The sequence below is a fragment of the Ochotona princeps genome, chromosome 20 (assembly GCF_030435755.1).
Source record: "Ochotona princeps isolate mOchPri1 chromosome 20, mOchPri1.hap1, whole genome shotgun sequence".
In the NCBI taxonomy this organism is placed as follows: domain Eukaryota; kingdom Metazoa; phylum Chordata; class Mammalia; order Lagomorpha; family Ochotonidae; genus Ochotona; species Ochotona princeps.
The window spans coordinates 1,210,772-1,344,955 of NC_080851.1; the positions used below are offsets into that span (position 1 = coordinate 1,210,772).

Genomic DNA, 134,184 nt, shown 5'->3' on the forward strand with positions numbered 1-134,184 from the left:
CAGACAGCGTCCAGTCCACGGTGTGGGCAGTACACTCCCTCAGACAGCGTCCAGTCCATGGTGTGGGCAGCGCATTCCCTCAGACAGTACATAGAATGGGAAGCCAACAACCTGCCCTTGAGGGACTGGAGAAAGCTAACCTGATGAAGCCATGGAGCACATGGGATGTAGAGCCCTGGTTGGCCTCTTGCTCCTGTCTGACTTGGTATTTGATTCTTGGGTTCTTTAGATAATCAGTTGCTCTGGCTGCCTCATCAGAACAACCTGAGCCTGTCTGACTGACCATCTGACCATTGAGCACTGTGGGAAAGCCCACACCCTGACACTCTGTTTCATGCCAAAAAGTACTTACGCCTCACATAACATCACCTGTGTGAGGGAAGCCAGAGCGATTTTCATACATAGATTTCAGTCCCATCCAAGATATCTCAGTAAATATTCCAAAATCTGAAGAAAGCCCAATTTCAGAACCTGCAAGCATTGTCCAGCGAGAGGACTCAGGGCGTCCTAGGCAGGTGGGCAGGCTGAGCAAGGCCGACTCGGGCGGACCTGGCCCTGCTCTTGCCTCTTGCCTGCTGCCGCCCTTCTGCACAGAGCAGAGAATTCCTGACTCAGCCCCGGCCACTGCAGCCCTCTGGGGAGCGGCCAGCGTGTGGGCAAGAAGACCAGCCTCTCTTTTCCTGCCCCTTTCCCACTCTTTCTCCCTCCCTCTCTGTAAGTTTGCCTCTAAAATAAATAGGCGTGATAGGCTGGTGGCTTGCACGCCCCAGGATCCCAAGTGGGCGCTGGTTCGTATCCCAGCTGCTCCACTTCCCATCCAGCTCTCTGCCTGTGGCCTGGGAAAGCAGAAGAGGACAGCCCAAACTTGGGGGCCTTGCAGTCATGTGGGAGACCCGGAAGAAGCCCCTAGTTCCTGGCTTCGGATAGGCTCAGCTCCAGCCATTGCGGCCACTTAAGGAGTGAGCCAGCGGATGGAAGATCTTTCTTTCTCTCTGTCTCTCCCTCTTTGTGTATATCTGCCTTTCCAATAAAAAATAAATGAATCTTTAAAAAAAAAAAAGAATTATAGTTTCAGTGCTTTCTCTAGAGCCGGCCCCGTCCCAGCTTTTCCTGGCAACGGTGAATGGCATTGGAACATAGAACACCATAGGCCCCATTGCATCTGCAGGTCTCATCTTTCATTCTGCATTACCAAGAAACAGAGACGTCCCTGCCCAGAGGAACACCGAAGTGTTCAGGTGGGAGGGGCACCTGGGAAGCCCTGGGCCACAGCAGCTCTGACTCGGTAAGAGGCACTAGCTGCTCCCAATCCCACATGATCCTGTTAGCATCTACTGTTGGCATGTGCAGCCTGGAGTCTGCGTGGCAATGCCAGCATCAGGCATCAGCGGTGAGAAGAGCCGAGCTGATACCATTGCTGTGCAAGCACACCTGACCACATCGCGACACTGGGAAGGCTCTCTCCAGCGGCCGGTGCCACACACCTGGGCTTCATGGTTTCTAGAACAACAAGGATCATTTGTCCTCACAAATGACAAGGCTGAAGGCGCACAAGGAGCCCATGACAGCAGGTTAAGGAGGAAACAGGCGATGCAGTGTCCACATAAGGGCAGGCCAGTCTTATGGCCAGCACTCCACAAAGCCCCTTGGGCCTTGCTTCCCACTGGCTCACTAGCTTCTGTGCCAACAGCCAAGCACCTTCCTGACCTCTCTGCCTTCCCCAGCTCGCTGTCTCTGGAGGCCATGTTCACACTGCTCCCACAGGCCACAGCTCTGGGCACACCCAGGGTCCACATGCATGTTCGGCCACTCAAGGGTCACAGACCCTCCCTGTGGACACTGTGGCAGCTGCCCCTGTGGTGTATCTGTTGCAGGAGGCACGGACCATCACCTGGGGATGTCCTGCAATGTGCACGGCTGATGAACACACCCCGCCATTCCAGAGGGCCTTGGGCACACCCAGATTGTGGTGTCAGCAGGGACCCTGTGTGGTGCTAACCCACTGCTGCTGTTTGGGGCACGTGGAAGTCCTGACAGACAGACTGCTTGCCAGGCCCCCTTGTGGCGACCAGCCCTCTATTCAGGGTGACAGCTCTGTCTGTCCTGCTCCTGCACCTCACTTCAGGCACTGGTCTTTGCTTTCTAGCTCAGAGATGCCTGGAATAGGGGTGGCCCAGACAGAACAAGTTGAACTTGAGCCTGGAGGTGGTACTCTCTGAGTTCCATGAGAATCCTGCATGATGCAGGCCCAGGTCCCCACAAACCTGTGCAGGAGACTTCAGGGCATCTGGGCTCGGTCTCCAACCAGGTTGCCCTTTCCCACTGCAGTGGCCAAGGCAAGATGCCCACAGGCAGAGGCAGAAGGAGCCAGAGAGACTCACTCCCTGAGGAATGAGGAAGACCCTTACTTCCCAAGCATGGATGTAACCCCTAACCCAGAAGGCTGTGTTCAGCAAAGACTGACAACCCGGCGCCCTCAGAGATGGTGGGCACATGCGTGGACATCGCACAGAACAAATGCCATCTCTGGGCTTGCGTGATTATGCTCCATTTGTATACAATGAGTGTGTCCAGATTACTTGCCTATTTAACAGGTACTTTGTGATACGTTTTTCTCTATAAACATAAACATTCGTGTGCACAGGACACTAGGGACAAAGCTGTGCTCAGGAGCAGAGGGCCAGCAGCAGAGAAGCAGGGGAGGGTGCTGCCTGGGGGTGAGGAGGGACGTTAGAGTCAGTAGGCACAGAGCACCCTCCAAGGCACACAGGGGCTGGGAGAACAGGGCAGGATGGACACTGGGTGTCCAGGCCTTGGACCCAGAGGAAATTACCCTCTGCAGAACTCGGCCTTGGGCCGAACTAACGAAGAGTGTCAGGTGAAGCAGGCAGTGGAGTTGCCTGTGTGGGACAGACTGCCCTTCTGTACAGCCTGGCTGAACAGCAGGGCAGGCAGATCAGGTGAGCGCCCTTGAGCGAGCACCCACGCAGGTGTCCTGGTGGCCAGGCCAGGCTATGTTCCAGCCCTGGCTTGTGGGTCTCCTGATGGTATTTCTGACAAACTCCCAGATGCTGCAGAGTCCTGGGAGTCGCACTACTCATTTCCCCACGCAGATAAACGCGGCGCCACCCTGGTCACTGAGGACCTGACCTCAGACCGCGCACCCCTGCTCACAGTCGGTCCTCCAACCGTACCCCGAAGGACCTTCCCGGCGCCAGGTGGTTTCCCTTCCGTCCCCAGCTCTGTCCGACTCGGGCCCGGCGACTCTGGCCAGGACTCCCAGCTTGGTACCGAAACGAGCACACTCCCTGGGGGAGCCCAACGGCTCGAGCACCCTCGCGGCCGGCAGTCCGGTCGCCCAGCGACCCCAGCCGGGCACGCGCGCAGCCAAACCCCGGCACTGGCGGGCGCGCGCGGGGCGGAGGCGGCGCCGGGGGGCGCGGCGCCGTCGGGGCGGGGGCTCGGCGCACCTTGCTCCGGGCGCCCCCGCCCCGCGTCGCCGGCCCCTCCCCGCGCGGCAGGCGCCCCCGCCCGCCCGGGACGCTCCCAGGCCCGGCCGCCCTTTCGGCCGGACGCTGTGCTCCGCCAAGCTCGCGTGGGAGGACGATGGGTCAGCGCGGAAAAAGTGAATGAGGCCGGCGGCCGCGGCCAGTGCCTGACCCGGCCGGGCCGGAGCTCGCCCGCGCCATGGACGCGCAGCGCGCCTCGGCGGCCAAGCCCCCGAGCGGGTAAGCCGCGGCCGGCCGGCGGGGTCTGGCCGGTTGCTGGGGTGGAGACGGAGCGGGCGGCGGTGCGGGAGACGGCGGAGCGCGCCTTGAGAGCTTCGGGCGCCCTGGTTGTCACCAGGCAACCGAGTCAGGCCGGGTTGGGGCGCGCTCTTTGCGGGGCTGGGTGCGCGCGCGAGACCTCTGGGGACCTCCAATGCACAGAACTCCGCATGCGAGTCTGCGCCGACTGCTGGGGAAGCTGCGGGACCTGGGCGCTCGACTCTGGCCGCGTGGCCGAGTTGCGGCTGCCGGTGTCGGTCTCCCCTCCCTGGCCACGGAAGCTGCCCACGGGCCTCTGTTTCCCACGCATAGTATCCCGGGCCCCGAAGACCACCTTGGCGTCGCGCGACACCGACGCGCTTCCCAGGGCTCCTTGCCCTCAGCGTCAGGTGCGCGGGCTGGGCCTCGCCTCAGGTGCAGACCCCGTGCGGGAGCTGAGCCCAGCGCCGCCTTCGCCGCTGCCGCGATTCCACTCCTGCGGAGCCCTTCCTGGGCTCAGGTAGCGGTGCCTGCACCAGGCGTGCACGAATCACGCGTCACAGTCTGGATTCTGCCGGCAAAAACGATTACTTCCCCCTGTGGGACAGACAGCCAATGCTCTGAATTCAGACTCGCTGCTGATTGCGGCCATAAGGCTCCGCACCAGGCCTCGGGCCCCCGCGCAGTCCGCTCGTCCCGGGCAGACCTTCGACCTCCGCGCAGGCCCTGAGCGGGCGGCCGGGTTCTGAGTCTTGCAAATGGAATGAGGGCTTGGGGTGGGTCCTGCACCTGCTGCCCCCGCAGCTCGTGGAGGACAGATCGCCCCTCTCCGGTGGTGCCCCAGTGACTCAAGCTGAGAGCTGTGCAGCAGAAAGTTTGAGAGCGGTGCGAACTGGCCCTTTTAAAAACTTTCCCTTTAATGCCAGGAACAAGTGAGCCAGGTTAGCAAATCAAATAATCCTGACCTTGGAATGTTGAACTTGTTGTTTTTTTTTTTTTTTTTGCAATAGGCTTAGTGGTGGTTATGTAATTCTCTCTGAACTAACAGATCTCCCATAAAGAACCCAAATGCAGGAAATCCTTTTTCATGCTAATGGGAACCCCAAATGCCCGGGAAATCCAAACCCCAGTAGCCCTGAGTCTGTGCCTTCCACCGGTGAAATGCGTTCATTTGAGGAGCCTCAAGTGTTTTGCCACTACGCTTGTAAATAATATGCACAGAACATTGAAGAGGCTGGCCGCACTGTGTCCCAAGGTGTGGAGGGGTGGGAGGAGTCGTTGTGAGCCCGGCTCTTTCGTGCCTGGTGCCAGGTAGGGAAAGGAAGGGCTGCCTTCCTCCTCAAAGGAAAGCCCAGACCATGCCCAGCGCCAATCCCTGCTGCTCCCACGCCTTGTCTGAACAACGTCCAAGCAGTGTAGACAGACTGCTTCTAGCTTCTCTGTGTTAATACTTCTAGGGAGAGGGCATCGAGAGGCTAGAAAATGGGTAAGCAGCGGAAAAGAAAGTGTCAGTGCCATGTTGCCCTGCTGGAAGAGAGATATGCAGTTAACAGAGGACACCAGCAGTGCCGGTATCTGAATGTTTTATGCTGTTGGGCTGTGTGTGTGATTTGCCTGTCACAGGAGGCGGGGTGCTGCCTGACATTTCTGGCTGGAGCACCTCAGAGGGGCAGTGGAGATCCGGCTTCCTCTCTCCTCATCAGCCCGCTTGTGTTGGAGTGTCAGGCAGGGTCTGCCCCAGCTGGGTGCAGTGCCCGCACTCCAGGGAGCAGCATTGGCCCAGCTGGAAATGTGTAACTAGGAGCAGCACTGGCCCGGCTGAAAATGTGTAACTGGGTGCAGTGCCTGCGCCCCAGGCCGCAGCACTGGTCTGGCTGGAGCTGTGTAGCTGGGTGCAGTGCCCGCGCCCCAGGCCGCAGCACTGGTCTGGCTGGAGATGTGTCACAGCTGTTACCTCATTCTGGAAGAGGGGCAGAGTGTGCACAGTGTGAACCAGGGTGATCTTTCAAAGGGAACCGGAACTTGGGGCCCACTCGTGTCTGTCTCGCAGAGTCCTGGAGGCCCAGAGATGTTGGGGCGTGTGCGTTGCATGGCTGTAGGGCTAAGAACTGCCTTCGCTTGGGACTCACAGTTCAGCCTCTCTTACACTGAAGTTGTGTGTTTGTGTTAATATGATTGTTAAAACAGTGACTGTGACTGGCTTTGCTGTGTGCAAACACTGATGGGTCGGACCTGCTATGACTTATGGGGAGTCTTAGAGCTCCTCTAAAGTGCGATAATTGACAGAATATTCTAGAACACCAAGACAGTTGCCATTGGATGAAGTTGTAAAAGAGATTTGAAGTCTATACTTGCAGCTTGTCTGTTCACTTTTCTTGTGTCGCCCTCAGCATTGGTGGGTCCTTCCCGCCGTGGGGCTCCATCTCCCTCTGGGCCTGACAGAGCATTTAGAGCCTGCCAGGTGACGCTTCGTTCTTTACATTATTCCCTGTGGGAGAAGCACATATTTCTGTAGAACAGTCTCCAGAGATGAGCATGACAGAGCAGCTGGTGTGTCTGACCAGCGGCTCTGTGAAAGCAGTTGTCCTCAGGAAACGCAGCCCAAGTTTGCTGGTTGGCTTTGTCGGAATGCGATCTTCCCACAGGCGCGGCTGTTACTCATTTCCCAGCATAAATTTGTGTGTATTTAATCACGTTGTGAGACGAAAGTGATTTGAGATAAAAGCAGCTTGCACTACTGTCGCTGCGTAGGGTGGAGTGCCAGAGGCCTGTTGCCCTTGGTCTGAGTGGAGGGGCCGCCACAGTGACACCTGCCACCCAGCCTGGCAGTACAGATATGAAGGACATAGGGATAGCTGCACAGAGCGCCAAGTTTGGGGTTTTTTTTGGCTGACATGTCCGAGAATGGGTTTATGTACTTCCAAATGTAAGTTTGTATCTTGTTTAACCGAAACATTAAAAGTTTCACACTGCTTGAGCTGTATATTTAAAAGATGTCTGAGTTACTTCTGGCAATTCATTTAAGCATGGAAAGATTAAGCATGGCTTATGGTGAAGTGGAAGGTAACCTGGGGATTTTATTCTTTTTTATTATAATCATTATTAATAACAGGATTTAGGCATTTCCTGCCACAATAGCAAACAATCTGAACATTTGTAGTGTTCCTCAGCGGTTGGGTAAGGATGGTGGAATTTAAGTGTAGTTAAAATTTGGTCTCAGGGTACTTATAAGCTGTGTTCCTCCTGCCTTCAGGAACTCAGCATTCAGCCCCTCTGAGGTTTTCTTCCCTTGACCTTGTCCCATGCACAGGTAGAATGGATTGTTGAGTAGGACTGGGACCCAGCCGGTGACGGCCTCCACACACCTCCATTCTCTGGCCATCTTGAATTGATTCCTGTAGATAAAGTGGTGATCTGTGTACCTGTAGTGTGAACAGTGGTTAGAGAGTTTGTAACTACACTGTGGGGAGCTGAGGTTCTACGCTGCTTCCTTCAGAAGGAAATCCTTCTGCAAACCTCACTTGGCTTCCCGCAGGTTGACTGAGGCCAGTGGAGCATCCAACTTGCAAAACCACTGTTTGTGCCTGGCTAAATACTGTGGTGAGTTTATTGCGTCCCAGGCACTTCCCGTCCATGACACAGGAGTTGGGGTTCTGCAGCGGGAACTTCTCATTGTGTTCCCTCTTTGCTTTGCAAGACGCATGGTGGCTAGGTCATCGCCGGTGGGTGGGTCATCACCACCACAACAGAGCTGATGGAGATAATTACCCCCAAGGTCTGATGCCATCAATTCTGCACACTCCGGCATGACAAGGTGGCACTGGGTCTCCAACCACATGTGTGTTTCCTGCGGTGTGGTCTGGCTGGGTACCTGCCGCAGCAGACACCGCTCTGTGGTCCTGAGGGTTCTGACTCTTTTGTCTGGGCTCCCTCATCAGGTGGCGAGCTGTGGCTTGCCAGGACCCTGTCTCAGGCCAAGTCCAATTAGAACAAGCTTCCCCGCCAAGAACATTTCCATTACTAGAATGAAAAATGAAAGAAAAGGCTTTTCCAGCAGCTGTCAAAGTGTATTTCCTTCGGCCCCATTTGATGAGACAGATCCCCAGACTATAAACGCGTGTGCGCAACTCCTTCTGCAGGTGCACGCCCACCTCCACCGACCCCAGTGCTCTTGGTGAAAGCACATGGATGCTGTTGACATGTTTGTCCCTGGAAAAACAGCTCAAGTTTCCAGAGACCAGAGAGAAGCCAGGAGCTCCGGCTTACCTGTCTCTCCTGCTTTTCTAACCAGTAACCTCATCCTCGCCCCCGTCTTCACAGCCTGACACCAGGTGAGGGACTTTGACCTGAAGGAGTCTCCCATCGCCTTTCAGCAAAGGTACAAGGGCACCTGCTGTGGTTTCTCCCTGGCACGTGGGTGTGCTCACCCTCTGTGGGTCAGGCAGGGTATCTGCCCTGATTGGAAATGCCTCTCTCTGTTTGCTAATCCTGTCTGCCTGGCTTTTCCCTGTCAAAGGCAGTCCTGAGGGGTAGTAGAAAGAATGCTGGCTTGAGATTTGGGTCTTGCGCCAGCCACACAAGATTGCCTTTGCCCTCTAACCATGGCTCCTGACATGGGCCTGGTCCACATGTCCACAGAACTTTCCACAGGGACCAAGCGTCCTCCGTCTCCCTGAGTACCACTCAGTGGATGATATAGTGAGGATTGGGGTGAGGAGAACCTTGTGAGGCCTGAGAAGAGGCCTTGTGAGAACTGAGGGGAGGGAGGCTGAGGGGAGGGAGGCCGGGGAGAGCTGAGGAGAGGGAGGACAAGGGGAAGGAGTCTGAGGAGAGGAGGCTGGCAGGAGCTGTGTTCTGTATGGCTTTGGGATGTGTCAGCTGCCCTGCTGTGAGGAATAGGCAGTGTAGTGGTGGTGGTGGAGGTGGCAGCTGCGGTAGGGCTGTGGTTGTGAGGGGAGAAGGGTGGCAGGTGGAGGGTGGCAGGTGGAGGGTGGTGGCAGTGCATGGAGAGGAAGCTATGGTCTTTCTCGGCTGGTCCTCCAGAGCTGAGCTGAACTGCTGCTGGTTAGAGAACCGTGTGCTGTGCTGCCATGCTGGTGTGCAGCCTCAGCCACCTTAGCCCTGCCCGAGGGGCCCGTCCTTAGGAGTCCCTACAAGCTTCATATGTCCCTCAATTCAGGGCCTCTTGGCATAGCTGGAATCCCATGCCATCCAAAGAGGCCTGGAGGCGAGGGAAGGGCACCTGTGCTGGCTCCAGACTGGTGAGGCTTAGGGCATGCAGGACGAGTGGCCATAGCACTTGCTGCATTTCCTCCCACTCGGGGTCCTGGAGACTGCAGGTGCTCTGGCATCAGCAGGGCAAGGAGTCCCTCGTGGCTCCATGTGTCATTCCAGCGCTCCCTGCCAGCCCCTGGGCCCCAAGAAGAAAGTGCAGGTCTTTCGCTCCACTGCATGCCAGAGAGCGCTGGTCTGCAGGGCCCACTTTCCCCACGCGTCCTGCGGAGGAAGTGATGTTCAGACTGCAGCTTCGAAGGCCGGGTACTGCGGACTCTGGCTGGTATTGTTCTCCATACCCATGCCATGCCCAATTCTGGTCATTCCTGTTGGGCACCAGCCAGGGGAGACAGTGGAAGATCTCACACCAGTCCATAGTCTGGCAAGCCTGGGAAAGTCATGGTAGCTGGTCTTCCTGCTGGCCTGGAGGAGGTGGGTGGGGTGGAGAGAGCTTCCTGAGCAAAGGGAGGAATGTTGGAAGAACCCCTGTCCCGGGAGTTGGCAAGGGAATGGGAAGCAAAGCCAAGGGTGGGGACTTGATGGCAAAGCCAGCTGGGTGTGTATCCGTCGGCTTGTCATGACCAAGCTTCTTATGAGGCAGGGGGGTTTACTTGGGCTTGTAGTAATAGAGGCCCAAGGTCAGGACCAGGGGCTCCCTTAGTTCTGCCCTCTGCGAGATAAGAGATGACACTGAGGGTCATGTGAGAAGCCAGGAAACGAGAGTAATCGCGCACATCCCAGCTTCCGTAATCACTCATGAGGACCACCTTCGTGGGTGACTGAGGCCTGGGCCGACCTCTGAAATACCATCACTGGGCATTAGCCCGTGACTCTGGGAGTGAAATGTCTGTGTGAGTTCAGGAGTGTGTATACACGAAGTGCATGAGGGCACGTTTCTACATGGCATAGCACGTGTCTGTTCACATGTGGCACCAGGACTTGGAAAAGTGGCAGTTTTCCCTATCAGTTCTGGCAGTCCTGCCCTCTTCCCAATTCAAGGGTTTGGCAGTTGCTTTTAACATTCTGCTTGGGTGCCAGTGAGTCCACAGGAACTGTGTATGCTTCTGTTCATGTGGCTAATTTTTCAGTCGCTAAATATAGTTTGGTTGGCTAGAACCCTACTAATTAAGAGCAAAACTCACTAATATTCAATAAACAAACCAATAGGTTGGAAACAGAATGGCTGGCTGGGGCCAGAGAGCAGAGTTGGCACTCCCAGGGCGGCTGCCGCGATGCCCACTCCCCTGCCTGTCTTGCAGCTGCCATCAGGGAGAGCTCTTCTGGGGGGGTGTGGGGACCTTCTCCCCCTGTGTGTGCTGACCCGTTACTGTGTCCTGCCACAGCACACTGCCCAGGCTGGGATTGCCGAGCTCAGCTCTTGCGAGCCATCCAGCGTGACTGTGGCCCGGCGTCCCAGCCCTCTGCCAGCCCCTGGATGTGCATGCTTGGTTTTGAGGCATCTGTGGTCACCTGGGTGTCGACTTAGCTAGTTTAGAAACCAGGTTAGTTCTCACTGAAAAGCATCTCACTTTGGAAGTTCCCTGTGTTATCTAGCAATCTCTGTTTACTTCCTGTGTTGTTTCAGGGTTTTGGAATGGTAGCTTTTGGTTACAACTCCCTGAAGACAGGAAGCACAGATGTTCTCTGCAGGAATGGGCCTTGTTTGTGCGCCTGAGTACAATGCAGCCGTGTTGTTCTCCGGCAGTAGGTGTGTTCACAACAGCCGGGGCATGCACACTGGGCATGCACACTGAGACACCTAGGATCCTGCCCCCCCCCCATACATGCACACATGGGACTCTCGTCCAGGGTGCAGCGCTTTCTCCTCTGGTCACCTTGCTGTTCCCACACCACTGGGGTATGTTGGGGGCAGGGGCTACCTCTGCTGCACTGTTCAGCAGTGCTTTGCTGAAAGACCAGTGCGTGGGCAGCCTGTGACAGCACAGCTGTGTTCCGGGATATTCCCACCCCCCAGAATGCTCAGAAAGACCCCCATCAGCCCCGGAGAGCCCAGCAGAAAGTTTCTAAACAAACAGGTGGAATCTGACCCGGACTCTCCCTCCCACCCCCACCAGCAAGGTGCTCTGCCTTGATCTCGGCTGATGAATTAATAAACATCTCTTGGGCTCCCCTTTATCCGGCTGTGATGCAGCTCACTGTTCTCTGTGGATGCTCAGAGCTCCGTTTGCCCAGCAGATTTGCCCTGTCCAGGGAGAAGCTCAGGAGAGTTGCCAAGCCTCACGAACAGCAGCTGCTTCTCCCTGCCTCTGCTCTGGGGGTCGCCCCCGCCGTCCTCCTCCCCTGGACCCTGGCTCCCATCTGGGCTCTCTCTGGTTGTGAGTGTCCTGTGTGTGTCCTTGGCTCTCCCAGGTCCTGTATATGTGGAATGGCCCACAATCTCTTTTCTTTGCTCTTAAACTTGGCTTTCATCATTGTGAGGAGATGAGTTCATCCCACCTTAAGGTGCTTTGCCTGCCTGGAATGTTCTCTGGCTTCTTTCCTGTAACCAGTGGCAGCAAAGGAAATAGGAGGAGTTGAAAGAAGATGGGATACTTCACAAAGTCCATTGAAATCAAAGTTTAAAAATAAGTTTACCTTGGTACAAAGCAGTGTAAGATGTGGGCACAGCCTGTTCCTACTGTCGACTGTTGGCAAGGCTCATGTGTGCATTGAGTTTCAGTCATCACCTCTTTCTGAGCTGCTTTGCCACTGGCCTCTAGTCGGCCCTTTGCCTTTGTTTATCTGATTGTCGAAAAGACGTTTGTGTTGCAACCCTGAGTAAAGTTCTTTGCGATGATTTCTTAATGTTGACTTCTCTAAAGATTATTTATTTGCTTATTTATTTGAAAAACAATAATACACACACAGTCTCTTTTTGTGTGTGTATCTCTGTCTTGTTGTGAAAGAGAGAGAGAGAGAGAGAGATGAAGATCTTTTGTCTGCTGGCTCACTTCCCATATGGCCACACTAAGGCAGGAACCAGGGACTCCATCTTGGTCCTCCAAGCACCTGGGCCATCTTCCACTGCCTCCCAAGCACATAATCAGGCAGCTGGAGCAGAAGTGGAACAGCCAAGACTCCAGCTGGTGCTGTGGTGTGGGAGGGCAGCGTAGCTGGTTATGTCACGTGCTGGCCCCGGGTGCTGGCTTTCTGTCTTTGGGTTTCAGAAATGACTGAGTGTTTCCCTGTCTGGGCTGAGACTACAGCTGGAGAGCTCCCGGGAGTGAAGGGTGGCTGGCGTTTGAACTGGCAGCTTTGATGCAATGCTAGGTGGCCTGGGAGGTGGTGCTCTTCAGTCCCACGTCATGTGTACCCAGAGTTGTGAGCCTCTGTAGTGTGGGAGGCAGCTCTGGCTGTGGTGATGAATGAACATTTCAAAATAGCCCTTGGCAATATGCTGAATGGTCAGAAGGCAGTGACACACATCCCAGGTGACAGATGTACCCGTGGCTTCTGTGCTGCCACCCCTGTGTGGCTTGGAATAGCACAGTGCACCCCATAAGTAGGCACAGGTGCCTCTTGTCTGTCGGAAGAGCAAAAATGCATTGTGGGTGACCAAGCAGGCCACACGTCCGCTGGGCGTGTGTGGGACAGATGCGAGCAGGAGTGCCAGAGCATGTTTGTGTCTTCCCTGAGGGAAGGGGACACCGAGGGCTCAATGGAGGCCGCACACTTTGCTCAGAAACTTCACAGGGCAGGTCTGCCCTGCCCGTGTCCCTGCTGGGGTGGGGACATTTACCGTGTCCCTGGGACCCTCTGCCAGTGCAGATCACGGCATGAGCTTGGAAACATGATTTGAGCATGAGGCTGCGGAAGCCACATTATGGTTATGTTCATGGTCATCTCCATTCCGGTATGCGCATGCAGGTTTCGTTACAGTGGCGGAAACGGCTGGCACAGGGCTCTAAGAACAGGGCCCTGTGCCTGGTGTTTTGTTGTCATGGTTTTAGCATCACTCTGGGGAGCAGAGCCAAGAGTTCTGCACCTGCCACTGGGTGAGTCATCTCATGCTTGTCTCCGGTGAGGTGGGGCTCTCGCCTGGTGCCCCAGTGGCATGCTCTTTGAAATAGGAGTTCATTGTCAGAAACTGAATGTGAACTCCACTTGGGTTCCTGTATTTGAAGGCGTAATTACCACTAGAATTGTGACTTTGTTTAAAAAAGATTGATTCACTTATATGACAGGCAGAGTCATAGAAAGAGAGACTAACAGAGATTTGCCATGTTCTGATTCACTCCCCCAAATAGCTATAGTGGCTGGGACTGGGCCAGGAAGAAGCCAGGAGCCTGGCTGGAAGGGACCCATGAGCCACCCTGTACTGCATGAGCAGGAGCTGAGTCAGAAGGGGAACAGCCAGGACTCGAACTCATGCTCATGAGGATGCTGTCACAGGTAGAAACAACCCACTGTAGCACAACACCACCCCGAGCTGTGACTTTAGATCTAAACTCTGTGGCTTGTCAGGCAAGGTTAGCGGGGGATGTTGCTGTGGCTCCATCATCTCCCCAGAGCCTGTGTGCTGGGAGCTCGGGCCCTGAACCCCTTCCAGTAGTGCTGTGGATGGCCTTTGTGTGGTCCTCAGGATGGGGGCTTTTTGATGGTGGGCTCCTCATGCCTGGATCTGGGCCTTTGGTGGAAGGGAAAGAGATGCCTCTATGATTCTGTTGCTGCAGGACAGAGCAGGTGCAAGGTCCCTCGCACTATGACCTGCGCCCACCTCTCCTCTTGGTGGATGACCGAGACTGTGACCTTGGGTTATGGCTATGGAAACCACCCTGGGACAGTCTCAGAGGAGCATTTCTTACCGCTGAACCTCTACAGAGTGACCCTGTTCATGCTGTGTTTGGTGAATGGAGGGCCTCTGGCCAGAGAACACCACAAGTCCTGAGATGTGGCATTGCCAGAGACCTTCATAACAACAGCAGCCACATGTGGCTATCTCTTTAGACAGGTGTGACAGCTGCTTATGTGAGATTCTGAAAATGATGGAAATGCAGCCGGCCATCACACACACACCCTGCTACCTTCCTACCTACTGATTCACACGCACATATGCATACCCAGTTCACAGGAAGCCTGCCCATCTGGCCTGTGGGGCGGTCCCCCCTTGGCCCTGAGGTGGTTCCCACCAGTGCCCATGGCACTTGGTGGGTCCCCATCTGGACTGTGAACATCCAGGCCACCCACAGCACCGTGAGGTCTCCCTCTGTCCTGGGGTGGAGTTGGGGCGTAGTGGCAGGTGGGTGGCCATGGTGTGTGTCACAGTCCCAGGAACCTGCTGGATGAAGACACACCCTGACTCCACCCAGACGTCCAGGCCCAGGCCTGGTAGGTTGGGGCTCAACCCGGTGTTGCCTGGAATATGCAGTGATTCAGACAGGGCCACCCCCCAGCAGTCCCCTAGGTGCCCATGGCTGACCCGGCTTTGAGGAAGAGCCCAGTTGGAGCCATCCTGGGTGTGTCAGGCTGTGCGTGCTCCCCCAAGGAAGCCAGCTCCAGCAGTTACCAGCAGTATTTTCATTTTTTGTATTACCCAGTGTTGTCTGGAAATATAGGCTTCTTTAAACTGTTGCTCAAAAAGAGAGAAGAGAGATAGGGAAGAAACAAGTAGCCTGCTGTGGTTAGAGCAAACAGAAGGCAGACAAAGGAGGGAAAGCCAGGCTTACGCTGAGCCTTGACTGTGCTCATCGGATCACTGTCCACAGCAGGACAGACTAAGCGAGCCTCACTGTGGAGGGCTTCGGAATGTTCCAGGAGGCATGGAATCAGATGCCAACGTGAGTCCAGGGGATTCTGGAAAGCCCCCACCATGTGTCCGATGGTCCCTGGGCTGGGTTTCTGCTGTGTCTCTGCGTACCGTGGGGGCTTCTCACTGACGTGGAGCCCTTTTAACATCTGCTTAATTGACTCATGATTTTGGCTCGTCAGGGTGTCGGTGCCCCACTGTGACAGACACAAGGGCAGTTACTGTGAGGGTAGCCGATGCATAGCTGCAGGATGCTTCTGGAGTGTCCAGAGAAGGAGCAGGGCTGGTGGTTGTGAGCCATGGAGCCGGGAGCCAGGAGCCAGGAGCCATGGAGCCAGGAGCCCTGGTGTGTTCCATGAGAAGTCCACCCGAGCGTCTGTGTGTGACCCCCTGAGCGGGGGTCTCAGCTGCCAGCACCCCAGGATTAGCCCCAAGCCTCACACAGTGGGGAATTTTCTCAGGGACCTCAAAGGAGAATGGAAGGTCTGGAGTGGTGCTGGTGCGTGAGCAGCCAGGCTGGGGGCGTCTCAGGCAGGCAGCTGGGCTGCTGACAAGCAGAGGCTGTGCCACGAGATCCAGGACATGTTCCCGGACATGCCATCTGAGTGGACCTACAGTGGGCGGGGGCACGTGACATGCCACCCCCCACCTGCTCTGCCTGTGCCCCCAGGCCTGTGCCGGGCGGGGGCTGACCAGGGCTGTGTGCGGTCAGGGCACCAGAGATGACTTCTGTGGTCCAGGTCTAGCCCCTTGGGGTCTGCAGGAGGTGCAGAGAGCTGCCCTGAGGCAGCCACAGGGAGGCTAGAGGAGGCGAGGTAAGAAGAACAGAGATAGAATGAAAGACCAGGATGCTCGCACTGCCCCGCCCGACTGCCAGCATGCTGTGTACGCTGGCACTGCTGGGGGGAGCCCCGAAAGCCGGTACCTGCAAAGCTGCCAGGAGTCTGTTAGCTGCTCAGAAACAGCTGCCTGTGAGGGCCTGGTGCTGGGCCGGTTGGCTCACATCATGCAAGCTCTGTGCTTCTAGTTGCTGGTACAGACTCCTCCCAGATAAGCAGAGTCTTAAACAAATCTTGCAACATCCCTTGTAGTGGAATCCTGAAGGGACAGACGTGGATGAAGAGAGCCAGGGCCCAGAGCTCCATCCAGGACTTCCACTTGAGGGCAGAGGGCCGAGCACTCAGTCCAGCCTTGACTGCTTTCCCAGATGCTGTAGTGGGAAGCTGGGTCGGAAGTAGAGCAGCCAGGACTCGAACACATGTTCTCCAGGATGCTGGCACTGCATGCTCTTGCCCAGCCTGCTGCATCCCAGCACTGGCCCTTCCTCAAACTGCTCAAACACCCGGCTTCCTCTCTGTTTCCATGGCAATCCTTGCAGGTGGCTGCTCATGCCTCACTCATGCCCAGATATTAACCAAGTCCTGGCATGAGATGGAGTCCACGTGGACAGAAACCCCGGCCAGGACAGCAAGGACCTGGGCTATCGCGTTGCCACAGAGCAGCTCACCATCTCTAGGGGCTCTGCCTGCAGCCACAGCCTGTAGTGTGTGAGTCCAGTGTGAGTGCAGGGAGCCGCTGTCTAGAGTTGCAGGGTATGGGTACTGGGATCGGGGGAGCAGATTTCCCAGTTTGTATCTGGCAAGATGGGAAGGCAGATTGAACACACTTAGCCAGGCCATTGCCTGAGCTGGGATGTGGTGGGCTTCACAGCGTGTTGGCTGGAAAGGAGCCTGGTACTTGCCCTACGTCACCCTCAAAGTGCAGGCTCCTGCCGTCAGATTTCCACGTCCTCCCAGCCTGGAGCCTTGTGCTGCCCGTTGCTTCCTCGGGTACCGTCCCTGTCTTCCTGTGCTGTTGCTCTCTGCAGCATCCTCCCTAGGCCCTGCTGCAGAGCCCTTGTGTGGAGAGCTGAGAAGAGTCAGAACAGAAGGCCACACCAAGCAGAGGCAGCAGGTGGAGCGGTATTTTTTCCCACGGAAGCGAGTCTGTTTCCAACGAGCTGGGTGAGCGTTTCCACTGTGGCTGTTAGCGCAGGCAGGGCAGCTTCTCTCCAGGTCCTCTGACAAGGCGGCGTCTTTCCTGCCATGAAGAGGGGTTGCAGCTACTCACACACATTCAGAGTCTCATGGGAAATGCTCACTTGTAATCCACAGGCATTGGCTATGCCCCTGCCCTGTGGGGTCTCTAGGGGTAGAAGGCCGGGTCTGTGAAGCCACATCTGTGGACATGAGTGCCACAGCGCATCTGAGGTGGGAGAACCTATCTGCCTGTGTGGGAGCAGCTGGGTGCAATGGTGGACCCACAGGAGGAAACGAATGAGCGTTCATCTGCATCAACAGCACAGCCTTGCTGGAGAGCAAGGTCCTCTCTCGCAGCCATGAGCTGTACCCTGAGGGGAGCCCATGCAGGGAAGAGAGGGCAGGACCAGGATGTGAAGCCCTTCAGTGCTGTGAGCCCTTGAGCATCTGCAGGCCACAGGAGCCGGGAGAGGCACTCATGCTTGTTTTAGAAAACTCATACTACAGGCATGAGGACAGGTACTGTGGACCCCAGGGGCAGCTGGGACAGGGAGAGTCCTGGTCCAGTGGAGGTGGTTCGGAACAGACTCCAGTCCAAAGTCTGGGACTACAGTGGAAGGAGGAAGGGCTTTGAGACCTGAGTCAGGGATGGAGGTGGTAGCCACCTGCAAGGGAGAATGGGGTGGAAAGGGTTACTAGAGCGAGGGTGGTGCTGCCTGACCTGCTGTAGAGAGTAAGGACGGCACTAGTTGAGTCATCTCTGGGCGTGGGGACAGTAAGCACAGCTGGGAGGGTGTGCACCGCGTGGCTTTACAAGCCCTGTCTGTGGTTTGGAGTAATACAGGTGGTCCCACAAGTGCATGTGTTAGCAGCATGGTCCTCCTGGGTGGAAGATGTGGTCCCACAGGTGTGGGTCATGGGAGTGTGGTCCTCCTGGGTGGAGGCCTTGGTCTCACAGGTGTGGGTGTTAGGAGCATGGTCCTCCTGGGTGGAGGCCTTGGTCCCACAGGTGTGGGTCATGGGAGTGTGGTCCTCCTGGGTGGAGGCCTTGGTCCCACAAGTGCATGTGTTAGCAGCATGGTCCTCCTGGGTGGAAGCTGTGGTCCCACAGGTGTGGGTCATGGGAGCGTGGTCCTCCTGGGTGGAGGCCTTGGTCCCACAGGTGTGGGTCATGGGAGTGTGGTCCTCCTGGGTGGAGGTCTTGGTCCCACAGGTGTGGGTCATGGGAGTGTGGTCCTCCTGGGTGGAGGCCTTGGTCCCACAGGTGTGGGTGTTAGGAGCATGGTCCTCCTGGGTGGAGGTCTTGGTCCCACAGGTGTGGGTCATGGGAGTGTGATCCTCCTGGGTGGAGGCCTTGGTCCCACAGGTGTGGGTCATGGGAGTGTGGTCCTCCTGGGTGGAGGCCCCTGGGTCTTTGGGAAGCTGTTTGGAGGAAGTGCTCAGGTGAGTGAGTTGCTCTCTGCCTTCATGTGGCCATGTGACATGGTCAGCTCCTGGTGAGAATGCCCTGCCTGACTGCATCCGCAGTAAGAAGAGAGGACAAGGGAGGCAACGCCCAAGTCTGCTAAGACAGTTACGTTGGTCAAGGGGTCCTCTCGCTCCTTCATCCCCTGCAAAGGCCACACAGGGCAAGATTTCGACTTAAGAATTTCACGGAGACACAGATGTGTTGTCCCACAACTTGCTGGCGTTCTGATGGAACATGCTGCTGTTTGGAGAGTTGGCAGTGCCAGGAAAAGTGTGTGCTGAGAGGGTGGCAAAGCCACAGGTGGACACTGCTGGCACCGGGGGATGTCCAACGCTACAGGTAGCACAAGACTGAGATGGGGCAGGAAGGTGGCGGGAGCCTGCCTGGGTGGGACTCTGCACAGCCTCTGAGAGTCCGTCCCTGGCCGAGCCAGCACGCCCATCATTTCTGTTCACAGGTGATCTCCCAGGCCGTGGTCCCCGCAGCTTGCCGGCCTGTGCCACGCCCACGTAGGCTCTCCAGACCCCATGCAGACTGTCCAGTGCTTTATGGCCGTGGATAGGTGTGTGTGCACGTAAGGTGTCATTTCCCAGAGTAGATGCCGAGGAGCGGGACAGCTGAGTCATACAGTAGATAAATGTTTAACTTTACAAGAAAACTCCAAACTGTTTTCCGTACTGGCTGGGGTGAGTTGCGCTCCTGTGAGCCACGCCAGTGCTGCTCGCTCCCTCTCCTGGCCTGGCCGCTTCTCCACCGTCTCCATTGCCACCCGGGGCCAGCACAGGAGGTGACGTGGTGCTGAGCCGGGGCTTGCCCGGTGAGTGTTCCTGCCTTTGTTTCCCACTGTGTGTCTTTCTGTTGGAATCTGTGTTCAGGTGTTGTGCCTGCTTTTACACTGGGCGTTGGTTTTCTTACTGTATTCCAAGGTCTTTCTGTATCATGAGGATGCTTCCTAGGTAACAGATACGCTTTGCAGTGTTTTCTGCTAGCTTGTTGCTTGTGTTGCCATGAATTAGTAGTGTGTTATAAGCACTGAAGCTATTAATTGTAAGGATATCAGCTTTTTCCCCTAACTTCTTGCCTTAGACACACTTTGGGTGCTAAGCCTGAGAACTGCCTAAATCTGAACCAACTGTATTGTCTTCTGTTTCCTGCTAAAGCTTGTGTACCTCTATTTCCTTGTTTCTGTGGACGGCCGTTCCCAGTCATTTCTCTGCACTGTGTGGCGTTTTTCTCCGAGCTCTCCCCTTTTGCTTTGCCTTAAGCACAGACTGTCCCGTTGTTCCAACACTGGTTCAAAAGGTGACCATCCGTCTCGGTCTCTTCGGGCCTTTGTCACGATTACTAGCCCTGGTTTTACAGAGCTGTTTCTCCACTGTGTTTTTGTTAATTGGTCTGTAAGTGTTCCTTCGCCAGTTCTGTACTGTCTTGAATACAGTAGTTTATAGGAAATCTTAAAACTGTGTGGTCTGATTCTTCTAACGTTGCTTTTCAAAATGGTCTTAGCTAGGCCTGTTTCTTAAGATTTATTTTTTTTATTGAAAAGTCAGATATACAGAGAGGAGGAGAGACAGAAAGGAAGATCTTTGATCCGCTGATGCACTCCCCAAGTGACCGCAACGGCGGAAGCTGAGCCAATCTGAAGCCAGGAGCCAGAAGCTTTCTTGGGGTCTCCCACGTGGGTTCTGGGTCCCAAGGCTTTGGGCCATCCTAGACTGTTTTCACAAGCCACAAGCAGGGAGCTGGATAGGAAATACTCCACCAGAATATGAACTGGTGCCCATATAAGATCCTGGTGCATACAAGGCGAGGACTAGCCACTAGGCTACCGTGCCGGGCCCCATATATATTTTTAAGTAAACTTGTCTGTAACAACGAGAAATGTCATCCTGGGATCTGAGTGTGCTGCACGTGTAAGTCAGTTGGTCTTCTAATTCATAAATGTGTGTCTCTTTGTTTCTCTAGCTTTTCTTTAATTTCTTTTACAATTTTTTTTCAGCATAAAAATCCTATCTGTGTTGATTACATTTTTTGATGATGTTTTAAGATTTTGTTTTTCGAATGTTGATTGTTAGTATAGAACTAGAATTGGTTTTCTTATGTTGACTTTATATCCAATGTACTTGCGAACTCATTTGCTCTATGAGGCCATTTGGTTTGAAAATTCTATGGAGTTTTCCGCGAGTCCCTGGAAAGCAGTAGTGGTCTGACTCCTCTCCATGCAGACGTCATGTGTTCTGTGTTCCCCTTGTTAGCACGCTGTGTGGCAGGGGCTGTGCGAGTCTGCATCCCTGTCCCCAGTCCCAGGAACGCGCTGTATCTGCTGGCGCAGGGTACTGACTGCGGGTTTGGGGGCTGCCTCCTAAGGGTCAACAAAGTGCCCTCTGTTCTTGCTTTGGGTATTGGGTTCTGCTGTGTGTTTTTCTTGGCTTTATGTGGCCAGTGTGTATATGGTTTTGCTCTTTTGTTAGTAAGTGGGTCACAGAGCCAGCCTTGAACTCCTGTGATTAGACTCTCACAGCTGTGGTACGTGGTTCTTTTTGGATCCTTGCACCTCTGTTTGTGAACAATCTTGATTTGGTCTTTTCTTGTGAAATTATTTTGTTGGCCTCATATAATTGGGAAATACTTCTGCCTCTTCTGTTTTTAAAAGAGGTTTATAGAATTAGTATTTTTTATCTTAAGTGTTTTATTGAATTTGCTAGTGAAAACTGCATGGATCTGATTACTCTTCATAATGTTCTTGTTTTTAAAGAATTATTTATTTATTTGAAAGGCAGAGTAATAGAGAGAGACACAGACAATGTCAGAGAGAGAGAGAGAGAGAGAGAGAGAGAGAGAGAGAGAGAGAGAGAAAGTCTTCATCTGCCAGTTCACTTCAAAATGAAGCTAGACCAAGCCAAGTGGGACCCAGGAGCTTCTTCCAGAAGTCTCGCTTGAGTAGCAGAAACCCAATTCTTGAACCGTCTTCCGTTGCTTTCCAGCCACGTTAGCAGGGAGCTGGATTTGAAGTGGAGTAGCTGGGACTTAAACTGGCGCTCATATAGGAAGCTGGCACCGTTGGTGACTTAACCTACTATGCCACAATGCCACCTGCATCTCATTCCCTAAATTCTCACAGTGCCTGCAGCCCCTCGGTCCGTTAGTGATGCTTGATGTTGTTAATGGGCCCTTCTCCCCTTTCTCTTCTGATTTTTGCTATTGGTTTAGCAACTTCTTTGAAGTTTTAATAAATTTCTATTAGTACTATTTTCTCTATTGCTGTTTTGTTTCCTATATCATTTATTTCTGCTCATTTATTATGCAAATAATATAAAACGATAATATAATACACTCAGCTTGACTGAGGTTTGTTTCATGCATTTTTACATTTGCGTGGGAGGATACTCAGTTTATTGATTTGAGACCTTTGTTTTCTAGCATGTGTTTCATGCTATACATTTCTGAGTACTTAATCATCATCTACCAACTGTGATTTTTTTTAGATTTATTTATTTTTATTGCAAAGTCAGATATATAGAGAGAGGAGGATAGAAAGAGAGAAATATCTTCCATCCGATGATTCACTCCACAAGTGACTGCAACAGCCAGAGCTGTACTGATCTGAAGACAGGAGCCAGGAACTCTTCCGGGTCTCCCACGGTGCAGGGTCCCAAGGCAGGCCACAAGCAGGGAGCTGAATGGGAAACGGGACCGCTGGGATTAGAATTGGTGCCTGTATGGGGTCCTGGAGATTCAAGGCGAGGACTTCAGCCACGAGGCTATAGTGTTGGGCCCCACTGTGATTTTTAAGTTCATATTTTGGGCTCCCTCTCTCCCTTGGATCACAGTCTCGATTAACTTTAAGGGGATTTTGTTGTCATTGGGCCCAGCAGGCTAGAAAGCATAGTCTATGTGCCTCGAGTTGTTCCAATACCTCATAAAGTTTATTTTATGGCCTGGGGTATTGTCTTGGTGAATTTTCTGTGTGCACTAGAAAACAGTACATTTTTAAAAATTATTTTGATGACGTTTACATAGTTGGTTAGGGTGGGAAGGGTCAAGGATGAGGAGAAAGTAGATGAGACCCTGTTTCCAAGTTTTCTTTTTCTTCTTCCTGTATCTGGGGCAAGAAGGGAGAGAAAGGGATGAGAAAGAGCCACTTGATGTCGTCCCAAGATCCCAGTGTGGTCCATGCCCTGACAGTCTGCTCACATGCTCTCTATAGTTGTGAAATGCTGTTGATCTCTCTGCTCCAAGGTTGAGGAAATCCTTCCAACATCCATTGGCTGACATGCTCCACCTTGGAGTCTCTGTTCACCTAGATACTTGCTCTCAATGCTTGACTAGGGTACTTGAACAATTTGTTCTGCCCTCCATCCTCCTATGGTACCAGAGGTCCTCTGCAGGCCCAAATGGATTGCCATAGCCTCCATGTGCATCTGGGTATGTCATCCACTGCTCCATCTAAACCACTGAGAAGGCCCAGCTCTGACACGTGTACTCCACAGTCAGACCACCCCTCCTATGATTCTCCCCATGGTTGGAGCAGTTCAGTTGGGGGGAGTCCCCAAAGAAACTTCATCTAAAGTGATCCCGGACCTGACTCGTGTGTGCTTGCCAGCACAGAGTCCAGCTCTGTCCATCACCCTCTTGGGCCTACAAACACCCTGGTAGATGTAATTGTTGTGCATTTCTGATGTGGTTGGTTAGAATTCAGGAAACAACAGTTGGATCTGATGCGTCAGTGGCTGTCGGTCCTTCTAGACTGGGGTAGGGAATGTGTTCTTTGGCAAGAGCCATTTGGGTGTTTAAAGCCCCATCCACAGGCCACACAAAGCTGTCAACTTAAAAATTAGCCCAATTTTATTGACACCTGCGTACCACCTGTAGCTAGCAGACCAAATGATTTGGGGGACCTTGTGTGGCTGTACATTCCACGACCTGGTAAGACTGTGAGCTGCTGTAGTGTGCTGAGTGTAGCTGTGTCCATTCCTGTGGCGGGGTCTTGTCTCATGTTGGCTCTGGGTTGGTCTGTTTCTCTGTTGTGTGTCAGAGCTTCAGTGAGAAACACTGCAGTTAGGATTGGTGTGTCTTCGATGTGAACTGGCCTTTCATGTGATGTCCTCGTTTGTGCATAAGAACTTCATTTTTTCCTAATATTTCTATTTTGTCTGATGTTCATATACCCATCCAATTTTCTTTTGATTCATAGTTGTCTGATAAAAATTTCCCATAATTTTTTAAACTATGTACGTCACTATTTTTACAGTGGATCTCTTATGCAAGAATGAAATTCAGTAATCTCTTATTTACAGTGACAGGCCATTAAAATTGTCATTATTTTGAGTCATTATATTCCATTAAGCTGTTTACATAAGTGAAGGAAGTTGATCTACAGGATCTACCGGTAGTTTTGGATTTAGATGATCTATTCAAGCATTTTCCTGTTTTCCTTTTCTTGTCATCCTTTGTTAGTGTTCTGTTAATCTGTCTCAAATTATTCTCATGGACTTCTGTTTTTATAATGTAGGGATTAAGTTATGTGTGCTTTTTCAATCTTCTTAGAATCTGTCCTGCAACTCCCTTGGAATAGAACTTAGTGCCATCTGGCGTCCTTCATGACATGTGTTACCTCTATGCCATCCCATGTCTTCCACGGTCATTTGTTATCTCTGTGCCATCCCTATCCTCCATGGTCATGTGTCACCTCTGTGCCATGTCTTCCCTGGTTACATACTATCTCTGTGCCGTCCCGTGTCCTCCATGGTCATGTGTCACCTCTGTACCGTGTCCTCCAGTCATGTGTCACCTCTGTGCCATGTCTTCCCTGGTTACATACTATCTCTGTGCCGTCCCGTGTCCTCCATGGTCACGTGTCACCCCTGTGCCCATGTCCTCTGTGGTCACGTGTCACCCCTGTGCCCATGTCCTCCGTGGTCACGTGTTACCTCTGTGCCCATGTCCTCCATGGTCACGTGTCACCTCTGTACCGTGTCCTCCATAGTCACGTGTTATCACTGTGCCGTCCCATGTCCTCCATGGTCACGTGTCACCCCTGTGCCCATGTCCTCCATGGTCACGTGTCACCCCTGTGCCCATGTCCTCCACAGTCACGTGTCACCTCTGTACCGTGTCCTCCACAGTCACATGTTATCACTGTGCCGTCCCATGTCCTCCATGGTCACGTGTCACCCCTGTGCCCATGTCCTCCATGGTCACGTGTCACCCCTGTGCCCATGTCCTCCGTGGTCACGTGTCACCCCTGTGCCAAGGCAGAACCTTGGCCTATCTCCATGTGCTTCCTTGGCACACTGTTTCACTTTTCCCCAAAGAACTTAACTGTAGAAATTCTTTGATAATAAAGTCCTGCTAACAGCAAATTCACTATGTGTACCATCATGTGAAAACACCTTTGATTCTCCCAGTCCCTGGAGGGGACATTCACTGGCACTGAGATCTGGGCTGGCTGTCTGGTCCTGGCAGAAGTCGATAACTTCCTTCCAGTCGTGGTCATTTCTGTCATCACGGAGGTTACTCTCCATCTAGCTGCCTTTACTTTGAGTGTGATATTTTCATTCTGTATAGGATTTGCCGAACTTTGAAATCTGCAGGTTTATGCTTTTTTGCCAAAGAAGGGGAGTTTTCTGGAATAATTGTTGAAACCTGCTTTGTGTGTTGCATTTTTTCTCCTTTCCGCCTAAGACCCTGCTGTCCTGCAGAAGACCCTCTGGGGATGGAGTCTGCTCTTCTCCACCAGTCTCTCAGCTGTTCAGATCTGGCCACATCTGCTGACAGATGATCCCGTTCGGGGGCTCTCAGGGGGTCCCTAGCTTGAACTGACTTGTCCATGAAGTTCTTCTTGGCCAAGAATCCGTACTGTTTCATCACAAGTGGGTTTGCTGTTACTTCTGAGAGGGTGTGTCTAGCAGGTGTCAGGGTGACTTGTTCTAGTGTGTGGACCATCTTGCTGTGCTGTCTGCGGGCCGCCTGCTCTGGTGCAAATTTGGGGTTGCACATGTGTTTCTGCTGAGCTTAAACAGCCATTGTGATGCTGCTTGCCTCTTGCCTGTGTGAGTGTGTGTGAGAGAGACCAATGCCATCCTGTGCCCGGCTGGCCAGCTATCACACAGCCAGGGTGAGCTGCCAGGCCCAGGTGCACACAGGCACAGTGCAGGCCCGCCGCCCCCGTGGGGTCTGCTCTGTCTGCTCTGCTGCTCCCTCCTCCCACTGCACGCGGCTTGGCCTCTGCTGCCTGCCACGACCCTGGACCTGTGCAGCCCCGGATTTCTGCAGAGACTGAGTTCACTTCTGCAGGGACTCCCTGCCTACAGGGACATGTGTTCCTCCCTGAGAGGTTTAGGCTCCTGGGTCCCTGGGCCAGCACTGTCAGCTCAAGGCTGCATGAGTCCCGGGCACTCCAGAATGAGCACAGTGGAGACGCGCTTTCTGGCAAGTGTCAGGGCCCCTGTTCCTTCTCTCTGAGCCAGCACTAGGCTGGCTGAGCCATCACTGCCTTTGGAGCTCAGGCCATGTGCGGTCCAGGACTAGCCAGCGCCATGTGGCTGACTTTGGATTCTGGCCTTCATCCCCCATCATCAGTCACACTGCTGTCCACGTCCTGGCCGGCTCCCAGTGGACCATATGGGAAAGGGGGCAGTACAGCTGCATTTCCTGGGCAGTTGGGTTTGTTTTCTCTGAGTGCTTCTTGTTTTGTTCTTCTTTTCTAAAAAGTGTATTTATTTGAAAGTCAGAGTTGGAGAGAGACAGAGATTTTCCTTCCGATGGTTCACGTCCCAAAGGGTCACACAGCCGGGGCTGGGACATGCTAAATCCAGGACCCCAGAACTCCATTTATGCTGCCCACAAGTGCAGGGACCCAAGCGCTTGGGCCAGCTGCACCTGCCTTCCCAGGTATGTTAGCTGGAAGCAGCTGGGGTTCAAACGGACACCCCTGTATGATGCCAGTGTGTGTCATCAGCACGATGCAGGTGCCTGGTGTGTGGAGATGATGGAATTCTACTGGGCACCGAAAAAGAAATGTCAACCAACTCAAGATGGGGAAGTCTGGAGTTTATGTCACTAGGTTGAAGGCAGCCAGTCTAAACAAAACATACACACACCGAGTGGTTCCAATTCTGTGACACCCTGCAAGGCACAGCTGTGGAGACAGTGAAAGATAGACGGGTTTCCAGGGGCTGGCGAGGAGGGGGAGTGACCATGAGACCACTGGGGTCAGACTATCGCATGTAGTCTAAATCCACAGCGGATACAGTACCAGGAGTGACCCTAGTGTAAGGCAGGGACTTTGGGGGATAAGCATCTAGTGAGGAGAGTCACACAGGCCCCATGGTAGGGTGCAGGGCAGGAGGCACACACAACCCGCTGTGCCCCCCTCGCCATTTTGCTCTAACATTACTTCAAAAAGTCTGTTCTGGAAAATGAGGTGCACCAGAGACCTGGTAAAGTCATCAGATGACTCAGTAAACAGTTGAGCATTTTGAGTGGTGGAATTAAGGACACAGAAGGCACAGGCATCCCAGGAGGCCGGGGGCAGTTTGTAAGTTCCTCTGGGATCAAACTCTTCCACAGTTTAGGCCTGACTCCCCGCTGGCAGCTGCCACAGCTCCTGTTAGAACTGTCAGGATTTAGCAGTGACGGGAAGGATGCCGAAGCTTTGCAGCGAATTTAAAAGGTGTGCCAGGACTTTGAGAGAAGTTTATCAGGATAGAGGCGTCTGGGTGAACCTAAGCTAAGCCTTAGGATTCCTCCCCTGGCAGGGCGGGGCCAGGGTAACCGGATAGCACAGCAGCTGTGTGAGCCCACACGGGATCCCAAATGTCCCAGAGTAAGGCGTTCCCGGCCACCGGCTGCTGTAAGGGCATGGCATGCTGGCACCACCAGCCATTTGCCACACGCCGGTCATCTGGAGGACCCAGCACAGCATGCTGAGGGGTGATTCCCTGTGCTGTGGACCCTGGCTGTGGGTTTTGTTGTTGGTTTTGCCACAGGCCAGAAGTTTGGCTCTGGGAGAGGCAGGCTTGCAGCTCCCAGGCTGCGACAGCTCTGGGCTTAAACCCACCTAAATATAGCGGCAGCCGGTGTGGGTGAACAAGAGAGCCCAGTGACCGTACATGGTGTGCTCTGGTCAGTGCGCCTGTGGGCATGCTCCCTGGGGCAGGCCTGTGTCTGGACCCAGCTCATCTCTGGATCAGGTGTACCTTTCTGTGTGTGTGGGTGGGAGTCTCTAAATTTACTCACCACTTGAGCCGGTATTTACGCTGTCACAGTGGTGGCACTGGCCACAGTGGTTTTAGTTCAGAGACACAACTGTCCCTGCAGGTCTGGGATGGCTGTGGTGAGTATGGGGAGTCCCTGTTGCTTCTGGAGGCACAGGGAGAAGGTCAGTCAACAGCGTGAGCCTCACTTCCTGTGGCCCACAGAGGGGCTGTGGCATGTGACAGGGCTCCAGGAAGGGCCCTGAGGGCCTGGACACTGGTGTATCACCTCGCACAGTGGGTGGGCTACAGCGTCAGACAGGCATCACTGCTTGTTGTTGCATGGTTTGGTAGTGTTGTCTTCATTGTTTACCTACATGTTGTTTCAACTTATTTTGTAATGTCACATTTGCTGACAAATAACAGGATTCATACAAGAATTCCCATGTCTTCTTTATCCAGAGACTCCAACTAACAAGTTCACAAACCCCAGCCAGCAGGTGTACCTGCGCACGCACACGCACAGAGTCCTTTCAGAGCCCAGCACACCAGCTTCTGCTCTCTCCGCTTAGGACTCAGCCCAGCGTCCACGCCCGGTGCTGCCCTGGACCTTAGCACATCAGTGTCCACCCTCCCTACTTAGGACTCAGCCCAGCATCCACGCCCAGGGCCCTCACCCTTGGGCTGCCTTGGAGAGGCTGGTGATGGATACAGCCGAGAGGCCACAGCCCTCCCCGCCAGTGCTAGGCAGTGCTTCCTACTGGAAGTCGGCTTGCTTGGACTTTGGTTTCCTCTGCTGTGTGTCACGATTCTTATCTGGCCAAGTGCTCCTTTTCACCTGAGCCTCTCCTGCGTGCCAAAGGCCACCTCTTCCCGGGGTTCAGGGATGCACCCCTCCAGCCCAGCTGCCAGCTTCTGGTTCTCAGGGTATGCCCAGCCCCTTGTTCCTGTTCCAGGTGTGTTCCCTGCTGCCCTCTCCCCTTCCCCGCACATGGCCCTGCTCCCACCACTGCCCCTTGCCCTGGCAAGTGCGATTGCTCTGCTTCCTGCCACATGACCCTCTTCCAGGAGCCAGCCAATTCCTGGAGGTCTCAGGGACCAGTATGGGCCAGGGCTGGCCACTGGGCAAGGGAGGCTGCTAAAGCAGAAAGGCCCAGAGTGGACAGGCTCTGGTGCCACAGGAGTCTCCATGGACAACTTCTGGGAAGTGACAGCAGAACAGCAGCATGCTCTGGTGCTGTCTGCGGCCGCCACACGCAGGTAGTCACGGGGTCTGCACCTGCCCTGGAAGCTGCTGCTGTTACCTGGAGCAGCCGTCGGCTGGCCTGGGGGAGCGTCTGCCCAGGCGGAGCATGGTATATCCGCTCTGCGGTGCTAAGCAGTTAGAACGGGTGTCTCCCTGGCTTCATTGCAAGCAGAGGGAGCCCGTGGTTCCTAGGCACCCAGGCAGGTGCCTACGTCCATGCTGCGTGGCATTCATGTCTGCAGACGCTCTTCCTCTGTGTCGATCGTGGGAGCTTTTAGTCAGAAAGCTTAAAGGCCTCTGCTGAGGAACCAGCCCAGCTCAGAGAAAGGTTGGACTGCTAGGGCAGGAGTGGGGTTCCTGCCTCTCAGGGTCCACTGAGGCCAGAACCAGACTTGCCAGCCTTCTGGGTGCTTCTGCAGGGCCAAGGTTTGCCAGATGGTAACCAGTCTCTCATTGATGTCAGGGGTGGGGGCCTGTCCAGGGAGCCTGGCCTGTCCACTCTGCCAGGGGCCCATGTGACCAGAGCACCTATGTTCTTTGGCAGTTTGAGTCAGCTCGAGGGCTGAGTGCCAGGACGTGTGTTCTGGGCTCCTGCCAGGAGCACCTGCTCTCAGTGCCTTCCCAGGAGCCGCAAGCCCTCGGGCACTGCTTCCCCATTTCTCCCTGCCTGCAGATCTTCTAGGCCAGGGGACAAGGCAGACAGCACATGGCTGTGGTGCCTGAGCTGCTTTTGGACACACCCTGGGCCATGTTCCTGCAGCTCCCCGAAGCCCCACAGAGCCCTTGCTTTCTCTTGTTGACCTGGTCCTGACGCAGCCACTGCTTGGCCAGCTAGTCTTGGGTTTAACTTGAAAACAGTTGTGTTTCTGCTTCAGACAGAGCCATGGACCTGGCTCACGTCTGAGAAGCGTTTTAGAGTGCTGGACTCGCCTTTATCTGTTTTGCAAATCCAGCAGGACCGCGAGCTGCCCACGTCTGTCTGTTGTCCATTCACCGTAACTGACACCCGAGAGAAGTTCCTGGGGCAAGAAGGAGAGTTCATTCTAGCGATAGCTTTGGAGGTCCTCAGGCTGAGATTGGCAAGGCCCCTCGGCTTTGGCCTCTGCGAGGGTAGTGGCTGGCGGGGTGTGCAATGCCTATGTGCAAGTATGGAGAGATGAGGCTCTGCTCGGGGCAGCTCGGGGGCCTCCCAGGCCCAGTTCCACCCCAAGCCAGATTCCAGAGGCTATATGTCTGTGTGAGCCAAGGGCACTCCTGGCCAAGGTGCAGGGCCCAGCACCCCACACTCAGGCTCTCTGAGAGTTCCCTGCTGGGCGGCCATGGGAGACCCTCTGAGGCCAAGCATGTGGCTGTGCTGGACTGAGCTCTTGGGCCGAGCGCCCCAAAGTCCATTCATGCCTGGGAGTGTCCTTGCAAATGTTTGTAGAGATCAAATTCAGAGATAAGTTTACTGTGACGCAGAAGAAAAAAATGCAAAACCCACGCACACAAGGGATCTGGAAAAGTGTAGGTGTGGATTCCAAACTCCAGTTAAGCCAGAGCTTCCGTGTTAATCCCACCTCCCACTAATGCCCCAGCATCACTGTGGGTCAGAGATGGAAGCACACTGGGCACAAGGGCCCCAGCTCGCAGCCTGCAGCTCCTTCCATGCCCGGCTGTGGGCATTCACAGCATGTGGCATGTTTCCCTTCCTGGCTCCACAGGGACTAGATGCACAAGTCTGGCTCAGCCAGTCTTTTGCAAGCAGCATACTGAGTGATGCCTGAGCATGCGTGGGAGCCACAAGGCTTCTGGGCAGTATGGAGTGAAGCATCCGGGGCTGCAGCCAGGACCGGATAGCCAGGGACAATGGGGACTCTGCCAGTGGTGGTGGCAGCTGGCCTGGGCTGACTCTCAGATCTGGGGACAAGAAGAAGCTGTGATCCCTGCAAGGGAGACCGTGAGGGCAGGACCCTGCATGTGTGCCAGGGATGGTAGGCAGGGAGACAGGAGTTGGACATCAGTCCTCATGCATGTGTGGGGACAGAGTGCAATCCTGCTGGGGTGTGTGTGGTGTCACGGACAGGGTGTGGTGCTGGAGCCAAGACATCTTGTCACATAGGCTGGGGGTAAGGGTCACCTGAGAGCCAGGGATCAGTGCAGGGGACTGAGGCTGGCAGACAATGGGAGAGTGACACCCTTCAGTGCCTAAGCTGGGTATTCTAAGGTGTTGGTGTGCCCGAGCCACTGCAACAGATGAGCAATTTGGGAATTGTATTTGATACTGTGCTATGTAGGCAGGTTGACTCTTTTCAAACAGGTAAAATTAGTCCAGCTGTCTGCAGAAGTGAAGTGAGCACTTACTGTTCAGGGTCCCATTCTTGTCACTTCTTCTGGTGGACACCAGTATAAGGTATGCAGGGGAGTGGCCTGGTCACTTGGAGGTCGTTCTCTGTCTATGAGCAGGGCAAGTGTTGGAGACCCCTAATCCTCAGAGTCGGGAGAATTTTCTCAGGAAAGCTGGGTGGTGAGTGGGAGCTTCAGACAGGGCAGCCCATAGCGTGGCCACAGCTGGAGCGCACAGACGCCCCCGGCCTGGAGCTTGGTGTTTGAGGTCGTGTTTCAGCCTTGTGTCCAACATCTGGCCCGTGGAGGGAGCTGTTGGCCGACTGCACGCTGCCATGTGACATCCTGCCATGTCATCCTCTGCTTGCAGACCAGGGTGGCCGTGTCACCTGTCCTCACCCTCCCCCCCAGCCACCATGGGCTTGCGGGTCCCAGGGAAGGCTTTGGCTGGTTGAGGTGTGGACGGCAGAGCTCACCTGTGTTTGCTGGGAGCCTGGATCAGAGCTAGAGTTTCTTGGGTCTGTGTATTCTCCTTTCTGAGTGCCCAGTTCAGCCTGTTTCTCCCTCCATTGTTGACAGCAGGGTGCTGCATGTGCACAGGTAGGTTGTGACTCCTCTGTGGAGAGCGAGGGGGTGAGGCAGGGTGCAGAAGCAGGCGCAGTGTCCTGGGATGAAAGGAGCCACAGGCTGCAAGCTGGGGCCTTGTGCCCAGCATGGTTCCACTGCAGGTTAGGGGGTGCCACACAGCACAGCAGCTCAGGAGAGGAGACATGACATGTGGACATGTGGGATGCCATGTGGTGGATGGTGGCTTAATGCCTCGTGCCATAGCACCAGTTCCTGGCAATGTTTTCATAACGGTCACACCCAGAGGTCGTGGCCTGGGACTGTGCTGGTTTGCTCTAAGTAGTTCTTAGGGTTGATATACTCTGAGTGCAGCACCCCGCTGGCACTGCAAGCTCCCCAGGGACCTCGCATCCCACAGGGAGGCACTGCCCTGCCCCATCACTGTCATCAGAAGCTCACACACATCAGACCCAGGTCCCAGGAAAGTCGCACTGTCACGTTCTGTGTAGGTAGTGTCACACACACTGGCAGGCCCTGGTTGAGCACACTGGAGACATGAGCAGCCACCTGTGAGGATGCAGCCCCGTGCTTTCCAGGAGCAGGTGGGGAGAGGAGGAGGAGCAGGGGAGAGGAGGAGCAGGGGAGCAGCAGGGGAGAGGAGGCGGGCGCGGAGGGGAGCCTTTGCACAGGAAGCTGGGATCGGAAGTGGAGCCAGGCCTTGAACCCCGGGCATTCTCCAGTATGAGTTGTGAGCATTGCCAGAGGCATCTTAACAGCTGTGTCACATGCCTGCCTCGTTGGTGTGCGCCTTAAGTTGAGTAATAGAATGCTTTGGGCAGATGGTGACCTACTGAGGAAGCTGGCTTTAGAGCCATGTTGAGGAGAAAGGCCGTGGCTCTCGGACCTTCCCGTGTGTCATCTCCATGTCTGCGATCTTCTTTCTCCCTGGCACCATTATTTCCTCTGGAAATATTCTCCATGAAACCATGGTCCCAAGGTCATGCCAGACAGTGCCGAGAAAGGGAGGGCGGGTGCTCATCCTGGGACTGTTGCCTCACAGCGTCCCTGCATGCAGTGAGAAGCAGTGTGTCCCTGAGGGCCGGCCACATGTCAGCAGCCACAGGTTCTTGCCCTCAGCCAACACACAGTAGGCACACAGGGCAGGGGTGAGCACTTGTGTTGAGTAGATGCGGGTCTGGCACCACAAACGTGCCTGTGAAGGCCTCCCGGGGTGAGCTGCCTGATGGCTCAGCTCTGTAAGAACCTTCAACGCCTTCTCTGCCCCTGCGAACAGCATCTGTCTGTGTTGCCCGCCAGGCTTTCAGGTGCCCTGTTGGCTGTGGGGCCCTGGGTCCTCCCCACGGGCAGAGTGGACTTCAGAAGGTGTGTACAGCATCCTTTGGTGTAGGTGGGTGCCTCTGTTTTCTCAGTCGGCTGACCTGATTTAGTTCAGCTGGAGGTCAGGAGCAGCCACCCTGAGGACCCTGGTGGTCTCTGGCCTGGGCTGGAGTTGCAGGCTCAAGACTGAGCCACTTTGAGGGGAGTGGACACAGATGGAAGTGCCTGCTCTCTGTGCTCCGTGACATGCTGCTGGTGGTCTGTGGAGGAGGCGGCAGCTTCCTTTCCCAAGCCTGGGAGTGTTGGGCGAGTGCAGCACCATCCGTTAAGCAGCCAGGGGAGCCAGAAGCCGGGATTCAGGCAGGCTATGCAGTCTGCACCTGTGCAGCACCCAGATCTGCGCACACCTCAGGTTGGGGCCAGACTGGGCAGGCCAGGTGCCTTCTGGGCTGTGACAGCTGCTCGGCCCTTCCAGAACATCCCCACACCCTTTCCCAGGGTCTCAAAGTCCCAGAAGGCTCTGCAGCCAGCACTGGGCCTGCACTCCCTGCTGACGGCTGCTGTGCCCACATCCTAGGGAACCTGATTGTAACACTCTCCTCTGTGAAAGGGCGTCGGGCGGCGCCTGCTCTGTGGGATTGCAGAAGTCAAACAGCACGTGTGTCACGCCACCTGCTGCGGCATGGCGGCCGGTGAGGTGGAGCTCCTGGGCAGCCCTTCCCAGCCCGCCGTGGAGGTGAGGGAAACACCTGTGAGGGGGCACGCCATGCCGGGCCTTCCTCAGAGCCACTGCCGGGGTCCTGCTCTCCGCTCTGCTCCCCAAGTGGAGTGTTTAGGTCTTTGGACAGAGACCCTACTGCTGCCGGGGCTGCAAGTCCCCACCTCGCTTCTGGCTGTGAGCTGGCTGGAGCAAAGGTGAGACCTGACTGGGTCAGTCAATGCTGGGTGGACCTCCTTCCCTAATCTCGGGGACCACCTGGGTCCCCTGAAGCTCAGTTCTTCTTCCCCCTGCCCACTGGCAGAGCTGCTAAAGCCCTGGCCCCTCATCCTTGGGACACAGATGTGGCACCTTTCTTGGACAATGGCTGCAGAGCTGCGGCAGAGGGGAGCATGGAGGGTGAGGGTGGCCTCTGAGACTTGGGGCTCTCCGTGCCTCAGCAGTCCGTCTTCCATCTCCCACAGACCGTTTACTGCCAGTGAGAGGCCTCTGGCCATGCAGGGACTGGATGCAGCGAGGGCTGGCCACTGGGACCAGTGTGTGAGGTCACTGCGCCCTCTGCAGGTTCTTGAGTGCCCAGCGTGGGTGGCGGAGGAGGGGGACAAAGTGGGGAGGTGTTGTACTGGCTGCCTGGTTCCTCTGTCCCTGGCGGACACTCAGCTTCCGCGTCCAGCCAGGCCCCTAAGAAAGCACTGCCCCTCATTTCTGCTCTGCCTCTGACAGATGGCTTTTCCGTGCCTGTGCCTGTGCTGCCTGTGGGGCCTTCATCCTTCCACTGAGGATCTGAGTGTGGGAGCTGGGCCTGGGATGCAGGCAGTGTCTCCTGGCAGCTCAGAGACGCGGGCAAGGTCCTGGGCCCATTTGTTGGGAGTACTTCTGTGTCTGATGGTCACTGAGTCAGCACCTCGGGTTCATCTGAGAATGGGATACCAGCACCTCCCCCGAGGCAGTGCCAGTGTGCCATGGCATTCCAGCAGGGCAGCCCTCTTCTCCCTGGTGCCTGTGCAGCAGTCATTCCTGCACTCAGGGCAGGGCCCTGTCACCCTGGCAGTACAATGCGGCAGAACCTGTCTGGCCGGTTCTCTCCCAGCCACTGCCTACAGCCCACATCTGGGGCCGAGCCACCCGGAGTTCGGGTTGCCTGCTGGGTGTGTTCCTTAGTGTTGAATCTCAGCGTCCTGGGGTTTAAGGCATGCAGTCATTCCTGGATGGGGATTGTCTCTGCACTTTCAAACGATGCAAAAGACAAGTCTGAGTGTGTGTGTGCATGCGTGCGTACACACCAGTGTGCGTAGAGAACTGATCATGGGGGAGCTTACAGATAGCCTGCTGAAAGGCAGAGTTACAGAAGGGGAGAGCTACACAGATCTTCCAACTGCCAGTTCACTCTGCAAGTGGCATAAGTGGCCAAAATTGAGCCATGCCAAAGCCAGGAGCTTCATGTGGTGGCAGGGGCGAAGCTTCCTGTGGGCTGTGTTCTGCTGCCTTCCCAGGCCATTGGCAGGGTTGGGATCAGAAGTGGAGCAGCTGGGATAAAACTGGCTCCCGAATCTCCCCTATCTCTGCAGGCAGAAGTTTTACCAGCTACTGTATAACACCAGCCCCAGCTTAGAAAAAGTGAACAGTTTTACAGGAGACAAAGACTACCATATTCCCCTGATTACATTTTTATCTGAAATACCTCAGTACTTTGAGGAGAAGCTCAGAAACTTTCTGGTTAAAGATCTGGCCAGGGCCCAGCATGATGACTCAATAATTAAATCCTCACCTTACAAGCACCAGGATCCCATATGGTGCCAGCTGCTCCACTTCCCGTTTAGCTCTTGGCTTATGGCCTGAGAAAGCAGTAGAGAATGACCCAAAGCCATGGGATCCTGTACTCAACACGGGAGACCTGGAAGAAGCTTTTGGCTCCTGGCTTCAGATTGACTCAGCTCCAGCCATTGCAGCTGTTTTGGGAGTGAACCAGCAAATGGAAGATCTTTCTGTGTCTCTTCTCCATAAATCCGATCTGCCCTTCCAATAAAAATAAATGAACCTTAAAAAAAAAGCCAGAGCACTAGGCATTCGTAGTCATTACTTGTAGTTAAAAATCTTGCTGTGGCTCTTACAGACCACTCACACTGAGATGTCCTGCCTCCAGGTGACGTAAGGGTGCCGGCACTGATGTGAGCTTGAAGGCATTCTGTGTCCTCCAGTCTGTAAAGATTTTTCCCTGTTTTAAAATGGAAATCAGTGCAGAAATCGTATTAGACTGCAGATTTAATGCAAACACAACTGCTGTGTGTGAGAGAGGATTTACCCTTGAGTCCAGGACGTGTTGGAATAGCAGCCAACTCAGCCTCCAGTCACATCTGATGGGGTTTGCAAGGAATCTGTATGGCCAAGGTCGGCAGCACACGTGGTACAGTGTGCTTACAGCCCTCTTCCCTGACTTCTGGGGGCTAGGGCCAGAGTCTGGGCCATTGTTCACTTGCGGAGCTTTGGGGAGGGACCATGGCCGGAGGCAAAAGCAGAGGGTGGCAGGAAGTGTAGGCAGGTGTGTCCTCTGGACAGGGGACCCACCAGTCGCCCAAGCCGCTGGTCCAGCTCACCCTGTAAAATGATGCCATCCTAACTGAGCCCTTTCCTTTTAATTAGGATGGTTAGAGACTTGCTTGTCTACACGCAGGCTGGAATACATGGGTTTTTTTTTTTTCAGCTTTAAATTCATGGGCTGATAAAAGAAGTGTGACATATTTTCTAAATGCCACTAGGTATTTTTAGTCTTTCTCTACAAAAATAAATGAGTCACACATACCACACAGCATTATTCATGGGCATCCTATTTTGCCTTTGCAGAGTTCTTGGCCCCACCTTTGCTAACTCCATTTCCTTGCAGAACTGTCCGTCACCCTGCAGGCAGGGTCTATGCTTACGTCAGCTTGGTTGTCACGTGGTCAAGTTGATGAGGACTGGCTGGACACAGTCGCATTGGCTCAGTGACCTGTGTCTCGTGCAGACTGCTGCCCACCCCACACCATGTCAACCATGGTTTCCCTTAGTGTGGGGCAGGGGCAGGGAATGTCCAGCTCATGGGCCGGAGAAGGCTCCTGAATTGCTTGGGTATGGCCCTGCCAAGGCAACTGTGGATGACTTGAAAGTTCCCTCCTGCTCAGCAGGCTTGTTTTTAAGGGGCTAATTCTCTGTGGCCACAATTGATACAAATAACATTGTAAATATCCAAATGGCCCGTAATGGACCAAAGGTTCCCCAGCCAGTGTTGAGACCCTTGCCTGGGAGCTCCATGGATACCGACATTCGTGAATGTACAAGCCCCAGAACAGCCGGGCCAGTGTGAGCACCCCGATACACACCCTCATGTGGACTCTGGGTTTTCCTGAGTATTGATGATCTCGCCATAGTGAGGATACCATGTAAGTCACCGTGGCGACAGGAGCTCAGGCACTGGCAGGAACGCCTCCTGGATGTGCACCTGCAGGGGTGTGGAGCCTGTGGCTGCTGGGAAGGATGAGCAGGCGGGGCACTCCCAGAAAGGCCAGCCGCCAGACATACTGAGGACTTTGTGTGGTTGGCACTTTGATCTGTGGGCACTGTTTGCTCCCAGTTACCTGTCTGGAGCTTGTACTGTCAGCCACCCTGGGGCATGGGGGCTCTTGCCTGGTGGAGCAAGCACTCAGACCAGGGTGGCAGTTGTGAGACAGATGTAGCAGTGACAGCTGAGCTGGCTGGGGAGGGGGTAAGGGCTAAAGAGCATGGGTGGGGTTGGCGGGAGTGGATGTCTCTGCTAGACTCTGGAGGCATTCCAGGCAGACACAGGGCAGTGCGACCCTGGCGGTCTGAAGGCAGAGGTCCCTGGAGGCGTGGGGCTGTGGAGGGGTCGCTAGGGGAGAGTAGGCAGGACTGCCTCAGGAAGGAGCCTCCACCCCTGCCAGGCAAAGCAGGAAGGCAGAGCCCACCTTTAAAGGCCCTGGATTGTGGAGGTTACAAGGGAGTCGGGGCGATTGGCAAAAGGCTGGATACTCCTGGAGGAACTTCCACGTAAAACGGCAGGAGCCTGGAAGGAGAGGAAGGACAACCCTTTCCCATCAGCCTGGGGAGCGAACACAGAGAGCCAGGAGAGGGGTAAGGGCTGGCAGAGGTGGGAGCCAAGCTTATCCTGGCACTACCTTGCCCTCGGGGTTCCCAGGCAAGGTGGTCAGAGAGGTCAGAGTGGTGGTGGTGAGGCCACCAGGACCCTGACAATAGCAGCGACCAACGTGCGAAGGCTGTGGAGATGTGGAGGAGCCCCTGTGGGCTCTGGGGGCATAGCTTGAATCCCACAGCTTGACCTGGGATGACAGAGGGACTGGGCCGTGGGGTGGAGAGTGGGAAAGTTTCAGGAGGGTGGGCCCAGAGGGAGTGAGGAGGAGACCCCCGGTGCATTGTGAAACAGCTGGCTCTGCGGGAGGGGGGAGTGGGTCTGGGACAGGTGCACATGGGGATTGGTGCCAGTCTTTCCAAGGTGACTGTTTAAGGTCAAGGTTGTGGGCATCTGGTAGCTCCATCCATGGCTCCCACAGCCACCTGAGCCACTCAGCTGCAGGACTCACAGGAGGCTGTGGTGCACACAGCACCAGTGCTTCTGAGGAGGCGGCCTGGAAGTGGTGAGAAGGGACTTCTGTTGCTCCCCGCGTGGCCTCTGCAGGGGATCAACCACTCCAGTGCTTGTCCGCCCTTTACACCATCAGGGGAATTGACATTCTTCTTGGGGTTTGGTCCCTGTGTACTTATAGAGCAGGTGGAACTCCTGTGCTGAGCGTGCGCCAGCCAAGAGGCAGCAGGTCCTGCCTGGGAGTTCTGTGACCCCCATGGTGTGGAGCAGAAGGGAGCCGGGGCTTCACATGTTTCCAGAGCTCTGGGTATTTGCACCAAGGTATTGAGGTGTTGTGGGGTTGGAGCCCCAATCTGCGTGTAAATTCATTTATGCTTCATACACACCTTTTATACATAGAGCTCAAAGCTGATTTTCATGTTTTTAGTGTGCCTACATTCTGTCAGCACTGACCAAGCTGTGACTGAGGTCAAGTGTAAGTTTTCTACTTGTGGTACAAATCAGTACCCAGAGTTTTGGGGTCTGAGACCTTTTGGCTTTCGAGTTGAGGCTGCTTAGCCTGTACTGGATGGTGGGACAATGTCTCGCACCTGCTCCGGGATTCCCACATAGGAAGACTGGACTCACCGATCTATGATGGCTGTACAGCAGGCATGAGGGGCTCAGTGCACACGGGGCTGAGGCTGTTCACTCATTCATCCGTTTGTGCTGCCATCAGGATCCAGGTTCTTATTCAGGGCTGCTTGGGGAACTAAGAGTCTCCACCACACTTGGGCCTCCCAGTCAAGCTCTGCCTGGAGGGAGAGCCATATAGGGCTCAGGTCCCCAGGGGTCAGGCAGTGGTGGGCACCAGCTCTCTTGAGACATGGTAGCTTTGCTATCCGTTTCACTCACACACAAGATACCTAGTAGGAGCCAGTACAGCCCAGCAGGTAAAGCCTCTAGTTCCGGGACTGGTGTCCCAGTCGTCGCACTTGTCATCAATCCAGCCCCTGCTATTGGCCTGAGAAAGCAGCAGATGACGGGTCAGATGCTTGAGTCCTGCGATCCATGTGGGAAACCCCAAAGCCGCCCCTGGCTTCTGTCTGGTCCAGGGTCTTTGTGTCCCTCTAGTGGGGCAGGCAGAACGCTGGCCTTGTCCACATCCTGCGGAGTTTAATAACCAACAGACACCATGTAGTTCAGGAGCCCTGAGATGTGGACTGTCTGACCAGGCATGGAAAGTGTCTGCTGGTCCTTGATCCACCCACTGCCCACTCTCCTGCTGCAGGTCGCTGGCAGGCAGGCAGGCAGGCAGGCCTGGGCGCTCTCCCTTGGGTCTGCCCACTCTCCTGCTGCAGGTCGCTGGCAGGCAGGCAGGCAGGCAGGCAGGCCTGGGCACTCTCCCTTGGGTCTGCCCACTCTCCTGCTGCAGGTCGCTGGCAGGCAGGCAAGCAGGCCTGGGCACTCTCCCTTGGGTCTGCCCACTCTCCTGCTGCAGGTCGCTGGCAGGCAGGCAGGCCTGGGCACTCTCTCTTGGGTCTGCCCACTCTCCTGCTGCAGGTCGCTGGCAGGCAGGCAGGCAGGCAGGCCTGGGCGCGCTCCCTTGGGTCTGCCTGCTCACTTCATAAGGTCTCCAGGCCCCTGCCCCTAATCTGTGGGTGAAACAACAGCTCCTTGCTGCAAATGTGGAACAGTAGTAGCATCTGGAACATGGAGTAAAGGAGGCCAGGTCCCTGCTGACAGCGGTGGGAGAAACTTGCGCAGAACCATGTGCACTGCATGGATTCTGTCCCAGCAGCCAGTGAGGAGCCTGGGGATGAGCTCCGCTGGGACGGAGAGGACACTCGTGTTTCTGGATGCTTGCAGCGGTCTGGACTGAGTCTGTGCAGTAGGAAGATGCCTCACAGCACGTGCAAGTGTTTTGGCGACCATCAGGAACACCTTGTGTTTGGAGAGCCAGGGCTGCGGAAGGGCCTGCTGTAAGAGGAAGCAGACATGGAGCCCTGCAGTCAGTAGCCCCCTCTCCCTTCCTGGCACAGCATCTGAGGCCCAGGGGCCCATTCAGAACTCTTGCTCTCAGGACTGCTGTGGGATGTGGGCCAACCCACTGTCCCTGGCCAGGCCTACCAGACGGGCAGTTCTGCAGCTAAGGGTGGACAGAAGGGGCCGAGAGGCTGAGCCAGCTGCCCCTAGGGGCCGCTCAGCTCAGATTTCACAGCCCAGGCAGCCATGGCCAGGCCCAGGCGTGGGCCCTATTTTGAGAAGCAGCTCTGGGGAGGTTATCAGATGTCATATTTTTGCCCGAGAATTAAAGGCATAGGTGCTTCTCTGAGGAGATGTTTGTCTGGTAGCCAGCTATTGGCATGCATTCCCAGTGGTGCCATGCCTCCTCTGCCACCTTGGTGCTGTCCCAAACACAGGCTGTTTTCCTGTCTGTTTTGGGCAGTGAATGTTACATTTATCAACAGGCAGAGAAGCAAGGCCAAGAGATGAAAATTGGAGCTGTTAGATAGCAAGGCGCCGTGCTGATTTGTGGGATCCTAATGAAACCGCCAAAATGCAGGCCCAGAATCACCTGTTCCCAGCCATCCAGCGAGAGTCCAATCTTGTGTGTGGGCCAGCCATTCCCTGGGTGCGTCATCAGCCCCAAGCATGGGAGCAGGCTTTGTCCTCCTGAGAGGTCCTCTGGTTCTGCAGTGTCCCCAGGGGCTCCTGGCAAGGAGCAGGCTGGTCAGATTCCACCACTTTTCAGTCCATCACAAAGGCAGGTAGCAGCAGGTGGCTTATCGCCAGCGCCCAAGTGCCCGGTGCGTGTCCCGTCTGGCCCAGCACTGGGCCTGGCTCAGCTTCCTGCTTGCTCCGGCTCAGGTTGTTTTTCACACGTTGCTGGAAGGAACTCAATACAGCTCTGCTCCTTTCTTCTCCCTGGAGGATAGGACTGTGAGCACCTTGAAAGCAGATCTTCATCCACAATGATGGACGTTTCTGCTGTCCTTGGGAAGCTGGTGGGGGTTGGGGGGAAAGGGTCCTTCCTGCCCCCTTGGAAGGACCCAGGAAAGTTGTCACAATTTCCAGGGCTTCTCTTTGAAATCAGTGCTATTCCCATTAGACACGGTTTCCATCACTGGGCGTCTGCTGTGAGCTCAGTGTGCTGTGAAGCTGAGCGCGGCTTCTTCTTCACTAACGTTTCCAGACCTCCACTGCAGCTCAGTCCAGGCACTCCTTGCCCTGGGCTCGTTTCCTCCGGAGCCACCTGACGCCTTAGCCGTGCGCCCCAGCCACAGGGCCAGGCAGAAGCTGAGTATTCCCCAAGAAGTCACACCTGGCTGCTAGCTGTCCACTGTTGATCTGCGAGCCAGGGACAGAGGGAAACATCAGGATTGCCCCCATGAGCTGGTTCACTCCCCTACTGCCTGCGCAAAGCAAGGAGGACCAGGCTGGATCTGGCAGCCTGGACCTCCTGCTGCAGGCTGGGAGCCAGGCTGCTGGAACTGTCACTGCAGCTCCCAGGGAGCGTGTAGGGAGGGAGCCAGGAGTCAGACCCAGACACTGCTGTGGCCTCCCGTGTGGAGTGTCAGGTGCTTCGTGCGCCAAATGCATGGCTCTGCTTACAAAATGAGAACTCCCAGTTCTCCCAGATCCCAGCTCGGGCCTCCTCCATGGGTCAGTGTCCCTGGCCAAAGGGCTCCTGGCCCTCCAGGAGAGGCCGAGGGAAGGAGCCGTATCTCCAGTGGTCCCAGGCAGCCCCTGACTTGCCACTCAGCACGCACTGCCCCTCTGCTGTTTTGGTCCGTTTGGGGTCTCTCCTACCCTGAAGAGCCTGTGACAGAGGAAGAGAGCGCCTAGGAAGACAAGGGCCAGACGGCCACTGTTCCTTCTGAGGACAGCATTGCAGGGATGGAATGGCCTGTGGGGTGCCCATCAGGCAGAACCCCTGAGGGGCCCTGGACACCATGCCCAGTGGAAACCGCATGGTTTCTGAACTTCGAATGTCTACAGCCAGGAAACATGTCCTTCTGGGGACATGGGTTTCGGGGAGAGAGAGAGATGCATCAGGAGACCCACCCCTGGGAAAGGAGGTGCCGATTCCAGCCTGGGGTCATGAGAATGCCCTTGGGGCCGAGTGGGTCAGCAGCAGAGAGCATGCTGGTCCCTGCGGAGTAACAGGCCGCGCTCCCTCCCCAGCCGTGCTACCCTTTCCCAGCCCCTTCCTCAGGCCAGAGACCTCTGTGCTTCCTCCCACGTCTCTCACTCTTTCTCCTCTTCATTCTCTGAATTTTGACGGTTTGTGACTTTGAACAGTTCTCTCTCTGGTTCTGTTGTGAGGGTGCAGGGGCCCCCGCGGGTGTAGATGGGGCTGGGCTGGGGCATCAGGTGGCGCCTGCATGAATAAGTCACTAGCTGGGCTGCCCCACGGAGAGGCCTCTGCCGCCTTTCCAGGCACTGCCTCCCACTGCAGATCCTGGACAGCACGGGCTGCACAAACTCAGAAGCCCCCGTCTTTTGGGGGAGGAAAGCAGGCACTTCGGACAAGGGAAGGGCACGGGCGCAACGTGCCATGTGTGTGAACACTGCCTGGTGGCTGAGGAAGCAGTAAGTTTTCTCCACTGATCTGCTCATCGAGCGGTCTATAAGGAGCATTACCCAACTGCTGCGAGTGGGCTGAGGAGCAGGGTCTTCTCTGCGTGGCCTGAGGGAGTGTTTCTCTGCTCATTTCCCACCTACCACGCAAAGCAGGGTGGCTGACTCAGGCTGCCTTGGCCATCAGGCAGCACCTGGAGGCCATGGGTACTGCAGGGTCCAGGGGCTTTCGATGGAGGCTATGGATACGCGTTGCAGGGCACAAGTGAGCCCCCAGGACAGCAGGTGTGGGGAAAACACACCTCCACGGTGGCCATGCAGGCAGCAGCCAGGGCACACAGAGCAGTAAGTCTGCTGGGATGGGCTCCGGCCATGGCCAGTCCTCAGCAGGTGCAGGGCAGGGGGATGCCGCAGCAGAGTTGGGAGTGAGCCTGTGACTTACGTGTGCTAGGTGCTAGGTGCTGAAGGCTTGGTCCCCAGAGCCCTGTGTGAATGGTGGAAGGACTGGCCGCCTCATCCCAGTGCCAGCGATAGGCTGACAGGCCACGACAGTGCGGACTCTTGTTTGTATCTGATACTTGGAGCAGGGGTTGCTATGGGCAGCACCTGCAGGCAGGGCCTGCCAATAGCTAAGCGAGCCACACCTGCACCTCCTGCTTCCCTTACTGGCACTGGATAATAGCTGTGGGACTCGGCTCTCAGATGTTCCTCTCAGCGTTTACCTGATGTGTGTGGAGATAAGCTGCTCCCATATGGAAGGCCCTGCATGTGTAGTTTGGCCAGTGTTATGGATAGCTCCTGTCATTGTGTCTCAGGGAGTCCTATCTAGAAGGCTGATCTTTGTGTGTTGGATTACTGAAAGCTTCCCTGACCCCAGGTCCAAACTGAAACTCCTGTGAGCACAGGCTATCCCGGTGTTGAATGCCACTGGCCTCATAAATGAGCTCTGCTTGGGAGTATTAGGAGCTGCTTCTCCTCTCTCCTTGTGGCTGACAGAAGTCACAGTGTAGTAATAGCAACATTGGTTGTAATGGTAATAGTAATCCTTAGAACTATGGTAACAGCAGTTGCACTGAGTCACCATGGTTGTGGAGGAACAGCAGGCAGTATGATAGGAGAGACAATCAGTGCAGTGGCTGTAACAGTAGCTGTAACTGTAGCAGTCAGTGTAGTAGCAACGACAGACATTGTGAAAGTGGAAACAGTTGATGGCAATAGTAGTAGTTGTTGCAATGAGCCACCAGTCCTGAGCACTGCCCACAACCCAGAGCCACACCAGGAACTGTGCAGTCACTACCCAGGTAGTATCATGGCCCCACTAGGCTTGCCTATTCTTATCTGAGCAGGGATGTTGTCCTGAGCTTGGGAGGGCCGGAATTCCAGGGGTTCCCAGCCTGGGGTGCCCTCCTCTACAGCTCAGAGGATCCCTGTGTCTGGAGGTGCGTGGGAGCCTCAGCCACCTCCAGGGTGTGTTCCGCATCTCCCTGTCCCTCTTCTGTTCTTGGGGGCAGCAGAGGCTCTCTGTTAGATTCTGTCTGGAGCAGGCAGACTCCTGAGTCCAGGATGTAGCGCTTGACAGCGTGAGCTGATCTGCAGACTGCCTGCTTCTGAGTTGAGTGGACAGGGAGATGGCGATGGCCTGAGGCCACAACGTGCAGGCTTGCCCAGGCCTGCTTCGTGATGGGTCAGTCACCAGGACCAGCTTGACTGGCCCGGGCTGCTCTCTGAGACTCTGGCAGCTGCTGTGTATGAGAAATGGGTGGAACTGGTGTTGTCACAAAGGTCAGCTGGGTCAGGCCTGTTTTCTTGCCTGCAGAGGCAACACAGATGTATGTCAGGGTGTCCGTCCATGCCCTGGGGGCCCACAGGAAGCCATGGATTCTGCCTGTTGGTTGCATCTGCACCCTTGCCCGGCCCAGGCCTGCCATCTGGTTCTCATTCAGCTGCCTGGAACCCAAGCCTGCAGTTTGTAGTCAGAGAATCGTTCAGCTCACATTGTCCTGGGTCCTTGCCGGAGGTGTAGTCTCATCCTTCTGCTGCGTCTAGAGAGCTCTTGGGAGGCTCACTGCTGGCTGACCTCTGCCCAGCATGTGTGGGAACGCATTACCAGAGCTCAGTGAGAGTTTGGTGGCTTCCAGCTGCAGTTGTTGAAATGGTGTTAATGACCTGGGAGAGGCCAGTGTGTTGCCATGTTCTATATGCATTTTCACTTCATAGATGGCTCCCAACAGGTGCACTCAACTCAGCATGTCCTAAGACCTGCGTTGCCCGTGCTGGGCAGTGGGCGGGGGTAGGACTGCCAGGCTGAGTGGCTTGCTGCAGCCAGCAGCACCTGCACTGGGCTGGGTGTGCTCCCCCAACTCAACCCAGCCTCTGTGAGGACCTTGGAGAAAGGCCGCACTGCTTCTCCAGGCCACCAGATGGGGCAAGGTGCCTTCAGAGCAAGCCAGCTCACTCTGCCAGGTTGAGCCCCTCCCAGGGAGAGTCGGCCAGGCTCCAGGGCGCCTGCCTGAGTGGACACCCACCCGTGGGTTACGCAGACTTCTCCCTCTCTCTGTACACGTTGCCCCTTCAAGTGTTGCTTGTCCTGCGATTTTCCTTTTATTGCTGTCTCAGACTCCTCCTTCCTCACGGTGCCTGAGGACAGGAGCTGCCTGGCCAGTATCACCCATAAGCAGTTTCATTATAGGTTGAGATTCCTCATCTGAAATCTGAAACTCTCTAAGCACTGACCTGTTAACATGGAAAATTCCACACCCAGAACTTCGTTACCTGCACAGAGCTGTTGAGTATGTCATCTGAAGTCACCACCAGGCCGTGCGTGAGACTCAGAGGAGCCACAGTGAAATCCTAGCCCCATTATGCAAGTGCAGATAATCCAGCGTTGAAAAACTCCAGCCCCAGAATGCTTCTAATCCCAAGCATTTTGGATAAGGGAGTTGCAGCCCAGACCTAGGCGCATGAAGGGCAGGTGTAACATCTGCTGCTTCCAGAAGTGTGGTGTGCCTCTGCAGGCGGGAAGACAGACCTGACTCAGCTCACCCATGTGACAGTCCACAGGGAGGCCCTCAGGATCCCCACATTGAGCTTCTCTCAGCCCGAAGCCCCTGTATTCACAGGCACAGAGCTCTGCGGGCAGTTCTTGAGCTAATGCGCCCTGCTAGTGTTGTTTGTGCATACCGAGCTCTCGTATATGCCTCCCAGCACATGCTGGCCTTCCGTGAAAACAGAAAGGCATGCACCTGTCATGTGTTAGCTGTGGCTTAGCTCATTTGCCGGGTGCTTTCGTGACGGCTTGCAACCTCTGCAACCACAGCCCTAGCCCACTTCTGAGGGGGCGTTGTTCTCTAGCAACATGATCCTCAGATTCTCCAGCATAATAGCTCCACCCACGGCAGTGCTTCTGGTCTGTACGCAGGCCACAGAGACCTCCCTGGCCTCGCTGTCCGCATGGGGCTGGGGCCTCAAACAACCCCATCTCCCAGAACTGGGGGTGAGTCCAAGGCAGTTGTGATTGGCTGGGGTTGCTGCCAGCGAGCGGATGGGGTTGAATAGTGGGATGCACAGGCAGCTGGTGCAGACCTTCAACCCTGGGGTTCAGATGTCACCTGAGCCCCCAGCAGGGCACAGGCAACCAGTGCCCAGAGGAAGGTCCCTAGCTTGTTCCTCTGTGTTTTCAAATCAGCCTGAAGATCGTGCCATGAGTGCTGAGTATCCTGAAAAAAAAAAACATTGACGGGCTTAGATATGCGTGCTCATGCATGTATTCACATGGTTTACAGATGTACTTGTGGGCAGTCTGCTGTTTGCAGTCTAGGCCACAGTGTGTGAGCAGACGCTGCAGAGGTGTAGCAGGGCAGCTCTGGGTCCTAGGCAGAGGGAGGACAGGGTGGTGGCCTGGTCCTGCATCTGCATGCCTCAGCACTGAGGGATGCTAAGGTAGCTAAGAGCCTCTTACCAGGTAGCTCTGGCTGGTTGAGGGGCAGGTGACTCTGGACAGTTCTTCTGGGTCTGTGATGGGCAGGTGGTGCCCGCTGTGCTCCTGTGGTGAGCAGTTGCTTCCTGTATGCGGGATATGTTTGCTTCCTGGAATGGTAAGACAAGCTTGTTGCTTCTCTCTGGCAGCACTCGGGAGGGGCCCGAGACCCAAGGTTAGGTCCAACCACTTTCCCACAACTGTGGGAGCTGTTTCTCTCTGCTCTGGCTTCTCCATCGCTGTGCTGGGTAGCATCTCTTCTTACTAGCAGGAACCAAATCATGTGTAGTTAGAGTTCCAGGCCCTGGCACATGTTGTCTGGGCTCTGTGTGAACTAGGGAAAGCTAGGCGCATATGCCTTACCTGCTGGACAAAACACCCAAGCTGTCCCAGGGATGGACAGAACGCCCAGTGTTGAATGGGACACCTAGGCTGTCCCAGTGCTGGATGGGATGCTGAGGCTGTCCCAGTGCTGGATGGGATGCCCAGGCTGTCCCAGTGCTGGATGGGACACTGAGGCTGTCCCAGTGCTGAATGGGACACCCAGACTGTCCCAGTGCTGGACGGAATGCCCAGGCTGTCCCAGTGCTGGACAGGACACCCAGGCTGTCCCAGTGAGGAGTAAATGAGCAATCAAGAACTGTGATGGTGGCACTCTGACCCCTTTGCTGTCTGTAAGAATACAGCATGGAGCACAACTATTACAGTGTTCCTCTGGAACTTGTAATGTGACATGAGTGACCTGAGGCTTAGCTCAGGATCAGGGTTGACCCGTGGCGTGGCACCAGTGACTCTGCAGCCACACCTGAACCCTGTTGGTGCTGTCATCTCTGTTGTAAATGATCGCTTTCCTTGTACAGGTGGCACAGTTACGGAACAATCAAGAAGTGTGTAGAAGTAAATGCAGCCAAATGCTTGCATTTGTCATACCATCTGTTGCTTGCAGGCCACAACGGGGCATATTTTACCTTTCCAGAATGTTTGTGAGCTGTGCTGTGCTGCAACACATGATTCTCTTGCAAAAATACAATTTTAGGGGCAGGTATTTGGTTCAGTGGTAAAGCCATGCCTGGGATTGCTGCATCCCATACCAAGGGCCTGGCCTGAGTGCTGGCCCCTCCAGTCTCCATCCCGCTTCCTGGCCCGTGTGCTGGCCTCTCCAGTCTCCATCCCGCTTCCTGGCCCGTGTGCTGGCTCCTCCAGTCTCCATCCTGCTTCCTGGCCCGTGTGCTGGCCTCTCCAGTCTCCATCCCGCTTCCTGGCCTGTGTGCTGGCCCCTCCAGTCTCCATCCTGCTTCCTGGCCCGTGTGCTGGCCTCTCCAGTCACCATCCCGCTTCCTGGCCTGTGTGCTGGCTCCTCCAGTCACCATCCCACTTTCTGCTCCCTTGTGCCCTACAAGGCAGCAGGGGATGGCATAAGTCTGTGGGTCCCTGCTGCCCACATGAGAGACCCAGACTGGCTTCAGTCTGGCTGTTCCTAGCATTTGGAAAATGAACTGGCCAATGGAAGATATTCTCTGTTTCTCTCCCTGTCTCTGTCTCTCTGCCTTTCAGATACAATGAAAATAAATTTTGAAGATGGGATTCTGTGAAAAGTCATGTTTTGAGACTGACTTTTCGGAGGGAAATTGATTCTGTGCCCTGGAAGCCTGTGTGCCCTGTGCTGGTGTAACACAGTGCGGCTTGTTCATTTCCTGATGGATGGTTCGATTGCGTGCATGTCTGGCCTGCCTGCTGCTGTGTGGTTACATGAGTTGTGTATCTGCATTAGCTTGTAAGGGGCATCTTTGAGCCTTCTGCCACATGGACTTGTGACATTGTTTCTCTGGTGCAGAGCCCTAGAAGCACAGCTCCTGCACCCCACACCTCCTGTCAGTGCTGCCAGGGGTGAATGTGCCAAGCGTTCAGAGGGCCACTGGTGGATGCCCGGCAGAGCGGGTCCAGCCAGGGTGGGAGGAGATGGTCGCAGCAAGCCAGCTGTCTGCCGGCTCTGACAGCATGTGGGCTCCAAGAGCAACAATGCTGCCCCTGCAGGGAGCTGCAGATCCCCCTGAGACTGCATGTTCCCAGTTGCGAAGCGCTCTGAGGGCTAAACAAGTAAAGCCTCCCGAAGCGTTTGCTGGCACAGGTGCTCATGAGTGGCGAGTGCTCCATTCAGTCAAGTCGGTCCTTTGCTGGAACCCCGAGGACAAGGTGACAGCAAGGCATGAGAAATCAGGTCTTCACAGGAAAGCACATATCTGTCTGTAAGGGTGTGTGAGCCTGTGTGTTTACTAACACAGTGCTGCATGGAGACATTTAGACGTGTGAGCGTGTGTGTGTGTGTGTACTTAACGCACAGGAAGGTGCTTCAGAAAGTTTGTAGGAAGATGGGATTAAGGCACGAGTTTATGTTGGTGCGAAGTTTTTTTTGCCATGGTGTGGAAGATGCATCCGATGAACAGGTGACGTAGGGGTTTCAAATCTGCCTTAGTATTTTAAAGGAACTCATAGCTTTGATTTCATTTCTTCTGGGATTGCTGAGGTACAGGCAATGTATGGGTATGCACACACCCTTGTGTATGTACTTATAACATATGTGTGCATGTATATGGCCATGTGGACATGTGTAGACATCCATACATGTGCTCCACGTGTAAAATAGGATACCTCTGTGAAGCGGGGTCATTAGCCTTTGCTGGCTGTTCTGCAAGAACCATGGAGCTACTGGCCATGGGCATCGGTCGGCAAGGATAGCTCCCCTCAAGGGTTAGAGGATTCTGAGCAGGTGCAGAAGGTGTTCCAAACTCAGCTTCAAGTTCAAAACAACGGGTCCTATGTAGAGTTCTCAGCTCCAGACTCGGGCCCCAGCCTAGCCCCAGCTGTTCTAGGCAAATGGGGAGTGAATCGGTGGGTGGGGCTTTCTGTCTCTCCAAATAAATACATTTCTAAATGACCAGAATGCATTGGAGCTGCTGCCACGTGGTGTTTCTGACAAGGAGGGTTTGTGCAAAGTGGGGAAACTGTCACTCAGTGCCTCCCTCTTTTGCAGGAAGAAGATGAAGGCCCGGGCTCCCCCACCCCCGGGGAATCCGGCCCTCCTGAACACCCTGGACAAACAGAGGCCTCTGGGAAGCTCTGACCTCAGCCTGCAGTCAAACCTGGCCCCCATGAGGGATGGGCCGTTGAACCTCACTGTGGTTCTGCCCAGTGGGCTGGAGAAGCAGAGCGTGGTCGGCAGCAGGTAAGGGTCCCACCCAGACCCACCAAGGACTGCAGAATGGGAAGGAAGCTGCGACATGATTGTCCTGTGCTGGCTCTGGGAGCAGTGCAGGACTTGCCTCCCTCTGTCACCGGGGGACAGCCTGGGATGCCCACCCCATGTCACCTGGAATGAGCTCTCAGTCCATAAGGGAGCTGGGACACTGTGGTTCCCTACTGCAAAGGGTAGGCTTGAGATGGAAAACCCAGTCCACTTCCAGGAAAGTCATGGCCCCTGGGACTGGAGCAGCAGCCGGGATTGTCACAGCATCCTTAGCTCTGCAGTCCCACAGCCAGGAGGACAGCCTCCTGAGGGACCGTGCAGGTGCCCCCTGAGCAGCTGGCAAGCAGGGGCAGGCCCTGATGTCGAGGACTGAAACATATTGCCTTGATTTCCAATGTGAGGGACCGTTCCAAGCCCTCAGCACCATGTACACCCTCTTGACTGGCTGCTGTGCCCAACTGTGACCATGTGTCAGCAGCTGCTGCACCCTCACAGGGCACAGCTCGAGTGGCAGCAGAACCACCTGCCATGCTGTGATGCACCCGCACCAGTGCAATTTCAGGTTAACGCTGGTGTCAGTGAGTCTCACGGTTCTGTGGCTGTGTCAGTCTGCTGTCTCTATTGCTGGCTGTTGTGACTGTTGTGACAGAATAGCACACCCGGAGGAGAAGCATCAGAAAAACGACATCCGGGGACTTTGGCAGCATGCAGAGGTAGGTGTGTGTGGGAACCTGAGACGAGCAGATGACAGACTCCACACACGAGGGCTGGCCCTGGAAAAGCAGCCTGCTCTGGGCTTGGAGGTGACAGAAAGATGACATCGGGGGCCTTGGCAGCACACAGAGGTGTGTGAGGGATCCTGAGGCAGGCGTGAGTGTCCATGGCCTCATCGGGATGGGAAGGATGACAGATCCACACGTGAGGGCTGTTCCTGGAAAGCAGCCTGCGTCACCGGTGTGTGCAGGATGCTGATTTCATGGCATGGCACTTAGATGGCGCCTGAAGCCCTACAGGCCTCTCAGCTGTTTCCTGAAGTGGCCGGCTAACAAAGGAGGGGTACTCCAGATGCCCATCCAGTGGGCAGAAGGACACAGGCAGAAGGCATGGGGGACACAAGGGCTGTTGGCTTGGCCTCAGGGTCCACCTGGAGCTGGCACAGTCTCCTTGGCAGACGCGACATCCTCGGTTGCGTGAGGGGAGGCCGAGGCATTTCCTGGGCCACCTGCCCAGAGTGGGGCCTGCTGTGCCATGGAGGAGGAGGGGAGTGTCACAGCAGCCGAGGGGTCCAGGCCCAGAGCCTCAGTGTCCTGGGGCTGTGCACCGGACACCAGGTTCCTAGATCGCGTGTTCCTAAGCACATGTTCCCATGAAACTTCATGAGTTCAAAATGTGTTGGATGATTACAGGTTTTAGAATGATTCTAGGATGTGGATGGAGCATTATCAGTTCAGTCTAGTTTATTCACCATTCTCACATGTGGGTCCAACATTTCTGGTTGTGTGTGTACATATATATTTTTAAGAAAATACATGTGGGGGCTGAGGCAGGTCCTAAGAGCAGTGCCGGAGGCTGCCACCCTGTGGCTAAAGGACCTCACTGCTCCCATCATGCTGTCGGGGCAGGAGGAGAGCTGACCGAAGTGGTGTGAGGCTGTGTGTTCTGTGCTGAGTGCCCTGGGGCTGGGCAGGGAAGGCAGACTCAACCTTTACAGAGCTGGGGACACCTGCCCTGGTTCTCAGTCACCACTGTGCTTATGCAGCGGTTGGCTCCTTAGCTCAGGGCTCTGCAGCTCCTGGTCCCTGTAGAATATCTGGGGGTGCAGGCAGACCCCACCACACACACACATTGGGCTTGCCCATTCCCAGGCACAAGGGGAGGAGTTCCTGGTGGCCCCCCAGCCCCAGGCTGTCAGGAAGGCACTGATGGAGGCAGCTCTGAGCAGTCACAGCCACAGCTTGTCCCCGCATTGGGTCCCTCTCCCCAGGGCTGGAGGAGGGACCACATGCTAGCCCTTGGGAGGAGGTTGCTCTCCCAGAAGCTGCCTGCAGTTGGGTCTGGTTAACTTGTGTCTTCATTTGAGCCACCCCTCTTAGCGGTGCAGAGGATGCTGGGACCACAGAACCTTTGATGGTCCCATGAATACTAGGAAAACTGTCAGCTCCCGGAATGCACAGCCATTTCCCTGGTACACCTTCTGCCAGCCACCTGCCTTGCCTGTGGAGATGTGTCCACCTCATTTGTGTCCTCAAGCCCAATCCAGGAGAAGCTCAGAAAAGCCACTGGATGTCTGCTTAATGCTCTTAATGCTCCGTTCTCCTGGTGAGGTTGGCCCTGTGTGGCGTGACTCACGGAGTAGCTGCTGTGAGCACATCACCCGCTGGCTCCCACCGAGGGTGCCTGCCTGTTGGCCTGTCAGGATCACGGATGTGAATGTGCTTGTCTGTCCACTGATGGAACTGGGTTCTGAACTGCTGGCATTTGTGAGGCCTGTAAGAGGCTTAGTCGGTGCAGAGGCTGTAAACAGCGTTTGCACAAATTCTGAGGTCTGGGGAAGTGGATCCCCAGAGGGTCCGCTGCTGTGTATTACCTGGGCACGGGGTCCATGTGCTGATTGGACTGTCTTCAGCGCCCACTAATTCACTGGAGTGGCAGCATCGCCAGCCTGCCTGTGTGGTTTTCCAGGCCCCTTTGTGTGATGGTGAGCTCCGTTGAGGGCCTGGCCCTTGTTGAGCCACCCTTGCACCCAGCAGTGGAGCCCACGTGCTCCTGGTGCAGAGTATTGTAATGTGCGGTTAGCTCTGCTCCAGCCATTGGTTGACAAGTTAAGCACTATTCCTTGGGGACAGTGACCCGATCGTGTGTTGCCTGGAGTTTTTGTCCCACTGTTGTTTCAGGTCATATTGACTTCACTGATATCTGGTAGAAATTTCCATAGAATCTACTTGGCCCTGGAGTTATCTTTGTATGTGTCTCTCTGTTGAGGATTTCCGGTCCCCTGATTCTGAGTATGTGCCTGGGGGTGCTGTGGTGCACCACAGCCTAGAACCCAGCCTTCATGAGAACAGTGTGTGTGGGAATAGCTGAGCGTGAGCATCTTGTACCCGTCAGTCATGGCGTGTTAAGCCTGATCGTCAGCGGTGGCGTGTTAAGCCTGAGACCTCACACTGTGGACCCGCACATTGAACCAGATGTGTAGCCGTTCTCCCAGTTGTCACCTGCTTGCTCTTCTCATGGTGATGCTGGAATTAAAGGTGGCAGTGTGCTTCTGAGGGTCACGCGTGAGCCGTTAAGGCACCGTGGCAGTGTGCTTCTGTAGGGTCACGCGTGAGCCGTTAAGGCACCGTGGCAGTGTGCTTCTGTAGGGTCACGCGTGAGCCGTTAAGGCACCGTGGCAGTGTGCTTCTGTAGGGTCACGCGTGAGCCGTTAAGGCACCGTGGCAGTGTCTTTCTGTACGGTCACACGTGAGCCGTTAAGGCACCGTGGCAGTCTTCTGTCATCTGCATGCATGATTGCTCCGCCCCGGCGTCCCTGGGTGGGAAACCATCATCGTTATCATCACTTGTTTCCGCTTGCAGCCAGGCCATGATGGACCTTCTGGTTGAGTTGTGCCTTCAGAACCACCTGAACCCGTCTCACCACGCCCTGGAGGCCCGGTCTGCAGAGACGCAGCAGGCGCTGAGCTTCAAGCCCAACACCTTGCTTGGGACTCTGAACGTACACACAGTGCTTCTGAAGGAGAAGGTCCCAGAGGAGAAAGTGAAACCTGTGCCTCCCAAGGTGCCCGAGGTCAGTGGCTGCACCGGGCCTGCGGGGCGTGGCGGGAGGACGGGGACGTTGAGGGCCCAGGCACGCTGCGTGGCTGAGACCTGTTCCCCAGGCTGGATGGAGTTGGGCCCTAACCTGGGTTTTGCCAAAGAATCAGAGTTTGCGGAACGCTGGGCTGTGTTGTGGCATTGGCATTGCTCCGTTGCACATTGCTGACCGTCAGGAGTCTGTTCAGACAGGCATGGCCTGGCGCTGTGACTTCCGGAGTGGCAGCTGCTGGCCACAGGTAGCCGCTGCATGCCTGCAACATGGCCAGTCCTGTGGTGTGGTGCACCTGTGGGGATCTCCATGCTTCCACAAGTAGTCAGGGTCTGTGGAAGATTTGCACAGCTTCCCAGAGAGCGGAAATGTAGGGCATTTTCCCCATGAGAAGTTGGGACATGGGTATTTGCTCACTGTGTTTGGGGAGTTCCTCATCACATCCACAGCTTTCTTCTGAGCTGGGAATTTTAGTGAAAATCAATTCCTGAAAATCAGTTCATGTAAGGATGTAGTCTGGATCAGTTAGCCCCAGCTGAAAGTCACGCTGCTCAGTCCTTTGGCACTCCTGAAAGGTCAACTGAATTTCTCTGCTTTTTGAAATCGCAGTCTGCAGGTGGGTGTCACAGTGCAGTAGGCTAAGCTGCCTCCTGCTGCGTGGGACAGCCATGGTAGCTCACACAGCCACCCCATCTGCTCTGTTCTCACAGAAATCTATGCGCCTCGTGGTGAACTACCTGCGGACACAAAAAGCTGTTGTGCGCGTGAGCCCTGAGGTCCCACTCCAGAACATTCTGCCCATCATTTGTGCAAAGTGTAACGTTAGCCCAGACCACGTGGTTCTGCTCAGGGACGACATCAACGGGGAGGAGCTGGAGCTGTCCAAGTCACTGCACGAGCTGGGACTGAAGGAGCTGTACGCCTGGGACAACAGAGGAGGTGAGCGCTGCCCCTGCTGCCCGACACGGGCCAGCACATCACATAATGGACATTACACGTGCACCGTCCACCTCATACAGCACATACACACCTCAGACCACACACATATCACACACACCACAGACCACACACACACACCTCACACAGACCACACACACACCTCACACACCGCACACACACACAGACCATACACACACCACAGACCATACACATCACACACACCATACACATATCACAGACCACACACCTCACACACACACACATCACAGACCATACACCTCACAGACCTCACACACACACACCTCACACACCACACACACACACACCACACACATCACACCTGTCACACATCACATACATACCTCACATTATCACACATTTCATGTTCACTGACCAGACAGATAGGATCGGGATGGTGCCATGTCCATTTTCAGAGGACAGCCCCCACGTTCCTAGGCCCCAGCATAACCTGACTTTGACGAAAGGGTTGTGTCCCAGTGGAATGGAAGCCAGTGGACTGTGCTCCTTCAGTGGCCAGCACACGGCCAAGACAAACCCTGCACCGACCAGGGCCAGTACTGCACACACAGTGCAGATGGACACTCTCCCAGCGTCCACAGCTCTGCCCCAGCTGCTCAGTACCTCTGCCTGGCCCTGCCAGCCCTGTCTGATTCTGCTTTCGGTGCCACTGTGGAAGCAGAGCTGCAAGCCACTAAGCCAAAGCAAGCCCACACTCCAGTCCAAAGAAGAAGGCGTTTCTGCTATGTGCAGCAAGTGCTGTTTCAGAAGACAGCTGTCAGACCTGCTGCGTGGGAGAGGTCACATGAGACCTGCCCGCTGCTGCAGACTGACCAGGCAGGCCCCTGGCCTCCTGGCACAGAGGCAGCCAGCTCAGCTGTCAGATGTCAGCCACTCTCCAGCCTCTGAGTCCTCTCCCCACACCTCCCAGACCTCCTGTGAGGGGCCCTGTCCTTCAGCTGGGCACACTTGATCCCCATCCCTGCCAAAGGCCCCGCGGGGTCATGCTGCCCACCCCAGCCTTTGGAAAGGTGAAAGAAACTTCTGGAAGTTGTCCCTGGGGCCCCTCACCTGCAGGCAACCTCAGCAGCCGTCTGCCTGGGTGACCCTGGGTGACCCTGGGGAGACGTCACCCTCCCCAGGCCTCCCTGGGAAGGCCCAGCTCCAGGCTTTGGCTGGCTCACACCTGAACTCATGGCCTGCACAGCCCGGCCGGAACCCCGGGAGGTCAGGTCTGAGACCCACACTGCACGCAGCTACCACACCTGTGGCCAGCTCATGCCTGGCCTCATGGCCATCACACCTGCGGCCTAGGCTGGGCTGCTGTGGGTCTGGAGCTGGGTGTTCACCTCCTGCTTCCCTACCTCTTCCAGTTCTTCTGACCAAAACGCAGTCTGAGCCGTGCCTGAGCCGTGGAGGTACCGTGAAGGGCGGGATGCTGCGTGGGGGCCTGCAGGCAGCCTGGGGGCGCTGTAGAGCTGACCTGAGGTGCTGCTGCAGTGTGCTGTGTGTCCGCACCTGTGAGAGTCAGCTGTGCAGCTTGAGTGTGGAAGCCCTGAGGGATGCCACAGCGGAAAGCCTGGATGTCACTGGGGCTGGCGGAGTGGCGAGTGCGGAAAGTGGCCATGCCTCTGTGACCCGTGCTAACTTGCCCTTGGGGTTCCTCCTGCATGTGGCGGAATTGGAGTGTGAGGTTGAAGCTTTCCTAGTTAGCATGCCAGTGACTGGTGCTTCTGTTCAGATCCTGTCGGTGAGAGTTTTCTCCATAGACAGAGATCTGTGTCAGGAAGGATATGTAGAAATACGCACATAAGCGTAAGAGTCTTACACACATCTGTGTTCCTGTGCACACACACAGGTAGAGCGGAAACAGGTTTAGCATGCACACATGCAGTGAAAGATGGATTACATAATGCATGATGTGTCTTTGATTTTGAAGAAAGATTTTTGTCTTGTAAGCGTTCACAACACAGATAGTATTTAAAGAGGGAAACGTCCAGCAGTGCTGGTCCCGAATCTGGGACTGTGAGTGAGGAGTGGGTGTCGGGAACCCCCGGAGGCCTCTTGCCCACTACTAATGTGCCCCGTGATGGTGCCAAGCAGGCCATTCAGATGGGCAGACTCGGACCAGGTTACACTGGCGTGGCCATGCGTGGGCACTCAGCCCACCCTGCAGTCTGCTCTGATGGCACAGTTGGCGCCTGATACCAGGATGGCATTCCCACCTTGTATCTAACCAAGCCTCCTGTGGGATATGCCATGCCCAAGGGGCACGTTGAAGCCACAGATGAGCCCCGTTGAGGAGCCACTTCTGAAATCAGCAGTGAGCCTGGGCTCTGCCACCTTCACACAGCCATGGGCAGACACAGTCATTTCTGGAGCCAGGGTCACCCGTGCACCCTTGCTGGGGTGAGGTGGGCTGTGTGGTCATGGAGCAGTCCTCAGCCCAGGGAGGGAGAGATGGCAGCCTGGCATTTGCTATGGCATTGTCAGTGCCCTTGGGCCTGCTGGGACACAGCCTCTGTGCAGGAAGCAGGCCCCTCCATGGGGTGCACTCGTACCTGCACCCAGCCATGCACCACTCAGCGCCATGTTGATGTCCGAGGTTCGGGTTCTCCCTGATGTGGACCTGTGACCAAATGGGCCAGCAGGACATGTATGTGAGTGCATGTCTCCCACTCTCACCGTGCTGAGCCGTCTGCTCGTCTGGATGCCGTGTGCTGTGAGACCCCTTGCATGTGTTTGCCGGCAGTGTGGGCCTGTGTGCCTTTCAGGACAGTATGAGGACCTGCGAGTTTGTTTTGTTGTGACCAGGGGGCTGGCAGGTAGTGATACCATCCCGGCTGCAGTGCCCACGCTCTGACCTGTGCACACCCTGACTCCGAGTAGGCGTGCCAGCAGATGCTGAAGCCAGCTGGGCCGGTGGGCTGCTCTCCCTGCAGGCCCGTGGCTGCCCATTGTTCATGGAGAGGGCCTGGCCTCCCCGTTAGATCCCGATGACAAGAACACCAAGATGGGAGATTGAGGACTGAGAGCCCTGGGGGCGAAAAGAAACAGTTGCCCCCAGTGGGAGTGAGCTCAGACCACATGGGCTATCTCAGGAACCCGTGGGTGGCCCCAGCTGTGCTGGACTTGGGCAGCAAATCTGTGGACCTGGGCAAGCTGTTCCTGAACCTCCCCTGGTTCAGCACCACACGTGGCGCCTGGCCCATCCTGTGGCCAGCCCAGGCTGTTGCGACGCTGATGGCCTAGGTCCAGAGCTGACAGGAACTTTCTTGTCAGTAAGTTGTGTGTGATCGCACCACGGGATGGAAGAGCTTATTGGGCTGGGTGGGGTGAAGTGATTGTTGGAGTATGTCCTGGTTCTGACGGCCTTGGCTGATGCAGGGAGCTCTGGAAGCAGTAACCAGAGATTCTCTTTTCTCAGAGCCGTGGAAGGGTTACGAGGAGGTTGCTCACTCCACCATAGTTCCCGAGTAAAGTCTGGAATTGTTTCAAGGGCAGAAAAAGAACTTTGTACTCTTTTTGTTGTTGTTGTTCCAGGGACTTTCAGAAAATCCTCACTTGGCAATGAAGAGACTGATAAAGAGAAGAAGAAAATCCTGGGATTTTTCAAAGCTAACAGAAGAAGCAGTCGTAAGGTAACGGACTGCGCGCACTGTGAAGCGTGGCTTTGGCGTGCGTGGCTGTGACTGGGAGGGGTCTGTCCCGGGCCTGTGCTGGTTTGCTTCCAAATGTGAGAAATTGCGGCCCTGGCTTCCCCAGCCCCCAGGGAAGGAGGGAGTACTGCTGCAGCAAGCCCCGCTGGAGCTTCCGATGCACGGTCTCAGGCAGGATGGGGAGTGCCGTGCAGGGCGGTAGCTGGGGATGGAGGCCGCGTGCACATCACGCCTGCACCACCAGCGTCGTCTGACTTGTCATTCCAACATAATGTTAGTGTATAAGAAACAGGTAGAGTGTACAGGGGTTGGCTGGTACCGTCCGCCATTCTGGACACCCACTGGGGTCTGGAGAGGTGTCCCCTGGGGCAAGGGAGGCCTGACCCTGGTTTGCACTTGGCCATGCGAAGCCACCTCAGTGCCCAGCAGCCAGAGTCGGCAGCCATGGCTGTCTGGAGCAGCCAGCCCAAGGGCCTGGGCACTGGCCCGTCCCCAGTGCTTCTGAGAAGTTTTGTTCCACAGTAGGATCTGGGCAGGATCTGTGTTGTGTGTGTCTGACTGATCTTTATGAAATAATTCCTCAGATGCATAGTTTGGATGCAATATCAGGCAGGTATGTAAAGGTGTAGTACGACAAGTAGAAATGAATCATCGGGCATGGAATCTCAACCCTCCGTGTCTCTGACCTCCAAGAGAAGGCAGTGCTCATTACTGGCTTGTTTTATTATCGTCTGGAATTTTTCCTATTCCAAAGATGGCAGAAGCATCCCTTGCGTGCCAGGCTCAGGGCCGCCAGCTGGTGTGAGCATGGCTGCAGCCACGAGGCTCCTGACCAGGCCGCGGTGGTCCCTGCGCTGGGCCTGAGGCTGGTGGCTCATTTCCCCCTGGCTCTTGCTGGGGGCTCCAGTGTGGCTGGGCAGGGCTCTGAGAGACTGGAGCGAGCTCAGGTCCCTTCCCCTTCTGTTGAAGGCATCACTGCTTGTCTTGGGTCTGGCTCCGATCCTGTGTGCTTGCAAATGGATGCAAGAACTCGCCTCTCCCCAGGTGGCCTCTAAGCGCCTCCCAGCCTCCTCACCCTTCTGGGCAGAGGACCAGAGACTGCTTGGTTAGCTTTGGAATCTGACTGTGGGCTGTCCGTGAAGGCTTCTTGTTGTCGCTGAGGAGTGTGAGGGACACGACCAGCACTACATGCTGCCAGCTCCGCCACCATGTGCAATGTGCTTCCAGGGTTTTTCACCTGGAGTTCTGGCCCCCTGGAGATGAGGACTGGGGTGAAGGAGAGCGCGGGGGTGTAGGACTGTGGGCGGTGCCTCGAGGAGCCAGCCTGGGAGTGAGTGGAGAGCCGAGGTGGGAGGCAGAGCTGGCGTCGGACCGCACAGGTTGGGGTGGGCTTGGGGCAGGGTCTGGAACACCAGAACTTTCCCAGGAGCTCCATGGCTCCCCCCTTCCTGCCCCAGGGGAGGCACAGGTGCACCCTGGGAACATGGCTGCCTGGGGCAGGAAGGAGTGGCAGAGCTGTAGAGATGACGCAGCAGGCAGATGTCCCAGGCCACAGGTTCCTAACTCGATTCCTGCCTGCCACCCACCAGGCCCGTGAGGCGGGTGTGGTCTTCAGCAATGATGGGGTACCTGCCCACCCTTCCCTGTCTCTCTCTAAGATTTTGTAATTTTTATTTGAAAGTTGCATTTGATGACGAGAGAGAAAAGGCCTCCCATGTGCTGGCTAACTCCCCATATGGCTGCAACAGCCAGAGCTGTGCTAATCCAAAGCCAGGAGCTTCTTCCAGGGCTTTGAGTGTACAGGATCCCAAGGCTTTGGTCCATCCTCTGCTGTCTTCCCAGGCCACACGCAGGGAGCTGGATGGGACACAAACCAGCACCCACATGGGATACTGGTGCTGCAGGGAGGAGGATCAGCCTGCCGTGGTGCCACACTGACGCTCAGGGCCAGTCTTGTAGGGCTGGCTTACGTTTCAGACACTTCTGCCAGTGTCGTAGTCATTCATTTCACGTTGCTCTGAATGCCCCTCCCCCTCACCCACTAATTGCTGTTGAGTGCCCCTCCCCTGCCACCCCACTGACCGCTGATGAACGCCCCTGCCCCATCTTGACCGCCACTGACTGTTGGCTGCCTTTGGCTCTCTGCTTCTTCCTTCCCAGTTTGGCAGCTTGATCTGCTGTGCTCACCTCCTGGCAAGTGTAACTCTCCCAACTCCATCTCAGTGGCCAGAGAGCATGGGAGAGCAGCGCCGAGCTGGCAGTGTTGGTGCCCAGGGTGGCTCTGCAGAGTCCCTGCTGTTAGTCATCTGCACAGCGCCGTGTTGGACTTGCGTGAGCTTCTATGTCTGTCAGTAAAACACTTTGGGGCGAAGGAATCTTCAGATGATTTCTAACGTGCTTTAGAGCTAGCTGACCATCTGAAGACGTGTCTGTGAGCACACTGGGCATGGAGAATTCTCACTTCACCTAAAAGTTACACAACTCTAGTGCATTGCACAGGGCGTGTGTCTCTATATGTGTATTTTAATCTCTTCAAGTATATAGTTAGTTGTTTAAGACTATTATTTGAAAGAGTTACACAGAGAGGGAAAGAGCTCTTCCATCCTTTGGCTCACTCCCCAAATGGCTGCTTCCACCAGGGCTGGACTGGGCTGAAAACAAGAGCCAGGAGCCTCATCGGGGTTTCCCATGTGGGTGCAGGGACCCACACACTCGGGCCGTCCTCTGCAGCTCCACAGTGCACCGCCAAGGGGCTGGATCTTGCAGATGGTGTTTAATGCACTGTGCCACAGCGCCAACTCCAACAGGGCTGAAGTACATGAGAGCAGAGCCCTCCTTCTGAAGCTCTTCCATGCCACGTTGAGGCACTAATACAGTTCCCAGTTTGGCTGCCACGCTCCCAAGTCTCCAGGGGCTCACCTGTGTGGCTGGGAAGTTCCAGCACTGACCTGCAGATGGCGGTGTGCTTCCTTTTCCACGTGTCTGTGGCTGACTGGCGACTTCACCATCTTGACGAGGCAATCATCTCACCTGTTGGCTGAGCTAAGGCCTATGCCCCATGGCTGTTCACAAACTGCGTGTGTGCCCTAAGCTACTTCAGGAAAGAAGAAAGCACGCTCCAGTGCCCAGATGTGACTCTGAATGCTGGCATCCCGACCTGGGAACTCCTGGGCTCAGGCTGTCTGGGAGCCGCTCCCAGCTGCCGGCCTGGCCAGGTCCTGCTGAGGGGGCGTCCCCCCTTCGTGAAGTCGCTGTCAGCGGAGGTGATAGGCACCTGTGTGTTTTGTTGCAGGCTGAGCAGCTCGGACCTTCAGGTGCAGAGAGCGATGAGGACGCCTCGCAGCCGGCCACAGGGCAAGGCCTGAACGTGAGTACCAGCAGCCACTTCCGCTACCAGGCAGGCGTCTCGCCGCCAGGTGCCACTGTCCACAGAGTGGCATGGGGAGCTTGCTGTGCACGCAAGGCGTCCTTGCTGGCTCCCAGACTGTGTCAGGTGGACAGAGGCCCCTCAGAGAGCACACCAGGAACAGGAGGATTCCTCGCTCCCTCAGCCCTGGGTGAGGCCTGCCTGCCTCTCAGCTGCTCCTCCAGCATGCAGCTTCTTCCAGGCCCCAGTGATAGGGAAGTGTAGGGAGCTGGGGGCAGGGCTGACTGGGACAGTGGGCCCCGGTGTACTGCCCCTTCTCTGCATTGGCCATGCCGCATCGGGGAGGGGGCATTATGTGGGGAGCTGTGCTGGCCGACATGCACACACTCCTGCTTATCTTACACCAAAAATGTGGCATCATGGGATGACCTGGAGAACAGCGCTGTGTTTTAAAAGCCGTCTGCTGAGGGACATGGCCATGGTGACCTGTGTCCGCAGGCGCTCCCGGCAAGCTGGCCTCTGGAGTTTGGCCTTCGCCCACCCCTCACAGCTGGCCGGCTTGCACTGCAGCAGACCCAGGCTGCAGAGGGAGGCCTTCACGAAAGAGCCACTGCCTCTGTGCAGGGATGAGCTGGAGCTGCTGCTGGTGTGCCCTGTTGCCATGGCGACAAAAGATGCTCTCTTCGAGCCCCTGGCCGTATTTGGAGTGGTTGCCATAGCGAGAGCTCTGCGGAAGCTGGTGGAGCTCCATGAGGGACCCTGGCTCTCCCGCCTCCCCCCGCCCCTGCCCTGGGAGGCCACCACAGCATCAGATCCAGCATTCAGGAGCACAGGGATGTCCAGGGAAGCCCACCAGGAAACAGCGCTTCTGGAGGTGGTCACAGGAAACCACATTGGACCTCGGGTCCCTTTCGCCGCCCTGGAGCCAGCAGTTGGCCACATTGGCAGTCACACGGCCTTCCCTGGTGCTGCCAAGGGGTGGCAGTGTTAGCACAAGCGCCAAGATCCAGAAGAGACTGGACCATTCTGGTTTGGAAAAGCTCAAATCCTCTGCTTCACGATGTTCCCAAAGCAGAACCGGCCCCGAGGTCCCAGGCTGAGCCGGTTCCTGGGACCAAGAGCCCTTTGCTAGGTCCCCAGGGCTGAGCCGGTGCCTGGACTGAGAGCCCTTTGCTAGGTCCCCAGGGCTGAGCCAGTGCCTGGGACCGCGAGCCCTTTTCTAGGTCCAGGGCTGAGCCGGTGCCTGGGACCGAGAGCCCTTTTCTAGGTCCAGGGCTGAGCCGGTGCCCGGGACCGAGAGCCCTTTGCTAGGTCCCCAGGGCTGAGCCGGTGCCCGGGACCGAGAGCCCTTTGCTAGGTCCCCAGGGCTGAGCCGGTGCCCGGGACCGAGAGCCCTTTGCTAGGTCCCCAGGGCTGAGCCGGTGCCCGGGACCGAGAGCCCTTTGCTAGGTCCCCAGGGCTGAGCCGGTGCCCGGGACCGAGAGCCCTTTGCTAGGTCCCCAGGGCTGAGCCGGTGCCCGGGACCGAGAGCCCTTTGCTAGGTCCCCAGGGCTGAGCCGGTGCCCGGGACCGAGAGCCCTTTGCTAGGTCCCCAGGGCTGAGCCGGTGCCCGGGACCGAGAGCCCTTTGCTAGGTCCCCAGGGCTGAGCCGGTGCCCGGGACCGAGAGCCCTTTGCTAGGTCCCCAGGGCTGAGCCGGTGCCCGGGACCGAGAGCCCTTTGCTAGGTCCCCAGGGCTGAGCCGGTGCCCGGGACCGAGAGCCCTTTGCTAGGTCCCCAGGGCTGAGCCGGTGCCCGGGACCGAGAGCCCTTTGCTAGGTCCCCAGGGCTGAGCCGGTGCCCGGGACCGAGAGCCCTTTGCTAGGTCCCCAGGGCTGAGCCGGTGCCCGGGACCGAGAGCCCTTTGCTAGGTCCCCAGGGCTGAGCCGGTGCCCGGGACCGAGAGCCCTTTGCTAGGTCCCCAGGGCTGAGCCGGTGCCCGGGACCGAGAGCCCTTTGCTAGGTCCCCAGGGCTGAGCCGGTGCCCGGGACCGAGAGCCTTTTGCTAGGTCCCCAGGGCTGAGCCGGTGCCTGGGACCGAGAGCCCTTTGCTAGGTCCCCAGGGCTGAGCCGGTGCCTGGGACCGAGAGCCCTTTGCTAGGTCCAGGGCTGAGCCGGTGCCTGGGACCGAGAGCCCTTTTCTAGGTCCCCAGGGCTGAGCTGGTGCCTGGGACCGAGAGCCGTTTGCTGTTACAGATCACTTCTGTAGAAATTGTTTTTCAAGTTTTAGAAAGTTAGATTAAACTGTGAAGGACATGGCATACAGGAAGTTTCGAGGGTGGAGTGAGCATGTTGTACTGTATGAGAGATCATGCCAGACATGTCTAAGGTTTATCAAGGAGTCTATTAACCAAGCTTGGTGATAACAGGACGCACTAGAATTAACAAATCACAAGTCCATATGGCAATCCAATCAATTTTAACCTCTAGAAGAACAAATGATCATTACCCTGAAGTCCATACATTAAGCTGAAGACCTACGTCCCAGCTTCCCCAGCAATGTTAGTTATCCTAAGAGACATGCAGTGAATAACCTGGACACACTTACAAAGCTGCAGACACTCCCCTTTCCCTGGCTTCTCTGCCCACATTCCACTAATGCTAAGCCTCGCCCCTCCTGGAACTCCCCATAGTACACAAATTAGAAATACCAAAGCATCTTAACATTGCTGTCTTCACTGTCCCACCCAAGCAGTAAACAGAGGGTGAGGAATGCAGACACACAGGCCCATGGTCAGGGGATACCTGTCCTCAGAGGTACTGGGGAGGCCAAGAGGTACTCAGTACTCAGTACTTAGAGGTACTGGGGAGGCCAAGAGTCGGAGAGCCAGAGCAACAGAAACACAGGACCAAGAGGACGGCCCCTCCCCCATGACCCTTTGTAGGGGCCTGTGAGGGGAGCGGTTGCACAACAGTGCAATACCACCCCCTCTCAGATGACAGGTGAGTCACAGGTGGACAGGAGGGAGCACCTACATGGTGAGGAAGTGGCTTCCAAGCCCGTGACCCTGAACCAGCTGCCTACCTCAGTGCAAGCAGGTCATACCAGATGCCTGTAGCAGCACCACTTCCCATCACTCTGCAGTTCCCTTGAACCCTGCTTGATCTGTGTCTGCCCTCCCCCCGTCAGGCCAGCCCTGACCTTAAACACGTGAGGAAACATCTCAAGAACACGTGTGCCAAAACAAAGGTGTTTGTTTCTTCTGGTCTTCCATCGACTTGGGCTTTTTTCGTATTGCACCACATCATGTATTGTCCAACGGTATTTCTTCATTTTTTTTTTTAATAGCCACTTATTTGAAAGGCAGAGCTGTATCAGGGAGAAGGAGAGAGGTGGATCTTCTGTCTGCTACTTCACTCCCCTAGATGCCCACAGAAGCCAGGCCTGAGCCAGGCGGAAACCAGGAACTGGAACTCTGTCCAGGTCTCTCATGTGGGTGACAGGACCCCAAGTTCTTGAGCCATCCCCCATGGCCTCCCAGGGTGGGCATCAGCTGGGAGCTAAAACTGGGACTCCGAAGCGCATATGTCCCCCACCAGTCCCCACAGCTGACAGCTGCCTGGGGTGTCGCATCTTCTACAAGGAGGCAAAGCGTGGCTGTGGCCTCTCTGATTTAGATTTGGACACTGGCCCCTCACAACCTCATTGTCCCTGTAGGGTTTGGGGATGGAGGCGGCTAGCCACAGCAGCAGCAGGATGCCTTCCTGGGTCTGTTCCTTGCTGCTTCTCTTCTCTGGTTCACGAGGGCCACTGTTGTCCTCTGAGCCCTTTTCCTTTGGGGATGTGTCTTACTGTGAGATCTGCAAAGCTGTCAGCCACTTGGAGGCTCCAGCATGGGTTTGTGGCATTGAAGACTTGGCACACTGCCTCAGCGTGTGCCAGTGACTGAGGTGGGGCAGTGAATGGGCCACACTGTGTCCCCTGGCCAGCCCATGCCCGGCCAGGCTGTCCTGACTCCAGGCTCTAAGCCCTGCCTGCAGTTTGATGCGGCCCTCTCGGTGCCGCAGAGGATGCCCACCTGGGTCTGATTCCTCCCTTAGTTTGCATGTTGTTCTCTGCAGCCTGGGCCAAGAAAAGTTGGAATGTGGAAGGAAGGAGGGGGAGCTCACAGCCTCTGAGCCATTCTCTTGGCTGTTCCAGCCTGTGGGTGGAGGGCGCCTTGGAGGGGCAGAACTGGGGATGGACCCAGGCCCCAGGACCCCAAAGTCTGTGCCTTGGTAGGGTGTGGAGAAGTGGGAAGATGTGTTTTGATGATGTAGAGATAATTTGAGGTTGAAAGAGGGAGAGAAAGAGGGAGAGAGAGCTGTTATGTAAAACCCCAGGTGAGTCTGAGACAGACAGGCAAGGTTGAGAGAAACCCAGCTCCGGGAGGTAACAGGGTCAGAACCTGGGGTGTCTTGGGTGGACACACACTGAGCCTCCATCATCTGCTGTGTGCATGCACCTTGCCGTCACCCCATCTTCCCCACTGTAGAGCTGGGCACCCCCGCCAGACGGCCTCCTCCATGCTGGCGACTCTAACATCCTTGCAATGCTGGCCGTGGTAAGATTAGGAGGTGCGGCTCTCAAGTCCATACCCAGCCACGCTCAGCCACCATGCCAGGGTGTTTGAGGGGACAAGGGGTTGCAGAATACACACCTGAACCAGACGTGGAGCAGGAAGGCACAGGTGTTTTAAATGTGTTTTCTGGTCACAGCCTTGTGAAGCGCCCTTGGCATTCGAGAGCAGAGGGCAAGTGTCCTGGAGTGGCCACTCGGACAGGCAGCCTGTGTGTGCAAGGGCTTTGGCAAGGGGACCTGGGGGCTCTGTCAGGTCAGGGTGAGTGCGGGCACACTTAGAACTGGGGTGGTGTGGGGCACGTGCCAAGTGATAAAGGGTACGGTTCCCCAGCAACTGCAAGTGATGTGAATGCATGTATGTGTGTGCATATGTGTGGGATGCTATGTGTGTCTGCACATGTGTGAGGGTGTATCATGTAGAAACGTAAGCACATGTACATGTGTGGCAACTTGTGAGGTGTCATGTGAGATCACATGTGTGGTGTACATGCCCCATCAGCAGACAGCAGGAATGAGGAACTAGAGCAATGTGGATGGTCCCAGGGTCTCCGTCTAGCCCTGCTTTGTGACTCTGAGCAGGAAGCTGGGGTTTCCTTCCTCCAGTGGGACTCCTTGCATGAGCAGCTGCCCAGTGAAACTCCGCCCCAGGGGCTGCACCTCTTGTACTCCAGCCACTGGGTCCAGCGTTGCTAGGCGATTGAGTCTGTCCCACTCATCCTCCCAGCCATGATGGGGATGGACTCAGGGCAGGGTTGGATACCTGAGTGTGCGCCGCACATTTGCTCAGCTCTACACTCAAGACTGGGGAGTGACTGATAGGGCACTCCCATGGCAGCCTCCGCAGCTGGCGTGCCAGGCTCCCTGTGCCTGGGGGAACCCTCCACGTGTGGTGGCAAGGGCCTAGCATGTCACAGATGCATGGCCACTATGCAGTGGCAGCCGGTTGGTCACAGGATGGCAGTCTGAGTGGCCACTCCACACTGAGTTACCTCTGCTCGGAAAGGCCCCACACATCCAGCAGAACTCTGTGCGGGGCACACCCTGGAAAGCCCCAGCGCCACCATTCTACTACCCCTTGCTGCCCTCAGGTTTTCACCCCCCAGTCTTTGGCTTTCACGTTTAAGTACGAGACAAATGAAAGAATACCAGGAAGGACACACTAGAATTCACATCTTAGACCAAGTAACACTGGGTGTTCCAAATCTCATAGGTGCCTGCCCATTTAGCTGAGGTGAGAAGCGATCATTGGAGTAAACCTGGCCCTCGGCCAGTACCTACCTGTCCCTTCCCACAAATGTGGAGCCGCCACAGCCAGGAGATGGCCGTGGTGTCTGGATGTCTGTGGAGTTCACGGACAGATGTGCAGTCAACATGTCCAGCAGCACATGTGTGTTGATCATGGCACCCACCACATGTGGACAGGCACGTGTGTTCACCCCCACTTGTGTGGGATGTGAATGAAGGCAGAACTTGCTGAGACCATGTGGCTTCCGAGTCGCCAAGCCAGGGGTCAGCCCAGCTGCATCTCCAGGGTGTGTGGGCTGTCCGGTGTTGCTCACATGTGGCAGTCAGGCCAGGGCCTGCAGGGCAGGGGTGGCCACATTTCTGGTTTTCATGGGGAACCAGTGCCTGGTCTCTGAGCACTCTGTGTGAACAGGTTTTCTACTGAGCAGAGCTCAGCAGCAGTGTGTCCCCCAACCTGCTCCCTGACCTGTTAGAGGACTTGGTGCTTGGGGGCCGTTGGCCAGGGCCTGGGGGGCCCTCATGCCATGAGCCAGGGCTGCCCAGGTGCTGTTGCTGCCACACCACCATGTTTCTAGGCATCAGAGTCTAGAAAACAAAGAAGCTATCCCTCATGCCCCGTCCTTTGGGCGGATGTGGTCATCTCACACTCAGGGGCTTTCTCCTTTTCTCTCCCAGCAGGACTGCTTGACAACACCCAACTCCCCATCCATGTCCTCCCATTCCATGACGCTAGGTCCGTCCCTCTCTCTGGGCAATGTCTCAGGGGTGTCCCTGAGGTCGGAGATGAAGAAGCGCCGGGCCCCACCCCCTCCGAGCGCCAAACCACCTGCACAGGACAAAGTGTCAGAAAAGGTAAGCATGCATTGGCTCTTGTAACCCAGGTGGCTTTGAGACGGCCCCATTGAGCCCAGAGGCATCCCTGGAAACACAGGCTTGCAAGTGTGGGGTGCTGGCAGCTGCGTGTTGGGGTGAACATGAAAGGAGTAACACTGCATTCCTGCGCTTACTGCAGGTGGGAGCTGCTGCAGTTAGTTGCCCTTGCTGACCTGTGATTGCCGCTTGCTGTGGCAGCAAGAGCTTGAGGTCTTTGTCTAGGGACACACTTGTGCATGGGCAGGGTGCTCCTTTGAAGTGAGAATAGGCATCGACAGCCATACCACCCTGAACGTGCCCGATCTCGTCTGAAATGAGGAGCGTTGTGGCTGATGTGGGTATCTAGGAAGTAGCATTCATTGCCACTTGCAGTCGGAGGTGTCCCTAGGAGCATGGACCATGCGCCTAAAAGCAGGCAGCGACACCGTAAGACCTCTTTGCCCAGCTTAGCTCATGCTGCAGCCTCACCTGGGTAACATCTGGCAGGACCAGCCCCTGGGGACTGGGGCCGGCCACTGTCTGCCCGTGTGTCTTTATCCCTTTGCAAGCCCAGCTGCTGTTTCTCTTGTCCCTCCAGCAGCTTCTCAGAAGCCGCCAGCTCCTGTGTCAGGTTTCATAGCATGCCCCTGGAAATCTGTGTGAAAAGCCGTAGTGCGGCATGTTCTAGAAGAAAGTACCTCTTGAGCATTTGGATGCCTCTTCCTCGGCTGGAGTTGCCTGGGAGTCTGGGTGGCACCGGCCCATCCCATGCCCTCGTGGGTGGTTCTGGGTGCACATGACTCTCACACCATGCTGCCCCGTGCCAGGTGCTGGGGCTTAAATTCTGGCTCCTCCTGGTTGCCCTGTCCACCTGGTGCTGCAGGCTGCTGTCACACGCAGAACACGAGGGTGTCCCCACACCATGCTGCCCCGTGCATCCTGCCAGGTGCTGGGGTTTAAATTCCAGCTCTCCTTCAGACTGCTCTCGCCACAGGACACAGTGTGTTCAGCAGCAGGACACGAGGGTGTCTTTTCAACATCTGATCAGCTGCTATTCCTTTATCAGTGAAGAGCATGAGTTACAGGTCCAATATTATACAAACTTTTTTTTTCTTTTAGTTAGTACAAATTGCACTTTCTTAGTGCCAACAGAACTGCACATGCTGAACCTTGTCAGCCTTTGGTAACTTTCATCCATCCAGAGAAGTTGTGTTGTTTGGGTTTGTCTTGCATGTGTTTAGCGATTCTCCCTGCACTGGGGCAGGGAGTGTCTAACTGGAATCCACTGTGCATGAGGCCTTCCCTGGGCAACAAGCTGCTGGGGTGTGGTTAGAAGCATGTTTTCTGGGAGCGTGTCTTTTTCTGAATGAGAGGTTATTTTGTTATTTACGCATTTCTGGGAAAGAAATCCCAAGCCAGACTGTTAACATCGCTGGGGAAGAGCATCAGTTCCTTCTTGATGCACTTCCTTTCGTGCCAAGAGGGTTTGTGGGAAAGTTTACGTACGGGGTCCTGAGCAGAGATGCGGCCCATGTCTGGGATGAGAGTACAGTGTGCTGACTTGCCTCTGAAGCAGTGGTGGTTAGAGCCATCTTCCAGTGCGCCTTAAGCTTGATTTGAAAGAGAATTCCTCTGTTAGCATTTGCTACCCAATCACAAGCTTCGGACTCGATTCCTGCTTTTGGATTAGAGACTTCTGGAGGCATTTTCCAGTTTCCCTGGCAGGGATGAAGCAGACAGAGTTGTGAAGGTGCCCTGGGTGATCCTGGCCTGGGTAAACACGGGGATTGGGCACAGCCCTGGAGCAGCAGACGGGGGTGACCCATGAGCACATGAAAGTCTTCTTGCTGAGCCCCCAGTTCTCTCTTGGCTGGGCACTCTCCTGCTCCAGCGTGGTGCCCCAGCCACTGCCTGCAGACCCCCACTTTGAGACCCATGGTTCCCTGGGACTCATGGAAGTTCCCTGCTCACATGGAGCAGATCTGCAGAGCAGTGGCCATGGTGCCATACATGGGCAGACCCCTAGGAAGCTATGTGCAGCCAAAAAGGGGGCAAACTTGGGTGCGTCCTGAGCACACCACAGACTTTCCTCCTGTCCTTGCTATTGCACAATGTGATGCAGCCAGCCTGGCATCCACAGGACATCAGGTGCTAGATGTTGTCTGGGCATGGTTCATCACATGTAGCAGAAGCTAAGCATGAGCTCAGAGTACATGGTGATTCATTCTATATGAGGTCTAGACTGTCCGGTGGCTTTAGGTATCAGGATGGTCTCCAGGGACCACTTCCTCATGAGTGCTGAGGGATGACTGGACAGATCCCCCAGAACTAGCCGGCCTGAGCTTGTATGCAGACACCCCAACAGCTCCTTGCTGTCTGGGAGCTAGGCTGTGCTCCCCTGGGGATGGAGGAGGAGTGGGGCAGACAAAGGAACCTCTGCCCTCTGCTGGCCTCACTGTGGTCATGACCATCTACCTGCTGGCTGTCACCAGATTCTGGCTGGAGCTCACTTGGTGTCCAAGCCTTCTCCCTTCATCATGGTTCTCCCATAGGGGATCCGGGGGTGTCAGTTAAGTGTGTGATCAGGTGCCCTGGTGGGCTAAACTCTGCTCACTCCCTGGCCCTCAGGCCTCCTCCTCCATCCACACAGATGGCTACTTGTCAAAGTGGCAGAGTGGGCCCTGGCTCAGCTTTCCTGGATAAGGAGCCTGGCTGGGCAGTTATGTGGCAAGACCACCCTTGTGTGCCTCATGTCCTTTCATAGGTTTCAAAGTGGGCAGTGAGGGCTGAGAGAGGGAGGTGAGACTCTGAGGGTCTGGCAAGGGTCCTGAAACAGAAGCTTCAGAAAAAGCTTCTCTCATTAGATCTAGTCTGTAACGGCTGGACTCAGACCCAGCCAAGAACCTGCGCAGCCTGTCATCTTAATTCATTTATTAGTATGATGGCTGAAAACCACATGATGTTCAGTAAAGGTTGCATGGGCATGGTTAACTAGGGGAAAAATACTGGTAGCCAAAGTGGCAGTGGCTCCCCAACTTTAATGCTTCTCCAAATCTTGTACCAAGGAGCAAGCCAGAGCTCCATTTCAACAAGCGTGACTTTTTCCAAAGTGTGTGAACCGGAAATGCTTTTCTGCCCCATCCTCTAATCTCTGACCTTGTGCAGATGCAAAACCAGAGTCTGAGCAGCTCTGTTGTGGCACAGACATGCATTAGTGCAAGGTGGCAGACAGTCCCAAGATGCTGCTCTGCTCTGCAGTGTTTCCAGACTACAAGACTGTGGACGAGCTGTATGTTCTCTTTTCATGCATTACAAAGTGGACAGCTGCAGGCAGCAGCCGTGTTCTTCGTTGGAGCCCCTGTGACTTCTTCCATAGTTTCAGGATCACGAAATGCTTGTAGATGCATGGGAGGACAGAGTTTCACACTGTAGTTAGGAGGCTGAGAAATGGACACTAGGAAGAAGTTCAGATGGGCAAGTCCACAGCATTTTCATCTCTGCAGTTCACTGATGGGTGGTGTCAACGCTGAAGGTACAAGCGCAGGGTCCAGAGCAGGACTGTGTTAGCAGCAGCCGCCCAGGAGTCAGAGGCAGGGCCGTCATGGTGCAGGTGGTGACAAGGCCAAGCATCCTGTTACCTGAGGATGCTCCACTGGACAGGTGCAGGGCCAGCCTGGGTTCCTGGGTTTCTTAGGTATGCTTCCATACCCACACCCAGCCCAGAAATGTCTTACAAGTTGGCACCATGGGCCAAAGGAACAAGTTACTGTTAACAGAAAAAACCTGAAAGCCGTGGTAAGTGTCTCTGGAGTCTCAGTCGTTCAACTGCATGACAAAGATTCCTTTTGTTATTTTGCTAAGAAGTCACTGACTGCAGTCTTACCCGTTTTTAGCTATGCAGCAGTACTAACTGCACGTACCTTTCGTAAAGCAGCTCTAGCGTGTTTTCATCTTGAGTAACGAACCCTCTCATCAGTCACTCCCTCCTCCCACTCCAGTGCCAGCAGCCACTGCTGCGCATTCTGATTCTTGGAGTTTGACAACTTCAGATGCCCCTTAAGTGAGCCATTCTCAGGTCATGCATTTCCACAGTAAGAGGACTGGTTCCTAGAAATTGATTTTACTCTCTCCTGTTGGGCTCTTCCCGTTTCTTCATGAACCTTGTTCATGTTTTGGGATGTGTGCTTCTAAAAACAAAGCCACCTTCCCCAGTCGTTCTAGAGTGGCTTGTCACAGATCATTCTGTTGTCACCCTGTCCACCTAGAATCTGGGTAGGACTCTCACAGCTTCTCCGCAGTGCCTCATCCCTAGACTTGTGGGTATCATCACAGGTTCCACCTTGTGGCCATCTTTGGTACTGTAGGTTTTCTGGCTCTGCTACTAATCTCTGGTGTCCCTGGGCAATCCAGTGTCCCTTCTGTACTCTTAGTCAAGAGACCTGGAACATCCCAGGGCAAAGCTGTGGGGCAGGTTCCTTCTCTCCATGGCACTACCAGATCTCTCCTGCCACAACATGCCTCTGAGCCCTCCTTTTCCAGCGGCCCCAGGACCTGAAGAACTTGAGTTCCTCATCAGCACTGTAAAGTGGGCAAGTCAAAAGGTCAAGCCCTCAGAAGGCCCCTGTGAAACCAGGAAGATGGACAGATATCCTGTGCTCCTTCTCTCCGTGTCCAATCCTGCCAGTCTGAGTTGGTGCGGGCAAGGTGAAGGGGTGTCTTGTAGCATCTGAGTGCAGCTGTTCTTGGCCTTGTAACATCTCAGTGTGGCTGTTCTTGGCTTTGAGCTTGGCAGGGGGACTGTGACTACCTGCTGACTTCCAGCTTTCTCACTCACAGGGTCTGCACTGTATGTTTTTGCCAGTTCAGGGTCTCTCTGGGGTTACTCTGTTCCCATCTGGCTAATGTCACTCCTGCATGACAATGATTCTTAAAACCAGGCTAGCAAATTTAGAATCCAGTGACCAACTATCAATAAACATGTTCTTCACTTCAAAAATTATAATAAATGAATTTACTTTAAAAGTCCAAAAAGAACAAAAACAGAAATGTGTGACAAAGAAAACTACAAGAGCTCTTCGAGAAGTTTGACTTTTCAATAGGCAAAACAAACCCTAGTCCTCAGCTAAAGGCAACGGGATTTAATTTTTTAGATTTATCTATTTTACTTGAATGAGTTATGCAGAGGGAGAGACAATTTTCTGTCCACTGGTCCACTCTCCCAAATGGCCAAAACAAGCAGAACTTGGCTGGTCCAAATTTGGGAGCCAGGAGTTTCTTCTGGGTCACCCACATGGGTGTAGGTACCCAAGGTCTTGAGCCATCCTCCACTGCTTTCCCAGGCTAATCACCAGCAGGGAGTTGAGTCAGAAGTGGAACAATTGGGACTCGAACTGTTGGCCCACATGGGATGCCAGCATCACAGGCAGAAACTTAGCCTGACATGTGACTGAAACAAGGGATAATTAATCATGGCCCATCAGTCTGGTGGAATAACAGATACTTTTAAAACTGTGTGTGTCTATCTCAAATAAACTTTTTTGAAGAGCATTTTACATTTTGCTAATACAGTAGATCTTCCATGTTCTCAGCACAAAGAAAGTGGCAGCCGTGTGCTACGGTAATGTGTTAGATGGTGGGATTTTTCACAGTGTACATGTACACCCACTCACGTACCCCACATACATACAATGTGTGTTTGTCAATTTTGCCGCAGTGAGGGGCCAGGATGGTGTAATAGGCTAATCCTAAGCCTGCAGCACTGCTATCCCATATGGGCCCTGGCTGCTCCAAGTCCAATCTAGCTCCCTGCTCTTGACCTGGGAAAGCAGCAGATAATGCCCTAAGTCCTTGGGCTCCTGCATCCACAGGGAAGACCTAGAAGCTCTTGGCTCTTGACTTCAGAATGGCTCAGCACCAACCATTGTGGCCATTTGGGGAGTGAACCAGCAGATAAAAGATCAATCCATTTTGCTTTCTGTTTTCCTTCTTTCTATAAATCTTTTTTTAAAAAATAAGTGTCTCTCTCTCACACACACACAAACACCACAGTGAGGCTGAAAACTTGGAAAGAAACAGCTAGTAAGATTTCCCTTCCAATGGAAATGAAATTACTGACTCACTGTGATGAGGATGCAGAGGCAAAGCAGTGAGGTTTGCCATGACAGCTTGGACGCCCAGCTGCATCTGGACAAGCTTGCAAAGCCACAAGGCACAGGTCCCTGCTTCCATGCTGCTGAGGTGGAAGGGGCCTGCAGGACAGAGCAAAGGTCCTCAAGACTCAGGCGTTGGGGGACCTCCGTAACAGGAGGTGACGTAGGCATGTACAACCCCCAGCAGGGATTGAGGGGCATGAGGGACTGAAGTACTTCCAGATGTTCAAGGTCTCAGAAATCCTTCTGGTAACATCCTGTCCCAGAATGCCACAGGAGATGACGCACTACTAAAATGAAACAGTGAATTTTCAAAATGGGAGAAAGTAGATCCAGGAAACAGGGAAGACCAGGGAAAAGGTTGGAAAGCAAAGCAGGTTTCCAGTCGGGGAGAAGCAGGCCGTCAGGAACAGAGCCGTGCGCATGCTCATTCACTGGGTCGCCTGTTCCATGTTAAAGCACCTGCCTTCTCTGGAGTTGATTCTAAGACCCCAGAGCGTGTACAAAACTGACCCTGATATATACGAGGATTTTTCCTACACACTGCCTCCTTGATAAAGTTCAGTTTATAAGTAATGTATTATGAATTAGCAACTAAGATGGTGTAGTTGTAGCAATATGCTGGAATACAACTGCCAGCCATACTACTCTTGAACTTTGGGACACAAACACTGGGAAACTGACAATGGAGTGACTGATGGGAGGGTGCCAAACACAGCCTGGACACACAGGACAAGGGGATGACTCCTGTCCACAGTGGATCTCCAGTACAGCAGAGACAAGACCAAGGCAAGACCCCTTCCTGCTGTGAAGAATGGTATATAATTTATAAAGACCAAGGCAGACCCTTCCTGCTGTGAAGAATGGTATATAATTTATAAACTGTGGGAGCTGCTTATTTCTAAGATTTTCCATTTCATTTTTTCTTAATCACACTTGCGCACAGCAAACAAACTGCAAAAAGCAAAACCACTGATAACAGGTGAACTGTTATAGAACTACATTTGAATTAATAGAATGTACCTAAATAGTGTGTTGTGATTTTAAGGGAAGCTAACATTAAAGTCCATGTCTGCGTGCAAGAGAGAAAGTGAGGGTGGGACTGACTGAAACCCTCATCCCCATTTCTGGAGCAGAACAGTAACAGGAAAAATCAGGAAGTTGAACACTAAGATTTAGAAAGCTAGAGCCAACGCCAAAAGACAAACAATCCTGTGGCTATGAGGGGCAGATGGGCTGGACAATGGACTTCTGGCTTGGACTCTAACCTGGGAGGGCTGAGGGGCAGTGTCAGTACATTCAGTGTGCATGTTCTACATGCCATGTTGCAGAATCTTAAAGGCACAGGGCAGGATGGTTATCATAGATCCTAATGAGGAACACAGGCCAGCTAATAGCACTAGTTGCTTATCCCTTATCCAAAAGTCTTCAGATGATAATTAACATTTTGAGGCTAGCAGATCTTGGAATGCTGGCATAGATTAAACCAGAAATTGATAGGTAAAATGCGATCCAGTTGGACTGGGGGCACCTAGCCCACAGTTCACTAAAAGGCCCAGGAAGGCGACTGCTTTCTTTGCATCTCTATGTAGATGTGACAAGTGTGTACACCGTCTGTACACACCCACACATGTAATATATGCAAGCATCAAGTTCCAACCCTGGTACCCTGGCACAGTGAGGATCTGCTCAGGTCAGATATAGTAGGCACAGGTGGGGTGTATCTGCTCAGCCCTGATAAAGCTGGCACAGGCTGGGGGTGGCTCTGCTCAGGCCAGGTACAGAGGGCAGGCTGGGTATAGCTGGCACTGATGGGGGTGGCTCTGCTCAGGCCAGGTACAGCTGGTACAGGTACAGGGTGGCTGTGCTCAGGCCGGGTACATTGAGCAAGGGGGGTCTGTCCTCAGGCTGGGTACAGTTGGCACAGGCAGGGGTGGCTGTGCTCAGCCCTGGTAAAGCTGGCACAGGCAGGGGTGGCCCTGCTCAGCATTGTTACAGCTGGCACAGGTGAGGAGTAGGGGCTCTGCTTAGGCCAGGTACAGCGGGCTGGTGGAGTGGATCTGCTGAGCCCTGGCAGCTGGTTTTGCTCAGGCCGCGTACAGCAGGCACAGATGGATGTGGCTGTGCTCAGCCGGATACAACAAGCCAGGTGGAGGGTTGGTGTTGTACTCAGGCTAGGTACAGTGTGCAATGTGGGGTGGCTATGCTCAGCCCTGGTAAACCTGGTACAGATAGTGGTGGCCCTGCTCAGTATTGCTACAGCTGGCACAGGTGGTGGTGGCTGTGCTCAGGCCAGGTACAGCTGGCACAGGCGGGCATTGTTCTCAGGTCTGGTGCAGCGGGCAATGTGGGGTGGCCGTGTTCAGGCCTGTTACAGCTGGCACAGGTGGGGCTGGCTCTGCTCAGGCCAGGGACAGCGGGAAAGGTGGGGTGGCTTTGCTCAGGCCTGGTTACCTGGCACAGGTAACTCAGCATTGTTGCAGCTGGCACAGGTGCCGTGGCTGTTTTCAGTTCAGGTATAGCTGGCACAGGCTGGGAGGTCTGATCAGCCCTGGTATAGCTGGCACAGGTGGGCATGACTGCCTAGGCCAAAAACAGCTGGCACAGCTGGGGTTGGATCTGCTCAGCCCTCGTAAAGCTGGCACAGGCTGGGGATGGCTCTGCTCAAGCCTGGTTATCTGTCACAGGTGGGGGAGGCTCTGCTCAGAACTGATTACCTGGCACGTGTGGGCATAGCTCTGCTCAGGCCGGGTACAACGGGCACAGGTGGGGGGTGACTGCGTAGCCCGGGTACAGAGGGTAAGGTGGAGCAGATCTGCTTAGACTGGGTACACCTGGATGTTCTGCTCAGACCTGGCTACCTGGCACAACTGGTGGTAGCAGTGCTCAGGCCAGGTATAGCTGGCATTGGGGGGGGTGGCTCTGCTCAGGATGGGTACAACTGGCACAGGTATGGGATGGCTCTGCTCAGGCCGGTACAGTGGGCAAGCTGGGGTATAACTCTGCTCAGGCCGGTATAGTTGGCACAGGTGGTGGTGGCCCTGCTCAGGCCGGGTACAGCTGGCACTGGTGGGGTTGACTCTGCTAAGGCCAGTGGGTACAAGTGGGGATGGCTCTGCTCAGGCCAGGTACAGCTGGCAGGTAGGGATGGCTCTGCTCAGGCCGGGTACAGTGAGCAAGGTGGGGTGGGGTCTGTGCTTGGGCCGGGTACAGTGGGCAACTTGGGGTGGCTGTGCTCAGGTCAGGTATAGCTGGCACTCATAGGGGTGACCCTGCTCAGCATTGTTACAGTTGGCACGGGTGATGGGGCTGTGGCTCAGGCCAGGTACAGCTGGCACAGGTGGAGAATGGGGGCTGTGCTCAGGCCTGGTTACCTGGTACGGGTGTAGGGTGGCTCTGCTCAGGCCTGTTTACCTGGCACAGGTGGGGCTGGCTCTGCTCAGGCCGGGTACAGTGGGCACAGGTGGGGAGTGACTGCTGAGGCCGGGTACAGCTGGCACATGTGGGGGTGGCTCTGCTCAGGCTGGGTACAGTGGCACAAGAGTGGGGTGGCTCTGCTCAGGCTGGGTACAGCAAGCACAGGAGTGGGGTGACTCTGCTCAGGCTGGGTACAGTGGGCACAGGTGTGGGGTAGCTCTGCTCAGGCCGGGTACAGCGGGCAAAGGAGTGGGGTGGCTCTGCTCAGGCCGGGGACAATGGGCACAGGTGTGGGGTAGCTCTGCTCAGGCCGGGTACAATGGGCACAGGAGTGGGGTGACTGCTTAGGCTGGGTACAGCGGGCACAGGTGTGGGGTAGCTCTGCTCAGGCCAGGTACAGCTGGCACAGGTGTGGGGTGGTTCTGCTCAGGCCGGGTACAGCTGGCACAGGTGTGGGGTGGTTCTGCTCAGGCCGGGTACAATGGGCACAGGAGTGGGGTGGCTCTGCTCAGGCCGGGTACAGCAGGCACAGGAGTGGGGTGACTGCTTAGGCTGGGTACAGCGGGCACAGGTGTGGGGTAGCTCTGCTCAGGCCAGGTACAACTGGCACAGGTGTGGGGTGGTTCTGGTCAGGCCGGGTACAGCTGGCACAGGTGTGGGGTGGTTCTGCTCAGGCCAAGTACAGTGGGCACAGGTGTGGGGTGGCTCTGTTCAGGCCAGGTACAGCGGGCACAGCAGTGGGGTGACTCTGCTCAGGCTGGGTTTAGTGGGCACAGGTGTGGGGTAGCTCTGCTCAGGCCGGGTACAGTGCGCAATGTGGGGGTGGCTCTGCTCAGGCCGGGGACAATGGGCACAGGTGTGGGGTAGCTCTGCTCAGGCCGGGGACAATGGGCACAGGAGTGGGGTGGCTCTGCTCAGGCCGGGTACAGCGGGCACAGGAGTGGGGTGACTGCTTAGGCTGGGTACAGTGGGCACAGGTGTGGGTTGATTCTGCTCAGGCCAAGTACAGTGGGCACAGGTGTGGGGTGTCTGTGCTCAGGCCAGGTACAGCGGGCACAGCAGTGGGGTGGTTCTGGTCAGGCCGGGTACAGTGGGCACAGGTGGGGGGTGGCTCTGGTCAGATCAGGTATAGCGGGCACAGGAGTGGGCTGGCCCTGCTCAGCATTGTTACAGCTGACACAGGAGGGTGGTGGCACTGGTCAGGCCGGGTAAAGCGGGCACAGGTGGGGTGGCTCTGGTCAGGCTGGGTACAGCAGACACAGGTGGGGGGTGACTCTGCTCAGGCCAGGTACAGTGGGCAGAGGAGTGGGGTGGCTCTGCTCAGGCTGGGTACAGTGGGCACAGGAGTGGGGTGGTTCTGCTCAGGCCGGGTACAGTGGGCACAGGAGTGGGGTGGTTCTGCTCAGGCCGGGTACAGTGTGCAATGTGGGGGTGACTGCTCAGGCCGGGTACAGTGGGCAGAGGAGTGGGGTGGCTCTGCTCAGGCCGGGTACAGTGGGCACAGGAGTGGGTTGACTCTGCTTAGGCTGCGTACAGTGGGCACAGGTGTGGGGTAGCTCTGCTCAGGCCAGATACAGCAGGCACAGGTGTGGGGTGGTTCTGCTCAGCTTGGGTAGAGCTGGCACAGGTGGGGTGGCTGTGTTCAGGCCAGGTACAGCTGGCACAGGTGGGACTGGCCCTGCTCAGCATTGTTATAGCTGGCACAGGTGGGGTGGCTGTGCTCAGGCCAGGTACAGTGGGCACAGGTGGGTGGTGGCTCTGCTCAGGCCGGGTACAGTGGGCACAGGTGTGGGGTTGCTCTGCTCAGGCTGGGTACAGCGGGCACAGGTGGGGCTGGCCCTGCTCAGCATTGTGACAGCGGCACAGGTGGGGGATGACTCTGTTCCGGCTGGGTACAGTTCGCACAGGTGTGGGATGGCTCTGCTCAGGCCAGGTACAGCAGGCACAGGTGGGGCTGGCTCTGCTAGGTCGGCGGGTACAGGTAGGAGGTGTCTGTGCTCAGGCCGGGTACAGTGGTGCTCAGGCCGGGTACAGTGGGCACAGGTCGAGGTGACTCTGCTCAGGCCAGTGGGCACACGCTGGGGTGGCTGTGCTCACATTGGGTACAATGGGCACAGGCTGGGTACAGCTGGCACAGGAGTGGGGTGGCTCTGCTCAGGCCGGGTACAGCGGACACTGGTGGGGGTGGCTCTACTCATTCTGGCGGGCACAGGTGTGGGGTGGCCCTGCCCAGGCCGGGTCAGCTGGCACAGGTGGGGGTGGCTCTGCCCAGGCCGGGTCAGCTGGCACAGGTGGGGGTGGCCCTGCCCAGGCCGGGTCAGCTGGCACAGGTGGGGGTGGCTCTGCCAGGCCTGGTCCACCTGCTGTGTATTGGGGTCTAACTACACGGAGGCAGGGTCGTCACTGGTTTGTGAGAAGTGCTGTGGATGCAGCCTCCTGGGCGGTCCACCTGGCCCCGGGGTGTGGGACACGCTGGAGCAGCCCTGTGGCCTGGACGCCCCTCTCTGCGCCATCCCTCCCGTCTTCCTCTGCCAGACCCTGGCCGCTGGGGGGTTCTCGCAGGTCTGGGCAGGGAGGCAGGCCGGCTTGGCCTGCGCCCCAAGGGACCCCACAGGGTCCGAGTGTCGCGTGGCCCTGAAGGCCAGCAGCCCGCCCAGAAACCCCCTCCCCGCCTCGCCGCCCGCCCCGTCCACTCTCACGGCGAGCTGCTCTCCGTCCTAGGTGTCGCTGGGGTCGCAGATGGACTTGCAGAAGAAGAAGCGGCGGGCCCCCGCTCCCCCTCCGCCGCAGCCGCCCAGCCCCGTGGTGCCCGCGCGCACTCAGGACCTGGAGGAGAACCGGAAGAGCGCCGTGGGTGAGTGGGCGCGCATGCGCCGGCCGCACACCTTCCGGGGGGGGCGCATGCGCAGGTGGTGCGGCGCATGGGCGCGGGTGGTGTCCTGCGCATGCGTGGGTGAGGCTGTGCAGTTGGTGCTGTGTGCATGCGCAGTTGGTGCTGTGTGCATGCATGCATGTAATGGCGCGGTTGGTGCTGTGCGCAAGTGCGGGTCGTGTGGCGCGCATGTGTGGAGATCGTGTGCATGCGCAGTGAGTGCCTGCACCTGCTGCAGATGCTCAGGCAGGCGCGGGTACCACCGGTACCGGCCGGTGCTCTTGACCCTCGCGGAGGCCTCATGTGTAACAGGTCTAACTCTGGAGCGCTGGCGCTGGAGAAGGAGGGGCTAGAGCTGTGTGGTTGTGGGTGGGCTCTGTGGCGGTGGCTGCAGGCCAGCGGATGCAGATGCTGTCCTGCGAGCTCAGGGGTCCGGGGCCCTCACCCCTGGACTCAGAAGTGCTGCGACCCGTGGGACCGGGGAGTCCATGGTTGGTATCTCACAGTTGCTCCTGCACAACGAAACTGGTGTGTGAACGTGTGTGAGGCGCACCAGGAAGGGACGCGCGTGTCATGGTGAGCCTGAGCTGATGTGTGCACAGCTCTGCCAGGGCTAGAAAGACCTAGTGGCTTGAGCTCTCTGGCCTTGAGCTGGTCTCACTTCAACACCGACCTTGCCCTCCTTAAGAAGGGAGCCCAAAGGGAAGAGCATGAGACGTAACCGCACACAGGCTGGGCACTACATTGTTCCCTTAACGTAGGAAAGGAGCAGCAAGAGGCGGGGCGGGCTGTGCGGGACCCACGCGCTTCTGACTGCATCCGAGCCCCCTCCCGACCACCAGTGGCCGCTCACCCCACCTCTTAATTCACTCAGACACCCCGAGATTTCCCTTGTACCTCACTTGTGCCACCTCCAAGGGCCCAGGTCCGGGTTAAGTGGATGCGCCATCAGCACCTAGGTGGTTGCTGGTGTACCGGCCCCTCCGAGGTCAGTGCCTCCCTTGACCATTTTAGCTTCTTGCAGCCAGAGAAGCAATTATCCTGATGGGCAGCATGCTGCCTGGACGTCACGTTGGGGGAATCCTCTTTGTCTCCGGAAAGTCGTATCAAAAGGTCATTAAATAAACATGTCAATTTCACAAGGAGACCTTGTTCTTCCAAGCCCTCCTCCAAGTGTAGTCGGGGTTGCTTGCTGGGATTCCATGAGGCGTCCACAGGAAAGGCCTCGTGGGCCAGCACCTCCCTCCAGGCTGGACAGCCCACTGTGAGCCAGTGGAGCACTGAGCCTCGTGGCCGGGCCACAGGTGCTTCAGAAGACAGGAGCAGGGTGTTCAGACATTGCAGAGTGTGGGGACAGGTCCAGGGAGCTGTGAGGAGAGTGGTACCCGTGAGGAGTCTGTCCATTCCCAAACTACCATCCAGGAGGATGGAGCAGAATGAAAGCAAATGGCATTCTGTGTGTTTTTCAAAGGCAGGGGTAGTGGACTAGGTTGTGCTGACAGTTTCAAATCCAACTCCATGCCCCTAAAATATGCCCATGAATTTAGAACTTTTAGCCAAAGTCAAGGCTTTTGGTTGAATAAAAATGAGAAAACAGGTTCCCTGGATGAGAGCACCATTTGCTCCCTCAAAGAACCAACAAGGCAGCTTCAGTGCAGTAAGATACCTTACATCTCGGGCCTCATGAGCAAGGACCAAGGCCAGGCAAATCCCCTCCAAGACTGGCTATTCCTCTCCAAAAAAGTTGGGTAAAATTCCACATGCAGCAAGTTTCGACTACCCAAGTGGTGAAGTGGAACCGTGCCGATCGCTACCCCCACCTGAAACTCAGGAGCCCTCCAGGTTAGACTGCTAACTCTTGCCCTGAGTAGCAAGACAGCACACAGCCTGTACAGGCCCAGAAGAGAACAGTTGCTGGATGGTTTGGCCGTCAGAGCCAGTCAACACAGTGGTTAAAGCAGATGGAGGTGGCTGATGAGCAGCCCTGGAACTCAGGCTGCAGGAGCTGCTTTTGTGTCAGCTGGACTGAGCTGTGTAAGGTCCTGAGCAGTTTCCCAGAACAGCCTGTGTGTAGCTGTGCCTGCTGAAAGCCAGCAGCCAGGCCAGTGTTCCTAAATTGGCTGGAGATAGAACACAGCATGTGTGAAGTGTGGAAGCCTGGGTGTGGCTGGGTCAGGTGCTGGTTACTGTTGGTGTTAGACGTTGTGTGTTGAGTGTGTGTGAGGCAAGCCCTAGGAGAGCAAGGCTGCAGTTTGTGTGGATCACAGCTGGGTTTGCTGTTTGCTGCCTGGCCCAAGGGATGTGGGGTACCCTATGTGTTGGAAAACAGGGAGCCTTGCAGCTCCGTGTCTGAACTCACTTCCTGTTGGTTCCATGCAGGCATTGGACGGCAGGTGCCACAGAAGCCTCCCAGGGGCTCTTCCCGAGCCCCACCCCAGTTAGTGCTGCCCCCACCCCCGCCCTACCCTCCTCCAGACACAGATGCAGTGGAGCCTCTTGGCGTTCCCGGGGAAGGCACCGGTTCCGAGGCCTCAGACCTGAGGCCCACACGTACGTGCCCACCCGGCCGTGTGCTGGTCGTCCCCTTGGTCTCCACGCTTCCCGTTCCTTACTGTGGGCGCCTGTGCCCTCCTTCTGTGCAGCTGTCTTTTCAGTGTTGAATGCAGTGCTCGGAACCAGAGACCTGTGCAGGAGTGCAGCTGCGAGGGCAGGGATAGAGGCCAGGTGTGACCTGCCGGGCTGGGAGAGCAGCAGCCGCTTGGCATGGCCGCCCGTGAGGATTGTTGTGCTCAGGACCCGGGACCCCTAAACCTGCAAGGCAGGCGGTGGTCTCATCTTAGGACCAAGGAGCATGAGGAGAGACAACCTTTGGCACTGGGTTGGAATCCAGCAAGGGCAGAATTAAAGCTGTCCCCTATGTTCCCCGGAATTTCTTCCATACTTCAAGGGCATCTTCTGAGGACCCTACAGAAAGTTTGTGGAAAATTAGTGGTATGAAAAAATTGTGTATGTATTTCAAAATTTTCTTGCAGCAAGATGAGCTCATTTTATAATTGCATTTTCCTGCACACTTTCTGAAGCAGCTACAGATGTAGCATTCCTGAGCCCACACTTACCCAGCAGTATTCACATGGTCTGCCAGGCACGTCAGGGCTGTGACTGCTCCTGCTTATCCCCCACAGTCACTCAGTATCCAGTGTGTACATGTCCTCCCCTTGGAAGCTGGCACCGTTGTGACCTTGGCCCATGTCGTCTGTGACCACTGCCTGCTTCCCACTTGAGAAGACCGCAATTGGGTTGGCCATAGTGCTCTCTGGGAAGCAGTCCCAGTCCCTTCCTCCACACCCAGCACTTCTTTCCCACCCTTCAGCACTCCGAGTCCCCTTGATAAGGCCAGTGCTTCTGAGTACATTGCCGTTCTTATGGGGACTTAAAAGTGAAGGGTTGTGTCAGGGAGGTGGCACCTGTGGAGACGGCTTTGGAGCCCTTTCTTGTCTGGAGGGATGGGTTGTGAGCCCCACGAAGCATGGCCGGTGGCTTCCCGGGCTATTCCTCTGCTGCATCCTTGCTCTCATGCCCTGGGACCAAGTGACAGAAAAGCAACAAATGAAACGTGAAGCTGAGTGCACCCTGTTGGCAGCTGTAGGGTGGCCACGAGACCCTGAGTCCAGTGGCTCCTGCAGAGCAGGAAGAGCCAGGACATGGCCTGGTCTGACCTGCCCGCCTGGGCTGGACTGGTGGCCTGTGTCTGCTAGGCTCTGCCATGCAGCAGCCAGAGAGTGGCGGCGTAGGGCCCAGGAGGCAGAGTACCCCTGCATCTCAGGTGCCCTGCAGGACTTGGCTCCTGGCCGGGAGACTGCCTGGGCACTCCTAGTGCAGAGCTCACTGGGGACTAGACACACTCTCTGCTGGCCTCATTGTGCTAAGTTAATGTCCAGGCCCAGAGGCACCTCGCCCAGCCTCCTCTCTCTGGTGTCCAAGAGGGACTGTGCTGCAAGCGCCAACCCTGAGAACTGAGCCAGTGCCTCACAGGCCATGGGGGTGCCACAAATTCCTGCCCCCGCCCCGTGCCTCATATGTACTGGACACATAAACGACCAGCCTGGGCTTCCTGAAGCGCAGACACGCCAGCCCGCGGCTGGCTGTGCTGAATCATTAACCCCCTCCCCCAGCAGCAGTGCACAACTTGGCTTCTCCAATTTGAGGCTTGGTCAGTAAGACAGCGTCCTTTGTTTTCGCCCGTACTCTGTGCCTGCGTCTGCGTGGTGCCAACATCAGGTACCCCTCCCTGACCTGACCCCAGGGCGGTGCTGCCCACTGGTGGCTGGCACAGGAGGTGTCAGTTGTGTTAGCATGGTTGGGACAGCTGGTATGTGTCTGGGAGGAAAGCAGTGTGTGCCAGCCACTAAGGTCCTGCCGGGGACTTGGTGCAGAGTGGGAGGAAGGGTGCTCTTGGTCCTGGTTCTTGACTCACTGTTTCTGCACGGTGAGCTTCCTCGTTAACCTGTGGATAGTGAGTTGTGGACACGTGTGCTCCGTGTGTGTAAACGGAACACCTGTGTGCCTGTGGACTGTGTTCTATATGTAAATGGTGCACGTGTGTGCCTGTGGACACGTGTGCTCTGTGTGTGTTAACAGTACAGTTTGTGTCCCTGTGGACACGTGTGTTCTCTGTGAATGGTACACGTGTGTGAATAGTACGCCTTGTGTACCTGTGGACACATGAGTTCTCTGTGTATAAACGGTACAACTTGTGTGCCTGTGGACATGTGTGCTCCGTGTGTGTGTGTAAATGGTACACCTTGTGTGCCTGTGGACATGTGTGCTCCGTGTGTATGTAAATGGTACACCTTGTGTGCCTGTGGATTCTGCACTGTAACTTTCTAACAAGCTTGCTGTGCTGACGCTGTCTTACTTGGGCATTCGCCATAACAGAGCTTGCCCCCTTGGCTGCATTAGGTTGTTTGTGTGGAGAATTTGCTGTGCTGACTCTAATTACACTACTAGCAAGTTATCAATTAATTACTCCAATTAGGAGACCTGGAGATTTACAGATCACACTGTGCCTCCAAAATTGGCTTGGAGCTCTTTAACTCAACCTACCGAATGATAGTCATTTCCAGACCCGTTTTCCTGGGGTGGTTAGTAAAGGGTTGTGATGTCACACAGGGAGGGCTCCTCCTGCACAGCCATCTTATGTGTCCAGAAGATGGATTCTCAATGTGCACAGCAGTGTCCATTTTAAAGAACTTAGTTCTGCAGGGTGGCCATAGGGCAGGAGCCATTCAGCAGCCATCAGGAATGAGAGCGTGACCCATGCCCGGTGAGCCTTTGACTGGGATTCACCTTGGAGCAAGTGACCGCAGAGAAGCAGAGATTCCAGTCCCTGCTGGCCAGCACAGAGGCTGAGAAAAGCCGCGTGCTGGCCGACAGTATGCGACTACAGGGAATGTGGCCAGTGGCCACCCTGTCATGTTGCCTGATGCCTCTGTTTAAAACTTAAGCCCACACCCAGCCACTTTCCCGTGGGCTCTGCAGCCCATGCCCCATCCTCTGGGTTTTGTTCATCCTGGGAGCACCCCTGAAGCCTCCAGGCGTGCAGGGCTCAGCACAAGCACAGGAGGGCATTGCGCCCGTGGGATCGGAGAGGGAACAGGAGATGGAGGGTGAGTGAGCATGTTGGCAAAGTGGCAGGAAATTGTTGTACAAGATGGTCCCTGTACAAACCTACATGGGGAAAACGAACTGCATTTGCAGCCTGTCGCAGCTGTGCCTTGAGAGCCATGGAGTTTAGCCAGTGTGGACTAAGCAGTGGGCGTTCCTACATGCAGCATGGAAGGAAAATCCCTAGGAACTTACTGCTTTTTGTCTATCCCTTAAGAAGCCCTTTATCTACAAGGCGTTGTGTGCCCAAACAGCAGTAATCACAGAACCCCTGGCAGCCTGGGAAAGCACAGATGTCGTTCACCTGTAGAACCTTGCAGTTAGAGAAATGGCATTACCCAGCAGAGGGCAGACACCAGGAGGTCCTCGTCACCCAGTTGTTTGGCCTCATTTTACAATGGCTGGCCACTCGAGGTCACTCCTACTCAAGGAGCAGCAGGCCACACATGCCTGCTCCCAGCACTGCCCTCAACAGCTGACGCTGACTCAAGGGCACATTGGCATTAGGCCGGGGAGAGGTGTGTGTCCACATGCAAGGAGACGGGGCAGTCAGCAGCCCAGGCTGAGCGTGCGTGGATGACACAGATTCAGCCCTGCCTGTGAACAAGAGGCAGCTCCAGGGCTCAGCTCTCTGCCTCACATTTGTCTTCGTTTTCCTCCCCGCTCGAAGCTCCTGTTGCAAGGACACTGACCTGTGCCGTGATAGTGGGAGGCTGGGCACACAGGGCCTGCTCACACCTTTGGGTTCCACTGAATCGGCCCTCAGCAGTCTGCGTGCCAGTGACAAGTGCCGAGGAGGAATGAAGCCACTGCGTGAGAGCTGAGGACGCCTCCGCTTTGGTTGTCTGGGGCTGCTGCGCACGCAGCTGTAACTTGCAACATGCAGTCAGGCAGAGCGTAATTTTTTCCTTCTTGTTTTTTCAGTGTCAGAAGTTAGGAGAACTTCTGAATCCATGTGAATTTAAGTTCTCCCCCCAAATTGGTCATGAACATCTAGGGTTCTCAAGAATAGTGCAGAATTTTGGTTAAAAGTCAAGGCTTTGGTTAAACCTCCTTCGCAGAGGACATTTTCTCAACTGTGCCTAGGAACTGATGTGTAATAGTGCACCCCACACAACCCTCCTGTAACCTCAAGGCCTTCTAGAACATTCAGCCACTGCCCCATGGTGCCCTGTCCACATGTTGAGCCTCCTCCTCTCCTTGGGGAAAATGATGAGGCTCAGGGACCAGAGTCGGCCCTAGGATTGCTGTCCCAGTTCCAGCCAGTGTCCCAGTCAGCCAGGTGACCTTGAAGGCACCACGGGACAGCGCTGTGCTGTTTCGCTACCCGTCCCTTCTGCATGGGCCTTTCCTGCTGGCCCCAAGTGACAGGCTGGTCTAGTGAGTGGTAGGACATTTACCAGGTGGCTGCTGGAGGAGTCGGCATCCTATGTGCAGGACTGGAAAAGTCAGCCAGGAAATGGGGAAGCAGAAATGGCGCAGTTTGGCCCATGGTGACAGTGCAGTGTTACATCTCCAGGGGCCTCAGAGGAGGATGTGGCAGACGGGCAGCCACCATGGGTTGGCATTCACACTGTGCCCTGTCTTTCCCCCTGCAGTTTATTGCTGTGCGTCATTCCCCACTCATACCAAGCGTGTCTGATGGATGGATGACCTCTGACCTTCGGGTGTTTGCTGCCTCGACTCTGACTCTCCTGTCTTCTCTCCATCTCTCAGGGAAGGGGCCTCCTTGTACCTAGGTGGTTTACTGTCTGAGGGGTTGACATATAAATTCATAAATAACGAGGTTGCTGGCAGAGTCCTGTTTGCCTGTGGGCGGCCAAGTCTCCTGGGCGTACGTGCGGGTGTCCAGCCACCTGGCTCTGCACGATGGCCCGGCTCCGCTCCACTTTGACTCTCTGTGAAGTTCGTTTTTTCTTCCTTCATGCTCTTCTCTAGCAGCTCTTACCTACGTTCCTCCCACAAGATGACCACTGTGGTCATTGTGGCAGAACTGAAATGATCTGTCCGCCTGGTTGAGTGGAGTGCCTGAGCGTGTGAACCATATGGACAGCTGTAGGCGCTTCCGACCCAGGAGAGGCCCCTATGCGGTCCGGACAGGGCAGCCCAACGTCACTACACATTTCTGGTCCTTCTGTGATGGGCCCTCCGACACTTGGTTGGCAAGAAAGGAGCAGAGAGAGAGGGGATGTGTGCCTCCCGCCGTCTGCTCCTCACTCACATCCCAGGAGCTGAGGCCCGGCTGGGTGCACTGGAACTCAGGGTACACATGGCTGCCCACATGTAGCTCCCTTCTGACAGCCCCGTCTTGGGCTGCTTTCGCAGAGCAGTCAAGTGGCCAGCAGTGGCAGCCACATCTGTACAGGTTGCTCTTCCGCAAACATCTTGAGGAAACCAAGATGGTGGGTAAGATATGTGCAGCCCAGCAGCAGGAACAACCCCAGGCCAAGGGAGGAGACAAGTAGCTCCCCCTTTGCCAGTGTGCCAAGGGCTGTTTGAACAGCAGAGGTCTGTCTAGACTTTTCTCCAGAAGACTTTTTCCTCGTTATTGCTCAAAGAAAGAAGAGAATATGCCTTTCTGATAAGAGTGCCGTCTTGCTCATCGTGATGGAGGTATCAGCTGTGCCTGATGTAGCACTGGCTGATTCTAGGGTAGGTGAGGAGGAGAGGCAAGCTAGGCCACCAGAGAGCCACCTAGTGCCATGTGCTTGTGAAAAGCCAAAGTTGCAGAAGTTGCTCATGGAGAATCGGACAAGCTGGAACACACTTGTGCATGGAAATAAGGGCTTTGGAAACTGACATCAGCTGCACACCAGAGGAGGTGTTGTGGACATGCGCGCTGGGATGGAGAAGGGTGGATGCTCCAGACCCAGACAGGCCCTGTGACCACAGCAGCAGCACCTTGGCGAGAAGAGCGGCTCAGACAGGAAGTGACCCCTTGTGTTCAACTGTTGTTCAGGGTGGCAGCAAGCACAATGCCAAAACACACCAGACTCTGAATAGGCAGTGTGTTGGGGGTGGGTGGATGTGGAGGGAGAAGGGGAAAGTCGCACATGGTAGACAGGCCAGCTCATGGGGGAGACGCAGCTTGTCTGGGGTCCCTGGCCTCCCGACCGTGCTCCCCATGTCATGCAGGGACCCTGTGCCCGAGCTGGGCAGAGGGCAGCAAAATCGGACAAAATCAGAATCTTTGCTGACTTACCAAGGGATTACAGCAGAGGGCTCAGCCGCCCTGGAAACTCCTAAGAATCAGACGCCTTCACAGAACGAGATGTTTTGTCCTAAAGCACTGGCATGTCCCTCTCTGACCCAGCAAGGAACCCAGCTCTTGTCACAGCCATAACAGATGCCAGTGAGGCTGACACCTGCAGGCAAGTTAATAAAAGCTTATGCACAAACCATATGTCATATTATGACAGCACTGTAAATCTAACAGGAAAATACATGACTGGGTTTAAGAACAAATTCTAAATTAGGGAAGCATTTGCTTCAGGAAGATGGTTAGGAGACTTTTTAAAGCCAGAGCTGCTGAAGTCAATGACCGTGGAAAGGCGGTGTGGGCTCTGAAAAGCATGAATGCCAGGCTGGGCACTTCGATGGCAGGGCTGTGGCACGAGGCCACAGCAGGGCAGGCGCACACTGCCCTGACAGCTGTTCCAAGATGTGTCGCTCTATCCTGGGTCTGCCACCTACTCTGCTGCCCTAGCCTGGCTCAGGAACCGCCGACCGGGAGGTCCAGCTCAGGTGTGGGCAGGAACGCATACCAGGCCAGTGACTCCCTGGAATACAAGGCGTGGGCTGGCCACTCATTACCCCTTGCCCACTCTGCCAAGCTAGCAAGTAACTAAAGGGTTGATTTCACAAGGAAGTGGAGCTTGCAGAGTAACAGGTGGTTCTACGTCATCTGTCTCCTAATGAATTTGAGCTGAAGTACAATGATTGCATTTATCCAAGGGTGTGGTGTGATATCTCAGTACACACGTGTAAAATCAGTGTGGAATGATGCCTCAGCACACATGTACATACACCTGTAAGGGTCAGAGTGGTGTGGTATCAGTGCATGCATGCACACACCTGTGAGGGTCAGAGTGCTGTAGTATCAGTGCACACGTGCACACACACCTGTGAGGGTCAGAGTGGTGTGGTATCAGTGAACACGTGCACACACCTGTAAGGGTCAGAGTGATGTGGTTTCAGTGCACACGTGCACACACCTGTAAGGGTCAGAGTGCTGTAGTATCAGTGCACACGTGCACACACACCTGTGAGGGTCAGAGTGGTGTGGTTTCAGTGCACACGTGCACACACACCTGTGAGGGTCAGAGTGGTGTGATGTCAGTGCACACGTGCACACACACCTGTAAGGGTCAGAGTGGTGTGGTATCAGTGCACACATGCACACACCTGTGAGGGTCAGAGTGGCGTGGTTTCAGTGCACATGTGCACACACACCTGTGAGGGTCAGAGTGGTGTGGTATCAGTGCACATATACCTGTGAGGGTCAGAGTGGCGTGGTTTCAGTGCACACGTGCACACACCAGTAAGGGTCAGAGTGGTGTGGTTTCAGTGCACACATGCACACACCTGTAAGGGTCAGAGTGGTGTGGTATCAGTGAACATGTGCACACACACCTGTGAGGGTCAGAGTGGTGTGGTTTCAGTGTACATGTGCACACACACACCTGTGAGGGTCAGAGTGGTGTGGTATCAGTGCACACGTGCACACACACCTGTGAGGGTCAGAGTGGTGTGGTATCAGTGTACACGTGCACACACCTGTAAGGGCCAGAGTGGTGTGGTTTCAGTGCACACATGCACACACCTGTAAGGGTCAGAGTGGTGTGGTTTCAGTGCACACGTGCACACACCTGTAAGGGTCAGAGTGGTGTGGTATCAGTGCACACATGCACACACACCTGTAAGGGTCAGAGTGGCGTAGTATCAGTGCACACATGCACACACCGGTAAGGGTCAGAGTGGTGTGGTATCAGTACACACGTGCACACACACCTGTGAGGGTCAGAGTGGTGTGGTATCAGTGAACACGTGCACACACCTGTAAGGGTCAGAGTGGTGTAGTATCAGTGCACACGTGCACACACACCTGTGAGGGTCAGAGTGCTGTAGTATCAGTGCACACGTGCACACACACCTGTGAGGGTCAGAGTGCTGTAGTATCAGTGCACACGTGTACACCTGTGAGGGTCAGAGTGGTGTGGAATCAGTGCACACGTGCACACACACCTGTGAGGGTCAGAGTGCTGTAGTATCAGTGCACACGTGTACACCTGTGAGGGTCAGAGTGGTGTGGTTTCAGTGCACACGTGCACACACACCTGTGAGGGTCAGAGTGGCGTGGTTTCAGTGCACACGTGCACACACACCTGTGAGGGTCAGAGTGGCGTGGTATCAGTGCACACGTGCACACACACACACCTGTGAATTGGGGGTCAGGGTCCTGTGTAGATACCTCATTTCTCTCTTCATCATTTCTTTGTTGTCTGCTGCAGAGCAGCCACCAGGGGGAGCCCCAGTGATTGTGCAGCTAGAGCCAATGTGCAAAGCAAACACAAAACAGGAGAAAGGCCTCAGGCTGTGTGTTTTCCTGTGTTAGGCTGCGGTGGCCATACAGAAGGAGCAGCATCCATGATTGCACTCTCCCAGCTGTGTAGACCTGACTAGTGGACATTAGAGGGGATGTGTGTAAACAGACCTTAGACCCCTGCCTGCTTACATGCATTCTAATGGAAATAGCTTGTGCATGGTGCCTGTGCACATAGGATGCACAGATGCTCAGCCCTCCCAGGCCATGCACATGTGTGCACATATATCACACACTTTCATGTGCACAACGTTACACCCACGCATGTGCACGAGCACACTGCCTGAGCACTATGGGTCGTTATGAGGCCCGCACAGATTGTGGTTGCTAAGGTACCAAGGGCAGAGACTTGGGATGGAATCCGCACAGGGCACATTGTATGAAAGAACAGGCTCCCCTCTGGAGAGGCAGAGGCGTGCCACCCTCATGTCTGTGCACCCCGGGACCTGTGTATACCCGTGCTTGTACCGCGGTCCACATCCTCCTGCAGACATCTGATTGTACTGGGCATGGAGCTCGCTCTACATGGCCCCCTTGGTGTGGAGAGAGGGAGAGTAGCCAGTAAGAGCTGCAACTCCTGGCTCCATGGGTCAGCCCACCCATCTCTGTCACAACCGTGGGCCAGAGCTGCCATTCTGCCTCTATCTCACAGCAAGGAAGCTGGCAGCGTAGGTGATGAGAGGCATTCCTGAAGCCAGTGCAATCAGCGCCTGGGCCAGCAGCCTTTCTGCAGGCTGCCCACACTGTGGGCACCCGTGTGGGGATTGTGGTTCCTGCCCATCCTGACTTCCCATGTCCAGAAAGGAGAACATGCCGGCAACAGGGACACCAGGCCTTCCTGCTGAGCCCTGCACCTCCCAGGCTCAGTGGCTGCAGGGAGAGGAAAGCAGGCGACTCCAGGGACAGATTCATAATCACCATGTGTTCACATGCTTCTGTCTCTCATGTGGCATCACGCATGGCTCGGTAGGTGGCTCCACATACCCTGATGGCCCAAAGCCCAGCTGACAGTGCAGGCAGGGCTGGCCACCCTGAGGCCCCCCGGCGGGCAGGCACTGTCTTCCCCTGTGTCACACGCAGCCTTCCCCTGCGGCTCCCGTGCCTTCATCACTTCCCTTGTGAGGGACACTGTTTGTTGCACCGGGGGACCCTCTCACAGCCCCACTTCCATGCTTGCGTCGTCAAGGACTTTGTCCAATCACAGCCTGACTTCCATCCTTGCGTCTTCAAGGACTTTGTCCAAATAATGTTGCCCCCTGATAAGCTGGGGGTTTTGCTCGAACGTTTGAGTGTCAGCACATGACAGCTGGTGACTCACTGCCTCCAGTTTGCCGGTGACCCAGGCTGTGCTGAGCAGGACACAGGAGCACACACAGACTCTGGCTCTAGGCTTCCCATCTGCTGACAGCTACATTGAGTCTGCCCAAAGCCGCTGTGTTGCTGTCCTGGCCCCTGTGTGCAGCCTCCTTGCCAGCGTGCAGCTTGCTCTGGCCGGACTTTGAGTCCCCCCCTCCTCCTTGGCTTACAAAGGAGCTCCCAGGCCTGGCTGGCAGCCTGTGACACCCCACTTCCTCAGGGAACAAGCCTGCGCTGTGCCTTCCTGCCGTAGAAGCCAAGCCTCCAGTGTGCTGTCCCTCCGTTTCCTGCACACCTCCTCACCTCACCTGGGTCTTCTGAGCATCGCGGACACATGTGCAGACCTTACAGAATGCACAGCTACAGTGCCTTGCACACTCACACGCATGCATGTGTGCGCCCTTGCAAACAGATGTGCAAACCTCCCATACCCTCCTGTGCTCAGTGCCTCTGAGGACAAACCTCATTTCAGCATCCAGAGGAATCCTAGTGGGTGAGATTCAGCAGACACGGGCTGGAACAGGTGGCCACGTGGTCAGGGATCTCCCTGGAGTCAGTATCTGGCCTGGAGCCCCGGGCGGGGGCACTTGGTTTTGGAGAGGTGAGTGCTTTCTGCCCAGTAAGGGCGAAGGATTGGGGTGCCATGGTGGTGAGGCGAGAGGTGGCCTGCGCACAAAGTGTTTGCCTGCTATCTGTGCAGTGTGTGCACCTGGACGAGGTCAGAGGCATTCCAGGCAAGTTCCCCAGCACGCCGGGATCCCAGGATGACTGGCTGTGGTGCTGAACAGGTGTGGCTTCCTGCAGACACGCGCCGTGCAGGCTCCTGGCATTTCCTTCCTGTGTGGGCGCAAGCCGTGCCAGCATCAGCTCCTGCCATAGGACACGCCCGTGTTGCTGGGATCCAGCCTTCTTTACGAGGGAGCTAATCTCAGCACAGTCACCTGTCAGCCGCCTCTTGGCAGGAAACGTGCCATGAAGGGACTTGAGGAGGAGCAAGGGAAATGGGACGTGTTTCTTTCCACACACTCCAGGGGCCCTTCAAAGCTCCACGGGCGTGTGGACAGGCAGCAAGGCAGTGCAAGGTTTCCAAATTCTCCCCAAATGAGCATGCCTGCTAGCTCTGTGTCTGCACAAATCCAGACCCACATTACACGAGACTACTCTGGTCCAAGCTCCATGAAATGTTTACCGGCAGTGAGTAAGGCAAATATGAGTGGCCAGCTAAGCCATGGCTGCAGGCAAAGGTGCTGCCCCTGGAATTCAGGCCACACAGCCCTGCCTGACTTTGCCTCCCAGCCAGTGTGCAAACTCAGGGATCCTGAAGCTATGTCCTGTGCCTTCCACACTGACTTCTGCCTCCTGTTCTGGTACCTGCTTCACACAAAGCTGAGGCACTGGGCCACATTTTCTTCAGCAAGACCAGGCCGATTCTCAGAGAAGTTTCTGACCAGACCTGGTGCTTGATGGTGGCGCCTGGAGTCACTGCGGCCATGGCTGCCCTGTGCCCGCTGCCTGGGCTACCAAACTTGAAGGAGCCACATCCACTGCCACAGGGTGGGAAGTCTCGGGGGGACTCTCAGGAAGTCACTCATACCCAGGCCAGGCTGGCAGGGGAGACGGATCGTCATGGTTTCATCCCTATGATACCACTCAGCCTAGCTGAGCCCCAGGCAGCCATGAAAAGAGCTGCCTGCAGATGGCCGCAGGCTTGGCAGCAGGCAGGGGGTCTGAAGGCAGCACAGGAGCCTTGGAGAGGCCATCCCTACGCTGACCATCCAGCACCTCCCAGAGGCCCACTGTGAGGAAGCAAAAGCCCGGCACCGGCCAGAAAGAACTTTGTTAAAAGAAGAAAATGCATGTGTTGGGACTGGCATGATGCAACAGATTTGTCACTTGCGTACCAATATCCCCGTGGGCTCTGATTCTGGTCCCAGCTGTTCCCCTCCCGTCTAGTTCCCTGCAACAGTGACGGGTGGCCCAGGAACGTGCGCCTGTGCGTCAGGAGGCCTGGACAGTTTCTGTTGGCATCTGTGCTGCCAGAAGGAGTGGCTGTTGACCTCCCCAGATTGTCCCCTTAAGCGTGCCCCTGAGGTGGGTAGGAAAGGCCCAGAGCGAGGGCTCTGGTACAGCTCTTGAGCCACCTACGTTGGCAGCTCTTGGCTCACGGGGCCGTCTGGGATGCCGGGTGGACTTGCCTGTTTTTTCCAGCTGAAACGATGCTTTTATGAATTGCCAAATGGCAAGAAGAGGCCCTTGCTGCTGGGAGCGTGTGGACTGAAGAGGAGGAAGGGAAAGATTGGCCTTCTGAACAGGCCACCGCATGGTCAGGATCCGCCTTCCGTCCCACCGTCTGAACAGGCCGCTGCATGGCCAGGATCCGCCCTCCGTCCCACAGTTAACACTGCTCTGAGAGCCATGAACCTGATATCAGCACAGAGGAACAGTGATGTCAGCATAGGGGCCATGACATCATGGGGGAGACACTATCACGTCATCTCATGGAGAAGCTGTGGTGTCATCACGGAGGAGCCGTGACATCCGCACAGTGGACGAGCTGTGATGTCACACAACAGAGCAATTTTAGCCTCATACTTGCTCTAGTAGGTACAGGACACTAACTGTGGCCTCAGAATTGGCATGGCTGAGCTGAGTCTGTACATATCCAGAGTCACTCTTGTGGCGACCAAGTACCAACAGAGACTGTCCCCACATCTGTGTGCCCACAAGCCACCCCAGTGCTGCCTGGGAAGCCACCCCTGCCAAATGCAGGCCAGAAACAGAGGCAGCTGTTGTAGGGATGGAAGAAGACCCGTTTCATCAGAGCAGTTAAAACTCAAAAGGAAGCAGAATTAGAAAGTGGACCACAGCTGTGAAACAAGCATCTGCAGCCCTTGCTCCGAAGACGGAAGAGGTTGTTGCATATGGAAAACCAGAGAGGCTGTTACTGGGAAACGGTGTGCCTGGGAGTGAAGCACACAGCCGGCAACACATACATGTGTGGACACGCTCTGGTGAAAGTTCAGACGTCTACAAATTAGGGAGGAGATCCTGCCAGCCCTGGAGATAGGGCAGGTGCTCCCAGGCCCTTGCTGTTGGGGGTGAGAGGGAGCACCAGCGTGCTGTGGGACCAGGAGGGCAGAGAGCCGGGCACAGTGAGCTGGCTGTGCTTGCGCAGCAGGTGTGTGAGTAGATCCTCACCGTTAGACGCATCAGCCAGCACCTAGGTTGCTGATTGTCTTGGCCTGGAGTATCAGTATGCATGAGACAGGTGCATGGGGCCCTCAGACCAGTAGCCCAGCAGTTCTGCCCACAGCAGCATCACGTAGGCATGAGTGCTGCCTTGCTCTGTGGTGCTACAGTGGCTGATGGTGCTGGACCCGAAAGCATCTGGGCAGTCCACACGCACGTGGTCTGTCATGAGTGGAGGCATAGTGCAGGACATGAGTACAACAGGAAACCAAGCCCACTAACCTTTGGGTTCTTGTCTGTGAGCTGAGAACGGTCTGCAGGCACACAGATTTCCATCCAAATCTGACCCTCTGTTTATCCCCACTGGTGGTCAAGGATGAGGAGCAAATGGAACTGACCCTCAGCCATAACAGCTCCAGGAGCCCATCCCTGAGTGAGACCATGTGCAAGTGTGTAATCTGAACAGTGGGAAGCAGAAGGTGTGCAGCTGTCAGTCCACTCTGAAGGATTGCAGAAACTCTTGGAAAATGGAATTAAAAGATGAATTTAGGGCTGGGTGTTTAGCCTAGCAGTAGCCCTGTGCCATGTTGGAGCTGGCTCATTTCCTCACTCTGCCTCCAGACTCCAGCTTCCTGGTGCTGCCGGAAATGGTAGCTTACTTCACGGTGCTTCTGTCATCTGTCTGAGGTCCTAGGATGCTTTGCTGACTTGTGACCCCAGCCCCAGGCCACCTCTGGCCACTGTGGCCATTGTGGAGTTAACCAGAGATGGGAGAATTCTGTTTGCTTGTCTCTATCTCTCTGCCTCAAATAATTTTTAAATTTGAATCATGAGTACATTTTACTGTAAAAAATTGAGATCTGTGCATATTTTGCAATACATACCTTCCACACAGTTTTAAAGACACCTCTCCCGTATTTTTTCACGTAATGCTTCCTATAAGAGAAACATTATAATAGAAAACAGAAATGTGAGAAAAATGGGAGAAATGTATTAGGACTGTTTTAGTCCCAAGAGACGGAAAATGCCTTTAGCTCATGATGCACAGTGATTTGTGCCAATTTTAGCTTACAAGTAAGGGGTCATTATCTCTTAATTCTATCTAACTTTTGAAACACCCTCATAACTGGGAGCTAAGCCTTCAATCTTTGCTATGGGCATGGCTGGAGCCACAAGCTGTAATGCTGTGCCAGCACCAACAATGGCGCTGATCCTTGCTCAGACCCAGTCCACGCATCCTGGCCAGTGAGACCACCATCTGCTGTCGGAGCCCTGGGGGAGCTCTTGAGAAGGCTTTGATTGGGGTGCCAAAGATGTCCACCCATCATTGGACCAGTCACCAGGTCTGTACCTCCAGACTGGCCAGGCACATCAGATGTTCATCCCCATGGCCTCGCCCAGAACATGAGAAATGCGGCCATGCAAGGGGTGGGGCCCGTCCAGCCCTAGCAGGCAGGGAGATGGTGCTGAGCACAGATGGCAGCTGTCTCCCAGATGTGTTTTTGTGTGAACAGTGTTTGGAGCACAGTTCTCTTGTGACAGTGGGGTAGATGGGTTCCCTAGCCAGAGAGTCCACCAGGCTCAGGGCTCAGGGCTGGAGTTCCAGGGCAAGTGCAGAAAAGTGGAGGGTCCAGTGGTACCAAGGGTATTTTACCTTTTCTTCAGAGGATCCAGGTCTGTTTGGGGCCCACTAAGACCTCCAGCTTTCGCATCCCCAGCTGGAAAAGATCAAACTGACACTTGGGTCCCCAGCTGGTTTTCCTGTGGCTTCCCTGTGCAGTGTCTTTGGGGCCCCGAGTCTGAGGGTCTGACAGGCACATCCACACCTGACATGGCCTGGTGCTCAGTGGTCTCTCTGCGTCTGAGGAGGTGAGAGCAAGCCGACCGCACCCAAAGAAAGCTGGGCTCAGAGCTCAAAGGCCGTGGTGGCCAAGTCAGGCTGTGTCTTGTGATTGCATCTCTGAGTCAAAACCCGGACTGCACAGCCTCTTGACATCTGCATGCGTGTGTGCACAGGAAACACCACAGGACACTGCCCTCTGTGTGTCTTCATGTGTGTGTGTGCCCAGCCATGCACCCCATGGATGCTGCCTTCCACATCTGCATGCGTGTGTGCACAGGAAACACCACAGGACACTGCCCTCTGTGTGTCTTCATGTGTGTGTGTGCCCAGCCATGCACCCCATGGATGCTGCCTTCCACATCTGCATGCGTGTGTGCACATGTACCCCCCGGGACACCAGTGCCTCATCTACTCAGGGCCTCCCATGGTCCCTGTGCTGCCTTGTGGGCCTGTGCAGTTGCCCATCTTTGACCCATTGTCCTTTCCCACCTGCCAAAGATATGCCCATCACAGATCCCGCTCAGCAGCTGCATGTCTCCCCTGAGAGTGCCTGGGACCCAGGTGTCAGATGGACTGAGGGGCTCTGAGTATGTTGCTGGGATCCAGCCTGGGTGTTCACTCCCCTGGGAGAACAAGAGGGCTTAGTAGATGTTCTGTTCCTGCTTGTATCTTTTCTCAAACTGAAGACTTTCCTTAAACTGCATGCAAAACCCCTGAGGCCAACATTAACTGGCATTTCCTCACCCATCAGCAGTGCCCTGGGCTCACCTCCCTGAAACAAGCAGACCTCACCCTGAAGACAGCACATAGGACAGGTGTGGACACTGGCCCTGGGGGCGAGGGGACAGCAAATCCTGAAGAACCTCAAGTGGTTTCCCACCAAAAGAACTGAAGATCTCATCTGGGTTGCTGGCCACAGCGCAGATCAGCAGCTGTCATCTGGGGATAGACCCAGGACGTCAGCACTGGGAGACTTAAAACAAGCTCAGGGATACTGCTGCTCACTCCCTGTGCACGTCATTTCCCTGTGCTAGTGTCACACAAGTGTGGGAAGCAGGAACCGAGTTTGAGCCAAACCATGCTTTGTTCTAGCAGGAATGTGTAATCCAGTCGTTTGGGAGACAGCAGCTCAGGGCTCGTCATGAAACACATCTCCTGGGACATTTTACCACTTGATGCAACAACTAAGTTTCTAGAACATTTATATGGTTTCCATTAGCTCGTACACATTGTTAGTTCCTCAAGATCACAATGACAACTCCGTATACCTAGAAATAATTTAATGCTACAATCCATGGTAAGAGGAAAACTTGAAATGTGAAGATGAAATTAAAAATGTTGCAGTCAGATTGAAATTAGAATTTTCTAATTTTAGTGAACATAAATGCTTTATAAAAGATTTAATTATGGGTCTGGCACAGTAGTCTAGTGGCTAAAGTCCTCGCCTTGTACACACTGGGATCCCGTATGGATGCTGGTTCATATCCCAGCAGCTCCACTTCCCATCCAGCTCCCTGACTGTAGCCTGGGAGGGCATTCGAGGATGGCCCAAAGCCTTGGGACCCTGCACCTGTGTGGGAGACGTGGAAGAGACTCCTGGCTTCTGATTGGCTGAGCTCTTGGGGAGTGAATCAGCAGACAGATCTTCCTCTCTGTCTCGCCTCTTCTCTATACATTCAACTTTCCAATAAAAACAAATCTTTTTAGAAATTTTATAAGGATTTAATTACAAAAGCCCCCTTTCAAGCATTAAGCTAATTTCGTTTAGATGAGATTTTCCAAGCGCTGGAGGAGAGTGGGTTTGGGAAGCTAGACACATGCTCCACCCTGCCCAGTCACTGTTCCTACATGCAGTTTTCCAGGCATGAAACTATGTGACACTCAGGGTCCTTGCATGACAGTTTTCACATGATGAAGCAATTACTTTTAAAGTATTGATATGTTTAATTATGGCTGCTATAGCAAATTGAAGTGAGGGTGGAAACATCTAGGGGTAAATTAAAGACACACGCACACCCTGATTCAAACAACATCTACAGTCGTTTTGATGTTACTACACACTACCGGGCAAACAGGTGCGATCTTGTATGTCAGCTAATGGGGTGGGAGGGGTGCGTGTTTGCTCAGCTCTGTCTGTGGGAGGGTGTGGAAGTCACTGAACGTCACCCACCCAGCCACAGGCAGCTCGGCTGGGGTGGGCGGGTGCAGGACAAGGCTGGTGTGCTGACCAGAGGGGAGTGTGGGAGCCACGGCAGCTGCTCGCCTGCAACAGCGTTTTAGCTCTCTCTGAGATATATTCTGTAGACCTACGAGCTCAGGAAACTGCTCTCATGAAATGTGCTTCCTTAATGATCAGCACAGCAGTGGCCACCTGGACCAGGTCTTCCTTTGCATTTAATGAAGCAGCATAGTAATGAATCCATTGCCAAGGCCTTCCTCAGCCCATGATGGGTTACGTACCGAGCGGCCATGTAAGCTGCTCATGCCGTCAGTGGGAGGTGCGCTGAGTGCACTGGCCCACAGGGTCCCTGGCTCAGCACACAGCCCTCCACGGGGTACAGGGTGTGTCCCTCAGGACTCTGGCAGCTGGGGGCTGTGCCCTGGATCACCCACTGCCTAGCATCACCAAGGAGGACAGGCCGTGTAGCACCCGCACAGGAGTCGCAGCGCCAAGTATGGCATCTCAGAGCTGTGGACTCTGTCTGCTGGGAAGGTGCAAATGACTAGTGTGCAGTGTTCGCCAGTGACCTTGTGAAAGAGAAGCTCACCTGAGCCAGCAATGACCAGCACAGATCATGTGCAACCTGAGCTGCCAGTGGTCCTGCGGTCACATCTTTGCACTTGAACTGGAGCCTTTCAGAGCCATCGGCAGATGTAATGGCATTTGAACCTGGGGACTGCATCATTTAGGGTAGGCTGGTGGGGGGCTATGTTTTTGCTTAGGCTGTGTCTGTCCACTGGAAAGAGATCCAATCACGAATTTCTGTTCGGTTTCTGCTGAAGATAAAGAGCGTTTGTCACTCACTTTTACAAAATCCCTGCTGAGGTGACCCAGAAAGGTTGTGCATTCCATAAGGAAGAGCAGGTTGCCGTCCTCTGCCGTGTTGTAGAAGGGTGCCCACACCCTGCATACTGGGTTGGAATATTAACAATGGCACATTCTACATCTAGAAGGGATATAGGCTTTATCAGGAAGATCAGGGTAAGATTCAATGTAGGATAGGGGCTAGGATGTGGGATGTGAAGCTCTACTTAGACCTCCTCTGCTGCCAGGCTGTGATTCTAAGACCCCCCTGTAGGTCTGTGCTGAGGGTGGGAGATGAGACATGCAGCAGCTGGACCCTCTTGGTGAGGCCCAGTCATGGCACAACCAAAGCAGCTCCTGCTCTCTGGCTGCACCTTGGGCTTCCAGTTAGAACCGATGAAGACGAAAGACCACTCCTGAGTCATGCATGACCTCAGAGATGTGACAGCGCATGTGAAGTTCTTGGGGCCAGCCAAGCCAGAAGTCATGGGGATGGCTGAGGTTGGCATGCTGCTTCTCCAGCAAGTGGCCAGAAGTCCCTGGAGACCACCATCCACCAAGAGCTGATGTAGATTGAGTGGCAGCTGAGTAGGGGTGGGGAGGAAGACGTCCTAGCCTATGCATGGCCCCACTGTTCAGGATGGCCTCCCACCCATGGAATGACTGACAGCGAAGCTGGGCCCAACATTTAGGTGGTGCCTGCTATGTGCACACACTTCCGTTTGCCCCAGCACCCACGGACACATGCCCATAGCCAGCGCTCCTCCTGGCGCAGTCATCCCTGGTGGGTATGTCTGTCCCCTCCTGAGCTGTGAGTCACCACAGAACCTAGAGTTGTGGCCTGAAAGCCTGCGTGCCCAGATCCTGTCCTGCCAGCCCTTGGCAGCCAAGACCTGGCTGTCACACTCGGTGCCCGTCGCCACAACCCTGAAGCCTGCATCATTCCTTCCCCTGGTTTAACCTGCTCTGCTGAGATTTGAACCAGGGTCTCTGAACTGAGAGGTAAGTGGCTGTTTTACCACACACCCAGGGTGAAGCAGATGTGTGTTAGTAACAGCGCTAATGAAAGGCAAGGGGGGAGCAGCAGGCAGTTCCATCTTGTGCTGCCAGCTCTGCCAGCCCGCAGATCGCCCTGGGGAGGAAGCCCAGCAGCCAGGTCAGGATGGAAGTGTCCGGAGTGGCCGTCAGCCTCACGGGGGCTGTCTGCCCACAGCCCTGTTTCCAGGTCTCAGCCAAGACTCAAACCGAGCACTGCATTCCATTGGTCTCAGCCCCTCTTCCCCTCTCCTTCCCTCTGTCTCTCTCCATCTCTCTCTCCCCCCACCTCCCTCTCCTTCCCCCTTTCTCTCTCCCTCTCCTTCCCCCTCCCTTCTGACTCCTTCGCCTCATATGTTTGTCAGTCTTGTTCTTCATCTTACTGTTGGTCTGGGGGGATTTTGTGTGGTCTCCGTGCTGTCAGCTGTCTGGTGACAATGTGCGTGATGCCACGGATGAGGGCAATGCTGTCTGCTCTTGTGTCCAGGGGCTCCCTTCAAGCTAGGTGCCCAGTGGCTGTTGGCAAAAGGGATAACCTTAGAACATGCTGGAGCTGCAGTGCCGGGTTCCTCACCTGCTGCCTGGTCATGCCCAGCATGTAGACCCTGTCTGAAAGCATTCTTTTGTTTATGACCTGTGTGTTCCCGCAGAGACCCGCCCCCCCCGCCCCCGCCAGCCTGTTTGCCTAGAAACTCCAGCTTATGGAGCCCTGGGGAGTTCAGAGGCCCTGGCCTAGTCAGAGCAACAGAATGGGCTCACACTGCCTGCACGCCATGTGTCTACGGGTGCCCCTTCCTTCAGTGGAATTTGCTGCCCCACACGTGCATGCTAAGCGTGAGCCACACAGCAGGGAGGGGTGCCCATGATACATCAGGCCCAAGCCCAGGCTCACAGTCCTGAAAAACATCAGAGGTTCCTAATGTTGTTTAACAGAACTGAATCCCAGTTCAACCCAGGGTCACTATGACTTGGGAGGCCTGGGATGTCGGCACCACCCAACTGACCATACCCTGTGTGTCTCCTCCAGTGAGTCTGTCCCTGGGCCGAGGCAGGCAGGCTGGCGTGGATGGAGCTGAGGAGACGGTGTCTGTGGGCAGCTGCTTCACTTCGGAGGACACAACAGAGGACTCGGGGGTGATGAGCTCTCCCTCCGATGTCATCTCCCTTGACTCGCAGCACGACAGCCTTAAGTCCAAAGACAAGTGGGCTACTGACCAGGAAGATAGCAGTGACCAGGACTTGGCAGGCACTCCAGAGCTGGGACCCCCGAGGAGCCCACTGTGGGGCAGGAACAGCCCTGGAGGCATGGACCGCAGGTGAGTTTGGGACTGGGAGGGGGCTGTCTGTTGACCCTGTTGAGGGCAGGGGTTCCCAGAAGGCACTTCACTTTTCAGTAACCCCAAAGTCCCCAACAGTTAGAGAACAGCTTGGTGAGATGATGGAGGCGTGCACGGCTAAGTTATCTGGGGTCAGCAGAGCCCAGGGGTGACCACAGGGGGCTTTGGGGCCAGCGTCCCTGTCTGGAGGCTGAGATGGGCATGGCTCGCCGCTGGCCCTTGCTGGCCTGACCTGCCTCTTCACTTTGTTGTTGCTGTGTCCAGCTTACTGAGGAAGAGAAGCCTCACCTGGTGCATGAGCTTTGCTCTGTTCGTCCTGATGAGCTTGCTTTTCACGCTGTGTAGCACCCTGGGGGACGATGGGTGGGGATGATAATGGATTATGTATAATGCCACAGAGCATAGCTAGATGGTGGGTGGATGGATGGATGTCACAACTACAGACACACACACAGGATGAGTGGGAGCTGAGCCTGAGTGGCTCATCCCCCAGTGCCTGCCCTGGCTGCCGACTTGAGCACGACAGGTTGTCACACAGCGCTGTCGAGCGGGAGCTGAGCCTGAGTGGCTCATCCCCCAGTGCCTGCCCTGGCTGCCGACTTGAGCACAACAGGTTGTCACACAGCGCTGTCAGCAGGTGGAATGTCAAACTGCCATGGTACGTATCACTGAAACCTTGGCCGTATCCGGGGGCAGCCCTGTGGGCTGTGCAAGTCCAAAGAGCCCCCACTCAGGCTGCTTCCCTTGTCTTGTTCTTTGCAAATAAACCAAAAACCTCCCAAAGCCTCCACCTCTCACAGTGCTGTTCAGCTGTGGCTGCTCCCATGTCGTGGAGAATGCTGGGACCAGGCAGGGCCTGCACTTGCCCATCGGAGCTCCCACAGGCTGGCTCCAGCACTGTCCTCTGCCCTTCCCACTTACACACCAATGGCCCCAGCATTCCCGCCTTCTCCACAGCAGCAGACCCTGTAGGACAGAGTAACTCCGTGCCTATTTCACATGTGCAGCCTGATGGCCAAGTGTGTGCTGCACTAGCTTTTTAATCCCCTGGTCTTGCGACTTGACAGGCTGTTTGAGGGAACAAACACCTGTGTGCATTTGCTGCCTGCGCCGGGGACTCTGGGATGCAGTGCTGCTGTCCCAGCCCGGGGACGGTGTGCATGCATCCTGTGCTTTACAAGGTGGGAGGAGGGGTCATCGCTTTGTAACCCTTTGCAAGAGAGTAAATTGGAATGAGAGAGACTGTGGCCAGTGCACTGCCATGGGCTTTGCCTGTGGCCACACGAGCCAGTCACACAGCAGCCCCCAGGCTACCGCTTCCTCCCATGGCCTCTCAGAAGATGCCGACCAGAGACCTGGGCTGCAGAACAGATCTCCCCATGCCCAGTGCATGCAGCTGGCAGCTTTTCATCCGTGCACCGTCTTCTGGTGTGCAGGGCAACAAAAGCCAGACCAGGTGAAGGTGCCGGGGTGCAGGGCCAGACTGAGGAAGAGAAGGCATGTGGCTGCCCAGCCAGGGATGCGGTGACAGCATCCGGCCGGCCTAGATGGCTTAAAGGGAAAGGAGTGAGGTGGGAGAGAGAGCATGGGTCCAAGAGAGCCAGTCCAAGCACCATGTCACCAGGCCTTAGCAGGGCTGTGTGGGGGACCTGTCCCATGCTTCCTACAAGGCAGCCACGCCCCAGCCAGGGCAGGAGGAAGATGCCTGGGACCAAGGTGGCTCCGGCCTGACTGCAGCCTCCTGTGGGACCAGCCTCCTGTGGGACCAAGCCTTGCCAGGCTGACCCGGCAGGCTGGGCTTGCCAGGCTCCCAGCAACACCAGGAAGTCGGCGTCCTGTGTGTGGTGGAAGACATACTGGAGGATGAGTCATGTTGTGTGATGGTGATTTGCTTTGCTCACTCTCAGACCCAACAGCTCCGTCCAGCTGTTGTGTGCCATGGCAAATGCAGTTCGAGAGAGAGTTCCGATGCTCACCTGATGCCCCTCCTCTTGAATCCCTCTGGGCTCCTGCCTTGACACTGGCCATGGGCCCCCCCTCGCCCAGTGACAGCTGCACATCCGGATTCCTCCCATGTGGCATCCCCACAGCCCTGCCCTGTATTTCCATGTGGTACAGCCAGGCTCTGAAAGGCCTCTCCCTGATGCCACAAGCTTGGCCATTCGTGGGCCTTGGCATCTGCAGCACCGCTTCCTTGCAGCAAACCCCAGGAAGACAGCACAGCTTGGCTGCTCTGAGTCTCGGTGAGCATTGTCACACTGCTTTCCAGGGAACCCCAGCAGCTGCCAGGTGGGTGTCTCAGAGTCCCTCTGGCTCCTCATGTTATGGTGATGCTTTTGGCTAGTTTTCACACAGATGACATCACTGGCCTTGCTCTCTTCAGTTCTCATTTTATGAGTCCCTTCCCCATCCTGTGAGACTGATGTGTTCATGCCTGCTTCGACATAATGGCCCCTTCTGAGGTCGGAGTGCATGGATCAGTTGGCCTGGCAGTACTCTGCCCCCAGACTGGGCACAAGCCTTCGAGAAAAGCCCCTTTCCAGTCCAGTGCTACTAGACAGCACTCCCCAGCTTCTCCTTGATGCAACATTTCATCCTGTGTTAGAATGCAAACACCTGCATGTGGATTTCTTGCAGCCCTCACACGCTGTGCGAGGAAAGAACACAACTTGAGCAAAGCGCATTTGGTAATTAGAGGCCCGGCAGGAGCGGCCGCGTGCACCTCTGTGCTCCCTGCTTATTGATCTGCACACACACAGCTCCAGCCAGCCCCTTTGTCTGGCCTGTCACAGGACATTAGCCAAGGATGCCCTGGAGGCCACTTCATGGCTCTCGGCTGGACCTCGTTGATTGGAACGAGGACTTTGCTGTGCAAGGGTGGGCTGTGTGGGCTGTGTTCCGGGCATCACTGTCTGGGTATGATCAGAGGTGATAGAAATGGGTCCTCGGCGTGAACAGTTGGCGGGAGAGAGCCGTCAGGCCTGCACGGCAGACACAGCCGCGGACGTGGCTCTGTGGAGCCGCACCACGGGAGAGTGGACTCGGCAGCCCCTGCGAGAACAGCTCTCGAATTGTTCTGGCAGCGGTGATCTCTTGGATGCCATTGTTGCCATGACGCAAGTCAGGCCAGATCTGGGCCCTGGGCAGGCTGCCTGGCTTCTTTCTCCTGGATGCCAGGCGCTGTGGGGAGCTGCACACTTCTGCTTAGCTACCAGCTTGGGGCTGCAAGTGCCTCCCCAGCTGCTGGAGCAGCTCACCTGGGTGACCACGCAGGTGTGTTGGTGGCTCTGTGAGGTTTCCGACCGGGGCCTGGCACAGCAGGGCACACAGCAGCAGGCAGGGTAGACCAAGCATCACATACATATTCACGTCTAATACATGTACAGACACACAGCACACACCACATGCAGCACACGTCTAATACATGTACATGCACACAGTACACACCACATCCAGCACACGTGTACATGGGCACTGTATATCACACATACCCACATTGAGCACAAGTGAACACACACTACATCTAACATATCTACACCCACACACCATGGCATACACACAACACACATGTACACAACACCACATACCATACATACACCTCATCTACCACTCTCCAGGCACCACACACTAAGCCTTGTACATCATATCCTACTTGCACACACAGTGTCTACAGTACATTACATGCATATGTGCACACAATGCACCCATCACACACCACACTACACACAGGACCACATCCAATACATGTGCACAGTGCACACACCTCACAGATCCACACATGCACAGCTGAGCGATGGTGGTTCTGAGGGCGGCAGGAGTGCAGTAAGAATGGTAAGAAGCCCATGCCTTTCTCCTGTCTCCCCTAGAACCGGAAGAGCGGGCACAGCCACAGGCAACGGCAACTTCTTCCTTACCACACAGTTCCAGAGAACCCTGGCAGAGTTCAAGGGAGACCTGGAAGGTTAGCGTTGCCATCCTCATGGGCACAGGAGGGCAGCATCCCTTCTGGGCCCAGGGTTGGGGGGTAGAGGGTCTTCAGGGGACAGCATGGGAGCTAGGAACGAGGGAGGAGCTCTCAAGACAGGGTTCCCAGTGGGTGACTCGGAGAGGCCTCACAGACCCCCCTGGAGCCACGTGCTTTGCATGTTATGTGTTTGCACAGAAAGGTCCCCGACCCGAATGAAGGAGGGACATATGGAGCACAAAGTGAGCTGCCTGTCTTTTTCCAAGGTTTAACTTTATGTACATGAGAGGCAGAATTACAGAGTCCCGGGGATCTTTCAGCCACTGGTTCAATCCCCAACCTCCTGGGCTGGACCAGGCCAAAGCCGGAAGCTACTCCCAGGGCTCCCATGTGGGTGCCAGGGCCTAAGGACTTGGGCATATGAGCAGGGAGGGAGCCGGACTGGATGGGGAGCAGTAGGATCCACCTGGCCTTTCGACCATGGCAGAGGCCAGGCTGCTCTGTGAGTTGGTCTTGACACAGCCTTAGGAAGGCAAGGCAGGTACCTGTGTGCCTCGGCCCCGCTCAGAGCACCTGTCGCAGGAGCCATGCCTGTGTGTCTCAGGGACACATAGTAGTGAACCAGAAACTGGGTCCTGGTACTGGCTTGGAACCAGACAAAAGGAAAACTGCATACGAAGCCCTGCTTAGCACCTGTGACTATCAGGGTGGCAAGGCCCAGCTGTGCCATGTCCAGCAGCCCCTCCCCACTGGCCGCTGCATCCCTTGGAACTGTGCAAGGTCAGAGCCCACCTGAGGAGGTCCCCTGGCTCACTCAGAAGTGAGCAGTGGGTAGGCTGCCCTGTAGGCCCGGTTGGGATTCCACTCTCTTCCTGTGTGCAGATGACGTAGCAATCCATGGCCTGTGTCACGGGTACTGGCCCACTGTACCAGTCCATCGGCCTGCAGCATCTGTCTGCGAGTAGGGCCTGTGCTGCTTTGTGAAAGTTGGGGTTCTGGCTCCAGGTCACTTAGGTCTCACAAGGCTGTGTGTTTCTTAGCATGTGTGAGTGCCTTAGAAGTAGCCCCGGGGGACCTGGTATGGTGTCTAGTGGCTAAAGTCCTCCCCTTAATGTGCCAAGATCCCATATGGGTGCTGGTTCATGTCCCAGCTGCTCCACTTCCCTGCTAACTCCCTACTTGTGGCCTGGGGGAGCAGTCGAGGATGGCCCAAAGCCTTGGGACCCTGCACCCACATGGGAGACCCGAAATAAGCTCCTGGTTCTGGACAGCTCAGCTCTGACCGTTGCAGCCACTTGGCAGTGAACCCCAGGTGGAAAATCTGTCTCTCCTTCTCTCTGTAAATCTGACTTTCCAAGAAAAAAAAAAAAAAATCTTCAACAACAAAAAAGGGGAGGGAGGAAGGGACGCCCTGGAGCCCGGGTCACAGCTCCATCACTGCAGTGACCAGAGTGGGTGCTGGCCAGGAACTGACTGTGTGCTTCTCCTTTCTGCCAGAGATGGAGGAGAGCTATAGGACAGACAGCAGCTCGCTGACCAGCTGTAGCAACGGAGTGTCCCCTCGCTATGTTCAGGAGACGCTGGTCTCCAATGGCGATGTAGACACAATCCCTGTGACCTTCATAGGGGAGGTGCCAGACGATCCTGTGGACCTGGGAGTGTTGTGCAACACAAACAACAATGCTGGCTCCTTTGGTTCAGAAGATGCCACGGGCAGGGGAGTGCGGCTGTCCCCCTTCCAGGCTGGGCACAGCCAACCCCGCCCCAGAGTGGGTGAAGAAGAGCCTGGCCCACAGGCTCCTTCCCACAATGCCGGAAAGGATGTCCCATTGGCCTCACGGGATACCCGTCGAGACTGGCGCCAGGCTGACGTGGGGCCCGCAACAGCAGCTCTTGCATCCAGGCTCCACACAGACACCCCCAGCATGAAGGAAAAAAGACTGGTGCCTGGCGCTGCCCATGACAACAAGGCATGTGCTGCCGAAAGCACAGGTACAGAGCCGCTGGGCAGGACAGACAGTGGGGCTGGCAGTGCTGTCTCAGCCACACTGGCCTGGCACCAGCGAGGCCGCACCCTGGGAAGAAGCTCCGGCCCTCGGTCTGGCCTCACCACCTACAAGATTGTGCCCTCCAAGTCGGAGACAAGGCAGTACGACAGAGCCGGCTCCTTGTCCGCGGGTGCCATCTTGATCAATGAGCTCGGAGACCTGGTGAATCCCCACGCCAACATGAGCAGGACCCCCCCGTCAGCCCCGGCCACCCTGGACACAGACCCCCAGCCCATGGAGAGAATCAGGGAATTCTGGAGAAGCAGCTCAACTGAGAAGCCCTTGGACCCAGCCACGAGACCACTGACAACCCTTGCTTCTGCCTGGCCAGCTCAACAGCAACCAGACCATCAGCCGAGAGCAGTGCCCATGGCCACAGCAATGCCAGTACCACGGCCACACTCTACCACCCAGGAAGCAGGGGTGACCCTGGAGGAAGGGCAGGGCCGGCTGCTGTCCACTGTCACTTGTCACACTAAGGAGCCAGCCGCTGGTGGTACGGAGGTCACTTTCCTCCGGCCCCAGAGGAGAACATCCAGCCAGTACGTGGCCAATGCCATTACCAGACGAATAGGGCCTCCCAAGGCCCCCACCCCTTCTGGGAAGCTGCACAGCCTTTCCCAGAAGGGCCGAGAAGGCCAAGTACTGAAACCGGCCACCCCGCCACTCCCCACCCCCAGCTCATCCGCAGGGACCCGGGAACCTGAAGGTGGCAGCATGCAGGGATCGGCCGTGGGAACCCCTCCCCATAGGGATACCTGCAGCCCACCCAGCGTCCCCCCAAGCAGAGCGTCTCAGGGGGCCCATGCTTTCGTGGAGCAGAACTCCACCAGGAAGCCCAGTACAGGCAGCCGGAAGCCCAGCACAGCACCTGCCCCCACATGCCCTCTGCCCTCGCCTCTGACAGCTGCCCAGACCTCTGGTTCCAGCTCGGTGCTGCTGAACGGCTCTGCCCGCGCCCCAGGCAGCACCCCAGAAAGGGCGGGAGCACCAGGCCCGCTACCCTCAGAGGCAAACGAGACAGATGGGGTCACACCCCTCAGCATCTTTGGGCCGAAGAAGAAGTTCCGACCTGTGGTGCAGCGGCCTGCCCCCGAGGATACGTCCCTGCACAGTGCGCTGATGGAGGCCATCCACTCTGCAGGGGGGACACAGAGGCTGCGCAAGGTGAGCCAGCCCACTGGGGGGCTCGGATGGGCGGACGGGGTGGGGTGGAGCAGGGAAGCACAGTACACGGGATGTTTTGCCTGCAATCCAGTCAGCTCCTCTGTCCAGCACAACCGAGCAGGAATGCCAAAGAGACTGGAGTCAGGGTGTTTTCACCATGTCCACAGCCCTCAAGCCCCCAAGGGCCACTATGCAGGCCAGGTGAGGAGTGAGTCCTACGGCCGGGCATCCCTGCACTCCTGGGCCCAAGCGTGTCTACCCACAGTCAGCCATCAGCAGGCCCCTCAAGACGCTGGCCCCCTCCCTGTCCCTGGGTGCTTGCCGTGCAGCCCAAGTATATCAGCATTAAGGCCCAAAGCCGGACTCCCTCAGCAGCAGCCATTTCCTCAGTCTAGCAAGTGAGGAGCCAACGTGAGGCCAGGGAACGCGGTGCAACATTCCCAAGGAGGTCTGGCATGCACAGCTCCGCTGCAGGGGACTGGGGCTAGTGACAGGAGGGACAGAGAGGCTGTCGTAGGTACGACCCTAAGCACGTAGCCTTAGAGTCCAGCACAGTGGCCCTTCATTTACATCACAACCTTGTCCCGGGAGCCCCACCACACATGGTAAATGTCCATCAGATACACACCCAGTGTTCCTGCTTGAATGTGCTTCAGGCCTGGCAGCATCCCACGGGGAGCTGTCCTTCTACAGGTGTTCTAGAGCCCTTGAGCCGTGCTGAACCTTGGGCTAGCGGTCCAGGGCCATGCCTGTGCTCATGTAGACAGCAGGGTTCAGCTGCCCTCCCAGTCCTCCCACCCTCATCAAGGACTGTGCTGACACTGAATGTTCTAGACTGCAGAGCTTGGCTTGGAGCGAGGCCCCAAGAAGCCATCCTACACAGAGGCGGAGACCGAGCGGTCAGCGCTGCTGGCAGCCATCCGAGGGCACAGTGGTGCCCACAGCCTAAGGAAGGTGAGGAGGGGCCTCATCATCACAAGGGTCTGGGCCCATGCTAATAACATGTCCTGCCCACAGGAGCTCTGGCATTGGGGATGGCACCGTTCCAGGAGGCTGGAGCACCTCCCACACAGGGTTGGTCCAGGACACTCACCACAGAATGGAGACAGCTCCGTGCTGTTCCCAGGAGCCAGCACTTTCCCTGTTTCTGGGCTCATGTGGGGGTCCCAGCCCCAGCAGACCTGACCATGGGCTGGACAGTGTGTCATGCCTGCAGGCACCAGGTCCAGATGCTGATGAAGGTCTCGGGGTCAAAGGCACTGAGGCAGCCCCTGCTTCTACACCAGGACAAGGCTTGACGTCAGGGTCCCCAGTTGGGACACAGCCACCAGATCCTGGTCCCTTCAGCCATGGCTCAGCTGCTAGCAGGGCCGAGGGCAGGTGACCCAGCCACCAGGGAAACAAACCATCCTGGGTTGGGCTTGCTGCAAGCGAACTGTCCTGGTGCCGACAGGGCTGGCCGCATGCTGCCCACGCTGTGGGAGCCCTGGACCAGCTGCTGTGACAGAGGGCTCCTCTCCACTGGCTGCTGTTCGGGCAAGTGCAGTCTGGGGAGCAGCCCCAGTTCACACGGTGAGGCTGTCACTCCCAAGACCTCAGGATTTCAGTCATGTGACCTCGACCCGCCAGGTGTCATCCTCGGCCGCTGAGGAGCTCCAGGGCTTCCGGGATGCAGCGCACTCCACACCAGGCCCAGAAGCTCCTCCACCCCCGCCGGTCCTGCTAGCCCCTGCCCTGCCGGGCTCAGGAGCACCCTCCAGGCCCCACACAGGCACCTCCGACAGCCCAGTGGATGCCAGGCAGGCCCTGATGGCTGCCATTCGCTCTGGCACCGGAGCTGCGAGGCTGAAGAAGGTGAGTGTGGGGGTGAGGACAGTGGAGATGTGCTGGGCAGGGGCCACAGGGCAGTCATTAGTGGGGTGGGAGAGCACTGTAATCATCATCCCTCACACTTACAGGTGGTGGGGGGTAAATTTAGGCTGCCATTCACAAAGGGGAAAGCCACCTCCTGCACACCCGGTACACCCCATGGTCCACTCTGCTCAGAGCTGGGGCCCAAACCCTACTCTACATCAAGCCATTCCCACCCTAACCTGTGGTTGGGGCTGGCCCATGCAGGCTGGGGAGAATCCTGCTTGAGTCCCTTAGTTCTCAGGACACCACTACCTCCCTCCACCTCTCCCACCTGCTGCCTTTCTTCCTCCCACCTAACTCTTGTGTTCATGTGCATTGGTCTGTGGTGCTATCTACCGTTTCCTTATGTCTACCCATCTACCCATCCACCCATCCATCCCATCATCCATCCATCTGTTATCCATTCATCATCCATCCATATCATTATCCATCTATTCATTCCATCCATCCACCCACTCACTCATCCATCCACCCACACTATATGAGTCTCTTAGAGCCTATACTTTCCTGTGCTGCCAGTTTCTCTGTGAGTACTGATGGTGACCCACACCTCCGTAAGCACTGCTCAAAGACAGTGGAATTATTGATTGATACAGCAGCATTTCTGAGTCTCAGTAACACTGGGACCCAGTGGCTTTTGAGATCTGCTTCAAGTCTATGGGGGCCCTGGCCATAGAATGACCCCATCATTGTCTATTGCTGGTGGGTTTGGGAAATGATGTGGGTGAAAGAAACTGAGCAAGGTTTTCTTTTCTGAGAGCCAAAGCTTTTGTGTTCAGGTGCATATCAGGGAGTGTCCTCAGGATGTGTATATGGTGAATGAAGCTCAAAGATGCCATCACTCAGCCTTAGTGCACAGACACTGGCTCACACAGCAATCAGTTTGAGCCTAGGAATACTCTGCCACATCACTAAGTCCTGTGAGGAGGACTAGACTGTGCAGTGAGTGAGCACTCCCTGTGAGGACTCATTGTGTGCAGGGAACACAGCCATGTCACAGCAGCAAGATGGGGTACCTGTATTTTACCCTGAGCACATACAAAATATTTTGCGTATTCCTGTCTCCTGGCAGGTGCCCTTGCTGGTGTGAGTTGCTGACAGAGTCCGGAGCATTGCAGAAACCCATCGGCCAGACACTCATCATCACTCGCAGGTTCCACGGGGCGACGAGCACCCTGGTAGTGTCGCTTCCTTGTCTTCGGGCCAAAGCACAGACAGTTGACTCTCAATCTGATCCCACAGAGGGGAGGGGCTGCTCTGCAGCCTGTGTGCCAAGGAAGTGTGCCTTGCCTCTGAATACTCACGGTGCCAAGTATGGTCCTTGTCCCAGCTCTTATGCCCAGCTATCTCAAAGGACAAAGTGAGACGCCGCAGGCCTTAGGCTGACAGTGCCACCCATGCCCCCACCACCTAGCCGCAGACCTGCCTTCCACCTCCATGCCCTCCATGCCCTCTGTGCGGCTGTCAATCTGAGTGCAGCCTGCTCCTGCAGCACGAGATTTGGGAAGCTCTTTCCATGGCCGCCACCCTGGGGAAGAACTGCCAGCTCTTAGCCCTCAGGTACCAGGGTGTGATGCCTGGTGAAGGGCCATCATTTGATCACCCAGACTTGCAGTCAAGCATCCCCACTTCCTGGTGGTGGCCAGTCCTGCAGCGGCAGGCTATGAGGTGTGGAGCTCCCCTCAGTGGAGCCATGCACGGAGCCATAGGGTGCTGCTGCCTGCTGGCCATGGGCTGGAGCAGGCCTGGGCCCATGTTGGCACCTTTTTCACAGTTGGGTGCCACCCTAGAGATCCGTTCATGGCACCCACTGCCCGGCTACCCAGGGCTCTGGGGATGTTTAGTTCTGCAGTCATGTTGTCTGCATCATTCAGAGTCTGTTAGCTGGGAGAACAAAGCTGGGACAGACGCACAGACAGATCATGGAGCACACCTGCAATAGCGGAGCTCAGCATTCTGAGAACACACGGGTGAGATGGGGGCTTCACTGCCACCTGGGTGCAGGCATAATGTCTGTACTGTCTCCGTGAGCCCAAAGCCCCCAGCCAATCCTCTGAGTCGCAGCTGTCCAGGGTTTGCCCTTAGTGCCACAAATAAACAAGAGTCAAATCAGAGCTCTGTGTCACTCCTGCCTATGTCTGCTTGGGGGCCACCTCCCACACAGGCAAGAGGGATTCACTTACTGAATCAGTACACACCCATGGCTGTCCGCTCTCCGTCACTGGCGACACAGGCAACAAAGCCAGCACATCAAGGCTCCATGTGTAGAAACCCACTTCCCCTTGTCAGGTAGGAGGAAGTGTGGTGTCTGGAGCAAAGGCCCTTGGGCTATTTCCTGGCGGGTGCAGCTTCTGCCAATCACCCAGCAACAGAAGCTTGTTCCCAGCTCATGCCTCGGCCCAACACCTGGCCCCGGTGCCTGACCCCGGAGCACCCACCTGTGGTCCCCATCCCAATGGGTGGAACAGCACCCTGCACCCCAAATTCTGCAGCCATGTGGGCAGGCTGCCACTGAGCTGTGAAGCCCAGCATGCCCCCACACTACAGACACAGTGAACTGCCTCTGCCTGTGCTTCCCAAACCTCCTGGGCTCTTCCAGGCCCTGCTGTAGAACCCCTCCTCACCCTCCATGTCCAAGCACCCTGCCCTGTGGGGCATGGCTCCTGCTGTTGCCATCGTCACTTCCACTGGTGTCCAGTAGCATCTGTGTTGGGGAACACTATCAGCCACATCTTACCCCAGTTGGAAGCTCCAGGCCTGGGGATGCTACCCAATACTGTGGATGTGCTGTCACATGGACAGGAATTGGCCCGGTGTGACTGACAGCCAACTCAGAACAGGAAACAGACAGGACCAGGAGGCAGGCACTGCTGGGCGTTACTGAGGGGAGGGGAGATTTGTGGCACCATGCCTGGGGAGGGAGGGAAGCAGAGAAGATGGCTTGGGTTGTGGGAGCCTGTAGCAGGATTCAGGAGACAACCCTCAGGGTTCCAGCAGGAGGAGGGATACCGGGGAAGCTGTGAGGGGCCCCAAGTCAAACGCCTGCCTCCTAGTACTGTCCCAGACACTGCCCTCCTGGCTGGGCCGTCACTCACTGTTACTAGGCAAGGGCAGTTGGGAAGGGGGGAGAGGAAAGACCCAGCATGCGCCCTGCACCCTGGGCACAGCTCAGTCTTATGACCAAAGTCCATCATAAACCCAGTTCTGCCAGCCAGCCTCTGATCATCTACAGGAGGACCTGCTGTGCCAGGGGCTCGACGCAGATGCCCAGGGCTTCCCTGCGAGGCTGCACAGAGTTCCTGGACAGACTCCAGATGGCACCGGGTGCTGAGCAGGAGGAGGACAGCACTGCTGGCAGGATGCCCAACCAGGGTGCCAAGCCCAGGCCTGGAGGGAGGAGCAAGAGGCAGTCAAGGAGGCCTCAGAGTGAGGGGTGGACAAGTGGCCATGGGCAGCGCTGTGGTTGCTGGCCCCCTGAATGTACCCCATCCCTACCAGGGGCCTCTGGGGACACGCAGCACACAGGTCAGCCACCATGAAGGCTCTGGCCTGGGAATCAGATGGAAGCAGCCACCCCAGAGTGTGCGTGCCACAACCCATGAAGCTACCGGCAGAGCCCTGGCCCTGCACTAGGCGTTGACGTCACTCTCCACAATTGGCCGCCTGGGCTGGGGGAGCTGTGGACGTTGGGGTCAAGCAAACCCTGAGCAGCATGGCCACTCTGGAAGCATGGTTTCTCAGCAGGTTGGGGGAGGGGGCGTCCTCCCAGCAGTCCACAGCACACCCTGGGCAAGGGCACAAGGGCAGCTGGCAGGGCTTCGCTGGCTCAGGTTCTGCTCTCCTTCCTGTACACCCAGAGCCGGCGGAGTGCCTGACCTCATCAAGCCGAGCAGCTCAGGGCTTCCTGGGAGTGGTCAGCCCAACAGACTTCCCAGTACTGCCCACATCCCTCCCGGAGGGCAGGATGCTGCAGCCGAGGCTCAAACCTGGCATCCAACACCTGCCCTGCCTCTTCTCTGTGGAGACCCAGAGACCTCTATTGTCTTCTCCATAGTTACACAGCTAAGTTCAGCCCCTCATTGACAAAACCTCCAAATCTGACACTCCGGCCACCTTGCCTGGGAGACGGAAGTGTTTGCATTTTGTTGCAGCAGGAGTGAAGCATCAGCCAGCTTCCTGTCAGCCACAATCAGCGCTGGGAAGGCTCCTCGAGGCATCTGGGCTGTCTGTGGGTGGGACATGGTCCTGAGCATCCACTGTGGGGACAGGCTTTGCTGCTGGAATTGCAGGCAGAAGCAGAGATCACAAGGGTTTGGGGGCACAGCTGCAGCCCCTGGCCTGAGACCTCCCAGGACTTCTTGGCCCCCAGTGAGGACTGCAGGCTCAGCAGTGACAGGGAGAAGCAGGGAAGATGGCAGTCCTCTGGCAAACAGTCACCTTGCTGACATAATACAGGTGCACATGGGGAACTCTAGACTCCGACTGGGGAGGAAGTGGCTCACAGGCTCCCAAGGGGGCATCCTGGCCTTGGAAATGTAACCCAACAGTGGTGGCCGTGGGGGCCCTCTCTGGTTCAAACTCCATGCAATAAGGACGAGGGAAGGGCTCATGGGCCAGTCTGCCCAGTGCTGTCTGGCTCACCCTTGTTCCAGGTGCAGGATAACCCTCAGGCCGTACACCATGCTCCTTCCTGGAACGCCACATTTGCATGCAACCCTGAAAGCCTTTGTGGGCCAGTCCCAGGCCATGTTGCTGAAAACAGTGCTGAGTGCGCTTGGGGCCTCCTGGTGGGGCGCTAGAGGGAGGAGGCAGGTGCAGGAGGATGTTGGGGTGTGAGTGCACAGTGCAGTACAGCAGGGAGAGCCAAGCTCAGACTCGCCTAGGGAGGAGGCGCTGGCTCATCCCTGCAGAGCCCAGCAAGGTGCATGTGTGTAGCCAGGAGCCTTCAGCATCCTAAGCCCCCAACCGGACCCCAGCTGAGACCAGGAGGTCACCAATGAAAAGAAGGAGTACCAAGGTGACTCAGAAACTTGGCCCTGCCTGGGAGTGGCTGGAGAGCCCAAGACCAGGGAGCTTGGAAAGCAGTAGAGGAAGTGGCTGCTGGCTCCCAAACTAGAGAGACCAGGACAGGGATGGGCAGTTAGGGGTGCAGGGACCATGGCCTTCTGGCTCCCTCATTGGAGTCCTGGAAAGCTTTTGAGACTGAGAATGGACAAACCCACCAGGATGTCCCACTCACAGTGAGGAATTGAACCCAGCACCACTGATCACCAGTGAGATGAAGAAAACACAAACAACCTGCCCAGGCCCCCACCCCCATCCTCAGGGAAATATACACAATCAGCCCATTGCAGATGGCACTGTGTTCTCCTTGAGCAGTTTGCTGTTGTGACCATGGAGAGAGCGTTCTGCACAGTCTACTCTTCCAGAAATTTCACGGGTCAGGAGGTCAGGGGAGGGGGATGCTGGGCCACCTTGCTGCTCCCCAACCCCTCGGGCAAGCCACTACCCCCCAGGTGCTGGTTTGTCTAGCTGTCCCTGTCCCCGCTGCCCTGCTGGCCATGCCCACACGTGTCCCCATGCTTCTGTTTCCTCTTCCTCCACTTGGTCATGCTTAGACACCAGCTTGGTCCCTCGCAGAACAGCACCATGTGCCTCGTGAGTCTGTCCCAGACAGCTTTGCCCCTCATGGATGCCCTGCACACTGACTGTGGTCCTGGTGCACTGGTGATGTTACCTCAGCACACCTGTTCACGGGCCTGAACCGACTTCCTTGGCAGGGTTCCTGCTGGGTCACTGGGCTTCATGGATGCAGCGGTGCAGTAATGGACGTGGCAGCAGCCTGAGAGGTTCATCTGGAGAAATGCACGCATGAACTCCGGACATCCGGGTCAGACGTGTGCCCGGAGATCCGTCTGTTGGAGGCTCTCGGGCTTTGGGGACTCAGTCCAGCGGTGGCTTCTCGCTGCTGATTTCACGCCTGCTCCTCCGGAGCACCTGCTGGATGTTAGGGCCGAGAGTCACCCAGCAGGTCTGTCAGTGGAGCCGTTGTCTCCCTGGCTCTCCAAGCTTTGCAAACTGCAGCGGGATCACCTGTTAGGCAGCAGCTCCACGCCTTCCATTTTGTAGGCTTGGCAAAGCACCAGGCCTCCAGTACCACGACCAAGGGTACAGCGCAAACACCTCGCCTTCCAGTTTCTGCTCTTCTTATCCCCTTTATGTTTTGTCATTAGAACTGTCTCTTGAGCTTCCCCCAACTATTAAAAGCAGTTTTCTGGTATGATTGATACCATCTTTTTAAAAATAATTTCACATTTCTTTCATTACATTTTTAAAAATGAATGATCATTGAATTTTATTAAACACTTTTTTGACATCTATCAAGATGGTAACAGGATTTTTCATATGGAGACTTTAATATGCACCATTTTATTAACAGCTTCTCTGGTGACGAGTCCCCTTTTCAGTTCTGGAATAAGCACCATTTGTTCACGGAGCATTCATATTCAAATGAGACACTGGCTCCTATTGACCAGGATTTGAACGTTTCTGCATTGATAACATGTGAGATGGGTCTTCATTTGCTGTTTCCTGTTGTATATGTCAAGTTGTGGTGTCATTCTCAGTGCAGGGCTCTGGGAGTGTTTTAGGTAGTCCAGAGGTTTGGGTGTGATCTGCTTGGTCGGGCTCTCCCAGGAAGCCGCAGGGCCACCGTGTGGCTGGTGAAGAAGTGTCCCCACAACTTGCTTGGTTTCTTTTGGGGGCATTGATCCTAATGTGGTCTTCTGTGCCTGCTGGGGTTAGTTTTGCTGCACTGTGCTTCTGGAAGTATTTCGTCATCTTGTGGGAGTCGGTAGGTGTGGCACCCGCTAAGGTTTGGCTTCGTGGTGTTCCCTCCAGGACTGGCTTTGCTGTCACTCCCTGCCAGTGTTGGCTCAGGGCTGCATAGCGTGGCTGCTCACTCTTCAGAGAGCAAATTGCAGTTTTCTCATTAATTCTGCTGTGGGGTTTTTTAAATCTGCTTTTGTTATTAGGGTTCTTGTTTCTGTTTACTTTGTTGGTCTGGTAGTTTTCAACTTGGTAAATAATTGATGTATTTTCATTTTTATTTCATTAAGTGTTTACTGCCAAGAATTTTATTTTACTTTTAAGATAAATTTATTTGAAAGACAGAGTTACAGATTGAGAGAACGAGAGACAAAGATCTTCTACTCACTGGTCCGCTCCCCAAATGGCAGTGATGGCCGAGGCTATGCCAGTCTGTAGCCAGAAACTTCTTCAAATATCCCATGTGGGTGCAGGGGCCCAATTGTTTGAGCCATCCTTTGCTGCTTTCCTAGGAGCATTAACGGGCAGAAGTGGAGCAGCCAGGACTTGGACCAGCACCCATGTGGCTTAACCCACTATGCCCCAACATGGGTGATGTGTTGTGTTTCCATGACTTCTATTTTGAGACATTGTGAAATGTTTTGCATCTGCCTTCTGAGTCGAGAGTTACTCCACAGCAAGTAGCTGCTAAATGGACTGATTCCTAGCATAAAGAAAGCCAGTGAGGAGTTCTCACGGTGGCCCTAGCATGCTACATTGGGTCTGAACTGTTGGAGAGCCTTGGAGGGTAAAGCCCCATGGCAGGTTAGGCTGCTGCTTGGGACGCCCACCTCCTCCAATAGCGTGAGTCTGCGTCCTGGCTACTTGGCCTCTGGTCCAGCTGTTCGTGCATCCCAGGAGGCAGCAGGTGATGGCTGCAGTGCTCAGGCTCCCCCAGCCAGACGAATCGCTGGAATGCTGCAGGGTTGTGGCTCTCAGACTGTCACAGTGGAATGCCTGGGGTGCCCGTGTGCTTGCCTGGCTGTCGCTCTGCTTGCAGTGTGGACACCTGACTGTTTTGTTAACATTCCGTTCTGCCCAGACCCTAACTGCATTCACGTTCTGTTAACTTCAGTTTTTTTCAGATGTGCCAGCAGTGGTTATTCCAGGGGTCTTTCAAATAAGCTGCTCACGGTTTTCTTGAACGAGCTGCTGGACATGAAGCACTGCCATGGCTGGGCATGAGCCCACAGGCTCGGGGACAGGCCCGGAGACAGGCCCGGGGACAGGCTTTGGGACAGGCCCAGGGACAGGCCCGGGGACAGGCCCGGGACAGGTTCGGGGCTCCGTTTGTACAGCGCCTCTAGCTGATGTGCCACTGACCTGCCCTGGCCCTTTCACACTCCCGGCGAGGAGGCCCCAGTGCACCCCATCCCTCCTGCTTCCAGGGCTTTGGTTTTCACATACGACGCCTCGCTGCTCTCCTAAGACCTCTGGGAGGTCCTCTGTGTTCCAAGAACTTCGAGAACACGGCTTCTGAATTTCCAAGCGGGGAAATCTTGTTTGTTTATTGGTTTCCCTTTTGTTTCTCAAATTTCAGTTTTATTGCGTTGAGGTCAGAGAATGTGGCTCTTTCCTTTCTGGGTTTTGGAGTTCCATCGAGCTTTGCCTCGTGGCCTGCAGCATGGCACGTTTTTCATAAACATTCCATGGGTATATTCAGTCTCTGCTGTGTTATGCTCTGGAAGTGCAATCTGATGAGAGAATGATATTTTGCATTCTGTATGCTGACTTCCTTGTGTGTAGTAGGTTCTGGTTAACACTCCCAGTGCACGGTGACCAACAGCTTTGGCACAGGAGCCATGCTGGCTTCTCAAGTGCTCTTTCCCTGACAAAGAATTTCCTATGTTGAGAGGGTCCCCTTGTTACAGGTCCCCTTTGTGATGAGGGTCCCCTTGTTACTGGGATCCCCTTTGTGATGAGGGTCCCCTTGTTACAGGGTCCCCTTGTTATGGGTGTCCCCTTTGCTATGGGGTCCCCTTATTACTGGGGTCCCCTTGTTATGGGGACCCCTTTGTTGTGGGGCTCCTTTATCATGGGCCTCGTGCCATTCACCCCTCAATGCTTTCCAACATATGCTCTTCATCTGAACTGCTTCCTCACTTCCCCTTGCTCTGTGATCCAATCTCAGGCAAGCACAGAGACATGACATACGCAAGGACACCCAGGAGAGGACTGCAAAGGGGCAGCTCCCAAAGGCCCCAGGCAGCAGTGTGGAACTCATACAGATCTCAGCTGGTTGTATGCCAGTGGCATGGCCCCGAGGCTGTGTGAACCTGTTACCCATCTCAGCTTTATGGCAGCTTGCCTGCCAGAAGGGAGGCCTGGGCCTAGTGGCACGGAGCTTTCTCCTTGCAAAGGGCCAGGTCCTTGCCTTATTCCCTGGACCCCAGAGGAAGCCCCAGGGCTCTGAACAGAGCCAGAAGGTCAGGGAGGTTGAGACAGCAGGCGCCCATCAATGTCCCCATCCTAATTTGTAGTCCCGAAGGTGGGTGCCAGGACACAGGAGCTGCCCCAGTGCCGTTCCTGACTTGAAACTGAGCTGGCCTTTTCTTCCCAACAGGCTGACCTCGCGGCCTCGGAGCGCAGGAGCCCCTGCACTGAGGCACTGGTGGAAAGCTCCATCTCTCGTTGCCTTCAGAATTAGAAAGCCCTGGGTGTGGAGCTGCCTCCCCGTGCCAAGCAGCACCAATATCATCTGCCAACCCTGCACCGCCTTGGTCACTTTGTCCAGGCCTTGCCCTCCGGCCTACCCTGGGGAAGCTGGAAGATGCCAGCAGCGAACAGGCCTCGCTGAGTGTTGTGGTTTGACAGAGTTTCCCCATTTCTGTGTCCTCCCTAGCAACTGCTAACAGTTTCTGATTCTTATGAAGGCTTCTAACGTGGCAGTCCACTGCAGTTCCTACGGGGCACTATGCCACCTGGCACGGTTTGGTGGCGGTTGTCCACTCCAGAGCAGAGCTGAGGGTCAGAGTGCTGAGAGACTCTGAGTGTCTCCATCACCGGCATGAGTAATGGAGGATGCGAACTGATCTGGCAGAATGAGAATCCCAAAGGTTGGAGCTGCAGGGACCAAAGTGACTGCAGGGACCATGGGCTGGGCTTTGCCCTGCTCCCTCTCACAGCGTGCCTCACTCTGCACACCCTCTGGATGTCCAGGAGCTTTCACGAAGGCAAGGTGCAGAGTTGGAGATTCCCTGCCGCCAAGGAGCTCAGCCCAGGGTGGAGGCAGATGAGAGGATGGGCCACGGGAGCCAGAGACGATGAATGATGGTGATAAAGGCAGGTGCCTCGGCCAGGCCACGTGTTCAGCATCCTCGGTGAGGACCCAGCGAGGCTGGTCAGCCCTCCTGGCCATGGTCTTTAGGGTTCAGGGTCCAGGTTGAGCCCAGGGTTCCAGAAGACAGTCAGAAGCTCAGGCTGACGGCAGCCACCTGGGGCTGGTACAGTTGAACCGAAACCAGCCCCAGGTAAATCAGCTTGCTCTGCCCACCTGCCCTCTGCTCTCTGTCTCTCTCATTTGCAGAGCAGTGAATCAGGTTTGCCCTGTGACTGTAGCTGACTGTCCTACTGGTCCTACCTAAAGTGTACCTCCCTCTCCTCTCTCTCTCTCCCCAGATACCCCCATGCTCTCTGCCCAATCCGAGTCCACCATGAGGAGTAGTTCAAGACTGCTAGTTCCCGCCCACATTTCCATGGCTGGCAGGAGTGACTGTTCGCAGGGGGCACTTGCCCAGGGGTGCTTCTGTTCCTGTGAGTGGTATTCCAGCACTCTGAAAGGGTCCTCACTGGAGAGGGCAGGGGACCCCAGGAGTACAGTATCAGCTATATGGACGTGAACCATGAGGGGCCTGAAGCCCCTGCACAGATACCAGAGGACCCCAGAGTGACACAGCCAACACCGACTGGATGAAACTGTTTAACCAGATACTGTTTAACCTACCTGTTGCATGTATCATTTATATAGTGTAGTATATAATATGCACACACAATAGCCACATTTGCTTCTTGTCCTCTGATCTGCCACACTCTCTCATCATTAGAGTGTTACTATTATCTGTCTGCATTCCTTTTAGCTTTTGCTTTATAAAAGTGGTCACCATGTAACTTGGCACGTAGCTGTCCTTAGCAGTCACTGTGTGACTTGGCGCATAAGTGTCTGTAAAGGTGACCATGTGGCTGGGCACGTAGGTGTCCTTTGTGGTCACCATGTGACTGGGCACGTAGGTGTCCTTTGTGGTCACCATGTGACTTGGTGGCACGTAGGTGTCCTTTGCGGTCGCCATGTGACTAGGCACGTAGGTGTCCTTTGCGGTCACCATGTGACTTGGCGTGTAGGTGTCCTTTGCGGTCACCATGTGACTTGGTGGCACGTAGGTGTCCTTTGCGGTCACCATGTGACTGGGCGTGTAGGTGTCCTTTGTGGTCACCATGTGACTTGGCGCATAGGTGTCCTTTGTGGTCACCATGTGACTGGGCACGTAGGTGTCCCTAGTGGTCGCCATGTGACTGGGTGCGTAGGTGTCCCTAGTGGTCACCATGTGACTGGGCACGTAGGTGTCCCTAGTGGTCACCATGTGACTTGGTGCGTAGGTGTCCTTTGAGGTTGCCATGTGACTGGGCGTGTAGGTGTCCCTAGTGGTCACCATGTGACTGGGCACGTAGGTGTCCTTTGCGGTCACCATGTGACTTGGCACATAGGTGTCCTTTGCGGTCACCATGTGACTTGGTGCCATTGCTGCCTCCAGAATAATGAAGTGGCCTTTAGGGTTTCTTTTTTGGTTGAATCATTCTTTGCTAACATCATGAGTGCATCCTGTCATTCTGTTTCCATTTTTCTGGGAGGTTTTCATTCCTTTGTTTTTCTTCTTTCAGCTCCACTAACCATTTGGGAGTAGGATTCTCTCTTGTGTCTCAGAACTGTATCTTATTTTGTGAGATGAGTGTAAAGCATCTTTAACATGACATTGGTACACAGTGTCTGATGTTTCCTTTTTATGTCATATGTCTCCTTTACATGTTTTTCTATAAATATTTTTATTACTTCAGATGATTTGTACATCTGCAATTAAGCTGTCACAACTGGCTTATTAGATTTTAATCAATCATTCAGCGAACATCAACTCAACATCCAATGAGCTTATCATACTCCCTTCCTTCACGCTCCAGTGTTAGCCATCTGCTAGTGTATCGTTTGCACTTTGCCAGAATGTGACATTGGTGAATTATGCATCCACTCTCACCACACCTCAGTTTTAGATTTGGAGCCACAATTAAAACGCATTAGCGTCTGAGGCTCCTGTAAGCTTCATCTTAGCTTTCTGAGTCCAGGGGTGTGAGTCCTAGTGCCTCCCTCACACACAGCCGTCTTTAGCATCCACCTGTACACCCCGGCACCACTTGGGGGATACTGCGTCTGGCTTGGGGTTCTGGCACACAGCTTTTTCTGCTGCACGGTCAATTGTTGAGGGAGAAGTGGACATCCGTCAGTGCTGCATTTAATACTCCATTTCCGTGCTCTTCTATGAGTGACATTAACAGGGTGTAGCCTACTGCTGCTTCTCCCCTTCTGTGGACGAGGCTGAGGTTTCCAGGGTTTATGGCACACACAACTCAAGCTGTTTTCTCATCATGAATGAATTGCATTTTTTTTTCTAGTTGACATTCGTTTAAGGAAAGCCAGGCGGAAGTGGTTTGTGTACTTTGATTTTATCTTACAAGAGCCTGACTCTCTATTGTTTCTTTCACCTTCAAAACCTCAGTTGCAAGGATTGCTTCTTCGTTTCTTTTGTTTCACAGCCAGAAGCGTTAGCTTTCCAAGATCATCCGAGGTCCCCTGCCTGAGACTGGTGAGGGCTCCTGTCCAGTCGTGTTTCTTTGTCATTGCCGTTGTTTGGGTTTTCTGAAGTCTGTGTTACTTACATTGTAATGTTCAGACAGTAGCTGGGTATCAGTCAGCACCCCTCTCCCCGCTGTACAGCTTTTCTTTCTCTCATTTTAAATGTTTATTTACTTCCATCCACTTGAAAAGCAGTGAGACAAAGAAACACAGAGGAGACAGAGAGACCTGCATGTGATGGTCCGTCCCCAAACGCCTGGCTCGACCAGGTCAGAACCATGAGCCAGGGACTCCTGGCAGGGGCCCAGGAAGCCGGATCAGAAGCAGAGTAGCTGAGACTTGAACCAGTGTTCCAACTGGGAATGCAGGGCTCGCAAGAGGCAACTTACCTGCATCAGAATGCCTCCCCCTGGGCAGCTTTGGGGGATCCCACCTTGTGTGCAAAAGGGTGTTCTGTGCGGAGGTGGTATGCAGAGGTGGTTTCTGAGGCTTTACAGCCTTGTTGAGCTAGGTGTGCCAGCTGTGGATCTCAATGGTTGCTTTGGACTGTTTTTGGAAGATATACAGAAAGACCAGGACATAAGCAGCCATGTTGGCATGAGCTCTGCCCTTGTCCCCTTAACTGTCTCTGTCATGTCTGATGGTGTCTAGATGACAGAAGAGACAAGGGTCTGGCATCCCATCATGTGGTGATGGGCACAGTTAGTGCCCTGAGGATACCGCCCCATGCCAGACATTCTCATCTGTAGCCAAGGCCTCTCTTCACTCTCCGTGAAGACGCACCAGGCCCTGTGCCACATAGAAGCCACCTGCGGAACTGCACAGCCCCCCCCAGCTGTACAGCACCTTCACTCCTATGGTGGTTAGGAAATGCCGTTTAATCCAGTAGAGCACGCAGTCCCCTGATTCCCAGCAGTGTTTTGCCCAGTCTGTTCCTGCTGAAGCCCACCTGGAACCCCCAGGACCTCATGCACAGACACCTACACTTGGACCACAGTGCCACCTCAGGCAGTCCCCACTGCCTTCATCCCTTCTTAGCGGCTGGATGCTTGTGTTTGTTGGCATTAGCACACACAGGACTTGTGCTGAAATCAGAAGCCTCGCGGCCAGACCTCGGAGAGAAACACTGCTGTGTGATGCCCGGTGCTGTCTCCTGTACTTGGCTGTCACACCTGGACTGTCACAGAAATCCAGACGTTTTTCAAAAGTAGGCCACCTGTGCAGAGTCACGACCACTCTGGCTCAGAAACCAGCCACATGTCCCCAACAGTGGGAACACGCTCCAGGAGCACCTGCCAGTGGTCTGCACCTCTCTTGTCTTCCTCACCCTCCCTCTTTCCTCTCTGCATTTCTCTCTCCCCAACTTCTTTCCCCTGTAGCTCCCTCTCTACCTCTCTTTCCCCCCTCCTCTCTTCCTCCATGTCCCTCTCCCTCCTGTTTTTTGTGTACACAGTTTTATCAGCAGGTAAATGTCAGGATATTTTCCTGAGGATAACAGCCGTGCTTCAGACGCTGCTTGGTGAAGCCCATTCTGCCGACAGGCTGCCTTCCCCGGGAAGAGAGAGAGCAGAAGCAGGAGATGCCGAGATGCTGGCCTGTCACCTGCTGGCATCCTTCACGGAGACTCGCCCTGCACGCACACCCACGGCTGCAGTCTCAGGGTCTGTGCCTGGCCAGATGTGAGTTCTCACAAGAGTTCTCACTTTTGTGGGAAATAAGCTGCTTCTGCTGAAACAAAAGAAGAGTGCCAGGAAATACAGATGGTCCAAATAAATGTTCAGCAACATTAGCGATTCAAAGCAAATCACTGCAAAAGGAATGAGCTGCCGTTGGCTCGTCACTGACAAAGCCTAATGCTGCCGCCAGCCAGACATACAACCCTGCGCGCCACGGTGAGCTGGAAGCCAGTGTCCCAGCTGCTCCGTCAAGTGGCCAGTGGGTCAAGGAGCTGGACCCTAGCTCCCACAGCTAGACCAGTCATCCCACTACCAGTCGTAAAGCAGCAGTCACCAGTGTGAGCAGTATGGAATAAAACCATGAGTCTATTTTGGTGCCAAAGGTATTTGAAATCCATGGATAGCTGCACACATATGTGCTTTTCACGCGCATCTCAAAGACCCCTCATTCGCAAGGATTTTCAGTGCTTTCCACTACAATAACTCATCTTTTAATCTGATTTGCCACGAACTTTTCAACACCCTCTCATTGAGGGAAAGCGCGTCATTGCTCTTTGGGGCCAGCTTCTATGGCAAAGGTATGGACAGGCACGGCTGTACGGAGTCTCCCAGGCCGTGAGGATAGCATGAATGGGTTGCGGGAGGAACCAGCGTGCTGTTTCGGTGCTCAGAGTTGCTAATGACTTGAGGGTTGCAGCTGTCAAGAAAACAGGAGACAAATCCGGGGAGCCAGAATGCTGGTGGTGCCCCGGGTCGGTGCACAGTCAGGGGAGGGATGCTTTTGATGGCTTTGCCGAGCCACATGTGCAGCTTTTCCGTGGATCACCCAGCCAGCCTCTGGGCGCTGGTTCTGCAAGGCGCTCTGGGCACTGCTGTGAGGGCTTAGCAATCCAGATCGCCATGAACAGCCAGCCAACATCCTGTCATGGAGATTGTCCTCTGACCTGCTGGGCCTTGTCTCACCAAACACACGGGACAGACCCTGGTCCTTCTAGAGGACCGGCTCCTCTGTGAGCCTGTGCTGTCAGGATTCCTGGGGCAAGGCCGGGCACGTGGCTCTTCGGTGCTCTGGACAGGGCTCGTGGCTGCTCAGGACTGTGAATTATGTATCCATGGTGGGGACCACCTAGTCTCGCGCCTGTCCCCACTGCCTTCTTTTCCTGTGGTCCCTTGGATGGCACACTCTTTGAGTGAGCCTCCCCACCCCCTCACCCCCACACACCAAGTAGGCATAGAAGGTGCTAGAAAGAGTAGCAGTGTTTGGGGCTGCCCACAGGATACAAGCTGTCCGCTCACTTGCCCTGACATGAGGAGACTCCTGAAGGTGGGACCACAGCTGGCACTGCCCCTACCCTGCGAAGCACCAAGGGACCCTGGGAGAGCTCAACTACTGGCCATGTCTAAAAAGTCAACTACTGAAACAAATGTCTAGAACATCTCTAGCTCATCCAGGCATTTGACAGCCCCCCTCTGCTTCTGTCTTCTCCACGCCCCAGCTTCTTGACGTTTGTCAGGGCAATGTAGGCTGAGAAGGTGGCTGCTGGCCCAGGATCCCCCAGGGCACTTGGAGTCAAGACCTGGTAGGGTGTGCTGGGCTGCGAGAACCTGGGCCAAGGCTGCCTCACAAACAAGAGCACCCCTCTGCACTCGTTCTAGGGCCCCCAGTGCAGGCTCAAAACCCACCTTCCCTATCCTCTTCCTCTTCTCTAGGCTCATGCAGAGCCTTCTGGCACTGCAGCTGCTCACTGATGCAGGTACTACACAGCTACTCAACTGGACAAGGCTGCCTCAGTTCTGCTGAGTCAGCTCACACAGCCTTGCCTCTGTTATGCTGAGTCAGCTCACACAGCCTTGCCTCTGTTATGCTGAGTCACCTCACACAGCCTTGCCTCTGTTATGCTGAGTCACCTCACACAGCCTTGCCTCTGTTATGCTGAGTCAGCTCACACAGCCTTGTGGGGAGCCTGAGCTACAACCATAGGACACCCAAAGTCCTCTTGCTTTATGATTAGCACTCACAGCCCCCTGGTTTTCTTGTTAGAGAGCACACATGGTAATGATGTGCTACCAAGTGAAGTTTCAGCTCTGCGAAGCTGCGTGATGGTCATGCCAGCCTCTAGATCCACACCTTGAGGCGCTTGCATAGTTGAGATCAAAGGTAGAGCATGCATTTGGAGCATGAAAATGCTGATGGGTGATCACTGGTCCTGGGATGACCCTTGGGGTATCCTTTGTTCATTCGTGCCTGGTGGTCTGTTCTGGAACCTTCTGCCTTCATTGCCTGCCAGGCCTCCTCCAGCCCTTGGAGCTCTGCTCTGCTTATAACCATCGCCATGACCCTAGGCAAGTTTCCCATTTCCTAAATGGGGCAAATGCATCCATTGTGCTTCTGGCCTGCATCCTGAGTGGGGGGCAGCCTCGGAGCATCCCAGAGGATTCTGGAGTGGGTGCGAAGGTATAGTTCAGGAGTGCTTGACTCATGGACAAATGTTTCTTTTGAAAGAGCAACATCCGCAGGCACCAGTTTGCTTAGAACATCTGTGTCTCCTCTGCAGCTGTGAGCGCCTCCAGCAGCCGGCATCCTGGCAGGTGCCCCTACCTAACTCCGCGTCACTCACCCCGTGTGCCGGGCTCTGACCTCAGGAAGGCCACACTGGTGGCTTGCTGGAAGGCTGTGATGCAGACCCCGTTCCTCTGTTGCCAACAAAGGAGGACTTGGAAGAATAACATTTTAATGGCTGGGCAACTGTTCCCAACAGAAGGATCTGAGAGGATTTTTCAAGGGTTACATCACTAAATGGCCAAACAAAGGCACAGTGTCTGGCCGCCGCCCACATGACTCGCTGTGCACTGTGTTTTCATGCTGATGTAGGAAGGCTCACACACACACCTCCTTTGTACATGCTGGAGGGGTAGGGGTAGGGAGGAGCCGAGCATCCAGAACCCAGGGCACCTGTTTTGTGGTGCTAGAGTGTGCTGGACACCTCCTGCACCTGCACATGATGGGTCCTCCAGGCTGCGGGGCCGGCTCCGGGAGTGAGGGATGGGGCTGTGCCACAGCTCCTGTTCCCAGCATCGGCCCTGAGGAAGCCAGCCTGAACCTGGGAGGTCTGCAGTGGTAAAAGCATGGCTGTCCACTTGCACAGAGCCCCTTTGGGTGAAAGGAAGCACTTGGCTTTACCGCGTTGGCGTCCGCGTCTTCACACGGCTGCGGAGGCTGGAGCAGGGTGCCACTCTGCAATTTAAGGACCACAGCTGACTACGTGGCAAGCCAGCGGCTGGTCCCCTCCTCTTGGACGTCCTTTCCTTCCCACTGTTTCCCAGTGGCTGTGAGCCAGTTAATGTCAGGATGCACAGGGGCACTTCAGCTACACAGGAGCCAGATGACTCGTGCAGGTGCCAGCTGCAAGACCAACCTTGTAGAGACATCAAAGACACAAGCCCTTCCTGGAATAACTACATGTTGGCTCCATGCACTCCTTGTGCCCATTACGCCATAACCCTGTATCTGCCGGCCCATGTCCTCCCTGCCTCTACTATCCCCCATGTCCTCCCGTACCCCAGAACTCTGCCTCTACTGGCCCTGTGCCCTCCCTATTACCCCACAACCCTGCATCTACTTCCCCGTGCCCTCCCTGTACCCACCACCCCACAACATTGCATCTACTGCCCTGTATCCTCCCTGTGCCCGTGAGCTCACAGCCCTGCTTCTTGGTGGATGGCAGAGGTGGACTTCTCACACAGTCCTGGTCTTGTGGCACCTCTTGACCTGGTCTGGCCGCCACTCCCACTGTTCCGAGAAACAGTGGGTCCAGAAAATTCTGGAAATGCTGCCTAGCTGCTTGGGGAGTCAGAGGAGAGTCCACTTGAACACAGTGGGCCGCAGCACATCACTGGAGGAGGGCAAGAATGAAGCCTTCCCGGCCGCCTTGCAGCCTGGGGGCCCAGCCTGACCTAAGCTCATGACACATCCACTTTCAGACTCGGGGACCTGCTGGAGCCTCACTCCCTAACCTACACTCCTGCCTCATGCCCCCTGCCATCCCCACAGACACCAGTGGCACTGATGGTGATCCCTGTTGTGGTTTTGGATGTAGACGCCATCTTCCTAGGACTCCCTGTCGTGCGTTGACAAAGCTGGGCTGGACTCCCAAGTCTCTGGGCCCCTCCCCTCTGAGCTCTCGCTGGGGACGTGGGGAGAGAGACAGACCTCACGATCAGGATCGAGGGGCCCCAGCCCAGCCCCATGGTGGTGGTATTACGTGCAGCCCCTCAGGAAGCGGTCAGTTCCTGAGTGGGATTGGACTGTCTGGAAAGAGGCCTCATAGATCCGCCTGTCCCTCTGCCTGCTGCAGATAGGACACCATTCCTGAAGAAGCCACACCAGCAGGTGCCATGCTGGGTTCAGAGGTGCCCTTCGCGTACCCCAAGTCCAGGTTAGTCAACCTCCAGAGCTGCACGCATAACCCTGCCGCTCCAAGGTGAGCAGCAGAAGCAGGCTGTTCAGGTCACTCCTTAGTGCGCCACAATGTGCCAGCGCCTCTCTCCTGCAAATAGGCAGGGCACACAGTGTGCAAAATGAACAGAATCCAGAGCATGCAGATTATGCCCCAGGGCACGTGGCTGGGCAAAGGGCACAACCACTCTTACGAGGCAACAGAGAGGGAACCCCGTCCCTACTGTCATTGCTAATGAGGGAGACATCTCCAGTAGCCAACCAAAGGGGCCAAACAATACCTGGTCCAGCAATCTGCCTCCCAAAGCCAGGACTGGATGCATCACTGAAGCCCACCCTGCTTCCCTCTTAGGAGTAGCTGGAGCAAGTGGCTTCAGACCTGGGTGGCAGACCTAACAAAGTGGTGCTGTGGAGCATGGCTAGAGCATCAAGTCGGGGTTCACAGTATGGCCAGTCAGGACACGGTCTGTCCACAGTGCTGTGCGGGAGAGGTTTGTTACCAAGCTGCAATGTAAACCACTGAAAGAATCACTTCAATTTTGCGCCCGGCGGCGTAGCCTAGCGGCTGAAGTCCTCGCCTTGAACGCGCTGGGATCCCATATGGGCACCGGTTCTAATCCCGGCAGCTCCACTTCCCATCCAGCTCCCTGCTTGTGGCCTGGGAAAGCAGGAGAGGATGGCCCAAAGATTTGGGACCCTGCACCCACGTGGGAGACCTGGAAGAGGTCCCAGGTTCCTGGCTTCGGATTGGCCATTGCGACTCACTTGGGTAGTGAATCATCGAACAGAAGATCTTCCCTCTCTGTATATCTGACTTTGTAATAAAAATAAATAAATCTTTTAAAAAAATCGCTTCAATTTTAAAAACCATACTTAAAAAAAGTGAACCTGCAGCAGATCAAGAAATAAGACAGATTGTTCATGACGATGGAGCATCAGTGTTCCCATGACGACGGAGCACCAGTATCCCTATGAGGAGGGAGAATCAAAGTGTCCCCATGACGACAGAGCATCAGAGTGTCCCCGTGACGACAGAGCATCAGAGTGTTCCCATGACGACAGAGAACCAGTGTCCCCATGACGACAGAGCATCAGAGTGTCCCCGTGACGACGGAGCATCAGAGTGTCCCCATGACGACAGAGCATCAGAGTGTCCCCGTGACGACGGAGCATCAGAGTGTTCCCATGACGATGGAGAACCAGTGTCCCTGTGACGACGGAGCATCAGTGTCCCCGTGACGACGGAGCATCAGAGTGTCCCCCATGATGATGGAGAACCAGTGTCCCCGTGGCTGCCCCCCCTCAGGAATCAGGGATGGCGAAGACAATGAAGTGGGTGGGGATCAGCAGGTGCAGCGAGCAGTCCTCGGCTGCATCAACACGCGAGTCAGTCAGAAGCAGACGCAGAGGGTTGGCGTGGTCTTAAGGGGCTGGGATTCCTGCTCCAAGCCTCCCAGCAGAGCACAGATCTTTCCTCACTGGGAACAGTGCCCTGAGCATGCAGAGGTTGGTCACTGTGAAGACTGCACAGCAGGCAAACTGACCAACAAGTCACATTGGCCATCGGCAGTGGGAAACTGACCAAGTGTAGGCACTCACCTTCTATTCCTAACGGGAATGTGGAGGCGTCAGAGACATCAAGCTTTTTCTAAATCAAAACAAGTATTCAAAGGGTAGACTCTCTTTCTTATCTACCAGAACCTTCCAGGGTTGCTCCCTGGGGACCTGGAAAATTCCCTTGAAGGACCGACCTGAGAGCAAATTTGTACAGAAGGAGCCCTTGAAAGTCCACTAGTGCGCCTGCCAACAGGCACAGTGCCAGCCCCAAAGCTGTGTCATCACAGAGTGTGCTTCCTTGTCATTTCCTGAACTAGCAATGCATTGAAATGAGTAATCAGAACATTAACATCCCCTGAGTGGTACTCTGCCAACACCCACAGCATCCAAGTGCCTCAAGCAGCAGAATCATGAACAGGCCCTGCCCCGGCTGCCCTGAGGCCACCAGCTCACACCTGCTGTCCCATCAGTCTCCCATCCACTCTGCCCCAGATGCTCTGAGGTTTGCACTCCAGCTGTTCTTTCTAATCATCTTGGCCTGTGCACTGCAGGCACCGTGAGAGTCAGGGTCCTGGGCCGCGTGTGGGCAATGTGAGGACAGTGTGAGGTCTGGCAGCCCCAGCAGAGCCAGGAGCAAGAGGAGCACCCTTGCCCCACAACTGGGATGATGAGGATCAAAGGAAGTGGCACCGTTGCCATGGGT

The 134,184-nt window shown here is 55.5% G+C and overlaps 1 protein-coding gene across 1 annotated transcript; it reads left to right on the forward strand.

Moving 5' to 3' along the window:
• The first annotated feature begins 3,495 nt into the window (after window positions 1–3,495).
• Window positions 3,496–114,315, forward strand: COBL (cordon-bleu WH2 repeat protein). The gene is made up of 15 exons (XM_058678157.1): window positions 3,496–3,728; window positions 49,808–49,999; window positions 53,597–53,807; window positions 54,536–54,764; window positions 58,326–58,423; window positions 61,734–61,808; window positions 68,331–68,504; window positions 80,792–80,924; window positions 83,322–83,492; window positions 103,684–103,972; window positions 107,860–107,954; window positions 109,455–111,172; window positions 112,007–112,126; window positions 112,802–113,026; window positions 114,159–114,315. Exons 1-15 carry the CDS (start codon window positions 3,688–3,690, stop codon window positions 114,174–114,176), a joined length of 3,789 nt encoding a protein of 1,262 aa, XP_058534140.1. The 5' UTR covers window positions 3,496–3,687; the 3' UTR covers window positions 114,177–114,315.
• Window positions 114,316–134,184: the final 19,869 nt, after the last annotated feature.

Excerpts from the sequence above, each read along its gene's own strand:
- COBL (XM_058678157.1), top strand. The coding sequence starts at position 3,688 with ATGGACGCGCAGCGCGCCTCGGCGGCCAAGCCCCCGAGCGG. Across the intron at positions 80,925-83,321 it reads GAACCGGAAGAGCGCCGTGG|GCATTGGACGGCAGGTGCCA; the intron begins GTGAGTGGGCGC and ends GGTTCCATGCAG. Across the intron at positions 83,493-103,683 it reads CTCAGACCTGAGGCCCACAC|TGAGTCTGTCCCTGGGCCGA; the intron begins GTACGTGCCCAC and ends TGTCTCCTCCAG.